Source organism: Mustela putorius, unplaced genomic scaffold (assembly GCF_011764305.1).
Source record: "Mustela putorius furo isolate JIRA1106 unplaced genomic scaffold, ASM1176430v1.1 tig00537295_pilon_pilon_pilon, whole genome shotgun sequence".
Classification (NCBI taxonomy): domain Eukaryota; kingdom Metazoa; phylum Chordata; class Mammalia; order Carnivora; family Mustelidae; genus Mustela; species Mustela putorius.
In genome coordinates, this window is record NW_025422433.1 from 736,563 (window position 1) to 877,568 (window position 141,006).

General features: G+C 49.3%; 3 protein-coding genes, 2 long non-coding RNA genes and 11 other non-coding genes across 16 annotated transcripts; 9 read left to right on the forward strand and 7 right to left on the reverse strand.

The window, feature by feature from the left end:
- Nucleotides 1–17,353: 17,353 nt before the first annotated feature.
- Nucleotides 17,354–18,339, forward strand: LOC101672151 (olfactory receptor 2W1-like). Its single transcript, XM_004779994.2, has one exon. It carries the CDS (start codon nucleotides 17,395–17,397, stop codon nucleotides 18,337–18,339), a length of 945 nt encoding a protein of 314 aa, XP_004780051.1. The 5' UTR covers nucleotides 17,354–17,394.
- A 9,680-nt stretch (nucleotides 18,340–28,019) lies between these two features.
- On the forward strand, nucleotides 28,020–39,383 carry ZNF311 (zinc finger protein 311). Its single transcript, XM_045073960.1, has 6 exons — nucleotides 28,020–28,146; nucleotides 30,287–30,365; nucleotides 33,651–33,727; nucleotides 33,961–34,111; nucleotides 34,444–34,548; nucleotides 36,787–39,383. The coding sequence occupies exons 2-6, from the start codon at nucleotides 30,290–30,292 to the stop codon at nucleotides 38,280–38,282; spliced, it is 1,905 nt and encodes a 634-aa protein (XP_044929895.1). The 5' UTR covers nucleotides 28,020–28,146; nucleotides 30,287–30,289; the 3' UTR covers nucleotides 38,283–39,383.
- Nucleotides 39,384–47,149: 7,766 nt separating this feature from the next.
- On the reverse strand, nucleotides 47,150–47,231 carry TRNAL-AAG. Its single transcript has one exon. It is a non-coding gene; the product is annotated as a tRNA-Leu (tRNA).
- A 3,392-nt stretch (nucleotides 47,232–50,623) lies between these two features.
- Nucleotides 50,624–50,695, reverse strand: TRNAE-CUC. The gene has a single exon. It is a non-coding gene; the product is annotated as a tRNA-Glu (tRNA).
- A 295-nt stretch (nucleotides 50,696–50,990) lies between these two features.
- Nucleotides 50,991–51,063, forward strand: TRNAF-GAA. Its single transcript has one exon. It is a non-coding gene; the product is annotated as a tRNA-Phe (tRNA).
- Nucleotides 51,064–60,420: 9,357 nt separating this feature from the next.
- Nucleotides 60,421–60,493, forward strand: TRNAM-CAU. The gene has a single exon. It is a non-coding gene; the product is annotated as a tRNA-Met (tRNA).
- A 4,433-nt stretch (nucleotides 60,494–64,926) lies between these two features.
- Nucleotides 64,927–64,999, reverse strand: TRNAM-CAU. The gene has a single exon. It is a non-coding gene; the product is annotated as a tRNA-Met (tRNA).
- A 583-nt stretch (nucleotides 65,000–65,582) lies between these two features.
- TRNAL-AAG lies at nucleotides 65,583–65,664 on the forward strand. Its single transcript has one exon. It is a non-coding gene; the product is annotated as a tRNA-Leu (tRNA).
- Nucleotides 65,665–69,463: 3,799 nt separating this feature from the next.
- TRNAQ-CUG lies at nucleotides 69,464–69,535 on the forward strand. The gene has a single exon. It is a non-coding gene; the product is annotated as a tRNA-Gln (tRNA).
- Nucleotides 69,536–69,839: 304 nt separating this feature from the next.
- Nucleotides 69,840–69,945, reverse strand: TRNAL-CAA. The gene is made up of 2 exons: nucleotides 69,908–69,945; nucleotides 69,840–69,885 (listed from the first exon to the last, which is right to left on the reverse strand). It is a non-coding gene; the product is annotated as a tRNA-Leu (tRNA).
- A 114-nt stretch (nucleotides 69,946–70,059) lies between these two features.
- Nucleotides 70,060–71,576, forward strand: LOC123390254. Its single transcript, XR_006604901.1, has 2 exons — nucleotides 70,060–70,766; nucleotides 71,174–71,576. It is a non-coding gene; the product is annotated as an uncharacterized LOC123390254 (long non-coding RNA).
- Nucleotides 71,577–82,669: 11,093 nt separating this feature from the next.
- On the reverse strand, nucleotides 82,670–86,026 carry LOC123390255. The gene is made up of 2 exons (XR_006604902.1): nucleotides 83,099–86,026; nucleotides 82,670–82,901 (listed from the first exon to the last, which is right to left on the reverse strand). It is a non-coding gene; the product is annotated as an uncharacterized LOC123390255 (long non-coding RNA).
- Nucleotides 84,719–84,887, reverse strand: LOC123390256. Its single transcript, XR_006604903.1, has one exon. It is a non-coding gene; the product is annotated as a U1 spliceosomal RNA (small nuclear RNA).
- Nucleotides 86,027–86,325: 299 nt separating the features above from the next.
- TRIM27 (tripartite motif containing 27) lies at nucleotides 86,326–104,904 on the forward strand. The gene is made up of 8 exons (XM_004779969.3): nucleotides 86,326–87,070; nucleotides 88,231–88,326; nucleotides 91,151–91,381; nucleotides 98,449–98,471; nucleotides 100,150–100,265; nucleotides 100,375–100,407; nucleotides 101,653–101,679; nucleotides 103,291–104,904. The coding sequence occupies exons 1-8, from the start codon at nucleotides 86,651–86,653 to the stop codon at nucleotides 103,884–103,886; spliced, it is 1,542 nt and encodes a 513-aa protein (XP_004780026.1). The 5' UTR covers nucleotides 86,326–86,650; the 3' UTR covers nucleotides 103,887–104,904.
- Nucleotides 104,905–112,274: 7,370 nt separating this feature from the next.
- On the forward strand, nucleotides 112,275–112,380 carry TRNAL-CAA. Its single transcript has 2 exons — nucleotides 112,275–112,312; nucleotides 112,335–112,380. It is a non-coding gene; the product is annotated as a tRNA-Leu (tRNA).
- A 20,701-nt stretch (nucleotides 112,381–133,081) lies between these two features.
- On the reverse strand, nucleotides 133,082–133,154 carry TRNAR-CCG. The gene has a single exon. It is a non-coding gene; the product is annotated as a tRNA-Arg (tRNA).
- Between the last annotated feature and the right edge of the window lie 7,852 nt (nucleotides 133,155–141,006).

The window sequence follows — 141,006 nt, forward strand, 5'->3', positions numbered from 1 at the left end:
GTTTCCTCTTCCTGTTGCATGACTGAGTGAGGTGGCACAGACTCCCTGAGGACAAAAGGGCTGGCCGTCACCATACCCTTTCCAGCCCCGGAGCATAGACACAGAGTCCTCAACTGAGTGTAGCTAACCTGGACCCCGGCTGTCCAATGTGCTTTGCTCCAAACCCCATACTCCTGTGCTCTGGTGTCACTGCCCATCTGGGTCAAGCATGCAGTCAATCCCAGCACAGCAAAACCACCCTCCAGAAGTCCAGGCTCCCTAGTGTTTAGAGTCTGAAAACTCAGCTGTCCTGGCTGGGCTACAGCCCAAAGTGCACCGCACTGCTCCAGGCAGGCAAACAACCCAGATACACACAGGGTGAAAACAGAAATCTGAAAAATACCGAGGACACACAAAGGGAACGTACTTTTCCAGGAGGCCTCTCCTGATGGCAGCAAGTACAAATGCCTGATGCTGGAGAGGGCTGGTGGCGCTCTTTCCCCTAACCCTTAGCATCAACTAACTTCGGTCAGCAGCACAGCGCCAACTCTGTTGGCTAACACCAAGCAGCACCCCACTGCACTCTGCTACTACTTCTATTGTAGGGCAAGTGTGCCTAAGAACCAGTACAGTGAGCCCCTTCCCCATAAGATCAGCACAATCCCCCTGCACACACCACAGAGCTCTGCAGAGCTACAGCTCTAGTGGAAACAGCATCAGGGTTCTTTTAACAAGCAGACCAGAGTACACCAAGTTAAAATTCGCCACACTCTGGCCAAGGTTCAAACACTCCCCACTGCAGATGAGAAACTCTGTACTGCACTGACCTGAGGGATAGAGCCCTACAACACAGCAGTGGGGTGCAAGCAGCACACACCAGAGACACTTCCTGAAGCACCAGGCTCTGGACAGTAGATGACCTCTTCTTACAAAGCCATTACTCTCAGGAGCAGGAAACATAACGGGCTTTCCTAACACACAGAAGAAGACAGAGACCTAGGCAAAACGCCAACACAGAGGAATTCATCCTGAAAGAAAGAAAAAGAAAAGGTCACAGAGAGGGATCTAATAGAACCAGACATAAGTAACATGCCTGATCCAGAATTTAGAGCAACAATCATAAGGATACTACCTGGGCTTGAGAAAAGCATAAAAGACAACAGAGTCCCTTACTGCAGAAGTAAAGCAGCTAAAAACTAAGCAGGCTGAAATGAGAAATGGAATAACCAAGATTCAAAACCTACAAAGATGGAAGAACCGAAGAAATGAGTAAGTCATATATGAGATAGAATTATGGAAAATAATGACGGTGAGCAAAAGAGGGAAAGAAAATCCGTGACCACAAAAGCAGACTTACAGAACTCAGTGACTCCCTAAAGAATAATATTTCTATCATAGGAGTCCCGGAGGAAAAAAAAATGTAAAACGGGGCAGAAGCTTTACTCAAGGAAATTATAACTGAAAACTTCCCTATCTCGGGAAGGAAACAGACAGCCAAATTCAGGAGGCACACAGAACTCTCCCAAATATGGCAGGCCAGAAGACAGTGGCATAAAATATTCAACATACAAAATGGGAATAATACGCAGCACCAAGCATACTCTATTGAGCAAAGCTTTAAGAGCAGAAGAACAGGATAAACAGATAATAAAAAAGACCTTCCCAGACAAAAACAAAATGAGTTCATGAACGCTAAACCAGCCCCGCAAGAAATTATAAAGGGGACAATCTCAGTTTAGGAAAGAAAGGCCAAATTTTACAAAGCCTTGAAAACAAAGAAAATCTCCAGAGACAACAATAAAACAAATAATAAAAGGGCACCAAATTCCTATCTATCAATTATCACTCTGCATGTAAATGGACTAAATGCTCCAATCAAAAGACACAGGGTATCATAATGGATTTAAAATGAAAAAAAAAAAGACCTATCTATATGCTGCCTGAAAGAAACTCATCTTAGACAAAAAGACACCTGCAAATTGAAAGTAAGCAGATGGAGAAATGTTTCTTGTGAAAATGGACATGAAAAGAAAGTCAGAGTAGGAATACTTACCTAAGACAAACTGATAAAGAAGATGTGGTCCATACATACAATGACTATTAGCCATCAGAGAGGATGAATATCCAACTTTTGTATCAACATGGACAGGACTAGAGGAGATTATGCTGAGTGAAATAAGTCAAGCAAAGAGTCAATTATTATATGGTTTCACTTATTCGTGGAGCATAAGGAATAACATGGAGGACATTGAGAGAAGGAAAGGAAAGGTGAATTGGGAGAAATCATATAGGGAGATGAACCATGAGAGACTGTGGACTCTGAGAAACAAATGGAAGATTTTGGAGGGGAGAAGGGTGGGGGGTTGGGTGAGCCTGGTGGTAGGTATTAAGGACGGCACATATTGCATGGAGCACTGGGTGTGGTGCATAAATAATGAATCTTGGAACACTGAAAAAATATAATTACAAAAATACAAATTATATTTTAAACCAAAGATTATAACATGAGATGAAGAAAGGCACTATATCATAATTAAAGGGGTCTAGCCAACAAGATCTAAAAACTATACAAATATATGCCCCCAACATGGGAGCATACAAATATATAAACCAATTAATAACAAAATTAAAGAAATATATTGATAGTAATAAAATAACAGGAGGGGACCTTAATACCCCACTTACAGCAATAGATCATCTATACAGAAGATCAACAAGGAAACAAGGGTTTTGAATGACACACTGAACCAGATGGACTTAACAGATACATTCAGAGAATTTCATCCTAAAGCAGCAGAATACATATTGTTTTTGAAGGTATGGAATATTCTCCAGAACAGATCACATACTGGGTTCACAAACTCATGTCTCAACCATTACCAAAAAATTGAGATCATTCCATGCATATTTTCAGACCACACTGCTATGCAACCTGAAGTCAACTATAAGAAGAAATTTGGAAGGATCACAAACACATGGAGGTTAAAGAACATTCTACTAAAGAATGAATGGGTCAACCAGGAAATTAAAGAAGAAATTAACAAATATATGGAAACAAATGGAATTGAAAATATGATGGTCCAAAAACCGAGATGCAGCAAAACACTCTCAAGAGGGAAACAGCAATAGAGGCCTACATCAGAAATCAAGAAAAATCTTAAATACACAATCAAACCTTATAACTAAAGGAACTAGAAAAAGAAAAAACATGAAGCCAAAGGTCAACAGAAGAGAAAAAATAAATTTTAAAACAAATAAATGGGGTCACCTGGGTGGCTCAGTGGGTTAAGCCTCTGCCTTCAGCTCAGGTCATGATCTCAGAGTCCTGGGATCCATTCCCATATTGAGCCCCATGCTTAGTGGGGGAGTCTCTCAGCAGGGAGCCTGCTTCCTCCTCTCTCTCTCTGCCTACCTCTCTGCCTACTTGTGATCTCTGTCAAATAAATAAAAAAAATCTTTAAAAAATAAAAAAATAAAACAAATAAATGTTACAGAAATTAAAGAAAAAACAGTAGAAAAGATCAATGAAAGCAGGAAACGTTTCTTTTAAAAAATTAATGTAATGGATAAACTCCTAGACAGAAATGAAAGAAAAGAAAAAGAACCCAAATAAATAAAATCACAAATTAGAGAGGTTAATTCCTAACCACCACCACAGAAATACAATTATAAGAGAATATTATGAAAAATCATATGCCAACAAGCTGGACAATCTAGAAGGAATGGGGAAATCACCAGAAACATGTAAATTACCTAAACTACAACAGAAAGAAATGGAAAACTTGAACAAACTGATAATGAGCAAAGAAAAAGACTCAGTTATCAAAAATCTACCAACAAACAGAAGTTCAGGGCCACATGGTTTCACAAGCAATTCTACCAAACATTAAAACAAGAGTTAATACCTATTCTTCTCAAACTATTCCAACAAATAGAAATGGAAGGGAAAATTCCAAATTCATTCTATGAGGCCGGAAAAACCCTAATTCCAAAACAACACAAAGCTCCCCCTCAAAAAAAGAGAGAGAAAGAGAGCTAGAGGCCAATATCCCTGATGAACATGGATCCAAAAACTGTCAACAAATACTAGCAAATTGAACCCAATGATACATTAAAAGAATCATTACAAAAAAAAAAAAAAAGAATCATTCACTGGGGCACCTGGGGCTCAGTCAGTTAAGCATCTGCCTTCAGCTCAGGTCATGATTTCAGGATCATGGGATTGAGCCCCATATCAGGCTCCCTGCTCAGCAGGGGACCTGCTTCTCTCTCTCTCTCTCTCTTTCTCTCTCTCCCTCTGCCACTCCCCCTGCTCATGCGCTCTCTCTCTCTTCTAATAAATAAATTAAATATTTTTTAAAAATCACTCACCAAATCAAGTGGAATTTATTCCTGTGTTGCAAGGTGGTTCAATATTCACAAAACATACAATGTGATACACTACATAAATAAAAGAAAGGAAAAGAACCATAGAATCCTCTCAACAGATGGAGAAAAAGCATTTGGCAAAATACAGCAATGTTTCTTCATAAAAGCCCTCAACAAAGTAGAGATAGAGAGAACACACCTCAACTTATAAAAGCCACATACAAAAGACCTACAACTAATATCATTCTCAATGTGGAAAACAGACAGTCTAACTCTACAGGCAGGAACAAGACAAGGGTGTTCACTCTCACCAGTTATTTGACATAGTACTGAAGATTGTAGCCTCACCAATCAGACAACAAAAAGAAATGAAAGCATCCAATCATGGAGGCAAAGTCAAATATTCACTATTTTGCAGATGACATGATACTCTATGTAAAAAACACGAAAGAACCCACCAAAAAATTGCTAGACCTAATACATGAATTCAGCAAAGTTGCAGAATACAAAATTAATGTGCAGAAGTCTTTTGCATTTCCATGCACCAAGAATGAAGCAGGGGAAAAGAAATCAAAGAACCACTCCCATTTGCAATGCTACCAAAAACAATAAGATACCTAGGAATAAACTTAACCAAAAAAAGTTAAAGATCTCTACTTTAAAAACAATAGAAAACTTATGAAAGAAATTGAAGGTGACACAAAGAAATGGAAAAATATTCCATGCTCATGGATTGGAAGAACAAACGTTGTTAAAAATGTCTATTTTTAACTATGTTAAAACAATCTACACATTTAAAGCAATCCCAATAAAATAACACCAGCATTCTACACAGACCTAGAAAAAAACCCTAAAATTTGTATGATACCACAAAAGACTCTGAATACCCTAAACAATCCTTGAAAAAGCAGAGCAAAGCTGGAGGCATCATGACTGTGGACTGACTACAAACCATATTATAAATACGCAGTCATCGAGAAAGTATGGTACTGACAAAAAAAGACACACAGATCAATGGAACACTCAACTCTAGGGTCAACTAATCTTCCACAAAACAGGAAAAAATATCCAATGGAAATCTCTCCAACAAATGGTGTTGGGAAAACTAGACAGCAACTTATTGAAGAATGAAACTAGACCACTTTCTTACACCACACACAAAAATAAACTCAAAATGGATGAAAAAACTAAATGTGCTACAGGAAACAAATCAAAATCTTTGATATCAGCCACAGCAACCTCTTTGACCTTGGCTGTAGCAACTTCTTACTAGACACGTCTCCAGAGGCAAGGGAAACAAAAGCAAAAATAAACTATTGACACTTCACCAAATTAAAAGGTTCTGCATAGCAAGGGAAATAATCAACAAAAATAAATGACAGGCTACAAAATGGGAGAAGATATTTGCAAATATCTTCTCAGATAAAGGGCTACTATACAAAATCTATAAAGAACTTATCAAACTCAACACCCCCAAAAAAAAAAAATCAGTCAAGAAATGGACAGAAGACATGAATAGATATTTCTCCAAAAAAGACATACAAATGGCCAACAGACACATGAAAAATGCTCAACATCATTCAGCATCAGGGGAACTATGAATCAAAACCGCAATGAGATACCAACACATAGCAGTCAGAATGGCTGCCGTTAACAACTCACAACAGATGTTGGCAAGGACGTGGAGAAAGGGAAATCTCTTACACTGCTGGTGGGAATGCAAGCTGGTAAAACCACTCTGGGAATAGTATGGAGATTCCTCAGAAAGGAAAAAAACAGAGCTAACCTACTAGGTATTTATACAAAGGATACACAAATACTGATTCAAAGGGGCACTTGCACCCCAATGTCTATAGCAGCAATGTCCACAATAGACAAAATACAGAAAGAGCCCAGATGTCCATCAGCAGATGAATGGATAAACATCTGCAAATCAATCCATGTGATAGAACAAATCAATAAGAGAGAAGAGAGGACCACATGGTCCACTCAATTGATGCAGCAAAAGCATTTGACAAAATCCAGCATCCGTTCCTGATTAAAACGCTTCAAAGTACAGGGATAGAGGGAACATTTCTGAACTTCATAAAATCTATCTATGACAAACCCACAGCAAATATGATCCTCAATGGGGAAAAGCTCACAGCCTTCCCGTTGAGATCAGGAATACAACAAGGATGCCGACTCTCACCACTCTTGTTCAACATAGTATTAGAAGTCCTAGCAACAGCAATCAGACAACAAAGAGAAATAAAAGGTATCCAAGCTGGCAATGAAGAAGTTAAACTCTCTCTCTTCGCAGATGACATGATTCTTTATATGGAAAATCCAAAAGACTCCACCCCCAAACTACTAGAACTCATACAGCAATTCAGCAACGTGGCAGGATACAAAGTCAATGTGCAGAAATCAATGGCTTTCTTATACACTAACAATGAAAATACAGAAAGGGAAATTAGAGAATCAATTCCATTTACTATAGCACCATGAACCATAAGATACCTGGGAATAAACCTAACCAAAGAGGTAAAGGATCTATGCTCGAGAAGCTACAGTACACTCATGAAAGAAATTGAAGACACAAATAGATGGAAGACCATTCCATGCTCTTGGATCGGAAGAATAAACCTTGTTAAAATGTCTATACTGCCTAGAGCAATATATACTTTTAATGCCATTCCGGTCAAAATTCCACCGGTATTCTTCAAAGAGCTGAAGCAAATAATCCTAAAATTTGTATGGAATCAGAAGAGACCCCGAATAGCTAAGGAAATGCTGAAAAACAAAAATAAAGCTGGGGGCATCACGTTACCTGATTTCAAGCTTTATTACAAAGCTGTGATCACCAAGACAGCATGATACTGGCATAAAAACAGACACATAGACCAGTGGAACAGAGTAGAGAATCCAGATATGGATGCTCAACTCTATGATCAAATAATCTTCGACAAAGCAGGAAAAAATATACAGTGGAAAAAAGACAGGCTCTTCAATAAATGGTGCTGGGAAAATTGGACAGCTATATGTAGAAGAATGAAACTCGACCATTCTCTTACACCGTACACAAAGATAAACTCAAAATGGATAAAAGACCTCAACATGAGACAGGAATCCATCAGAATCCTAGAGGAGAACGTAGGCAGTAACCTCTTCAATATCAGCCACAGCAACTTCTTTCAAGATATGTCTCCAAAGGCAAAGGAAACAAAAGCGAAAATAAACTGTTGGGACTTCATCAAAATCAAAAGCTTCTGCACAGCAAAGGAAACAGTCAAGAAAACAAAGAGGCAACCCACGGAATGGGAGAAGATATTTGCAAATGACAGTACAGACAAAGGGCTGATATCCAGGATCTATAAAGAACTCCTCAAACTCAACACACACGATAATCATGTCAAAACATGGGCAGAAGACATGAACAGACACTTCTCCAATGAAGACGCACAAATGGCTATCATACACATGAAAAAATGTTCATCATCACTAGCCATCAGGGAGATTCAAATTAAAACCACATTGAGATACCACCTTACACCAGTTAGAATGGCCAAAATTAACAAGACAGGAAACAACATGTGTGGGAGAGGATGTGGAGAAAGGGGAACCCTCTTACACTGTTGGTGGGAATGCAAGTTGGTTCAGCCACTTTGGAGAACAGTGTGGAGATTCCTCAAGAAATTAAAAATAGAGCTTCCTATGACCCTGCCATTGCACTACTGGGTATTTACCCCAAAGATACAGATGTAGTGAAAAGAAGGGCCATCTGTACCCCAATGTTCATAGCAGCAATGGCCACGGTCACCAAACTGTGGAAAGAACCAAGATGCCCTTCAACGGACGAATGGATAAGGAAGATGTGGTCCATATACACTATGGAGTATGATGCCTCCATCAGAAAGGATGAATACCCAACTTTTGTAGCAACATGGACGGGACTGGAAGAGATTATGCTGAGTGAAATAAGTCAAGCAGAGAGAGTCAATTATCATATGGTTTCACTTATTTGTGGAGCATAACAAATAGCATGGAGGACAAAGGGAGATGGAGAGGAGAAGGGAGTTGGGGGAAATTGGAAGGGGAGGTGAACCATGAGAGACTATGGACTCTGAAAAACAATCTGAGGGTTTTAAAGGGGCGGGGGGTAGGAGGTCAGGGTACCAGGTGGTGGGTATTATAGAGGGCACAGATTGCATGGAGCACTGGGTGTGGTGCAAAAATAATGAATACTGTTATGCTGAAAATAAAAAATAAATAAATAAATAATTTAAATTGAAAAATATCTGTAGTGCAATTCTATTTATATAAAACTGTCTACCTTTGAGTGTATGCATGTTTTTGCTTGTGAATAAAGAAGGTGAAGGGATATACGCCAAAAATAAAAAATGAATAAAAAATAAAAGTAAAAAAAAAAAAGATGTGGGGGTGTGTGTGTGTGTGTAATGGAATATTATGCAGCCATCAAAAGGTTGAAGTCTTGCTATTTTCAAGAATGTGGATGAAACTAGAGGGTATTATGCTAATCAAAATAAGTGAATTGGAGAAAAATAAATACCATATGATATCAGTCATATGTAGAATTTAAGGAACAAAACAGTTGAACACAGGGAAGGAGGGCAATTCATGAAATGAGCACCAGGTGTTACATGCACCTGATGAATCACTGATCTCCACCTCTGAGACTAACAATATATTATATGTTAATTAATTGATTTTAAATTTTTTTAAAAAGAAGAGAAAATGCAGGGCGCCTGGGTGGCTCAGTGGGTTAAAACCTCTGCCTTCGGCTCAGGTCATGATCTCAGGGTCCTGGGATTGAGCCCCACATCAGGCTCTCTGCTCAGCAGGGAGCCTGCTTCCCCCTCTCTCTCTCTGCCTGCTTGTGATTTCTGTCTGTCAAATAAATAAATAAATAAATAATCTTAAAAAAAAAAAAAAAGAGAAAATGCTTAGATTCAGAAGAGCGACATCATCAATACATCAAAAGAGGAGCTTTCTACCACCTCCTAGCAAAATAACACTGCTAGTGACACAAGCAACAGATGACAGTGCTTTGTGCCATCCTGCAGACCAGCAGAGAAGTCCCAGCACACTGTCAGAGCAGAGACCAATCCAAGACTGAATGCCCTGCAGAGCAGGTTCCCTCTACTACCCGTGTCACCTTAAACCCGCAACAGCGAGTTGCAAGAGCGACCTTCTCAGCCTACGACTTCTCCTTTGGGGTAGTGGGAACTAGTGAGTGAGCGCCTGGGTTTCCCAGCTGGGCAGGCTGCTCATGCACTGCTGGTGGGAATGTAAATTGGGTGGCTACCATGGAAAATAATATGGAGGTTCCTCAAAACATTAAAAATAGGATGACCCTATGTTCCAGCAATTCCACTTCTGAATATTATTCTCAAGAAAACAAAAACACTAATTTGAAAAGATATACACACCCCATGTTCATTGAAGATGTAAGTGTCCATTGATAAAGAAAATGTAGTATTACGTATTCCACAGAATATTGTTCAGCCATTAAAAAATGAAATTTTGGGGTTTCTGGGTGGCTCAGTCATTTAAGGGTCTAAATCCTGATTTCAGCTCAGGTTATGATCTCAGGGCCATGAGATCAGCCCCAGGCCTGCCTCTGACCTCAGCATGGAGTCTGCTTTAGATTCCCAAGCCGCCTCCCTCTCTCTTCCCTTCTCTACCCCAGCTCATTCTCTCTCTCTCTTTCTCTCTCTCTTAAAAGATATAAATAAATAAAATCTTTTTTAAACATGAAATTTTGTCACATGTGACCACGTGGATAGTTCTTGAGGGAATAATGCTAAGTGAAAAAAGTCAGACAAAGGGGCACCTGGGTGACTCAGTGGGTTAAGCCTCTGCCTTCGGCTCAGGTCATGATCCCAGGGTCCTGGGTTCGAGCCCCACATCGGGTGCTCTGCTCAGTGGGGAGCCTGCTTTCCCCCACCCCCCAGCCTGACTCTCTGCCTACTTGTGATCTCTGTCAAATAAATAAATAAAATGTTAAAAACAAAAGTCAGACAGAAAAAGATAAATACCATATGACCTCAACCATGTGTAAAATTAAAAAAAAAAAAAAGTTTAGACACAGAGAACAGAGGTTGCCAGAAGCAGGGGTGGGTGAAATGGTGAAGGGGATCAAAAATTGTTATAAAACAATTAACTGATTAGGATCTAAGGTACAGAATGGTGACTATAATTAATAATACTGTATTGCATATTTAAAAGTTGCTCAGAGAGTAGATCTTTTTTTAAGATTTTATTTATTTGGGAGCAAGTAAGAGAGAGAGAGAGAGAGCATGAGCAGAGGGGAGGGCAGAGGGAGAGGGAGAAGCAGGCTCCCTGTGGAGCAGGGAGCCCAATGCGGGACTCAATCCCAGGGTCCTGGGATCATGACCTAAGCCAAAGGTAGATGCTTAACAGACTAAGCCACCCAGGCATGCCTCAGAGAGTAGATCTTAAAAATTGTTATCACAGGGGTGCCTGGGTGGCTCAGTTGGTTAAGCTGCTGCCTTCAGCTCAGGTCACGATCCCAGCGTCCTGGGATCGAGTCCCACATCCTGGGATCGAGTCCCACATCAGACTTCTAAAAATAAATAAACATTTCAGAACCTTAGTATCTTTCTCATTTCAGAATACAGAAGGATTTCTTTTTTTCTTTTCCAAGATTTTATTTACCTATTTGACAGAGAGAGAGAGAACAAGCGGGGAAATGGCAGGCAGAGGGAGAAGGAGAAGCAGGCATAGACAGAGAGAAAAACAGACTCCCCACTAAGCATGGGGCTCAATATGGGAATGGATCCCAGGACTCTGGGATCATGATCTGAGCCGAAGGCAGATGCTTAACCGACTGAGCCACCTAGGTGCCCCTAGAGAAGGACTTCTTAAAGACCAATTAAAAGATTATTCCATGTTTCACACTGAAAAAATAAAATTAACTTAAAAAAAGATTCTTCCATGTTTTAATTTACAAATCCTGATGACCAAGAGACTTTTTTTTCTATTTTTTATTATGTTATGTTATGTTAGTCACCATAGGAGAATTTTTTTTTAAATGTTATTTATTTATTTGACAGACAGAGATCACAAGTAGGGAGAGAGACAGGCAGAGAGAGACGGAGAAGCAGGCTCCCTGCCAAGCAGAGAGCCCGATGCGGGGCTTGATCTCAGGACCCTGGGATCATGACCTGAGCCGAAGGCAGAGGCTTTAACCCACTGAGCCACCCAGGCGCCCTGGAGACATATTTTTTAAAGTAAAATGTCAAGCAACAAATTAAGAGAAAATGTTGCAAAGCACACAAGCAACAGATAGTTAAAAGCAATTATAAAGAACCCTATCAATTAAGGAGGAACAAATCAGAAGCAATGCCAAAGAACAACTGTCAGAATCTACAAACAGGTTTTTCATAGAGGGACAACTGTACATAGCAGTAGGGATATGGAAATGTCGTCAATATCATTAGTGATTAGGGAAATGAACATCAAGGCCACAACTCGATAGCATTTACAATTTTTCAGATGGCAATGATTTAAAAGTATGCAACACCAGGCATTAGAGAAAATGTAAGTTAATGGAATAATTCATACAAAACTAGCATACGATAAATTGATAGAACCACTCTGGAGGAAACTGCCTTCTGAAGTTCGCTCATCTCCTAACCGGCCATCCCTGTCCTAGGCATACACACAGAAGACCTTCCTGCATACAGGACCCAAGAGACATTAAAATAAAATCATTCTTCCTAATGCCTTTCATATAAGCCAAGAACTGTAACCAGAATGAGAAGAGACAAAATAACTGTCATATAGTCACAAACGGAATATCACACAGTAGTAGAAATAAATGAACCACACCTACACTAACTAGACTGGAACCCCACTGACAGAGTGTTGGTGAAGAAAGGAAAGTCCCAAAAGCACATATAAGATGTGATACCTTTTGTGGAAGTTCAAATAAACTAATCTTTAAAATTCATGCCATTTATGGGGCACCTGGGTGGCTCAGTGGGTTAAAGCCTCTGCCTTCGGCTCAGGTCATGTCCCAGAGTCCTGGGATCGAGCTCATCGAGCTCCGCATCCGGCTCTCTGCTCAGCAGGGAGCTGCTTCCCCCTCTCTCTCTGCCTGCCTCTCTGCCTACTTGTGATCTCTGTCTGTCAAATAAACAAATAAAGTCTTTTAAAAAAATAAAATAAAATAAAATACATGCCATTTAGACATCAGACAGTGACATGTGGATGCGCATGAGTTGATACACAAATCACATTCTAATGCAAGTGCGTGATGAACACAAAACTCAAGATCACCTGGGGGTCAGGTAGGAACAAGAGAGTGTAAAGGCACAGGGGTAGCTACAGGCTCGTAGTAAGACCCCAGCTCCCGAGCTGAGCGGTACACTGCGTGAGCGGTACACTGCATGTGCTCATGCTACTGTTTTTAACTCGCTGAAACGGAACAAGGATGGCATGGCTCATGACTCACATGTTTATGATTATTTTTAAAAAAACATTTTCTTTCCTGCAAACACAACTCCTAGATGATTGCCTACTAAATGATTGCCAATTTAAAAGTTCAATTAAATGTGTTTATTTTTATAGACATGATTTACATTGTATTTTCAATCTTCAATAGTAAATTTCATACATAAATAAGTTCATCTCTGAAATTAATTTCCATGGAGGAAATCTAAAAGGAAAACTCAAGAAAAAAAGAACAAGTGAAACCCGATGTCTTAAGGGAAGCTTTCCTAAAATAATTGCTTGGCTGAGCCTCTGACCACAGTCTAAGATTTGTTAATCACCTCTGTGGGGCACCAGTCCCCAGGTCTACAGCACATCAACATCTACAGTCCTACATAAACACTTCCTGGAGTACACTCAGACCAGCAGAGGGCTCTCCTGGTTTAAACGGGCAGAGACCCACCTACAAATGTGTCCAACAGGAGTGTACACAAAAGACTACAAATATCCCATCAAAAAAGAATTCAACAAACCAAATTCATCAAATTTTCCACCAGTCCCACATGTAGTTTTTCTCCAACATCCACATTAAAGAATTCACCGAATCTTAGTTCAGCTGGTGCATTTCAATGCAAATGTGATTGTGGTATTGGTATTGGTACAAGAGAATGGGAGCTAATCAGTATTTCATGGACTCAGTAAGCTGCCGAACAAGAATCCTTCTGATGACCCACGCAACGAAGGCTCACCATCACGGGAACATGGGTATCAACGGACTACATGAGAAACCAACAGCTGTGAATTCTTCCCTCCTCAAAGGTAAATGTGCTCTAGTTTTGTTTCTAGTTTTCCCTCCACACCATTCTATACTTCAAATTATGTTTAAATACATTTGCTTCTATTCTCTTATATTTCACTGGAAAAAGGAACACTAGAAACTAAAGTCCAGGGGTGCCTGAATGGCTCAGGAAACATCTGTCTTCAGTTCAGGTCGTGATCCCAGGGTCCTGGGATCCAGCCCTGCCTGGAATGTCCCTGCTCAGTGGGGAGCCTGCCCCCTCCCTCCCCACCTACCTGCGCTGATACCTGCTCATGCTTTCCTCATTCTTGCTCACTCACTCACTCTCTCTCTCTAATAAAGAAATAAAATCTCTTTAAAAAAAAAAAAAAAGGAAGAAACTGGTCCATACCATGCTATGCTATTAGAAACTGAAGTCCATACCATTAAAACTGAAAATCCGTTTCAGTGGAAATAACATGTGCCTCGTTTTAACATCCATTTCTTCAGCTTGCACTCTCCCCTTTTTAGTATTATGTTCACTTGTGTATTAAAATTATAAAAATAGCTAAAAGTTGAGACCCAAGCCTTAAACCAATATAGAAATCTTTACAACCATAAAGGAAAAGTCCTATATTTTGATTCGCAACATTAAATTACATAATGTGCAATTTCAGGTTTGACACATTTAATCAGGATTCCTGGGACCTTATGTGACCCAAAGCTTAAACTGAGCCAGTGATGCTTTGAACCTGCAAAACCTAGCTAATGTGTGTTTTAGAAACTGTACGTGCATTGTGAATGCTCCCAGCCTTCTTCAGTTGTACAGCATACCTAGAGGATGTGCTCACTTCCCAACTTGCTAACTGAAGGCATTCAGTAAATCATGGTAAGTCCAATCAATCGCAACCAAAGAAGCGTGGTAATTAAACATCATACAGTGTTAGGAAGAGCTGAGAGCCATCAAACACTTACTATGGAAACGTAAACCTAAGAGCATATTTGATACTAGGCTCTAATATTGAAGGAAACTCAAAAGACATATAAACAATTTTTAATGAGCAGTATTGTCTAGAGATCCATATTTTGATAATCAACCTATTAAAAGACAAGGGGTTGATTACTATAAACATCAGGCTAGTGACTATTTTGGGGAAAGGAAGAAGTAATGATTGGGCGGCAACTGGAAGAAGCTCCTGGGGTGCTTGTCATGGTTCAACTTCTTGATCTGCCTGTTGGCTACAAGAAATTCACCTTAACTCATCAGACTTTTGCTTTTCTCTCTATATTCTGTTGTATAACAAAACTGTTCCTTTTTTTTTTTTTTTTTTTTTTTGACAGACAGAGATCCCAAGTAGTTGGAGAGGCAGGCAGAGAGAGAGAGAGAGGAGGAAGCAGGCTTCCCACTGAGCAGAGAGCCTGATGCAGGGCTCCATCCCAGGACCCTGGGACCATGACCTGAGCCGAAGGCAGAGCTTAACGCACTCAGCCACCCAGGTGCCCCACAAAACGGTTCTTTTAATGAAGTCTTGTTGAATTGACTTATTCCATGTTATTCCCAGAATAAAGAAAAAGAGCCAGTGCCTGGATGTAGGGGTGACGCACTGATTAAAGGACAGCTATGAAACTCTGCAAACAGGAGTTGTGTGAACATTCTGTAGGAGACCTCGTTCCTAGAGCAGAAGAGCGGATCCTGCTTTCTGAGTCTACTTCAGCTCTAAATTTCTGTGGCCTCTGAATCCCCACACTATTCCACCTTAAGGGGCAAAGAACTCTAGGGCATTTTGTAGTCAAGGCATGCTGGGAGCTAAGTCCTCTGTCCTCCCCTGCCTCTGGGTTTATCAGTTCAGTATGTGTACCGTGTGTTTCACTTTGTGTACATGAGTGTCTATGCATTTAAAAAGTCATACAGATGTAAAATTTTAAGCATTCCTAGTTTAGTTCTAGCCTATCACAGTAATATCAGTATGAAAAACGAAGAGAACAGGGGTAAACAGAATAATAATTTGTGGGTAGATGAATACAATTTTTAATTTTGAGAATTAAATATAAACCAAGCTCTGTTCCTAGTGTTTTCACAAATACTAACCCACAACACCTCCCTTTGAGGAATATTATTGTCTTTACTGAACATACAGAGAAATCTGATGTGCAAACACTTTACATATATTGCCCAAGGACACATTACCTCCAAGTAGTGAGCCTGGGCTTTGACACCAAGCTCTGAGTCCAGAATTTGTGCACTTAAGCACTATGGCCAACTTAGCTGACACCCACCACATACACACATTAAATTTCCATGTTGTATTTAGAAAATATATATCCCTATCTCATACTACTTAGTAATAACAGCTCCTTTTCATGATACATTTTCAAGTTCTAACTAAACTGCTTAAAACAAATACTGTAGGTAATTTAATTTACCTTACTTTACTGTAACTGCAGCAAATAAATGTATCAGTCCTTGTCCCCAAACACACTATGAATACTAAGTACCCCAGGTCTGACATTCATGATCAGAAATTATATGCATAGGGCACCTGAGTGGCTCAGTGGGTTAAGCAGTGGCCTTAGGCTCAGGTCATGATCTCAGGGTTCTGGGATCGAGTCCGCATCGGGCTCTCTGCTCAGTGGGGAGCCTGCTTCCCTCTCTCTCTGCCTACTTGTGATCTCTGCTATCAAATAAATAAATAAAGTCTTTTTTTAAAAAAAAGAAATTACATGCATAAAACACTTATAAACCAAAAAAAAACCTTAAAAGATTATAAATGATTCAAAGATTAAACATTCCATCTATTTAATGATATATTCAGAAATAGTGAAATTTATGTTCTCCTAATCCCTTTTCTGTAATCTTTCAGAATTGAAATGAGGTTTACCTATAGAGTTCCAAAGAAACCAGAGGATTGATTCATATATTTGGTAAAGGCCGTGCAGAGAACTCACTGACTACTTACTGAGCTACATCTTGTTCGAGTGACCGATCTTCTAATGGTCAGGTGAGCAGGAGCTGACACAGGTGGTTGCTGTGTGTGAGTGGTAGCCAATGTTTCTGGAATCCGTTTTTAACTCTACAAGTCAGTAGGCTGTTTATACGGTGTGACAGCGGTCATGAAAGGTATTCCTAGAAACACATGGCCTCTGTACATGGAAATGAAGGTTAAAAGGAAAGACAGCATTTTCCTGGCACCAAAAAAGATCAGTATAATTGGGAACACCAAAATACACAGGAGAGCTGTGTCTGCAATGACGAATAGGAGGGGAGACAAGAGGAAGAGGTTGTGGGGACGGTGATAGCGATGGCTGGAATGAACACATCCAGAAGTTAATATGGAAAGTGATCCTGCTACCAAATAGTGCAGCTTATTCCAAGAAAATGGGTCATTTAACTTTTTATCTTAAACTCCTTTCCTTGACAAGGGAAAAATTTGTCATGCATTCAAGAAGGAACAACACCTCAAAATATATCCCGCTCTTCAATTATAACATTAACTTCATGAATTTCTTAATTAACAAAAATACACAGAACCATAGGAGTCATGGTATATTAAACCCTTTCAATGACTTGCAATTCAGTGTGATTGGGTTTACCATATTATTGTCTAAACCATTCTGGTTATGAGTAAACACAGAGAGGCTTTTGGCACGGAACACAAGAAAGCGTTAACAGAGGTGTTCCAAATGAGAGAAAACACAAAAATGAGTGAGTTTGGGATATTCATGGCAAACTACAGAGATTTTTATTTCTGCCTAGGGCTGATGCTATTGTGATTACCACGATCTTGTCTCCTAGACTTTCCTAAGGAGCCATGGACACAAACAATGGAAGTTCCACCACAGATTTCATCCTGCTGGGCTTTTCTGACCGGCCCCAATTAGAACCCATCATCTCTGGGGTGGTCTTCATCTTCTATATTGTGACTCTGGTAGGAAACACAACCATCATTCTGGTATCTTACCTAGACACCCAGCTCCATACGCCCATGTATTTCTTCTTATCCAATTTGTCCTTTTTGGATCTCTGCTATACGACTAGCATTATTCCCCAGATGCTGGTAAATCTATGGGGTCCGACAAGGTCTATTACGTACGGAGGGTGTGTGCTCCAGTTCTTCTTTGCCCTTGACCTGGGATCCACTGAATGTCTTCTCTTGGCTGTGATGGCCTATGACCGCTATGCTGCTGTCTGTCAACCTCTTCACTACACGGTCATAATGAACCCTCAACTTTGCCAGAAGATGGTGCTCACTGCCTGGTTAGGTGGTCTTGGAAGTGCCTTAATTGTTTGCTCCTTGACTTTGAATTTGCCAAGATGTGGGCACCGGAAGGTAGACAATTTTTTGTGTGAGATGCCAGCATTGATCAAGATGGCTTGTGTCTATTCAAAAGTAATTGAGATCACTGTCTTTGCTCTTGGAGTGGTATTTCTTCTAGCACCTATATCACTAATTCTCATCTCATATGGAGTTATCACTCAAGCTGTCATGAGGATCAAATCAGAGGCAAGATGGCGTAAGGTCCTTAATACATGTGGTTCCCACCTCACAGTAGTAACTCTGTTTTATGGAACAATCATTTACATGTATATGAGGCCACAGAATAGCACATCCCAAGATGAGGGGAAGTTCCTTACTCTCTTTTATGCAATCATCACACCCAGCCTTAACCCTCTGATCTATACTTTAAGAAACAAAGATGTAAAGAGCGCAGTAAAGAGAATATTACATGTAGAAAAATGGTCAGCCAAGTCATGAGTTAGATGGAAGAGAGCTAGGAAATAATACTGACTTTTACCAACAGAAGATGAACTGATTCATTAATGCAAAGAGCTCTTAATGGGTGTTCACCACATACCAAGATTTGTTGTAGGTACTGACTTTGTAAATAAATAGGAAATAGATAAAAATTACAAGGAAAAAGAGATACAGACATATAAAGAAGCTTTGTACAGAGAGAGGAGCAAGATGGCAGAAGAGTAGGACACCCAAATATCATCGGATCCCAGGAGTTCAGCTAGATAGTTATCAAACCTTCCAAACACCTACAAACTCAACAGGAGATAGAAGAGAAGAAAAGCAATTCTAGAAACAGAAAAGCGACCACGATATGGAAAGTAGGACATGCAGAGAAGTGAATCTGAGGTAACCTACGGGAAGACAGACCACAGTGGGAGGAACAAGGGTGGTACAGTTCCACCTCAGACAAAGACATTGGGGAATCACTACAACAGGCCTCTCCCCCAGAAGATCAGCAAGAAATCCAGCCAAGACCAAGTTCACTGATCAACGAGAACTGCGGAATTCCAGAGATACAGGAATGCAACATATAGAATTCCTGGCTTTTTTCCCATGACCCTTTAGTCTTTCAAAGTTAAATTTTTTTCATTTTATTTTCTCCTATTCTTTTTTAATTTTTCCTCTTTCATATTTTAATGACTTTAACTACTTTATCTTAGCAATACCTTTTTAAAAATCTTTTTTAAATTTTCATTGTTAAAGTCATATTTTATCCCTTCATTGTATTTAACCTTATTTTTTGTATACATATAGGGTTTTTTCTTTAAAAAATTTTGGCATACAGTTTCTTCTAATAGATCAAAATATACCCTAAATCTAGTACATAGCTCTGTTCTAGTCCAGCCTGATTACATTCTTTCCTCTTTTTTTAATTCTTTTTTCAACCAACTTATCAATTCCTTTTTTAGAATCTTTTTAAGTTTTCATCTTTACAGTCATATTCCATTGCTTCATCATGTTCACCCTTATTTTTGTGTGTGTGTATATATATACATATATAATTTTTCCTTTCTTTAAAATTTTGGGAGGTAGTTTCTTCTAACATACCAAAATACACCCAAAATCAAATGTGTGGTTCTGTTCTATTCACTAGTCTAATAAATATATATATATATTTGTTTTCTTTTTTCCCCCTTTCTTCTACACGCAGTTTTGGGTCTCTTCTGATTTAGCTAGTGTATATTTTTTCTGGGGTCATTGCTATCCTTTTAGTATTTTGTTCTCTCATTTATCTATTTATATCTGGATAAAATGACAAGGCAGAAAATCTCACCAAAAAAAAAAAAAAAAAAGAAGAGGCAATACCAATGGCTAGGGACCTATTCAATAATGGACATTAGTAATATGTCAGAACTAGAGTGCAGAATGATGATTATCAAGGAGCTAGCTGAACTCGAAAAAAGCATGGAAGATACTAAAGAATACCTTTCAAGAGAAATAAAAGAACTAAAGTCTAACCAAGTTAAAACTTAAAAAACTATTAATGAGGGGCAATAAAAAATGGAGGCTCTTACTGCTAGGATCAATGAGGCAGAAGAGAGAATTAGCGATACAGAAGACCAAATGATGGAGAATACAGAAGCTGAGAAAAGAGAGACAAACAACTACTGGAATACAGAGAGAGAATTCAAGAGCTAAGTGATACCATAAGTATTAGAATAATTGGGATTCCAGAAGAAGAAAGAGAGAGTGGGGCAGAAGGTATATTGGAGCAAATTATAGCAGAGAATTTCCCTAACTTGGTGAAGGGAACAAGCATCAAAATCCAGAAGGCACAGAGAATCCCTCTCAAAATCAATAAAAATAGGTCCACAACCCATCATCTAATAGTAAAACTTACAAGTCTTAGTGACAAAGAGAAAGTCCTGAAAGCAGCTTGGGACAAGAGGTCTGTGACATACAACAGAGAAATACAAGATTGGCAGCAGACCTACCCACAGAGACCTGGCAGGCCAGGAAGGACTGGCATGATATATTCTGATCACCAAATGAGAAAAATATGCAGCCAAGAATACGACATCCAGCTAGGCTGTCATTGAAAATAGAAGAGATAAAAAGCTTCCAGGACAAACAAAAATTAATTTGCAAACACCAAGCTATCCCTACAAGAAATATTGAAAGGGGTCCTCTAAGCAAAGAGAGAACCTAAAAGTAACAAACCAGAAAGGAACAGACAATATACAGTAACAGTCACCTTCTAGGCAATACAATGGCACTACATTCATATCTTTCAATAGAAACCCTGAATGTAAATGGGCTAAATGCCCCAATCGAAAGACACAGGGTATCAGACTGAATTTTTTAAAAAAGCCCCTTCAATAGCTATCTACAAGAAACTCATTTTGGACACATAAACACTTCAGACATAAAGTGAGGGCATGGAAAACAATTTACCATGCTAAGGGACATCAAAAGAAAGCTGGGGTGGTGATCCTTATATCAGAAAATTAGATTTTAAGCCAAAAACTGTAATAAGAGATGAAGAAGGATACTATATCATATTTAAAGGGTCTGTCTAACAAGAAGATCTAATAATTTTATTTTTTTTCAAATATTTTATTTATTTATTGGACAGAGAGAGATTACAAGTGGGTAGAGAGGCAGGCAGAGAGGGGTGGGGGAAGCAAGCTCCCTGCTAAGCAGAGAGCCCAATGCAGGACTCAATTGCAGGACCCTGAGATCATGACCAGAGCCGAAGGCAGAGATTTAACCCACTGAGCCACCCAGGTGCCCATGATCTAGTAATTTTAAATATATATGCCCCTAACATAGGAGCAGCCAATTATATAAACTAATTAATGGCAAAATCAAAGAAACACATCAACAATAATACAATAATAGTAGGAGACTTTAACACCACCTGACTGAAATGGACAGATCATCTAACAAAATATCAACAAGGAAATAAAGGCCTTAAATGACACACTGGACCAGATGGACTTCACAGATCTATTCAGAACATTTCATCCCAAAGCAACAGGACACACATTCTTCTCTAGTGCACATGGAACATTCTCCAGAATAGATCACATCCTGGGTCACAAATCAGGTCTCAACTGATTTTCTGACCACAGTGCTCTGAAGCTAGAACTCAATCACAAGAGGAAAGCTGGAAAGAACCCAAATTCATGGAGGCTAAAGAGCATCCTATTACAGAATGAATGGGTCAACCAGAAAATTAAAGAAGAATTTTAAAAATTCATGGAAATAAATGAAAATGAAAACACAACTGTTCAAAATCTTTGGGATGCAGCAAAGCTGGCTAAGAGGGAAGTATATAGCAAAACAAACCTTTCTAAAGGAACAAGATAGTTCTCAACTACACAACCTTAATAAGTAATAAAGATTAGAGCAGAAATCAATGACATAGAAACCAAAAGAACAGTAGAATATATCAAAGAAACTAAAAGCTGATTCTTTTTTTTTAAGATTTTATTTATTTGACTCAGAGACACAGAGCACAAGCAGGAGGAGCAGCAAGCAGAGGGAGGGGGAGAACCAGACAACCCACAGAGCAGGGAGCCCGATATGGGGTTTGATCCCAGGATCCTGAGATCATGACCTTGGCTGAAGGCAGAGGCTTAACCAACTGAGCCAGCCAGGCACCCCTAGGAGCTAGTTCTTTGAAAAGATTAAGACTCACCGTTTAATCCCGGCCACCTCCTCTAGATCTGAGGGAGACTGCTGCAGAATCTCACTGCACACACTCCATCAGAAACAATTTTTTCCTTCAGCAGAAACAAAGCAGCCCAGTATAATGTGCCTTTGCCTTTCTGGGACCAGAAAGCTGATTCTGTGATTTAGCTCCCTCTTGCTACGAAATGTTTATATATTTGTGGGAGTTTTTTGGAGGGTGAAGGTGAAATCATATTGGGTATAAGGTGTACAGAAAAGTGTGCAAACGGTTAAACGTCCAGCGGGATGAATTTTCATGAAGTAGAAGCACCCACGTGACTACACTCTGTGCACCTCGGTTGCCTACTCCTCTGTGCCCCCTTCAGGCAGTGTCTCCCTGCCTCCCACCTCTACCTGAGGTAGTAATTTTCCTGGCTTCTAACCCGATTGGCTACTTTTGCTTGTTTCTGATCTTATATGAAGGGAACAAAGCAGTATACATGCTTTTGTGTTTGGCTTCTGCCACTAGTCACAGCTAATTGCGTATGTGTTGTGCCACGTGGTAATATTATACTTTGTTATTTCACCGATGGACATTTGAGTTATTTCCAGTTTTGCTTATTACAAAGGGTGCTGCTGTGAACAGTGGGAACCTGTCTCTTGGTGAAACCATGTATGCATTTCTGCTGTGCTCGTCACTAGGAGCTATTGGGCTGGAGAGGGTGGGAGTTTCCCAACCCAGCAGCCATGTTAAAATATACCGCTGCTCAGCAAGCCTGCCAACACTCAGAGCACCCTGTTCCTTTTAGACACCGTAGTAGGCATGCAGTGAGGCCTCCTGAGGTTTTCACTGGCACTTCCCTGTTCACCAATGAAGCTGAGCCTCTGGAAACATTCCCAGGCTATTTAGACGACTTTGTGATGTGCCTCTTCTTTTGCCACACTTCTACTCAGTTGTCTGCCTTCTGGTGATTGATTTGGAGAAGTTATTTATAAGTTTTGGGTACTCAGAATATTTTAAATCCATCTGTCATTTAGTCTCAGCTTTTTTATTCCCCCTGATCTCTATGGACCTCTTACTGACCAGAAGGGTAGGACCAGGCTTTGAGGTGGCTTTATTTGACTCTCTAGGTAATCATGCCCTGTTCCCTTCCCTACAAGGAGCACTACAGTTTCCCAGACATGCTATGACCTCCACTCTGGAGTGAGGTCAGAGGTCTTATGTTTCTGATCCGTGAGCAGCAGACTTGAGAAAGCCCCAGAAGCTTCTGTGCAGGTGAGTCCTAAAGACTCAGAGTTTCTACTTCTGTTGTCTTCTTTCTTTATCTTAGCAACTTCAGGACATTTCAAAGAGTACTCCCAACTATGAATCTTACATTTAAAAATCTTCCAGAAGAATAAATACAGGAAAAACTGCACACTGGAGTTACAACCTATCCTTCAAAACCATGTGGATCCCTACACTTGGATCCATTTTATTTTTATCACCGTAGATACAAGTGTGTAATCCCCTTATCACACTCTTAACCCACAACCTTCGTCTTCCCACAGGCTTGGTCAGTTACTGTGGTACAATGGGAATTTCATGCCCGTCTGCCTTGATGTCCTCTTGGCTTTGTTTTCAAAAGGCATATTGATCAACTGGAGAGTATTTCCCTGAGCGATGTGGAAGGACCACTTGAAACTGAGTCAGTGGAGTGCTCATCACAAATACAGATTCCTGAGCAGCACCGGGACCTCCCAGCTAACACCGGGAGCAGGACTGAATCTGCACTCTTAGTAGCTAGCACCCCAGTTCATATGCCCACTAATGTTTAGGAAGCACCGTACTAGACTGTGAGCTTCCTGAAGTGAGGGACTAGTTATCCCTAGCACACAGTGGAGTGGACTTCATGATACATAAATATTTGTTATGTGAACTCTGAAAAAGCCACAGGTATACGATTCCCTTATTTCAGTTGGCACGGCTGTATCACGTCTACTGATAGCATCCTCACTGGGGGATATATTTTATATCATACAGATACTGAAGGTAAACTCTATTCTGGATTTTGATGAAGACATTATTCATAGAAAATGTGGATTCTATGCTAGAAAAGACTTTGCATTCATGTTAGGGAGACAGAACAAATATATTCTCACCTGATTCAATGAGAGTTAACAAAATAGCATCTGAAAAACTTAAGATATTAGTGCAGAGTAAACAGTAATTTCTTTTTTTCTTCTTGGGGGGAAATAATTTTTTAATTTAAATTCAATTAATTAGCATATAACATATTATTGGTTTCAGAAGTAGAGGTTTGTGATTCATCAGTCTTATACAACACCCAGTGCCCATTATTACATCATGTGCCCTCCTTAATGTCCATCACCCAGTTATATCACACCCACCACCTCCCCTCCTGCAACGCTTAGCTTGTGTCCTGTAAGAGTCTCTTATGGTTTGTCTCCCTCTCAAGTTTCAACCTGTTTTATTTTTTTCTCAGTTTCCCTATGATCTTCTGTTTTGTTTCTTAAATTCCACATGAGTGAGATCATATAACTGCCTTTCTCTGATTGACTTATTTCACATAGCATAATACCTTCAGTTCCATCCATGACATTACAAATGGAAAAATTTCATTTCTGATGGCTGTGTGATATTCCGTGTGTGTGTGTGCGCGCGCGCATGCGCACGTCTTCTTTATCCATTCACCTATCAGTGGACATCCGGGTTTTTTCCACAGGACATTCCTGCTATGAACATTGGGGTGCAGGTGCCCCTTCTTTTCACTACATCTGTATCTTTGGGGTAAATACCAAGTAGTGCAATTAGTGGGTCATAGGGTAGCTCTATTTTTAACATCTTGAAGAACCTCCATACTATTTTCCAGATTGGCTGCACCAGCTTGCATTCCCAGCAACAGTATAGGAGGGTTCCCCTTTCTCTGCTTCCTCGTGAAAATCTGTTGTTCCTTGACTTATTAATTTTCGCCATTCTGAGTGGTGTAAGATGGGGGGATATTACTGTGGTTTTGATTTGTACTTCCCTGATGCCAAGGGATGTGGAGCATTTTCTCATGTGTCTGTTGGCCATTTGTATATCTTCTTGGGAGAAGTGTCTGTTCTGTCTTCTGCCCATTTCTTAATGGATTATTTGCTTTTTGGGTGTTGAGTTTGAGAAGTTTTTTATAGATCTTGGATACCAGCCCTTTATCTGTAATGACATTTCCAAATATCTTCTCCCATTCATAGGCTGCCTTTTAGTTGTGTTACTTCCTTCACTCTGCAGAAACTTCTTATCTTAATGAAGTCCCAGTAATTCATTTTTGCCTTTGTTTCCCTTGCCTCCAGAGATGTACGTGTCTAGTAAGAAATTGCTATGGCCAAGGTTAAAGAGGTTGCTGCCTATGTTCTCCTCTAGGATTTCAATGGTTTCCTTCTCATATTAAGGTCTTTCATCCATTTTGAACTTATTTTTGTATATGGTATAAAGAAGTGGTCCAGTTTCATTCCTCTGCATGTGGCTGTCCAATTTTCCATCCCATTTGTTGAATATCCACTGGATATTCTTTCCTGCTTTGTTAAAGATTAATTGAGCATATTAGTTGTGGGTCCATTCTGGGTTTTCTATTTTCTTCCATTGATCTTTGTGTCTGTTATTTTGCCAGTACCATACTGTCTTGATGACTACAACTTTGCAATAAAGCTTTAAGTCCAGGATTGTGATACTAATCTCTCTCTCTGAATAAACAGAAACCCTGATTGGGCTGGATAGACTCTGTTTTTGTTTTAAAGATTTTGTTTATTTATTTGACAGACAGAGATTACAAGTAGACAGGTAGGCAGAGAGAGGAAGGGAATCAGGCTCCACACTGAGCAGAGAGCCCCATGCAGGGCTCCATCCCAGGACCTTGGGATCATGACCTGAGCTGAAGGCAGAGGCTTTAACCCACTGAGCCACCCAGGTGCCCCTAGACTCTATTTCTATGCAAAATAACCTAGGTTTGAGATCCGAGACTCTGGAATCTTTGGTTTCTCTTCTTTTCTTTATCCTCCTATGTAATTTTAGACCATTTTTTGATGTCTTGGGACTCAATCTTCTCAAATGTGAAATGAAGGAACTGTATTTATTCCTTTTTTGTGATCACCATGTACCATCCAGACTTGTAATTCTATTATCCTAATCATTAAATTTGATGCCAGGCAACATACTGAGTGATTTCAGTACATGACCTCATTTAACCCTCAGAACAACTAAAAGTCAGGTACTTCGACGGGATCCACTTGGCAGATGAGGAAACTGGGACATGAGGTACAACTTGGTCAGGGTCTCACACACCCAGGAACTAAGTGAGTTAACCTGAATGCAGTCCCATAGTTAAGTACATTTGGTTCAATTTTGATGTGCTTTAAGTGACGTTAAGTGTGACCATTTGCAAAGAGATGCAGTCACTGGACCCCCTGAAAGGAATCAAGACTCCTAGAGAAATTGATTACGCCTTGGAGAAATGAAGCAAGAAATATGCCAAATGAGCCTGAAATACCTTGTCCTGCTCCCGAATAAAAAGCTAACAAAGACTCTCAGGGCTCCATAGAAAGGGCACAGGAGACAAAACAGAGGCGCTCCCAGCCGCCAAAGAGGCATCCTCCGGACACCGAAAGTAATGACTCGAATGTGTTCTTTTAAACATCCATGCGTTTGCAGGGGCTCCTGCGTGATTCAGGCGGTTCAGTGGCTGCGTTGGACTCTGGCTGGGGTCAGGGTGTCAGGGTCGTGGCATCCAGCCCTGCATCAGGCTCTCGCTCAGCCGCGGGTCGGCTTGAGGACTCTCTCTTCCTGCCCGTCTGCGCCTCACCCCGGCTCACGCTCTCTCTCTCACATAGATAAACTTTTTAAAGATAAATAAATAAAAATTAAAAACCCATGAGCTTGTAATGAGGTTCAAAAAGAGAAACCAAGCCAAACACATTCGCTATCAATTGCTGCACAAAACCATCCCCATGGAATCCGACATGGAATATTGATGACCTCCGAGCGTCTGTCGATCGGGAACCTGCGGGCAGCCGGGCTGCAGGTGAGGGTCTCCGCGCGGGGCCGGCGGCGGGAGGACGCGGGTCTGACCTCACTGCTCCGGCCGCTGACGGGGGCTCCCGGGGGAGGGCGAGGACGAGAGACCACGCTGGAGCACGGTCTCCTCCGTGACCGCATTCGAGGGAACACGCCCCCGGCCGCCGCCGCAGCGCGCGGGGCAGCTACGCGCGGGGCGATGCTGGACGGCGGGGCTCACTGCCGCCGCCTCCACCGACGGCCCCGCCGGGCGGGCCCCTCCGAGTACCGGCAACCAGACCGAAAAGGAAGCGTCCGCGGTCTCTTCTGTTTGTACTGCTGTCAGGACAACCAAGTGGCCCCAAATGTATATGCCCATGAGGAAACCCTTTAGCAGAAATTCCCGTTCATCGACGTGACAGAAATCACTGCACGAGAAAAATCACCATTTTGCAAACCCGAATGAAACGGCTGATTTGGGCAAAGCTCCGTAGGTGAAACCAGCCCGTGAAGGGGCGGGGGCGGGGGCGGGGGCGGGGTGGGGGCGGGGGCCGGGGGTGGGGCCGGGGGGGGGGGGGGGGGCGGGGACGGGGCGGGGACGGGGGGGGACGGGACGGGGGGCGGGGCGGGGGACGGGACGGGGCGGGGACGGGACGGGGCGGGGACGGGACGGGGCGGGGCGGGGCGGGGACGGGGCGGGGCGGGGCGGGGCGGGGCGGCTCCGGACCGCGCGGCGTCGCACGCAGCGCAGCTCAGACGTGCCCCCGGTGAAGCCCGAAGGACGCCCCCAGGAGCGACGCGCGCCCGTCAGGTCCACCGGACTCGGACCAAGCCCGCGGGCCGGCCTCGAGTTCCCGGGAAGCGCGGGGCTGGGGGAAGCGACGGTGCGAACACACCGGCACGCGCGGATGCGGGACGAACCACCCGGTTTGGTTCACGGGCGCGGGGAGACGGAGCAGGAGCTGTTCCGGGTCTAAATTGAAAGAAAGTAAGAGAAACGGCCCCGAACAAGCGCGGCGACGGAGAAGCGTGTCGCGTCTCACGACGAGCCGAGGCGCTGCGGCGGCCGGTCCGCCCGGGGCGCGCAACACGCCCGCCGTAGCGGGGTCGTCACCGAGCAGGTCAGGGGACCCGGCGGGGGCGGCCGGCAAGCGCCCAGCACGCACTGCGGGACGCGACGCCGGGGCCGCGCCTCCGGGCTGGCCTCGGGGCTCGCGCCGGGCACGCGGGGCCGCGGGCGGCCGGCGGGCGGCGCAGCGTCGGGCGCAGCGTCGAGCCCGAGCGGAGGCCCTGCGCGCTCCCGGGCGGCTGTCCACGGCCGAGTCGGCGGCAACGGCTCCGAACCACTTCTGAGCTTCCGACGGAGCGCGGCGGCGTCTACCTCGCGCTCTGGGCTCACGTTTAAAGTGACTTTCTCTGGTGTTTACGTCAGAAACCCCGCGCCGCAGCCGGAACGGGTCGCGGCGCTGACGCACGCACGCTGCGACCCCGCGCCCCTCGCGCCCTCAGACACTCGCGCGACAGAGCCCGGAGGAATTTCCGGGGAGGCCCGGACCAGCGAGGGGCCGCGTTTCCTAGAAAGCCACCGGAAGTGGGTGGTGGAGGACTGGAAGCGGCGCAGGCGCAGAGGTGCCTGTTTCTGGTTGCTTGCGGGAGGACGGGCGGGAAGGCCTGCACCTGCAGCAGGTGCGCGACGGGCGCCCAGCCGCGGGCTCCCGAGCGGCCAGCCGGCACCGCAGGGTCTTCCGGGGGAGGGGCGGGCTCCGCGGCCGGCTCGCTCCGCAGACCGGGCTTGCCCGCAGCTGCTCCGGCCCGCTCCCGCTGCTCCAGCGCCCAGCGGCCCCTCCCTTCTTTTATCCCGTGGACTGTCCTCCCCGGCGTCCGCGCCTGCGCCATTCCTTGAGCCGCTGGTGCAGGCGCTGTTTGGGGCGTTGCAAGCACAGCCGTGCACACAGTGGCCCGAACTCCCTGCCCTCCAGAGCCTAGGAGCCTAGACTGAGGGAGGGAGGGACCGACCGGACGTAACAGACCCGGGACTGGAGTAATTTACCGTGTCGGGAAGTGGGCGAGGAAAGGTGAAGGCAGGTAAGGCGTCTGGGTTGGAAAGAGCAGGTGGCGACCTTCGTAGGGCACCGAGAGTCGATCTCGGGAAGAAGCCAGACCATTTGCCGTGAGGATTGCCTGAGGTGCAGGGTCAGCTGGTGCAAAGGCCCTAAGCTGGAAGCCAAGGGTCTGTGCGTGAGGCCGGTTGAACGAGAAGACTAGCAGGAGCGGTCGTCAGCCCATCCGTCAGCCCATCCGTAGGCGTGTATGCCCCTGGGAGACCGGCTTTATTCTGAGTAAGCGGCAGAGGTGGCCCAAGGAATGGGCGCGTTTATGCAGCTTTGTACACCACCGCTTTGAGTAAACTGGAGACTGGGAGGCTTTAATCGGAGATGAAATAATCCAGCTTAGTTTTAAGCCTGCCCGTCCAACCGTTGTATTGAGAAGAGGCAGAAGGGAAGGACAGACGCGGGGAGACCGGCTAGGAGGAATGGAGAGCAAGGCGGCGGATGGCGGCCTGGACCAGGGTGGTAGCTGCGGAGGTTCTGTTCCAGATACGTACCATTTTCAGTTTGTCTTCCTGGGCTCCCTCATCTCCCACAGATGAATTTTCGTGGAATATTCAGGAAGACAAGGGGTGAGACCACAGCTAGCTCCATGCTGCTCAGAAACCCCAAATCCAGGGCACTGTGTGACACATCGGGCCAAATACCAGCTGGCCTGTGGGTCAGCAGGACCCTTTTGGCTGGCATCCCCCAGGCCACTTCCAGACTTGTCTGGGCAAAGCCAGAACTGACTCTGGGATTTTGACCCAAACAGCAGGGAAGAATCTGGACTGTGGCGGAAGACTGTAAAGAAAGCGGGGTAAAAAGATGCAGCAGGTAAGGAAAGGAGGGTCTGCAACACTTCTCCAGGAGGAGGAAGGAGAAGCCAGTACAGAAAAGGAAAGCAGCGGGGGACGTGGTGGAAGTTTCCCGCTTCCAAATATTTTCGCTGGACGGCCTTGTGACCGTGAAAGCTTTCCGCTGCTAGAGAGGAATTGGAAGTCTTCTCGGTTTTTTCATAAACTGTATCAGGGACTGAGTCCCTGAATTTCTCTCCTCCGCCCCTTCCCGGAATGTCTGGGAGTTGATTTCCACAGACAAAGCTTCATAGTTGCTTAGAGCTTGCTTTCCTCCCGTCCATAACTTCCCTGAGTTTTTCTGTGCTTTGTAATAGGTGATGGTGTCACTTGAGAGTCCGGGCCGTCCACGCCAGCTGCCTGGGACCCCTGATGCTGAGCTCCTGCAGGAAAGAGGTGAGGCACACAGGGTATTGTGCCAGGAGGACGGCAGCTGAAAACAGCTGGGACGTGGCATGGGCAGTGGGTGGGGGCAGGAGGGACATGCTTCCCGTAGCCTGGAAATCCACTCATTACTCAGCATTTACTGGACGTCTTCTGTTATTTCTATGCTAGGTTTGGATCAGTATTGAGAGGAACTAGATTCAGTTTCTGCCCTCATCCTACATCCAATTTGGAAAAAATCAGAATCCTAAGAAAAGATCCAACAAAGCAACTTATTAAAGAATTGTATTCCTTATTATATATACTTAATGACATGTACAACTTGACATGTATGATCAATAACTTACGTATGTGTCCATGAAACATGGTATCATTTGGTAACTCCTACCCCACCAGTTTTGCCAACGTGTCCATGTTGAGCATATATAATTTTACTTCTGTAGACCTTTTTGGAACCTTGAGATTTTAAAAGTATAGAATGAGTCCCTGAGAAACAAGATAAAACAGCGGCAAAGAAAGAGCAAAGGTTTTGTCGTAAAGCTTTTGGAAAAATAAAGGAATATGGGAAAATGTGAGGCTGGGCTTTAGAGGTGCTGAGTGGTGACGTGTGAAAAGCAAAGTGGTCTAGACTGTGGAGAAGTGGCTGATGGAGGTAAAACCCAGGAGACGACATTCAGCAGTTCTGGAGTCCCAGTCAGACCCTAAAAGGCACAGACTTTTGGGCAGAGGACTAGGCACTTGGGGACCCCAAAAGTAGGCTTTTAGTATGTATTATCTACAAAGAAGAAAAGTATATTATTGGAACTTCCAGAGGAGAAATCCTGAAATTTCCACTGTATAGGGACTCCTAAATGAAAATTAAAAATCCAGAACATCTTCGATATAAATTTAGGTAGAAGATAATCAACATTGCTTAACTTGGGTGTTATTTCTTTTTTAAAATATAAAATTATACACACTTCTTACGGTTCACATCAGACCTGAGTCTCCGGGTCCTCCTTTTTCATAAGACCTTAAATTTTCTTCCCAGTGGGGGTTGTGAGGACCATAAAGTTCACAGTCATCTGACATAAAGTAAGTGGATGAATGTCATCCTCGATTATATCCATACACTGTTTTAACAAATAGTTACCGACTGAATGTTTGTGTCCCTCAAAATTCACATGTTGAAGACCTACTCCCCATTGTGATATTTAGAGGTGGGGCCTCTGGGAAGTAATTTGGTTGAGAGAAAGACATAGGGGTGGGGCCACATGAAGAACTTAGTGTCCTTATTAGAGGAGAAGACCAGCACTCACGTGGGGTCCCCCAGGTGAGGACAGAAGGACAGCCAGCCAGGCAGAGCCCGTGCCAGCTCCTGGATCTCAGGCTTGCAGCCTCCAGAACCATGAGCAGTAGGTTTCCAGGATGTAAGCCATGCATTCTGGGGTATTTTGTTACGGCGGCCTGAGTTGGCAAAGGTAGTTTCATGCTATTTGAGCACATAGCCTGTCTCCCAAGTTCATGTTTAACTTGAGGGCAGAAACTGCCCTTTCAAAATCTGAAGCTAAAGAACAAAGCCTAAGAATCACTGTAGTGACCAGAGATTGAGGAGGGACAAACAACAACTATGTAACGGGAATAGAGTTTCAGGGTTGTTTGTTTTTAAGATTTTATTTAGTTGACAGAGATCACAAGTAGGCAGAGAGGCAGGCAGACGGGGAGGGGGAAGATCCCAGGAGCCTGAGACCATGACCCAAGCGGAAGGCTGAGGCTTTAACCCACTGAGCCACCCAGGCACCCCTAGAGTTTCAGTTTTGCAGGATGAAGAAGTTCTCGAGATTACACAACACTGTGAGTGTTGTCAACGCTGCTCAACTGTACACTTAAAAATGGTTAACGTGGTAAATTCTGTTACATTTTTTCCCCCACAATTCAAAAATTTCTTAGTGTGATGAGCACTTTAAAAAAAGAAGAAGAAGAAGAAGAAGAACCACTGAGCGTTCACAAAACTCCCAGTCTGTGAAGAAATCCGCTGCGATATATCCGGAGGGGAGTCTGGGTTAAATGGGGGTGTGCTTTGTCAAAGCTCATCCAGTGGGACACTCAGGACTTGTTTATTTTACTGTAGGAACTTTCTCCTCAACAGAAGGTAAACAGATACTGAACCCTAATTCAGGGTACGTGCCATAAAGCATTTCAGGGTGCAGTATGCTGGTATCCAGTTACTTTGAAATGCAGCAAAAAGTAAAGTGGGCTGATAGAGGCTAGTTAGACGGACAGAAGTGTGATCGAACACTCACTCGGAGCGCCTAGGTGAGTGTGTGGCTGCTTACTAAACGATTCTTTCAGCTTTTCTCTATACTTGAAAATGTTCGTGACAAAATGTGGATAGAAAAAATAATAATAATACAGTTGGAGGGCTTCTGTTTTTGATGCCACAGGGAGCCGAGCAGAACAAGCAGCTGCCGTGAGCTGTGCGCAGGCCTGGCGGGTGTGGGACGGCGCGACCAAGAATTACAGAGCGAGTGACGGGGGGGGGGGGGGGGGTACCCACAGAGACTAAAACAGCCCAGGTCTTGGTCAAAAGCTGAGCATAGCCTAAACCGAAGAAGAATTGTGGGAAGTTTCTCTGGGAAAAAACCCAGTTTGCTCCCAAATTGAAGTTTTGGTAAAGTTGGAATGAAATCTGGGGGACCTAAGGCCACAGGGTAGCCCTCGGGTCTCACCAGCTGGTGACTGACCCCACTGGAATCTTCCGACCCGGATTTGGGACGTGCCGATGAACGCTCCGGAAGGCGTGGTTGCCGCCAACGCCGAAGCCGCGGCAAGGCCGAGCTGGCCCGGGAAGGAAGGAGGCCGCGGTGGGCCGCACGGCAGCGCTGTGGGCAGGAGGGCTCACGCTCGGGGATTAGCAGGACGGATTCCGGATCGCAGGGGGAAGGTGGTGTTCCTCTAAGAAACCAACTGGAGGTAGAGCAGCCGTTACGTCGGTGAAGGAATACGCCTGCCCCGGGTGCGCCCGCGCCGCACCTTCCCCCTTTCTGCTCCCGCGCCCCGTCCGCGCCCCAGGTCTCGGAGAAGTGCCTGGAACGTTCCGATACCAGAAGAGGTTATCGCACGAGCCGGGAGTCAGCGATGTGGGCTCGGGGAGGGGCGAGGCCATCTAGGAAACGCGCCCGACTTGGTGCCACGGCCCGCCGCCCAACACCGAGCCGCGGCTGGAGAACGGAGCTTGAGAAGCTTCCACGTCGGGGAAGGCGGAGGAAGGCGGAGGTTGCGGTAAAACCGCGCTGACCCGTCTCCTTTCTCTCTCAGCCCCGCCGGCGCCGCAGCACCGCGCGTCCGCCCCGGAGGGAGGCCGGGCAGCCCCGCCAGGAGCGAAGAGCGCGGGGGTGAGCCGCAGCCCTCCCCGCCCTCCCCCTCCTGACCGCGCAGCCCGGCCCGCGAGCAGGGCTGCCCCCGGAGCAGCGTCCGCGGGGTGACGCGCCCTTCCCTCTGGTCCCTCTGCCGTTGGGGGCCACTCCTCTCACCTCGGCCCGGGTGCCCACAGGCACCGGCTCTCGTTCCCGCGAACCTTCTCCCGCACGGCCGCCCGCGTCTAAGCGCACCGCGGGGTTTCCTGCAGGACCGCGGGCGCGCGCGGCCTCGGGACTCGGTGACGTTTGAGGACGTGGCCGTGCGCTTCAGCGGCGGAGAGTGGCGGCGTCTGACCCGCGCTCAGCGGCGCCTCTACGCGGCCGTCATGCTGGACAACTACGGGCTCGTGGTCTCGCTCGGTAAGGACGTCCCCGCGGGGCTCCGCGCCGTCTGCTCCCCTCTCCCTTCTGTTGCGTTGTTGGGCGACGGCTGCCGGGCCCCTGACCCAGCTCTGTCCCCGAGCAAGACCGTTTCCAAGGCAGGGGCTGTTCCCCGGGGTCTCCCCCTCTGCCTCCTGAGAACTCTTCCGTGAGCATCCGCACACGTGTCTCCGTGTGGCCAGACCCCAGAGAACCCTCTCTCCACCCCAGTGGCCATTTTTCCTGTTTCCCTGCACACGCAGAGGGGTCAAGGCTGGGCGCTAGGACCCTTGTCCTGCCGCTCTGCGCCCTCATTCCTTCTGCACAACCAGGCTTCGCTGGCCCCAAGCCGCCTCTCATCTCCTGTCTGGAGCGGGGCGCCGAGCCCCGCGTTCGCGATCTGCAGGACTGGGGGCTCCTGAGCTGCTCCTTCCCAGGTGAGTGACGGAGGCGCTCCAGCCTCCTGCTGGGTGCCGTGGGGACGATGGTCAGACGATGTTCTTGGTGCTGGGTCATCCGTCCCCACCTGCCCAGGCACCCGAACACAAAGGAGCCGAACAGCAGCAAACTATTCAAGCAGTTACTCTGTCGTCATCTAATTGCCTCTTGGCACCTATCTAAAGGCTGTGCAGTTTGGCCCCAGAAACAGCTCAGCGAATTCATCTCCCTGCTGGGTATCGGTCACCCCAGTGCTCAGGGAACGCTGCTTTTCTGCCCTGAGTTTTTGCTCAGGACCATCCCCACGTTGAGCCTCGGGCCTCTGACCCTTTGCCCTTCTCTGTTCCCTCACGGCCCCAGCTCTTAGCTCAGCGGCACGTGCCGGCTGCATGGACACAGCTCACTTCTCCCCTTTCCTGGCCAGCACTCTCGTTTCTAACCCCTGGTGTTTACTAGATAGCGCATTGCCCTCTGAAAGATTCGTCTCTCCCCGCAGCCCGTCTCCACGGAGCCCTCCCTGTTTCTGTACTTGGGTCTACCTCTTTCTCGCGTTGCCTCTCACGCTCCCCGACCTGCCTACCGGGTCAGCTGTGAAACAAGTACCAGCTCCTCATTCAAACTGTTTCCCTACTCGACCTTCAAAACAGCGTCCCTTATTTGTAGACCAACCCAACTGCCCTATCACAATAACTGCTCTTCCTTTCTCCTCTCTCCTGCTATCCTGCAAACATTTATTGAGCAACTACTGTATACCAGGCACTAGACGAGGAACTCGAGTTGGCGGCAATGTTATTGCCTAGTAGGGAAGGCAGGTAGTGAGTGATGGCACAGCACAGAATAGTGAGAGTCACAGATAGGTACCTGGGACATGGAACACAGAAGAGAAGCATCTATTCCTGACCTGGGACCCAATGACTGTGGAGGGAAGGACCATGAACTAAGCGTGCTGCATGAGTGAGATGGTTTACTGGAAGAAGGAGAGAGGCATTCTGGGAATGTGGGCAAGTGTTGAGGAGGGAAAACATGAAGTGTGAGCTGCATGACCAGAGCAGAGGGCCCCGGGAGACCGGGGTGGGGAGCATGATTCAGAGGGGTTTTTGTAAACTGCAGACTTTGAACTTCATCCTGACAGTAGCAGCCGACACTGCGGAAGCATGCACGTCCGTGTGGCAGTGCTCCACACACAGGAGCTTCGGTACCAACCCCGTCTCACAGATGAACCCCTGAGGGGCATGCAGTCGCCCTCCCAGGTTGCACAGCCAGTAGGGGCCAGAGCTAGGATTTCAGCCCGAATAGCCCATTCCGGAGCTGGGACTCTGGCCTGCACGCTGGTTATCGTGCAGTGCCACTGAGATACTTAAGCTGAGGCACGGCAAGAGAGGATTTGATTTTTAGAAAGAAAAATCTGGAAGCAGAGTAGAGCATAGATTCAAAGAGAGCCAGGTTAAAGGACACTTAAAGGGGGATGGAGTGGCAGTTAGGGAGCAGGAATGCCCTGGCAGGAGAAACAGAGAGGAAGGGGTTGAGCTGAGACTAAGAGATTCAAACTCTGGTTGCTGGCAGTAGAAATTAACTCAAGCTAACGTGAGCAAAACAATGAGAATTTATTATTTGGGATGTCCTGAAAGCTAGAGCAGGGAGACATCAGGCCCCTCGCCCCACTGACCCCTCTGCCTCTCGGTAGGTCTGCGTCCCTCCTTCCTGGGAGACTGTCCCGCTGGCTGCTGGGCTGCTAAGGGCTGGGGCAGAATGTTCCCTCCCCTAAGCCGTGCGCCATCCCCCCAGCACCGGCTGTTGTCAGACCCTGGGTCCAGAGTCTAAGCAGAGAGAACCTGGCCTGGTTGGGAGAGGGACAGCCAAGACCGGATGTGCCCTGCACCCCGGTGGGCAGAGCTACACTGCAGAGCAGGGCAGACGGCTCCCTGGGGTGCTAGACCGCAGGCCATGTCTCAGGGGGAATTTGTGAAAGGTCAGCTGAGCAAATCTGAGGGAGGGAGAGGGTTGGGTGTGGCTCAGTCTCCTGACCCGGGTGACCAGGCGAATGAATTGCACGTTCGCTACACCGGGGGAGTCTCGGGAACATGCAGGTTGCCAGGGGCTTTGGTAAAGTCTGCAGAGTCCGAGCTATCCTGGTACTTCTCACTATGCCAAGCTGCCCCGGGCTTTGGCCACGACGTAGGGCTCTTCCAAGGGCTTCACCCTTTCCCCTCCCCGATCTGCCGTGTTTATTTCCTTAGTGTCAGCGGACCGGACCCGGCCCGGGACTGAGAGGGCAAGTTCAGAGCAGGAGGTGTCTGAGGGTGGGGAAGTCGGCGGTGTCCTGTCCGGGCACCCTGAGGCTGGAGGAGCTTGTGTCCAGGATGTCAAGTCGGAGAACGCACGGGACCCGGCCGGGGTGGAGACGCTGGGAGAGGAGAAGGGGACCCTCGAGGAAAGAAGGGCCCGGGCGGTGCTCGCCAACAACTTGAGCGCAGACTCCAAGTGCACCCCACGCACCCGAGCCCTGACCGCACGGAGCCCCCGCCCAGGTGCCGCGCGTGGCCATACCTTCCCGCTTCTCCACGGGCGCGTCCGTGCTGGCGAGAAGCCCCACGCGTGTCACGAGTGCGGGAAAGCGTTCAAGACCAGAAAGCAGCTGCGTGTGCACCGCGTCACGCACACGGGGGAGAAGCCCTTCCGCTGCGCGCAGTGCGGGAAGGCCTTCAGCAGCCCGTCGGCGCTCTGCCGGCACCGCAAGGCGCACGGCGGGGAGAGGCCGCACGGCTGCGGCGCGTGCGGAAAGGCCTTCGGCAGTGCGAGCCGGCTGCGGCGGCACCAGCGGGTCCACAGCGGCGAGCGGCCGCACGAGTGCGCGGTGTGCGGCAAGGCCTTCCGCTTCCGGCACTGCCTCACCCTGCACGGCCGCACGCACACCGGGGAGCGGCCGTACGCGTGCGGGCAGTGCGGCAGGGCCTTCCGCGGCAGCTCGGACCTCGCCAAGCACGGCCGGATCCACAGCGGCGAGCGGCCGTACCCGTGCCGCGCGTGCGGGAGGGCCTTCCGCCGCAGCTCCGACCTGCGCAAGCACGCGCGGACGCACGCGCGGGAGCCGGCCGCGGGCTGCCCCCAGTGCTGCGGCCGCGCTGGGCCGCGCCGCCCCCCGACGGCCTACGCCCCCGAGAAGCCCTACCCGTGTGGGCGGTGCGGCCGCGCGTGCGGCCCCCGGGGCCGGCGCGGGGCTCCCGAGCGCGCGCGCCGGGGCGAGAAGGCGCACCCGTGCGCGCACTGCGGCAAGGCCTTCCACGATCGGCACGGCCTGGCCGTGCACCAGCGGCTGCACACCGGCGAGAAGCCGTTCGCCTGCCCCGAGTGCGGGAGGGCCTTCCGCGGGAAGTCCAACCTGACCAACCACCGGCGGATCCACACCGGCGAGAAGCCGTACGCGTGCGAGGCGTGCGGGAAGGCCTTCCACCACCGCTCGGGCCTGACGCAGCACCGCCGGATCCACAGCGGGGAGAAGCCCTACCCCTGCCGCGAGTGCGGCGCCGCCTTCCGCCAGCGCGCCGCCCTGGTCGGGCACCAGCGGGTGCACACCGGGGAGAAGCCCTACGCGTGCGAGCAGTGCGGGAAAGCCTTCAGGGTGAGCGCGAACCTCACGGGACACAAGAAGAGGCGACATCGAGGGTGGCGAGGCCACGCGCCTGGGGAGGGTGAGAAGGGCCCTTCCCCGGGACCTGTCCCACCTCCTCCGTAGGCGGGGTTTGACCCGCAGCCCTGTGGGTGCCGGCTTTGTTGGTGCTTTCTGTTCTCCTTCCGCCCCGAGCCTGGTTCTTCCCGGCTTGCTGCCCCCGACTGAGCTCCCCGGAGCCTGACCGCCCTGGGCAGTGTTGGGGCGAGCACCTGCACTGCCAATCGGGAATGCCAGTCAGTAATGATAGCAGGTGTCGCCTAGCCTCGGAGCACGCCAGCCACTCTTCTAAGGGCTGTGCAGTGCCAACTCGTTGACTGCATAAAACATCTCTACAGGACGGGGAAATTAGGGCATAAAAAGATGAAACCTGCTCGGGAGGTTCTGCATAACCACCCACCCCCGCCCTGCCAGGCTCCGGTCTGCACCCCGACAAGACGCTTGCAACACATCTCTTAGATGTGTGGTTAACAGCTCAGCACGGAGCACGTTTTAGTTCATAAAATATTGATCAATTTTAGCAAGGTTTTGGTTTTGTTTTAACTTAAAGACTGAATGGTACTTTTCCATGCGGGCTCAGAATTGCTGAGACCGGGATGGGAAAAGAAGACAGGACGGGGCAGATTTAGAAATCATAGTTAAGTGGGATCTAGCTATGCGCTGCCCCAGTAACAATTTACATATGGAAAGACCATGAAGCCCATCTCACTTTGTTATAAATACATCAAAATATCACTGTGTTAATTTCTTAAAACTTGCTGTATTTATTTGCATGACATATGAAATGCTCTTTAAAATGTATGAGAAACTTGCATCTATCCAAGTCTTTCAGTATCTCGTAACAGACACCCTTTCTCTTTCAAATATTACAAGTATTTTTTACAGACAGAATTAAAATAAATAACCACAGCCAACAAGGCTGTTAATTAGACACTGAAAATCCCCGGGGGCACCTGGGTGGCTCAGTTGGTTAAGTGTCAGACTCTTGATTACAGCTCAGATCACGATCCCAGGGTTGTGAGATTGAGTTGCCTGCTTGGTGGAGAGTCTACTGGAGATCCTCCCGCTCTCTCCTCCTCCTCTCTCTCTCTCCCTCCCTCCCTCCGTCTCTTAAAAAAAAAAAAAAAAATTAGAGATTTTTAACCTCATTACCTTAATGCAAAATCTGAGAAATATGTCACTCTGAACATTGATTCAATGAGACTGTTTCCACTTTACCTTCACAACGGAAGTAGGGAATGCACACTTCACTCAGTTTTCAGAAGTGGAATAAGATCCAGGTTTCAGATTTTGAACCACCCACGAGCAGAGATGTGTTCTATAGCTTCTACACCTGGTGCAGTTGGGTGTCCTTCCATCCCCACAGAGCGAGTTTCACTCACTTTCCACAAAACAGTCTTTCGAATTTTTCAAGACCAAATCAAGCACTTCTTTTTCCACAAGGCAAAATACCTGAAATTTCTTTAATGCTTTCTCGCTGTTTATTTTTAAATGTTCAGAAAACGGGGGCGCCTGGGTGGCTCAGTGGGTTAAGCCGCTGCCTTCGGCTCAGGTCATGATCTCAGAGTCCTGGGATCGAGTCCCACATCTGCTGAGCAGAGAGCCTGCTTCCTCCTCTCTCTCTCTGCCTGCCTCTCTGCCTACTTGTGATCTCTCTCTGTCAAATAAATAAAATCTTTAAAAAAAAAAAAAATGTTCAGAAAACGGCTGAAGATTCCCGGAGCTGAAGCTAGGCATCTGGGGTTCTCGCTGCAGACCCGAGAACCCGCTGGCAGTCTCCCCGGTGGGTGTCTGGATCACAGTGGGTGTTCTAGAAGACAGTGGCCAAGTGGAAGACGGCCTTGTGAGGGTCATGTCTCGAAGTCTTGGCCTTTCCTTCTGTTCCCTTGGTCTAATGTCCTCACACGGCGCCGACCTGGTTAATTACCACAGCTTTAAAATCTCTAAGTCCTATTTATTTTTCTTCAAGACCAAGTTGACTGTTCTTGGTCAAGGCTGTATGTGTCCATGCAGGGGAAGACTCGGTGTTATAAAGATGTAAGTTCTTCCCAGAATTGATCAATACCATCATTGCAACCTGAGTAAAAATCCCCAGAGCACATTTTTGTGGACAATGACAAACTGACACTAAAATTTATTTTGCAGTGCAATTCCTAGCCAAGACCTACGAAAGGGAAACTGTTATCCTTCTATGAGTAAACTTTGGACAATATTTCTACCTTCAGGGTAAGAAAGGATTTCTCAAGACATCAAAAAAGGTTAATTTTAAAGAAAATTTTCTGATAAATACTAGATTAAAATGAATTTCTTTAATGAAATTCGCCACAAAAAAAAGGAAAATACAATGTTCTCATGACTTGAAAAAAGATATTTTGAACACACACACACACTTGGCAAATAATTTTCATCTAAAATATTTTAGGTTGGGGGCGCCTGGCTGGCTCAGTTGATTAAACGGCCCTGGATTTCGCCTCAGGTCATGATCTTGGGGTTGGGAGAGCCACTCCTGCATCAGCCATTGAGCTGAGCATGGAGTCTGCTTAAGATTCTCTCTCTCCCTCTGCCTCTGTTCCTCTTTCCCCCCTTCACAGTCTCTCAAAAATAAGTAAATAAATATTTTAGGTTGAGTCTCATGAATCGCTGTATCTAAAGGTTGAATCGTGGCAGTTTAATATGATTTGACCTTATATAAAAATTCCTTTAGGGGCACCTGGGTGGCTCAGTGGGTTAAGCCTCTGCCTTCGGCTCAGGATATGGTCTCAGGGTCCTGGGATCAAGTCCCACATTGGGCTCTCTGCTCTGCAGGGTGCCTGCTTCACCCCACCCCACCCCACCCCATCCCCTCCCTGCCTGTCTCTCTGCCTACTTGTGATCTCTGTCAAATAAATAAAATCTTCAAAAAAAAATTCCTTTAAATCAATAAGCAAAAGACAACCCCCCAAAAGTCAGAAAGCGTGAAGAAGTACTTCACAGAAAATTTAAAATCAGCAATGACTAAACACAGGAGTCCAGCATCCATAATAAGGAACTCGGCGCAGTGACAGCGTGGGACTCCTGCTAGACCGAGACGAAAACAATGGGCCTCGCCAAGTGTTGGCCTGGACGTGAAGTTGCCGCACGTCCGGTGGAGGCTGGGAACTCCACTTTGGAAAGCGAACGGATGCTGTCGCGTAAAGCCGACCGGTCCCCTACCGCCTTACAGATCCGTCCCTCGGGACACGGCCCCAGATGTGCTCGCACTCACAGCCCGTACAAGGGCGTCCACGGAGCTGTGGCCCGTCACCGCAAAACCCAGCAGCAACCCAGATGTTCAGCAGCACTAAGTAGAAAAACACATTTTGCCATATTGAAACAATGGATGCCTTACGGAAACTATCGTGAACGACCTACTTGCGTTATCCACAGAGGAACGTGAGTCGAGAGTGGACAGTGCGAATAGGAAGAGCAAGGCCCGGGAGACAACCCACAGCTTGGTGCCGTCTGTATGAAGTTCAGAAGCGAGGAAGACAAAGTCGTACATTGACTGGAGAGCTACTCATAAGTGCATTATTTGTGTATGTAAAGGAATGGTAAACACAGAATTTAGCATAGGGGTTACCTTTGAAAAGGAGTCACAGTGATGGGATAGGAGAGAGGCACATAAGTTGATGCAAATGTCTTAGTAATATTCTAGCCCAGACCTGTCCAATAGAAACAATGCCAGGGCGCCCGGGTGGCTCAGTGGGTTAAGCCGCTGCCATCAGCTCAGGTCATGATCTCAGGGTCTTGGGATCGAGTCCCGCATCGGGCTCTCTCTCTCTCTGCCTGCCTCTCTGCCTACTTGTGATCTCTCTCTGTCAAATAAATAAAATCTTTAAAAAAAAAAAAAAAAAGAAAGAAACCTAATGCCAGCCACAAAGATAATTTAAAAGGTACTCATTAAAAGAATGAAAAGAAATTAACTTTAGTAGTGTATTTCAAAGTGGCCCACTATGTTAGAACTATCATTTCAATATACAGTCAAAAACATATTAATGAAGTATTTTTTGCTGTATTCTACATTTACAGCTACATTTTCATTAGAAATACTATACTTAGGTCTGTACTTGGATTTCATAAAATTTACAGTTGAAAAAATAAATTCACAAATCAAGTTGTCCCAAACATACTAAGAAGTTTTCTGATAGGCTGCTGGGGGCTGGAGGGAGGGCTGGAGTGGCTGGGGACGGACGCTGGGGACGGTGTGTGCTATGGGGAGCGCTGTGAATTGTGTAAGACTGATGATTCACGGACCTGTACCCTGAAACAAATCATACATTATATGTTACCAAAAAAATAAATAAGGAAGTTTTGCAGTAACAGAATGCAGAATGCTCTTTTTAAATGTAAATTTTAAATAGAATTAAAAATTTACTTCCTCGGTCACGTGAGCCACGTTTAAAGTGCTAACTCACCACCTGGAGCTCGTGGGTACCATACTGGACAGTGCAGCTCTACATGTTGAGTGATCTGTTCAAAAGTGCTCATTTTGATATTGTGCTTCAAAATGTTTACACTTGCATATCTTCTCAAAAGTATAAAATAAAAGGGGTACAAAAAAAAATCTAGAGAAGGAGTTCCATTTAGCAGAAGTTCCAAAAGAATGAAATGAACAAAAGACACAGGAAATTATCTAATCGTGTAAGAAAATCCGTTCCTACAGGGAAAGGCCTGCCAAGCACATGGTTCAATGAATGGTAAAACATCTGCATAAGATACTGTGGATAAAAGAAAGATGTCAGAGTTTTCAGGCAGGAAAAAGAAAAGTCAAAGATAAAGGACAAGAAAATAAATTACCATTGGAATAATCAAGAAGAGCACTTGAAGATGACAGACAGCAGAGTAATGCCTTCAAAATCCGAAGGGAGGGGCATCTGGGTGGCTCAGTGGGTTAAGCCTGTTCCTTCAGCTCGGGTCATGATCTCAGGGTCCTGGGATCGAGCCCTGCATGGGGCTCTCTGCTCAGCAGGGAGTCTCCTTCCCCCTCTCTCTGCCTGCCTCTCTGCCTACTTGTGATCTGTCAAATAAATAAAATCTTTAAAAAAAAAATCCGAAGGGAAACAATTTTAACTTAGATTTCTATAATCAAATGATTAATCAATTACTAGGTAAAATAAAGATATTTTAAAGACAAGAAAGGTCTCAAAATTTTTATCTCACATGTTTTATCTTATCATAAACTCCACTCAAGCAAATCAGTGAAATCAAGAATTTAAAAAAAGAGAGATGGGACTCAAGAAGCAGACTTTACAGCAAAAGGAAGGAGGCATCAAAGGCAAACCCCCAGTTCTGTGCAGTGGATCCGGACGAACATGATGGAGAAGCAGTCTGGGCGGAAGATCTCCAGGGAAGAATAACATCCAATGCACTGACCAGATAGAAAAGAGCATTTAGGAGTTTCACTGTTATTTTGAAGAATTAGGGAATCATATCAAGACTGACAGGAAACTAATCAAGTGACAAGATAAGGCAACCAGTAAATCCAATGTGCTCAAATTTTACAAAATGGAAAATATCAGGTAGTTCATCCATATCAACATAATTTCAGACATGTCTCAGCATGAAAAAAATGCATCATACCAGGAGGACAGAAGATGGAAATCAGTTGGGGGATGATGAGCACCAGAGGGCAGCTCTCAAATTTCAAAGGGGAAAGAAAGCAAGGACAAGTGACTAAAAGAGCCAAAGAGGAAATAACAGTAGGAGTATGGTGTTTGGCTTTATGCAGTCTCCTATGCTGCCTCCCTTCCCGGTGGTGTAATTCCTAAATTTCAGTTGTAACTTACTTACACGTAACTCGTAACAATTTAAACACCTCTCCTTTTCTCTGCCTGTTGACAGCATATGTCTGTCAAGAACTGAATATTCTGATATTTCACTGTGTTTATAAGGTAACTAATTAGCCTGTCAGTTTCAAGGTGGCTCGTGGAACACGAGAGACTGCTGGGTCAGAGCTGGAAGGCAAAAACGTACCTTACCTCAGGATTTTCCTCGGGGCCTGACATGGGTCACGGGCAAGAGAAAACCATACAAACTGACTTCCTGAAAGTTTTACATGACAAGTGAACCCTCAGAAGGAAACGAGTATCCAGAAAAGTGGCAAAACGGAACTGCTTTTACATGAGGTTGAACAAAAGAGAGGCAATGGCGGACCAGTAAAACGGATGAGGAGGCTAAAGGAAGCATTATTTTAACAAGATCGGTACAGAATCCTTCCAGCTTTGACCTCCTACCCTGGATGTTAAGAAAATTACTTTCATCTTGGTACATAAGGAGGACATCTTCCACATAAGGGTCTTACCTCCTGCTTTCCAGAAGAAAAAGGAGAGGGTCAGAGCACCCTTCTTGCACCTGTATTGTTAAGTGCCTTCAGCTCGAAATAATTCTTATGCCAGAGTGACATACTCCGCCACCCTTCAGAGATAAAGGACATTTTATTCTCGGGCAAGAGCAGGAGCCACATTAGCAGCCTCCCAGCAGATGCCTCGAAAGCACCCATTCCCACAGGGTGGCTCCGATGGGCCAGACAGATGCTGCACATGGCGGGGTAGTGTCCCAGGACAGGAAGCCTGAGCACAGGGAGCTCAGAACCCCAGTCCTTCGCACCAGACGTGACACCATCTCTGTCTTCCAAGGCTGTTCTTTATATGCGTTATCTTTGGAAGACAGCCCAGGACAAAGGACAGTTCCGGACTCTGTGGAATAATAAGAAAGATAAATTTGGTCTTTGTCTCCAGTTGCTGACATAGCTTCTATGTCTCTTGGAATTTCCTGTGTGCCAGCAGCATCTTTTATTCTAACAAGGCCATGCAGGGTAGATTCCTAGACACTTTCAGAATGAGTCTAGTAGCTGAAAGACCAAGCCATAGTTAGAAGCCTAGAACCTCCAGCCACCACCTCCTTCCTCAACCTTCCCAGGAGGGGAGAGGAGATTACAACCTGTCATGCCTACACGATAAAACCGTCCATTAAAAATAATAATAATAATAACCTAAGTGACAGAATTAGGAGAGCCTCAGAAATGTTGAAGGCATGGTGCTGCTGGGAAGGCAGCCCAGCTGTGGCGGGCATGGAAGCTCCGGAACCCCCAACCCCTGCCTAGCTGCCCTGGGCCTCTTATCCAACGCGAGGAGGGGGTCTTTGGAACCCCGGATTTATAGCTGCTCAGTCAGAAGTAAGGGAAATCTGGGACTTGTAAATGCCATCTAACGTGGGCTGCACTTGGGGTGTCCGGCTGGTTCAGTCCTACAGCCTGTGCCTCTTCATCCTGGGTTATAAGTTTGAGCCCCACCTTGGGTGTAGAGATTACTTAAGAAGTAAAAATCTTTAAAAAAAAAAATAAATAAAGTGGTGTACAGTTTTGTGTGATTTGTTGGTGTCTGCAGAGAATCAGAGAATTGGTTTTGGTGAGTGAAATGATAAGGATCCCCACCATGCACGCAGAAACGGACTCGGTGAACACCTGCCGCCATCCCACCACCAGTAACTGATGAGGGAGCAGGAGGCTGGCTGCGGACCAAGCAAGAGCTGGCACCTTGCACCCCTCTCCACCTGCTCCCCTCCATAATGTGTGTGACATCCTCAGGCACCCCTGGCTGCCCTAAAAGAAAAACAAATAGTTAACTTGCAGAGATCACAATCCTGCAAGGCAGGAGTCTCCCTTGTTTAACAAATGTCCTTGAGATTTACAACAAAGAAGTTACCTTATCAATAGCTCAATTTCCAGAGGCACATAACTCAGTTCCTCAAGCCCTGACGTCACCCTCCCCTCCATAAAAAAAACTAGAGGAGGCTGAGGTAGAAGGAAAAGTAAATAAAGTTAAATTTTTTCTAAACCTAAATCTCACTAACAAGGACGCTTGATAGCAGGAATGTAACATTCCACCAGGAGACTCCCAATTGTCTTTATGTTAGTGCCTCATTAGAGGGAAAGTGGCCTTGGCTTGATCGTAACCAGGCCTTCCATATCCTGACAGTCTTCTTTACCCCAATAGCCCTTCTGAACACCCCTTTGTCCTCACCTACCCAACTCCTGTGTATATAACCAGCCACTCCTCACATGCCGGGGCAGCAGCTCTTCCTGCCCACGGGTCCTGTCCCCGTGCTTTAATAAACCACCATTTTGCACCAAAGATGTCTCAAGAATTCTTCCTTGGTCATGGGCTCCGGACCTCAGCCCACCGAACCGAACCTAGGTGCTAGAACCCCATCAGTAACCACACGGGCCGCCTTCTAGCCAGCGGGCGGCCTGTGCTCTTCTCCAACGTCTCCATCCTCTTAAATCTGGACTTCGAGGTCCACACACAGAGAACGATCTTTTTTGGCAGAAATTATAGCGTATTTGCACAATAACTTACCTAATGCTCGTGAACCGCACGGGACTCCGAGCTTCACGCTAAGGACTGGAAGATGAGAAAGAGACGCCGCGCGCACAGGTCTGCTCGGGCAGGGAGCCGCGCACGACGGTCGCAGGGACGCCGCAGCAGGTGAGCGGAAGCAGAAAGCACGACAGGGCGCGAGAACCGGCGACAGACGGAGGCGCTGGAGGGCACCGGACGCTGGGGGGGGCCGAGGCCGGACGACACCGAGGCTGGGGGGACCCGGCGCTGGGGGCGGTCCGCGGTCATGGCCCAGCACCGGCGCTTTCCCATCTGCAAGTGAGGCGGCGGCTGCAGGAAGATGAGCGACGTCGCGGGCGCGGGCGGCTCGGTCCGAGCGCGGAGAGGACGGCCGCCCCCGACGGGCAGGACCTCGTGCACGAAAGCACTTCTGGGCCAGCACTTCCCGGCCCCGCACTGGCCTGTCCCTGAAGCTGAACGTTGCAGGGCGGCCCTCCGGCCTCTGCGCAAACAGCGGTCCCAGCCGGACAACTGACCGGAGCACGCGGCCGTCCTGGGCGCAAAGGAAAAAAGCCTTGGCAGCGGTGGGATTCGAACCCACGCCCCCGAAGAGACTGGAGCCTTAATCCAGCGCCTTAGACCGCTCGGCCACGCTACCACTTCCGGCGCAGCGCTTCTCTCTCGGCCCCCTAGAGACGGGAACAGCGCCCCGCCGGAACCCCGCTTCCGGACCCCGGCCGGCTTCCGTCACTGCGCGCCGGGAGCCCCGCCCACTCGAGCCGCCGGGCGGCCGCGCGCGGTCCTTTCTGTCGTCACTGCGCAGGCCGCCGGCCGCGCGCGCGCCGCGTCTCATGTGCGCAGGCGCGGGGCTCCCCCGGCCGGACGCCGGGACCGGTCGCGGATGCTCGGACGCGTGCAGGCGCGGTGCGCGTTTTACGTCAGAACTAAGGTCGCGGTCGCGGTCGCGTTAGCGGCCGCCGTCTCTGCTCGGCGCTTCACCGTCCGCAGTTCAGGGCGTGGAGCGAGCGGGCATTACGGTGACGACCGGCCTTCCCCACAGGCCCCCGAACTGCTGCTGGGGGGCTCTGCGCGGTAACGGCTACCGCAGCCCCGGGCCGCGCCCTCGGGGTTCCGGACGCCGCAAGCGGGGTGTCCTCGGGGCCGCCGCCCCGCCCCGCTCCTCACGGTCCGCTCCCGCAAAGCTCTCCCCGTTCGGCCTTCGCAGGCCTCCCCCTCGTCTAAAGCGGCGCGGACGGCTGAGATGGGGTCGGGCCGGAGCTCCTCCCGCGCAGCCCGGAGCGCCCGGGGGCTCCGCCCACTTCCGACCGCGGCGGAGGCCTGGGTTGGGTCGCGGGGCTTTCCTGGAGTGCGGTCTTCGGGAGACGTGCAGAGACCCAGATGGGACCAGACAGCCCGGCGTGGGGTGCAGAGACGCCCCTTGGAAGTGTCGGCCTGACGCGCTGCTGGCGGAGCTCCAGCAGGCCCGTGGCGCCTGCACCCCGGTCGCCGCGTTCCTCCGTCTGCGGATGGCCGAACCCTGGCTTTGCACCCTGCGGATGGCGGGACTGTCTCCCACCGGGGCCAGGAACTCCCTTACTCCCAGCCCAGGACAGGGCCTCTTGTTGTGTTAAATTGTGCTTAAAAATAAACATTACCTACAATTTAGCATTTTAACCATTTGTGCGTGTAGAGTCGGTGGCATTGGACCGGTTCACCTCCTGCTTGTGGCGTTCTCTCTTCCCATTCCATTTTTTAAACAACCCCGGGATCACAACTCAGAGCCCAACGAGAGCCCCACACTCTGTGAGGGACTGGTTCATGTTTGTCCATCTTCCACCCTCCTTTTAGTGGGGAGAAGGTGGCCTGTGCAGCAGCCAGTGACTGGAGTGAGAGGATTTCCTTGGGAAGCAGGTGGGAGGGGGATGAATACTCAATCAGGTGATCGTGTTGCTACAAAAAAACAAATAGATACATAAGTAATGTGAAAGGTTACAAAGTGATTCACGGGTGTCTCGTCATCTTTAGTTGCGACACTGTAGCAATTCCCAGATGTTCTTTCCTAGGGAGAGACAATCTTCTATGAAGAAAGCAAAAGCAACACTGTCAGCCCTTTCCCTATTTCCTTGTCAAAGCCTCACTGTTACCTGTTCCACCATGTATCCCCAGGTGGAGCCTCCTTCCTCGCCTGCGGTGTCTGCTGTCCTCGCCTGGGCTCTGTCTGGTTCTCCCTCAGTCCCTCACCCCAGCAGCAGACTCCTCTCCGCTGTCGGGACTGCGTGTTCCCAGGGGTTCTGGATCTCTGAGAGCAAGATAGCCAGAGCTTGGTACAGATCAGGCACTTGGTGACCATTTTAGGCTTAGAGACACAGAGCAAGAGTACCCTCCTGCTGGGTGTTGAGTCAGTGGTCCCTCAAGACATCAGTCCAGGAACCAGATTTCTCTTTCTTGTGTTTGCATTCCTGCCCGATGAACTCAGGGGGAAACGTACAGAACGATGAGGACATAAGTTGAGAGAAAGTGATTGTATCAGCAGCCCACGCACTCATTCAGCAAGACTGACCCAGGGCCAGCTACAGACAGTATAGTCTGTCAGCTTGCCCTATAGACTGAAGCTATTCTGTGCCTTTCTGCCTAACCTCTCACTGGAAAGCAGTGCTCCAGGCCTGATGGCAACTGCTTCCTGAGCGCCGCCATATTCTGTCTTCTCTGTATTGACAACAGTCCTTTGCTTCATTTCTTTTTACATCTCTTTTTAGGGAGCAGTCTGGATGGGACCCCTGAGTGTGCTTAATGCTTTTTTTTTTTCTTTTTGGTAACTCCTCCACAAAAAGCTCATCAGATGAGAGACAAAGGACTCTTCTTTGTAAGCTGTATGATTTTTCTCCTTCTCTAATAAGCTGGTATCTTTTGCCACAGAGAAAGAAATGTCCCTAAGCTGTATCTTAGCCCAGTGGGTCCTGGCCCTGTTCGCCCACCAGACTGCTCCTTGTGGACTTGGTTTCCTACATACACTCAGTGCCAAGCTAGTGTCCAGGTCCGCAGTAGGCAAATTTCTTAGACAACTTAATCTTACACGTGTGTCAAAGTTACTAACTGGAGGAGAGGACTGACCAGATGACAAAGGAGTGCCCCAGCTCAGAGGTTTCAGAAATCAGGAATTTTATCTGGGAGCGGTGGGGAGGCGGGGAAGGCAGGGCATGTGCAATTAACCAGGAGACTGCCGCTTCGTTTAATACGGTCAAGTACAAAAACCACGTCCCCGTCTGCTGGTGAAGCGCAATGAGAGGCACCACAGTGTTTGTGTGGCGGGTTGCAGAGGTCAGGCGTGCTTGGAACTTCTACGAGAAATGAGAAGGAAATACGCAATACAATGTGACCCCTGCTTAGACGGACCAAGTCTCAAAGACTCGGGCCAGGGCGCTCAGCCGGGACCCAGGCAGCACAGGGACCCGGAGCCTGGACAGAGTCGGCCGGTGACAATCTGCGCTCGCGGGTGCGCGGTCCGGGATGCTGGAGCCGCGCGAGCCAGCGTCCGGGGGTCCCCCGGCAGTTCCCCGCCCCGGACCCCTGATCCGACAGCTACAGCCACCGGCAGCCGGGACTGGGCTGGGACCCCGCGGGGCTGGGACGGGGGTGGGGGCGGGGGGTGCTGCGGGGCGACCCCGCGCGCACCTGCTGCCGCCGCCACGTGACTTCCTGGCCCCTCCTCTCCTAACCGCCCTGTGGGTGCTCGCCAGGTGAGGAACGACCCTGCGGGTGGCCGCTTCGGTCCGAAATTCCCCGGGGAGCCATCAACCGACCTGAGATGGCCCGACAGGCGCCCTCGGGTCCACCTGGGGGCGGGGGGGGCGTGCTCTGTAACTCCGTTGCCGGTCGTTTATACTTGGAATATCAATACTGCTGGAGAATTTCTAAGCAAAAGGCACCTCGGGTGAAAATGAGGAGTTAACTCTTCCAGAATTGAAGGCCGAGTCTTTACAGGATCCTCCGTCCGGGCCTGGCGGCGAAGGGGGAAAAAGAGGAAAAAAAAACAAAAACCAAAAACGACCTTTCCCTGACCGGGAATCGAACCCGGGCCGCGGCGGTGAGAGCGCCGAATCCTAACCACTAGACCACCAGGGAAGTCGAGAGACGGCGCTCTGAAGCAGACTATGGGCTGGACGCACCTGGCCCGCCCCAGCGCCCGCCAGCGCCCGCCGGGCTGCACCCACCCTGCCGGGGGGACCAGCGGCGGTGACAGGTCCCGGAGCGGCCTCACGGCGCGGAGGCGCGCGGTCCTCCTGTTTGTCGTGGATGGCGCGTCCCAAGGCGGAAAGGCCGCCCGACTGACCCTGGGCTGCCTGCGAGTGCTCGTCGCGCCGTGCGGGGAACGATCCCGCGACCAAGTCATCCGCGTTAGTGCGGGGCCGGGGGCGGAGCCGAAATAGCTCAGTTGGGAGAGCGTTAGACTGAAGATCTAAAGGTCCCTGGTTCGATCCCGGGTTTCGGCAGGCGGGCGCCGTCTTTTGGAGCCCGGAGCCGTGAAAACACTGGATCTGCCTACAAATATGAAAACATTCCTTGACCCGAGAGACAGCGCGGCCTTTTTCCCAAACAGGGAAGACTGTGCGGCACGAGGGTGGCCCCGGGGCAGGGCTCCTCCGCGCGGCCCCGCCGGTGTCGCTCGCACCGAGCCTTCCCAGCCGCCGGGAGCCGCACAGGCGTCCCGACCCCACCCCCGTCCCCAGGCCCCTGCGCGCGGGACCGGCGCTCCGGGGAGCCGCGGCGGGGCAGGCGCCCGCGAGGGGGACGGCAGGGCGGGGGCCCGCGCCGCGGAGCCGCCGGAGCTGAACCGCGCGGGCCGGCCGCAGGGGACCGGACACGGCCCGGCCGCCCGCGTCCGCATTCTCCGGCTCTGCGCACATCCCAGTCTCGCCTTCCTTGTCCTGGAAGGAGCAGCGCTCCCCATCCGCATCCGCATCCGCATCCCGGGAGTCGGCAGCGCTCCCTCTCTCCGCGTCCTGCCTGCCTGCGACCGCGCTCCCTCCGCCGCCTGCCTGCGGAGTCCGGAACGTCTAACCGTCCCTCTTCGGACGGCAGACACAGACCACAAGCCCTCCGGTCCCGCCCCCGTGACTCTGGCCCAGACGCGCCTTCCACCCACCACCAAGCTTGTTGCGGGAAGAGCTTTTGTCTCCGCTCCTTTCCTTCCCGGGTCGCTCGTCCGCCGAGGTGTGGCTTCCAGTCCCAGGAGCAGAGGACCCTCCACTTCCCAGCCTTCAAATGCCGTGATTCTTGGTGGTCCTCAAGTCAATTGTGTGCAGGCTGCAAAGCACAGACCATCCTTCCCTCCCGGAGCAGTTCCTGTGCTTCTCTGGCGGCTCCTGCCACTCTTCTCTGCGCTCGGGCCTCTGTCTCTGACTGTCCTCTCTCTCCCCCTCTTGTAGGGACCCTTTAGGAATGGCTCCTTTTCAGCTCCTGAACCAATTAAATCTTTAATTGTTAGATAACTGTAGATTCACATGCAGTTATAAATAATACAGAGATTTCAACTAGGCCCCCTCTACCTCGGGGTCCCCAGTGGTGACATCCTACCAAAGGTCAGAGCACCAGCACTTCCAGGATACTGATTCTGAGAAAGTCAAGGTACAAAACCCATCCTTCACCATCACAGATCCCCGATTGGATCTTTCCTAGCCACGTCCACTTTGCTCCTGCGCCTCTCCCCCATGTGGCAACCTTGATCTGCTTTCCATGTCCATAGCTTGGCAGTTTCAAGAGTGGGGTGTAAGTGGATTCGCCCAGCCTGTCCCCTGTTGAGATGTGGAGGTGGGCTTTGGCTCTCACTGTAGTGAGAGGTTTTCCAGGGCAGGCTTCCCTTCCTTCCTCTTGAGTCCTGTTCTGTGCTATGCATTTACCACTGTGAACATCCTCTCACTGAGAGACATTCGGGGTGCTTTCCAGAGTTTTACTATTGTGAATAAAGCTGTTGTAGACCACTGTGTACAGGGTTTTCTTGTTTTCTTTTATTTTTGTAAATACCAGCCTTCGTTTCTCTGGAATAAATAGGAGTGCGACTGCTGGGCGGTATGGAACTTGGATGTTTGGTTTTTAAAGAAACTGCCCAGCTGCTTTCCAGAGAGCCTGCAGGGCTTCAGACCCCATCAGCCACGTGCACAGCCGCAGCCCCACCCAGCTGTCAGGAGCTGTTTCAGCCACTCTGATAGACAATGGCGTGTCCTTGTGCTTGTGATTTGCCTTTCCCTAGTGGCTAATGATGTTGAAACCTTTCTCAGATGCCTATTTACCATCTCTGTATCTTCTTTGGTGAGATCTCTCTTCAGATCTTTTGTCCAATCCGATAAGAACATTCACATCCGGGTTTTTGTGTAAGAAGTCTCTGAAAAAACTTGAAGTTCAGACCCATTGCAAATCTGTGCTGGATTATACCGTCCTCACACAGTGCAATTCCTCCATAGCAGCATTTACAAAATGTGATACAGTCTTACTGTTTTGGGAAAGGTCCAGGGCAGAATGCAGAAATCCCCAGGATAGTAGGTGAGTAAGAAGAGTTTCTTCCAGTCCCAACCGACTACACCACCCTTCCCCGTGGGCAAAACCTAAATGCCAACAATAGGATAGTGTTTTTTTTAAAAAAAAAAAAAAGGCCCAAAATGGAGTCACTTATGCTAAGCCCCTTGTCACCAAACCAAGACTTAAGGACAGTTTTGGCTCTCCCAGAAATGGAATCTTAAACCAATCAATTGAGAATCTCCTGATGGGCACTAGTGAGGATAGCCTGCCTGAGAGACACCCGCCCATCCCCCACAGAACTCAGCCTTCCCAGAGGAGAAGGGGCCAGAGGGTCTTAACTGGTGGATGACCTCACCTTCCTTTGTGAGGCTGGAGAAGGCGCATGCGACAGATTATCTCCTTGGTACAGATCAGAAAATTCCACACCGACCTGTTAAGACTTTCATTTCTGGGGGAGGCGAACACTGTAGTCAGGTTAGGTATTAAGCCCCAGTTAGGTGACTTGGCCTAAATGACACCATAAGGAGCCTGGGGTTTTCATTTTTAACAATGATAAATATATATTCAGTCTTTGTGGTGTTCCTGGTGCAGAGCTCCCACAGTCCTTGGAATTTCCTCAGTGAGGAGAGCCACAGGGGTGCCTTTGTTATGTTAATGGAGTGACTTTGGAAAGCTCTAGGTCCTCTGTGGAAGGACACCGGTTGCCCGGGAAACCAAACCTTGAAAATCACTAGTTACTGGTTCAACTAGACCTGAGGAGAGAGTCCAAGGTGCACAGGCTGAGAGAAAGGAGACCTACGTTGTGTAATAGCCCGGGAGACTAACCCGACCGTCACACCCTATGGCCCAGTCCCAGTGGATCTGAGCTCACCTAATGGAATGTCACTGAAGTGACCCTGTGACAGTTCTGCTGGACAAGACAGTTAGTGAGGCTCTAACAGGAGGCCACGACCAGCTGCGGGGGAGGTCAGAGGCCGGTCCTGGCAGCACCCCAAAACAAAGCAGCAAGAGACTGGATTAACCCAGACAGGCCCAGGATGGCTGACGAAGCAAAGTAGGCCGCAGTTCCGTCTCCCTTGATTGTGCTACATTAACATACTAAAATCTCGGGGCGCCTGGTGGCTCAGTGGGTTAAAGCCTCTGCCTTCAGCTCAGGTCATGGTCCCAGGGTTCTGGGATGGACCTCTCTGCTCAGCAGGGAGCCTGCTTCCTCCTCTCTCTCTGCCTGCCTCTCTGCCTACTTGTGATCTCTGTCTGTCAAATAAATAAATAAAAAATCTTTTTTTTTTTTTAAACATACTAAAATCTCCTCCCTAGGGTGCCATGATTAGAAACCCCTAACCAATGGGGGGGGGGGGCAATAACCAGAAGAAAAGCATGTGAGCTTGTTTTCAAGAAATCCCTCATCTCAGGTAATGACTATTCTGCCCCCTCGTGAACAGCTATTCATGAAAGAAAGCAGCCCAAACCCCAGGGAGGGCAGCTCTCTGTCCTATGAGCTGCCTGCTCTCAGGTCTGCAGACAATAAACTTTCTTGCCAGGGTGCCTGGGGGGCTCAGCCCTTAAGCATCTGCCTTTGGCTCAGGTCATGATCCCAGGGGCCTGGAATCGAGTCCTGCTTCAGGCTCTCTGCTCTGCGGAGAGCCTGCTTCTCCCTGGTGTCCCCCCTGCTTGTGCTCTCTCTGTCCCTCAGGCAACAGTTCATAAGGACTCTCGCAGCTTCTAACCCGATGTCTTGGAAAGCTCCCTCCTGGACAGCTCCCTCGGAGAACTCAGTGACCGGACTGCAAGAAAACCAAGCCTCAAGGAGAGGCCCGGGCACCCTGGGCAGCAGCCTCGGCTGAGCTCCGAGCGCATCATGAGCAGATGAGGAGTGTCAGCCGGTCCCGAGAGCAGGCCCTTCAGGACACAATCAAGCCCTGCGGGCTGGAGTTCTTGGGGACACCCTGGGGCCCAGCTCCGAAGTCAGCTGTGGTCTCCCCGTGCTGAAATCCAGGCGATGGCGGGCTGCATTCCTCTCCGGGAAGCTTGCGGAACCCGGGTCTTTGTTTCCTGCGGGCTGGAAGCGGGTGGCCGGTCTGGCTCGCACAGGCTGCTGGCGGCCATGCTCATGGGAGCCATCAGTTGTGGCCGTCCGACATGTCACCTCTCTTTCTGGCTCTCTGCTTCCCCCGCCACTTTCAAGGACTCCTGTGACTTGGATCATCCCCATGTCTCAGAGTCCTTAACCTTCCCGTCTGCAACGTTCCTTTGGGTCCGTGCCATTCACAGGTCCCAGCAATTCGTGGGTGTCTGCGGGGAGCATCACCCTGCCCACCGCAAGCCACTCTGCTCTGGAAATCTTCATTACATTGTGGTAGATCGTCAGAACACCTGTGAGCTCTACCCTGACAAGGCTCAAGACTTCGGGCTTGACCTCAGAGCCTCTCGGAGCCAGAGAAGTGTCCCTCTGAACACGGGGGTCAGCGGAGCCAGTATTGTCACACCAGCACGTGCAAGGGCGACCACAGCCAGCATGCAGGGAGCTTTACACAAATCATGCAATAATGACCCACTTGGACAGATGAATTCCAGAAAGGCAGCTCTCGGGCCTGATGAAGTTCCAGAAGGGGGAAGGCTGCCTCTCTTCAAAGACTCATGGCTCGGCTCACAGGGCTCAGGCCGACCTCAGTCCCCACGCCCCGGCCCCACCGGTGTCTTGCAGGGCACCTCCTGGGAGAAACAGCGCAGGACGCGCAAGAATAGAAGCCAAGAAACCAGACTGGAGGAAAGCCCCGGGGAGGAGGCGCAGGAGGACACAAATCTGGCAGCGAGAGAAGGAAGACAGATCCAGGGAGTACGGAAGAGGGAGAATTCCCTGGACTCGTGGATTCCCAGGACTGGCAGCGTGTGGCAGGTACAGCCGAGCCGGCACGCTGGCACGGGGACTCCCCAAGGTCAGCACGATGGGGTCCGGAGCCGGAGGAGAGGAAGCCAGCAGAGCTGATGAGGCCATGTCGCCGGGAATCAGCTCCTAAACCCACTGGAGCATTGGCTCGGAATGGGGGTCCCAGCAGGGGAGGAGGACAGGGGCGGAGACTGAGAAGAAAAAGGAGGAGAAAGAAAAAAGGATATGAAGATGGTAACAGGAAAATGTTTCAGGAGAAAATCTAGGCTAGTCTTTTTGTCCAAAGGAGAGAAATCTTTTTTTTTTAAGAATTTTTTTTTTCTTTGACAGACAGATCACAAGTAGACAGAGAGGCAGGCAGAGAGAGAGGGGAAGCAGGCTCCCCGCTGAGCAGAGAGCCCGATGCGGGACTCGATCCCAGGACCCTGGGATCATGACCTGAGCCGAAGGCAGCGGCTTTACCCACTGAGCCACCCAGGCGCCCAAAAGGAAGGAAATCTTAACACATCCCTTCATCTGAGAACTGCGGTTTCCTCCTGCTTACAAACCAGTTTCGGTACATTTGCCCGAATCGCTCTGTCAGGACCGGAGCTGCCCGTACTTCCCACCCTCTCCAGGTATATGTGAAACTCGTGAGAAAAAATCCTGCCACACTGTCTTCCTTTCCCGCTGCTGCACAGGGCACACCGCGGACTTGCCAAACCTTGTTGAGCAAACGGGGTCTAGGTGTGCACACGGGGTGTGGGTTCCCTCAGCCTTTCTGCCCATCCCACCCCATGCCCCCCTAGGCTTTTCATTTCTAAAGATTATTTCCTTTCCCTTCCTGCCCTGATGTATCTCAAACTTTTCTACTGGGATCCATAATTAGAAGTACCATTCACATCACAACCCTCACTTACTTGTAATGACGCCGACATTTTGGACTCAATTCTCCTTCACCTAAATGAAGTTCTAGTTCCGATCCATTGACATGATTTCCTGACACACAAAGGCATCATAACCTGCGATTTGAAAAACACACAATCATTGACCTTACACTTATTTTAAATTTCCAGTAGCAGCCCAAGATGCACATTTCAATTGTACCTTATACTGACCACTTCTGGTCTTTTTAGCTCTTTTTCTCTTGCCCACTGGCAAATGATTCAATGCATCTCTTTCCTCCTCAGCTCTTTACCTCTTTCCTTAAGCAACCGCGATCTCATGGGCCATCCCAGCATTACTGACTCGGATAGCCTTCCTGTCCTTCGCCCCACCCCCAACCTCTGGTCCAATCAAACACACCACCACTTTCTCCAAAATCTCCGTGTCCTCGTGGGTAGAGAAACCCTCTAACCGTGCTCCTCTCTTTGACCCGTATCTCCTCTCTTTGAACCAAACTTCAGCGTCCACTCCACAAACCCAGCCGAGTCCAAGCAGACTCCATCTTGAGAAACGCGGTGGGCGATTCTTGGTCTTCGGTTTGCTCTGCTTCAGGAGCATCCGGCCCAGTCCGTATTTCCTCTTTATGCAAACGCATTCTTCACTTGGCTTCTGGAGCACCCCACCCTCTGTTTTCTTTCTACTTCATTGTTGAAGTTCCTCCTTTATTTCCTTCTCTTCCCAACCTCTACATTTTGGAGTTCTCCAGGCCTCTGACCTGAGTTCTCGTCTATTCTGTACGTGCACCCTCTGCCTGCCCGAGCTCGCTGATCACGTGACTGTAGGTACTGTCTGTCTACACCCTGATGATTCCCACGACTTATGCCTCCAACCCCATTTCCCACTGAGCACAGCCGCGGATGGGACTGCCATCTCCACTGAAGGGCCAAAAGGCGCCAACGCGCTCACAGAGGCCTTGATCTCCTCCTCAGCCTGCAGACCTGCTCCTTCTCCAGTTCTCCTCATCTTGATAAAAGCACAGCAGGAATTTGAACTTGTGAAATAAAACCTGGATTTAAATAAGTTACACTTTTAGTAAAGAAATGAAGAAAGTCCTGTTTCATTTGGCTGCTTGGATGTCCTTTCCTGGGACCATTGTTTTTTCTTTCTGAAGCAATCTTATTTCCACCAAAAAATGAGTCTTTCGTGTGTGTGTGTGTGTGTGTGTGTAAGCCTTTGTCACAATCTACATCACATACCATTAAACAATGTTGGAGAAAGAGCATACACATTTCCATTTTACTGTGGTCTTTTTCACAATCCTCATTCTCCAAATGTTTCCAAATTCAAGAAAGACATTCTTTTTATCCCGTACTTTGGAAGTAAAGATTTTACAGAAGGCCAGTGTTTTAACCTTTTTCCTACAGCCCACAACAATGATAGCTATCATTGAGACACACACCTAAGAAGGCTATTTCCTTCCATTTCTATAAAGTCAGAAATCTCATTAGTGCGTATGCACATTTTGAAGAAAGTAAGCAGCAACCATAAAGCTCCATAAACCATGACAGCCTCAATCATGAGTCAACAAACCACATTTGCTTTTAGCAGCGCTGCCTATAAGATGCATGGGACATTCACCAGATACTATCTTCTCATTTTCTTTGGTAAAAAGTTTATCGGCTAAATGGAATTTGGAGCAAGTTCCCGTTTGTATTTGAACAAGATACCAACAATCATTTGTTTTATGTGTCTCATAGTTTCATTAAGTGTACACACTGATCAGGAAGAAGGTTTTCTGTGCTCTGCACCAAGTAAAAGTAGGTCGGAGCTGGGGGGGGTTGTGCTGCTGCTGCTGTATTTTGACACATGACTCAAGTTGACATCATATTGCAGAGAGCAGTCATCTGACGTCATACTGTAGAGAGGAGGTCGTCTGACATCATATTGCAGAGAGCAGGTTGTCTGACGTCATGTTGTAGAGAGCAGTCATCTGACGTCATACTGTAGAGCGGAGGTCGTCTGACATCATATTGCAGAGAGTAGGTCGTCTGATGTCATATTGCAGAGAGCAGTCATCTGACGTCATACTGTAGAGAGGAGGTCGTCTGACATCATATTGCAGAGAGCAGTCATCTGACGTCATACTGTAGAGAGGAGGTCGTCTGATGTCATATTGTAGAGAGCAGGTCATCTGCTGGAATCAGCTCCTCCCTGCAAGAGGCCAATAGGTGGTATGGAAATGCTGTGTTGTTTGTCCACTCAACCTCCGAATCAGGAAATAGAACCATCAGTAAGATAATGCATGGGTGTTTTCTAGTATTAGACCAGCGCTATTTTCAACCGAGTGTTGGTGTCATTTGGGGAGAGAAAAAAATCCTTGATTCAGAATGTCGTGGACGTGTAGGTTCAGTTTCCCTGTGCAAGTCCACACTTCCTTCTCCCCCAGGTCACATCCCAAACCCTCTTCTGCATACTGTGCCTGCCCCTCATCCACATCCCTCCGTACCTGGTCGTCCGTCTGGCCTTGAAATAACACAGTGGCTTCGACTTTTTCGGTGACGTCTGGGTCGTGCTGGCGATCCTGCGGCAATCGCTCTCATTTTCCCTGTCTAAACCCTTAGACACTGCGGTCACGCTGCTCACAGGGAAAACAACGAAACTAGCTTGGGAACGAACAAGTCGGGCAGCGGAAGTGCAGACTTGCCCCACCCCCGAGGCCGCTGTCCCACCGCGGGTCTACCGCGTTGCAATCAGAACTCGTTAAGCTGCACGACTTGAACTCAGAGCACAGCGGATCATCTCCAGGCAGAACCACGCTGGGTTCTTGGCGCAGCGAAGTCACCGAGGGCCGCAGCTCCGAGCGCGCGCCCCCGCGAACCACAGACCAGGGCTCGCGGGACAGGCAGGAGGGGCCGGCGATGGCAGGTGCAGAAGTGGGGCGACACAGGGCAGGCGCACTTGACAGCCCCGGGTTGGCTGGAGGGGCGAGGCCGTGCAGGAGGTGACACCCCTGCGCGCTGAGCTCCGAACCGAGGAGGGGGTCTCCGGGCAGGTGGGCACCCGGGGGGACCCTCCTCCCGTCCCGCACCCCAGCCCGAGCTCTGGCGCACCTCGACGTGCGCGTTGGACGCCTCCCCCTGGGGACCATTCACAGTCCCGCGGGTCCCCGGGCCGGACGCCTGCGGCCCCTGGACTGGGGGCTGTCTCCTGAAACGGAGGGCCGCAGGCTGCAGGAGGAACTTGGCCGTGTTGTGCAAGGTGGTCGCACGCGAGCGCGTGGACTGCTGGTGCGCAGGCGGTCTCCGTGCAGAGCGCGCGGACGCGGGGCGGGAAGTGTGCGGGTCTCCCACACTGACATTGGGAAACGTCCTTCTGGGGACGACCCCGGGGTCGTAGCTCAGAGGAAGGGACCCAAGGCAGGAGCGCCAACGGCTACTTTCTCCTTCTGACTCAGGTTTTAGAAGCTGTTGCAGCACAACCTTTCATTCTTGAAGTGCGAGGGGAAAGAAACCTGGCGCAGAACCACGCTGAAGCAACGTAAAATCTACTGTTAAATTCATGTGCTTAGAAGCTTTTCTCACCTGCCTCCTTAGCGCAGTAGGCAGCGCGTCAGTCTCATAATCTGAAGGTCCTGAGTTCGAGCCTCAGAGGGGGCAGTTCTGTTTTTGCCCTACGTCGGGAAATGTCATCCTGGCCACTGAGCCTGACCTTCTGCTGTCAAAGGGCAAGTACCAACCTTCTTCTTCCTGATTGGTAGATCCGTACACACGGAGAGCCTTTTTTCCTTCTATACCTGCAATGACTTTCCAATGAACAAGCTCTTTTGTCCAAGTTCCTCTGATTTCTATCCCTTACTAGGAGGTTATTCCCCTATTGATGCAAATTAATTTATTGGGGGGAGGGGGAATGGACAGATAAATGAAAACCTGACACTGAATTTTCTCAGCAAGTGTTGTGGCTTCCTCTTCTTAGATGCATGCTATCTTCCTGCCCTGGCCTCCCGTCTAATCTGGTCCTAACTAGTCTCCCGTCTGTACTGCAGTGGTCAGTGAGCTACAAAAACACATGTCCAAGGATTGCCAGCAGCCACCAGAGCTGAGAAGAGGCAAGGATTCTTCCCTGGAACCGTCAAAGGCAGCACAGCCTTGTGGATAGCCTGATTGGGGGCTTCTAGTCTCCAAAACTGTGAGCAAATTAATTTCTATTGCTTTAAGCCACTTAATTTGTGGCAACTGGTTAAGGCAGCCCTAGGAAATTAATACTCCGTTCTGCCTCTCAGCCACCAACCTCCCACTACGTTGATGCCCCTCTTTTTCTTCTTAGCACTTACTACTATATGAGGTTACCTTCTCCTTTTATTTAACACCAGTATTGTCTATTACCCATCTACCTGCTTAGACTGTATATTCCCTGAAAGTCATCCCTGGCCTGTCTCATCCACTCCTGTATTCCCGGTGCCGAGCTCAGTATCGGACAAGGAACACTTTTCAACTAAGTCAATGAATTCATTAGAATATTAAATCTTTTTCTACCACATTCCTTACCACTCTCTTACTCAAGGCAACGAACATCTCAAATCTGGATTTTTTTCCATAGTCCCCGCAGGAGACACACCTGCTGAAATTCACCCTGCAGGCCACACCTGTCTGATTCAGTCAGTGCTGGAAGGAGAGGGTAGTCCTTGGACAGCTCCTGCAAACTGTCTGGACCTGAGAACTTGAATTTCAGGGGAGCTCTCTCAACAGTTCATTCTGATGCAGACTAGAAAAGGCATATAACATGGCTCATCTTAGTGTCTTCTGGACCCTCAGCCTCTGGTTCCAGAAGCCTCCATCTGCTGCAGTTTAAGAAATGCACTCAAAGATTTGGGAGAGGCCAAAGAACTGGATGGGCTATTCAGGCAGGTGCTTAGAGAATGCTTGATCCTTGTTGGAGCTTTTCCAAGCCAGAATGTGATATATTACAGCCATATTTGTGGTATATTAGCATATTCTCACCTGTGTAAAATAAACTCTCCAGTGGAAACCAAATCTGTGCGGCTGTTGAATGGACAAAGAAGGTGTGGTACACAAGCGCGCGCACACACACAGTGGAATATTATGCAACCAACAAAAAACCAAAATCTTGCCATTTGCAACAATGTGGATGGAACTAGAGGGTATTATGCTAAATGAAATAAGTAGATCAGAGAAAGACAAATACCATATGATCTCTCTGATTTGAGGAATTTGAGAAACAAGACAGAGGATCATAGGGGAAGGGAGGGGAAAATGAAACAAGATGAAACCAGAGAGGGAGTCAAACCATAAGAGACTCTTAATCTCGGAAAACAAACTGAGGGTTGCTGGAGGGGAGGGGGGAGGTGGGAAGGTGGGGTGGCTGGGGATGGCCGCTGGGGAGGGTCTGTGCTGTGGTAAGTGCTGTGAACTGTGTAAGACTGATGAACCACAGACCTGTACCCCTGAAGCAAATAATACATTTTATGTTAATAAAAAATGTAAAAAAAAAAAAAGTGCATCTGTGATAGGAGAAGTGGAAGTAATAAAATATCAGTGACTATGATATCAAGCAATAATGGCTGGTACGTTCACCCCCCAAAACAGGGCCAAGTTGATTTAAAGTTGTGTTCGCCCATGTGGTTGGCCCCGGCAGACCTGGAAATACGGAGTTCTGGTCATAGCATGGTATTTTCCTAAATAAGATTACAACGCCTTTATAAGGTATTGTACAATGCAAGGTTAGATGGGAGTCTTTAGTTCTACTTAAGTTTTATACTTGTCACCCTTATGAAACTTGAATATCCAAAAAAGCCTCCGCAGCCAATCACCCCAGGAGATTCTAGAAATGGCCAAACACATCCTGTGCAAAGAGGGTGTAGTAACTTCACTCTGGCCTAATTTGTTTTAGTTAAATGAGGTCAAAGGCAAAGATTACTTGTCTCTGAGACCATGCATAGTTCGTTCTCTTCACAAAGTTTTGGGCCATCTTCCTGTAAAGCTCCCACTTTTTCACCACTATCTTTTTTCACTTACTTATCCATTTTGTGGGCTAGAAATACTTGACTCCACAGGTTTTCTGTTGGTTTTGCAATTTAGGTAATCTGTCCCTGTCCTGCATAAAAGAAATAACCTGACAAAGGTGTAGGTAGACCTAGACACTGAACACCAGGAAATATTCCTGAGTGGGGGCTTGAACCCTGGACCCTCAAATTAAAAGTCTGATGCACTACCAACTGAATCACCCAAGCCTCAAAGCAAAGCTTGTTCCTTTTATGTCCTAGTGTGGAAAAAAAAAGTGTGTGTCTTAAGTGCTAAAGCTTTCTTTTTATTCTTTCATTATTAATAGTTTTAAGGTCTCTCTTTTTAAGTTTTGTTTGTGTTCCTTTTCCTTATTCCCAACTCCATCTGTTGCGCCTTTGAATAGGGCTCCAGACAACTTCTGCCCCCAGATCACTGGGGAAAAGTAACTTACAGCCTTGTTTTAACACCATGATGGTCATGTGGTTCATTTCAATTATGCATTTATTCATGCCACCAGTAAAGGCAGATTTGAGGTGGTCTTCACAACTTCACTATAATAAGATTAAATTGGAAAAAGTTAATAGACTTAAATCAGGATAAAGGGAGAACAGAGGTAGAAAATTATTTTTTAATTGCATATTATAAATAGTGCTTCCAATACCCTCACACACAACCTCCAAAAGCTAGGAGTGTAAAGGGAGGTGACCCCTTCAAGGGGGTGACAGGAGACTTCTCCCAAAAAAGTTTGTTTAAACTGAGAATTGAAGGCTTGGTATAATAAGTTGGAGAAAAGCCAGCACTCCCAGAAGAGCAGACCTTCAGAGAGCTGAAGGCAGGCCCCAGGTGCCAGCAGGCAGAAGGCTGGGGACAGAGCTGATTGCCGGGAGGGGGGACAGGAAGGCAGGGGCCTAGCAGAGACCGACAGGTTCTGAGGTTATTGTGGCAGGTGTGTGGAGTGGGGACCTCACCTTTGCAGCAGTGCAAAGTCATTGGGGACTTTAAGCAGGGAGAAATGACATGATCGGAAATGATCTTGGAGAAACTATGCTGGTCTCACACACAGAATGGGCCAAGACGTGATGGGAACACAGAGTAGGCCAGTGCGCCATAGAAGGCCTCACGGATTTGACCTAGTGGCCGTATGACAGGAGGACAGTGGTGCAGAGCACGTCCTGGGCCCAGGATTCCAACATGTGGTTCAGCTGATTGCATTCAAGTCCCCTGGCAAAGCTTTGGGAAAAATAACTGGCAGAGCCCCAGCCCTGACGTCACAGCATAGAGTGTACAAAGACGGATTTAAAGCTGTAAGAGGGTGGATTCAGAGGGAAGGACAGAGCTTTGACTAGTGCCTGGCATATACTCGGTTCTCTTACACTTATTCGTACTGAGTAAATGCTTGCTCCATAAGCTGCGATGTTAAGAGCAAGGTATTTAATATCCATCCTGTTCGCTTTTGTCTGAGCCCGGTGTTTACTTTGACTCTGAACATCACTCTGTGTTTCTCTTTGGTGACTTAGAGTCCAGTAAACGGTGCCAGGCACAGGAAAAGATGGACAATGTGAGGAGACTGAGCAGGGTAATTTTTTTCACATAGGATGTCACTGGTGATCTGGCGGTAAGCAATTTCAGAAGAATGGTAAGAGATGACTAATGCGTAATAATAACAATGTGTTGCACCCCAACCTACAACGCCCCATCCCCAAACAGCCTTCTGTCCACCCCTCCTCTCGGCGCCCCAGAGCCAGTAAGTTTCTGACCCTGGTGTTTTTGTTACAAAAATAATTTGTTACAAAAATAATTGCCAAGCCTACCTGAAAGGCGTTTTGAAAATCTTCTCATCATATCAGCAATTAGTATAAGAAAGAACCGGAAGAAGTTTGGAATATTGAATGCTTAGTGGAAAATCGCTATTTTGTAACTGAACATTACATGGTTCAGTTGAACAACAGCAAATTGCCCTTCAGTCTTATCAAGAGATTTCCTCCAATAATATATATATATATAGTACAGTTTGGGGCGGAGGAAAAGATTAAAGGACAAAGATTCGTCAACGTTGAAAGCAAAACACGTGCCCCCTCTGAGGTTCGAACTCAGGACCTTCAGATTATGAGACTGACGCGCTGCCTACTGCGCTAAGGAGGCACCTGCCCCGCCGCTTTGCACAAACCGTCTACCAAGACCACTGTGCGACCTAGTGGTCTCCAACTCCGCAAACCAGGGTTTCGGGACAGCTCGCTCCGGGTACCCAGTTTGGGGCTGGGGGCGGCCGACCCCTCGCCGCCCTTCCCGCGGAGACGCGGCGGCGCGCGCCCCTGAGCCGGGCTGGACCGCAGTCCCGCCGCCGCCCCACCCGGAGCACCGGGACCTCCCCGGAGGCGGGACGCAGGGGCCGGTCCGCGGGACTCCTCGCCGGCTTCCGCCCCTCCTTCGCGGCTCCGAACGGCAGGTCTTGCTCGCTCCTGGGGTCGGGGGGCTCCCTTGCCGCCGACCCAGCTCATCTGCAGCCACACCCTCGCTGCAGCGCTGGTACCCCAGCGGGTGGGGGGGCTCCGCCCGCGGCATCGGGTTCAGGACCAGCCTGGAGTCGCCAGGAGGCCGAGTGGGGCGTAGGGCGGGCCGGGGTCCCGGCGCGAGCTGGGGCTGGGAGCTGCGAGGGGACGCGAGGAGGGCCGGGGACGCGCGACCTTCAGGTCGGAGAAGCGCGGGCGGCGCGCGAGAGGCGGGCGGTAGCGTGGCCGAGCGGTCTAAGGCGCTGGATTAAGGCTCCAGTCTCTTCGGGGGCGTGGGTTCGAATCCCACCGCTGCCAAGACGTTTTTTGACGGCTCTCCGCGAAAGCATCCTTTCTCGCTCGCAGTGTGGACAGTTACCCACAGGCTCCGAGTCCAGGCAGCGGCCTCTCCGCTGCACCCTCCGTTTTCCCCGGGGCCGCAGAGCGCGGCCGTGCACACCGCCCCGAGTGCGCGGTGGGCGTTCAGTCGGCAAGACCGTAGCGAGCATCTACTGCTTGTGCTGCCGACGCCCCCGTCCGCGTGTTTCCGCCCCCCAGAAGGATCCGACGTGTGTCAGACCTCCATTCAATACACTCATGGAATGTAGACGCTATTTGTTCGGCACCTACTGTGTGCCGGGGGCTTTCTGCCCTGCAGACACAGCGGCACTTACTGATTACTCCATAAACGCCCGACGAAGGAACAGCGGTCGGTGCGCCCGAGTCCGCCGTCCTGGGCCTGCCCGCAGCCTTTGGGTTCACGCTCTGAACCTTCCTGGTGCGGACCGGAGCCCGGCGACTGCGCGCACCGCCTCGCCTCGCCGCCCTCATCCCGCGGACCAGAGCGCCAGCCCCTCCGCGTCCCTGCGCGCGCGTGGGCTCCCCCTGTTCCTGCTCCGAGCACTTCCCTGCGCCCTAGGTCTCAGCTTGGAAGCGCCTTCCCCCGGAAGCCTCCCTAGATCTCCCCCTCCAGAATTACAATTCGTCTCTGAAGACATCGAGAGGAACAGCAGCAAGGTTTGGTGACAAGCATTAGACGCAGGACGCCCCAACGCGACGCGACTTCTACCGTCCAGAGAGCGCTTCGACTCTGAATACGAGCCCAATGATGGTGTTAGCAGAGCCAGCGGCGTAGGCGGCGAGAGCACAGGGTGTAGAAGGAAATGAAAATCCCAGTCTCCGAGCAAAGGAGAAAAGCGGCGAGCTGGGGAGAGTGCAGCAGGCCTCGGCGCGCCGGCCTGTCCCCGGCAGGCTGTCCTCGCTCGCTCCGTGCCCTTCCCTGGGTACCGCTGTCGGTCTGTGCACGCGTGCTCCATTGTCGCTCTAGCCCTCACGTGGCCTTTACTGTAACTTTTGGTAACTTTTGTGTAATTGCCTGCTTTCCCTCGTGCATCATAACCTTTTTTTCAGATACAGAACCACGTTTCTCTTGCTTCCCCCTATCGGGAAGACTGAAGAGATGTTTGTGCTAAATGCCAAGGAATAAACATAACAAAGAACAGCTTTCTCATTTGTAGACTCCAGATTCTGCCACAATGACTCGCTCTTTCTGGATTCAGCTCTGCTACCAGGTGCCTGCAAACCATTCATTCTTGCTTAGATTACCAGACAACAGATCGTTCCTGGGGTGTGGAGCCCAGGCATCTCTCTGTCCTCCCCACCGCTCCCGGGTGGGCTTCCTCTTTTTTCTTTTTTTCTTTTTTGCATTCACCATGCAGTATCTGTGAACACACACGCCGCCCCCCCCCCCCGGAATCCAAGGGAAAGGTGCAGCCCTTTGAATTCCGCCGCCCCCAAAATGAACCAACCCATGGCCGTCTGCCCCAGTTTTCAGGTCTTTACCCACTGTCCTTTCCTAGGGAATAAATGTGCTAAGGTTGAAAAAGCACTCATTCATACTGATGAGGGAGCAGGAGGCTGGCTGAGGACAAAGCAAAAGCTGGAGCCTTGCACCCCCTCTTCACCCGCTCCCCTCCATATGTGTAGCATTCCTCAGGCACCCCTGACTGCCATAAGACGATAAATAGTTAACGTGCAGGGATCGCAATCCTGCAGAACAGGAATCTCCCTTGCCCTACAAGATGTCCTAGAGACCTAAACAGGGAGGTTACCTTATCAATAGCACAAATTTCCAGAGGCAAATAACTCTCGGTTCCTGAAGCCCTAATGTCTCCCTCCCACCATAAACTGGAGGAGACTGAGGTAGAAGGGAATGTAAATGACAGCAGGATCATAACACCCCACCAAGAATCTCCCAACTATCTTGATATTAGTTAGTGCCTGACCTAAAGACAACATTGATCAGGCCATAAGGGCAAGGCCTCCCCCCAGCACCTTGTAGGCCCTCCCTAACATGTGAGAACTCTGTTGAAATCTCCCATTCCTTCACCACCTCCCCCCAACCGTGGGGTATATAACATGCCGACCCTCACATCCCCGGGGCAGCAGCTCTTCCTGCCCACGGGTCCTGTCCCCGTGCTTTAATAAACCACCATTTTGCACCAACGACGTCTTAAGAATTCTTTCTTTATTCTTTCTTTAGAGGTTCGTCGGCTCCGAACCTCTGCACCCCACCGAACCTGACTTAGGTTCTGGGACTTCATCACATACCCCTTCCCCCTTGCCCATCCTCAGAGAGGATCTGAAAGCCTATAGTCAAATACAGGGCTTTTGATGTGCTGGTATCCTTTTAAAGCCAGTGGACATTTTTCTTACTCTTTAAGAAATAAGGTTCTGGCTCATGGGAATACAAAGGATGCCACCTGTACTGGGGGAAGAAGAGTTGGTTCATTACTCAGATAGACCAAAGATTAAATTAGAGCCTCTTCTAAGGCCAGGAGACTCGTGGCCATGGAATGCAGTTGTGTGTGTAAACACGTGGACTTTGGCCACCTGCCCCAAGTCTTCCGGTTCCACGGCTCTCCTCCCTCCACCGTGTTTGCTGAGCCTCTGTTTTGTGACAGGCACCTTGCTGGGTTGGAGATCCAGCAAAAGGATGAGTCACAAAAAATGATCCGGGATTCCTTAGCAATTCAGCCTTCGGGCGACCACCAGAGCACAGTGAGAACAGAGGGTCAATGAATAATACTCACACTGAGTGAACGGTGATTGACACCCGAATGTTTCTTCCGGTTGTGCTGTACATACAATCTCTCTGTTGTGTGCTGCTCTTACAGTTCCTCGGTAAATAATCATGTCGTCCCAATGAAGTTAAGATTTTGGAAAAACCTAATGAGAATGCCTAGCACGAGGATGCCTTCTCTTGGCCGAGGACACCCGAGGTCACCTATTTGTTTCCCAATGAACCCTGGAATGTCCACCTGGGAGCTGGGACCTGGGAAGAACAAACCAAACCAAAACAAACACAACATGCAAGAGTCACCCAGCTCAGCCTTGTCCGATTCAGCCTATGGAGAGAAAGAGAAGTCCCAAAAGTCCATCGCTGGGCTCTTCCCCTGAATATTCCTGCACTGATCCTTCTATCTCTGTCCCCAAGCAGCGCGCTCAAAGAAGCTTCTAGCAGTACCGGAGCTGCGGTGTCAGGAGGAACGAGGCGGGTCGGCCGCTGGAGACATTTTGGAGCGGGACCACAGATTTTCCGATTCCAAGCCCATGGCCCTAGAGGCGTCTGCGGGACTTGGATGAGCAAGTGAAGCTGTAAAAGGGAGATGCTGTAATTTTCTTTTCTCCCTTTTGAACGGTGAGATGAAAATGCAGTTTGCCTTTGCGCGAGTCAGAAATGAAGGCAGGATCAAAACCCCCAGAACACGCTCCGGACCTGCGCCGCCCCGACATCGAGGGAAAGAAACCGGGAGTCAGGCGGGGTGAAAGCGGTCGGGAGGGCCCCTCCCACCACCTGCCACCCACCTGCCACTCCGGTATTTGGCTGGTCCATCGCCTTGAGGCTGGGAAGTGCAGGGACGCTCCATCCCCCGCCCTCCTAAAATGCCCGCGTAGATGTAAAATAAATCACTTAGGAAGAAGAGACAGTCGTTTAAAGTGGTGTTTCTTTTTCGGCTGTATTCTATACAGCGCTCATTTAAATTAAAAAAAAAAAAAAAAAACCCACGAAGGAAGAGATCTCAGATGGACAGTGTAGACACGCGTCGCCAGGCGGGGTTCCATGGTGTAATGGTTAGCACTCTGGACTCTGAATCCAGCGATCCGAGTTCAAATCTCGGTGGAACCTTCCTGTTCGCCCCTTTTTTGCCTGACCTCCCCGCTTCTCTTTGGCCCGGCGGATTTTTGACGGGCGGGGGCAGGACCCACGCGCGGGCCGCCACCTCTCCGGCCCTGGGTCCACGCGCGTCGGGGGACGGCGTGTGATGCACAAGCAGGGTACAGGGGTCCACGAGGGGCCTGGTCGACTGCAACCAAAAGGGGGGGAAGAAGGCGACCGACCTCCCCGAGGCCCACCGTTTGGGTCGCAAAAGGAAAAGCAGAGAGAAGCCGGGAGACACGCGGTTGAGACGAGAGGCGGGGGGAAAAGGGTGTGTCAGAAGTGGGATTCGAACCCACGCCTCCATGCGGAGACCAGAACCCTCTGTCGGAGGAAGCGGAGCTTGAGTCTGGCGCCTTAGACCACTCGGCCATCCTGACACCCGCGGGCGCGGCCCCCAAATGAGTAAACTCTGTCGTTGTTACGGACGAACACCCGCTCGGAGCCGCTGGGACTTCCTGCCGCCTGGGGCGCCCCTGAGAAGCGGAGCGAACGGAACCACTTTCTCCGCAGATCGGAAATCCGAGCGAACTCGCGAGGCTTTGCTCTGGCGCAGGAGGCGATTCGGGATCCCTCTGCCGCCCTCCGCCTTCCCCGCCCCGCCGGACCCGGGGGCGCAGGAACGACCCCGGCTGACCCTGGAGAGCCCCTGCGTCTTCCCGCGGCGCGGCTCGGGAAGGACGCGCGCAGCCCAGCCGGGAAATGGGCGAGCGGGTGTAGACTGGGAGAACACTGGCGCGCGGGTGTAGACCGCAGAGGGGCGGGGCGAGCGGGCCGCGAGCTGCAGGTGGCTGCGCACGGGGCTGCGCGCGCGGGAACCCCGCGCGGCTGGAAGGGAACGTCGGGCGGAGTCCCGACGCCCCTCGCCGCGGATCCCCGAGGCCGAGGCCAGGTCCGCCAGCTGGGTGTGCTTCCCGCGGGACCAAGGACACGCACCTTGAAGACCACACGGTCTTCACGGTCAACCACACGGTCTCCACGTGTCCGCAGGCGCTCCAGACAAGACCTTGCCCGCGCCCACAGTCCCAGAGTCGGCCTGCGGGTGCTTCAACCACGAACCACGAGCAAAACTCATCAGATGCTTGTGAAAGTGTTTCTAGGATCAAGACCAAAACTCACAGATAGGACCAGGGAAAAGAACTAAAGCGAAACAAATACATGCGGGAAACTGAATTGTATAAAGTTAAAATTAAGTCCTCAGGTAAGAGAAGATACAACATTCCCGGAACAAAGACAGAAGGGGCAAATCTGAAAATTAATATTATGATGGCAGAAATGTCTTTAATAATTTCAAAATAAGATTGCAGGAAGTTCCTTTGAAGTGTGGGGTGGAGATGGAAAGCAGGACAGAGTCCAACAGAACATGAAATGGTGTTTGGTAGAGGTGTGCCATCGAGCCACCGGGTTAGGGCTAGGATCAGGATGGCATCTTCTCCACAGCTGGAAGACAGAGCAGGACGTGAAGATCACGTCCACGAACCCACGTCCCTGTGGGTTCCGAACCCAGCTTCGCGACCAAAAAAGCGTTAGCGGGCCTTTCTGGTCTTGAAAGGTTTCAAAAGATAAGAAGAAGAAATAAGAAATTGCCTCCCATGTCCTCTTTTCCAGGAAACTTCTGAGGAACTGTTCCTCCAAACATGGAGTTCCAGTAAGAAAGAAGATGTGAAATCTGGAATAGGGACGCGGGGTGCGGACCCTCTCCAGGGTTGGGGCTTGCACGCGAGCAGCAGGTGCGGGCCGCAGCAGGGAGCAGGGATCACAGCCTGAGCTTCGAAGGGACAGGACGTTGCCCCCTGCTTGGCGGTAACATGGTCAGAAAGCTGCTGTCGAATTAGGAATAAACACTTAGAAAAGTAACCAAAGACAGAGGGGGGCAATTAGGTCTGGGAGGAACCAAGGTTGTCAGAGGGAGGAAAAGTAATTATGGTAGATCATGTAGCCCCGCTCTGCAAACTATTATGAAGTCATAAGGACGAGGACTCAATGCTGATTAAACTAAAAATGAAATACATATTTGAGAATTTATTTAATAAGTATCTGTTGAATTAATAAGGAAGTGAGTAAATAAATATATCCACAAAAAGCAATTCATGAAGAACATATGCTTAAATATGAAGGATTCTTATGGATATATTCTTATCATAAATATGCTTTCAAGAATATATGCTCTTTTACATCCCTCAATCTGTTCTTTCTCTGCTTGGTCACGGACAAATTAAGTCTTCCCTAAAATGCCATTATTAAGACAAATAATGATCTTAATGGTCAATTATAACCTCACAGAAATCTTTTTTTTTTAAGATTTTATTTATTTGACAGAGAGAGAGAGAGATCACAAGTAGGCAGATAGGCAGGCAGAGAGAGAGGGGGAAGCAGGCTTCCTGAGGAGCAGAGAGCCGGTTGAGGGGCTGGATCCCAGGACCCTGAAATCATGAACCCAGCCGAAGGCAGAGGCTTTGACCCACTGAGCCACTCAGGTGCCCCCTTTTCTTTTTCTTTTCCTTTTTTTCCTCACAGAAATCTTTAAAAGCTGCTAAAACCACCCCAATGTATATGAATTGATGTAAATTTTATAATTAGCTAAAAGAAACAAGTAAATTTGGTGAGCTGGTTTTCCATTAACACATCTACTTTCTGGTTTTAAGGACACAGTGCTAAAATGAAGTGAACAGACATATAAGCATTTGCAAATTTATGATCCAGCTTTTCATTAATTGGTGCTGGACCAGCTGGGAAAAAATGGACCTAGACCCCTATCTCACACCTGTTAAATAACAAAAATTCAACTGACTAAATTTTAAAGATCTTGTTGGCTTTGTTAATCAGCTCGTGAACTGGGCAGCACCCCATCTGGCAAGTAGAGGGTAGCTCCCAAGGACTACAGAAAGGGGAAGGTTTTTAAAGGCAGGACAAGAAGGTCATCAACGGAAAAGAAGGATTATTTCAGGTTCGATCACCTTCATTTGGGGACGAAAAGGTTTAGTAGGCGGATGACTTTTGGGGGATGAAGAGGGCCCATGTGACAGGTTAATGGGCACTGACCAGGAGATTCCCTATTGACTGGTAAAAGCTTGCATTCCTGGGGGCTGAAACTGCAGTCCGGACAGCGACTAACTCTTGTTTCATGACTTGGGGCCTTAACCTAAGTGGTGCCGTTTTAGGATCGTGTTTTTCTTTTTAACATATCAAACACAAAAATGAACTCAAAATGGATGATAGACCTAAGTAGGAAAGGGATAGTAAAACTTCTAGAAGAAAGAGAATATCTGCGTGAACTTGGGGTAGGCAAAAATTTCAAAAACAGCAGTAGTAACCAAAAAGAAAAAAAGCTGATAACGCGGAATTCTTCAAAACTAAGGACTGTTCATCAGAAAAAGATCGTTAGCAAAATTAAAAAGGAAGGGCGCCTGGGTGGCTCAGTGGGTTAAGCCGCTGCCATCGGCTGAGGTCATGATCTCAGGGTCCTGGGATTGAGCCCCACATCAGGCTCTCTGCTCTGTGGGGAGCCTGCTTCCTCCTCTCTGCCTACTTGTGATCTCTGTCTGTCAAATAAGTAAATAAAATCTTTTAAAAAAAAATTAAAAGGGAAGCCATAAATGGGGAAAAATATTTGATATATATCTATAAATATATAAATAAATATATATTTATAGATATATATCAAATATTTATATTTATAGATATATATTTATAGATATTTATATCAAATATTTTTGAGATATATCTATAAATATATATATTTATTTATATATTTATAGATATATATATATCTGGCAAGGGACTCGTGCCAAATACACAAAGCACTCCTGTGAATCAACAAGAAAAAGACAAATACCTTAACTTTTTAGGGCAAGACTTGATCATGCACTTCCCTGAAGAGGCCATTCAAATGCTTGGTAAACCTATGAAAAGAGGCTCAAGACCATTAATTATCAGGGAATTATAAATTAGAACCACAGTGAGTTACTGTTACAAATCGACCTGAATGGCCAAACTTAAAAAAATAAAGCAAATATACCAAATGTTGGTGAGTACATAGATCAATTAAAATTCCCATATATGATGGCTGGAAATGTCAGTTAGTACCATCCCTTTGGACTATTTCCGGCGCTGTCTAAAAAACTGAACATAAGCCATCTTTGATCCATTGATTCTGCTCCTAGAAATGAGTGCATCTGTTCATGTAGAGACAAGTGTGAAATGTTCAGGGAAGTTTTATTCACAGCAGAACAGAATTCTTAAGACAGCACAATACCCATCAGTGGCAAAATGATCAAATAAATCGTGATATATTCACATAGTGAATGCCTACAGCAGCAGAAATAAAAATTGAATTACTGCTATGGATAAGACTATATCTTACAAATGTAATGAGTAAAAAAAAGGGGAAAAAAAGGCCAGGGACCAAAAAGTGTTTATTATATGATTCTATTTATTTATTTTTAGTTTTCTTAAATTTTTGATATATAATTCACACAATTATACTTATTAGTTTCAGGCGTACACATAATGACTCAGTATTTGTACACATTACGAAACGGTCACCACTCTAAGAGGTGACCTTCTTCAGGCCCAGCAGACTCTGGTCCTTCCATGATTTCCTCCTTGCTCTCCAGGATGACACTCCTGCCCCCCAGGGTCACAGTTCCTAACCACATGCTGATTTGCCTGATCATCCAAGGCCACTCATTTTAACTTTCAAACCAGGTAACAAAGTACACCCCAACAAGGGCTCCCTGCGGTGACCCCTTCTCTCTGGGGGGCATCGACTGGTCAGTCAGAAGGCAGGTGCTCTCTGTTCACCTACAGCCTCCGTCAGGGAATGGCCGGAAGGATGGGCCCAGCGGACCCCCCCCCCCCCCCCCGCTGTAGAGCAGTCACACACTGTCATGGACTGAATTGTGTCTCCTCGAAATTCACATGCTGAAACTCTAATCCCCAGTGTGACCCTATTTGGAGACAAGGCGTTTATGGAGGTGGTTAAGATGCAGCGAGGCCATGAGGGTGCAGCGAGTGTCCTGAGAAGAAGACGGGGAGCTCCAGGAGCCAGTGCACAGGGGAAAGGCCCTGAAGGACACACGGGGAGAGTGGCCGCCTGCACGCCAAGGAGAGAGGCCTCAGGAGAAACCGACTCTGCGGACACCTTGATCTGGACTTCTAGTTTCCAGAAAACAAACAGCAAAGAAATTTCTGCATGTGCAAACCACCCAGTCTGGTATTGTCATGGCAGCCAGAGTGGACTAAGACACCTTCTCTGGTGGCTGGTGGCCCCAAGACACCACGGCAGAGGACGTCAGTCCTCCTCAGGCCGGCCCGGCATGGGGGTACCTCTCTCCCCTACTCTGTTCACAGGCCAGCCCAGACTCAAGAGGGTGGAATAGAACCAAACATCTTTTTTTTTTTTTTAAGATTTTATTTATATATTTGAGAGAGACCATGAGCACAGGAAAGGGTAGAGCGAGGGGGAGAGGTAGACTCCCCACTGAGCGGAGAGCCTGGTGTGGGACTCAGGACCTGGGACCAGGACCTGCGCTGAAGGCAGACACTTAACCGACTGAGCCCCCCAGGCATCGCTAGACCTCACATCTTCGTGGCACCGTGTGCACATGGGGAGGAGAGAAGCTGCGGGTGAGCACCCTGGGGGCCGCTGCTGTCCCTTCCCCCACCCGGCCCCCCGAGGTTTGTGAGCTCCAGAGGGGCAGGCCTCTACGCTGGGCTGTTCACCAGGCACTGTGCTCATGTCAGCGTCTATGCAAAATGCTCCGGGGGCTCTCCAGCTGAATGAGGGCTCCTTGGAGGTTCGCCATACACGTCCCTCAACCTTTCCGTATGCTGGGAAAGTTTTATAACATACATTTGGGTTACGATTGGTGCCTTAGTTATATGTCTTCTCTACTTGAATATAGAAACCATAAGGGCAAGGAACATGGCTTTGTTGTGTATCGTTGTACCCCAGGGGCTGTATTATGATGTGTGCTCAAGAAATATGTAATTAACCATGAAAAGAAAGAAATAAAACTAACAAGAAAACAAAACTGAAAAATCCCAAAAAAACTCTAACTTCTCAGGAGCTTGCACAGACTTCTCCCTATTTCAAGAGTCCCTTTTCTTTCTTATGATTATCCTTTTGAATAAAGTCTCTGCTAAGTCCAGATTTGTTTTCATTAAACAAATGTTTCTGGATAAACATTACTTACAAAAGTTAAAATACTTAAGGTTAACTTCTTTTATGCCACAAAAAAATGTCTATACTAAAGAATTTCTGTACAGTGCCAATAAAATGGAAACAGGTAAAACTATGAGTTCCCATCATCTGTCAGCAAATCACAGCAAAATGTAATGCCTTCTATTACACGACTTTGGCTTCTTTTGTTTCTGTATTTTGTCTTTTTTTCCTTTTTATAAACAATAAAGTTTTTTCTAATTAAAAAAAAAAATCCCAAGTGCCTGTACTCAACAAAAATCCCCTAAACCCTTGCAGTCTAGGACAGGTCAAGGGCACCTGGGTGGCTCTGGATAAGCTGCAAAGAATTTGAGCACAAAGAGGGAGAGTTTTAAGTTTTGGCGGAAAAAAGTCTGAGGAGAGAGAATGCCTCAACTTCTTGGCTTGTAACCCTCTGGTCTCTTGCCTAGCTCTCTAAAATCCCTCCCTCTTTATAACCCTTAAATTATCTGTACTGAATAGTGTTCGTAGTAAAATAAAACATATTTTGTAGAAAAATGCAGCCTAGACAGTAGACGTCACTCGTCTCCTCCTCCCAGTTCTTCTGATACATCACACCCATTTTTTAAAACTTTATTTATTTATTTTAGAGAGCGAGCGAGACCAGAGGGTACTAAGGGAGAAGGAGAGAGAATCGCAAGCAGACTCCACACTAATTGATCTCACGGCCCTGAGATCATGACCTGAGCCGAAACCAAGGGTTGGACGCTCAACCCACTGAGCCACCCTGGCGCCCACAATGCATCACACCCTTACAGATTTGGGTTATATTCCTGTATGTATTTTTTTAGTGTGTACATTTGTACATTATTATCTTACAAAAAAATTCATTCTAGGGGCGCCTGGGTGGTTCAGTGGGTTGGTCCTCTGCCTTCAGCTCTGGTCAAGGTCTCGGGGTCCTGGGATGGAGCCTCGCATCGGGCTCTCTTCTCAGCGGGGAGCCTGCTTCCCCCTCTCTCTGCCGGCCTCTCTGCCTGCTTGTGATCTCTGTCTGTCAAATAAACAAACAAACAAACAAATAAATAAACAAATCTTTTTTTTTTAAGATTTATTTATTTATTTGACAGAGAGACAGAGATCACAAGTAGGCAGAGAGGCAGGCAGAGAGAGAGAGGAGGAAGCAGGCTCCCTTCTGAGCAGAGAGCCCGATGCGGAGCTTGATCCCAGGACCCAGAGATCATGACCCGAGCCAAAGGCAGAGGCCCAATCCACTGAGCCACCCAGGTGCCCCAATAAACAAATCTTTTAAGAAAGAGTCATTCTACACAAGGTGCTACAACTTGCTTCTAACAAAACGGAATGTGGTGTACTTTCACATCAGTACTGCATTTTTTAAAAAATTTAATTTCTTTTCAGCATAACAGAATTCATTGTTTTTGCACCACACCCAGTGCTCCATAATACCCGCCACCAGGCTCACTCAACCCTCACCCCCACTCCTCCAAAACCCCTCAGTTTGTTTCTCAGAGTCCATAGTCTCTCATGGTTCACCTCCCCTTCCAATGTCCCTCAACTCCCTTCTCCTCTCCATCTCCCCATGTCTTCCATGGTATTTGTTATGCTCCACAAATAAGTGAAACCATATGATAATTGACTCTCTCTGCTTGACTGATTTCACTCAGCATAATCTCTTCCAGTCCCGTCCATGTTGCTACAAAAGTTGGGGATTCATCCTTTCTGATGGAGGCATCATACTCCATAGTGTATATGGACCACATCTTCCTTATCCATTCGTCTGTTGAAGGGCATCTTGGTTCTTTCCACAGTTTGGCGACAATGGCCATTGCTGCTATGAACATTGGGGTACAGATGACCCTTCTTTTCACTACATCTGTATATTTGGGGTAAATACCCAGTAGTGCAATGGCAGGGTCATAGGGAAGCTCTATGTTTAATTTCTTAAGGAATCTCTAAACTGTTCTCTAAATTGGCTGCACCAACTTGCATTCCCACCAACAGTGTAAGAGGGTTCCCCTTTCTCCACATCCTCTCCAGCACACGTTGTTTCCTGTCTTGCTAATTTTGGCCATTCTAACTGGTGTAAAGTGACATCTTAATATGGTCTAATTTGAATCTCCGTGATGCCTAGTGGTGATGAACATTTTTTCATGTGTCTGATAGTTCTTTCTAGATCCTGGATATCAGCCTTTTGTCTCTACTGTCATTTGCAAATATCTTCTCCCATTCCGTGGGCTGCCTCTTTGTTTTGTTGACTATTTCCTTTGCTGTGCAGAAGCTTTTGATCTTAATGAAGTCCCAAAAGTTCATTTTCGCTTTTGTTTCCTTTGCCTTTAGAGACATATCTTGAAAGAAGTTGCTGTGGCTGATATCGAAGAGGTGTCTACGTATGTTCTCCTCTATGATTCTGATGGATTCCTTTCTGACGTTGAGGTCTTTTATCCATTTCATGTTTATCTTTGTGTACGGTTACATACATTCTTTTTAATGACAGAATCACATTGTAGTGTGTACCATCATTTTTAAACTAACACATTTTTTTTAAAGATTTTATTTATTTGACAGAGAGAAATCACAAGTAGTCAGAGAGGCAGGCAGAGAGAGGGAAGCAGGCTCCCTGCTGAGCAGAGAGCCCGATGCGGGGCTCGATCCCAGGACCCTGAGATCATGACCTGAGCCGAAGGTAGCGGCTTAACCCACTGAGCCACCCAGGCGCCCCTAAACTAACACATTTTTGATGATTTCTTTCTTTGCTCTTTGTTCTTTTTAACTACTTTGGTTCTCCTTGTTTTTCTCACTAGACCCACCCCACCCCCCCAAAAAAATAGTAATAATAAGTAAGTAATAGTAAGTAAACCTGAAAATAGTAGATGGATGATGTCTTATGACAGAAACTTCCAGATGCTGAGGAGTTGAGAGACTGTTATCTCAAAATGAAATACCTCGTTTCTTTTACTGTTAGAAGAAATTTCAGCTTGTTTGTAAATGGACCAATATTTCTCAAAATCAAAAAGGCAATTTCTGAAACAAAACTCATTCCTTTACTCAGGCAAAACCATTTTGACAGGTCAAAATTTAAAGCGGAGTACCCATTTTTCTGTGCAGAAAGGAGTGCCTTACATCCTTGAGAATTCGTCTGTGTCTTTATTTTCTTTTAATTTGCCTTAGATAATGAAGGCATGCATATGGCACAAAATTCAAAAGATACAAAGGGTCCCCCAACATTTCACCCCAATGCAGAAATGTGGAAATGCTTCCAGATTCCTGGGAGTCAATGCCTCCAGATTCCTGGGAGTCTGATCCCTTCTCGGCAGGATTTTAAAACTGTGGACCTGGCAAGCCTCTCACGCCACCCTGTTCTTTGCACCCCTCCCCCTGGCTACCCATCCATCCCTTCCAGATCAGCAAGATGGCAAAGGAAACGAGAGGCTGACAAGGGGCTGTAGGGTTCTTCCCTCAGCCCAGAGCCAAACATCGCAGGAAGACAGCCTTAGGGGGGCGTGTGCAATGCAGGCTGAGTCACGGGGGCCACACGAGCTGTCACGTGTGCCGGGAGGGCCCATGGAATAACGGAAGCCACTGTGCTGGGGGGAATCCCACGTTCTGGAGAAGATGAAGGCCAGACCTGTCATTAGCCAAGGCCCAGTTCCTGACGGCACAAAAACCATGAATGCAAGATGAGAAAACCTTCATAACAAAGGAGAACCATCTCCAGTGCAGTGAAGGTAAGAAGCCTGCTCCTCCATCGCTCATCTTACCCCAGACGGATGAGCATTTCGGGGCAGTGCGCAGAAGGGGACAAAGTAGGGAACCCTACAGGGTTCCCTACTTTTGTGCCGTCAGGAACTGGGCCTTGGCTAATGACAGGTCTGGCCTTCATCTTCTCCAGAACGTGGGATTCCCCCCAGCACAGTGGCTTCCGTTATTCCATGGGCCCTCCCGGCACACGTGACAGCTCGTGTGGCCCCCGTGACTCAGCCTGCGTTGCACACGCCCCCCCCAGGCTCTCTTCCTGCGATGTTTGGCTCTGGGCTGAGGGAAGATGCTGGAAGATGAAGCGGACAAGGACGAGATGCGGAACAGGGCAGGACTGGCTCTGGTCATCTTTCACCTGCTATTTTGAGTGACTTCAGAGAGATGGTGGGGGAGGGAAGAGGCAAAAGAAGGTGTTTCCTAGACACTGAAGTCAGGTCACAGATATTGCTGACTCAGGGCTTGTGACGGAGACTGCTGATACCCACGTTCACCTTCCTCCTTCTTCGCATAGGAGCCCGGGTGTTCCGACCGGTCAGCAGATGTGCTCAGAAAGACTGCCCTTCCCAACGTCCATTCGCAGGGACCAAAGAGGATTTTCAAGACAGTGTGATGATTTGTCCCGCTTTATCGGGGACGATGTGGACGAGGGAGCAGGAGGCAAGTTGAGGACAAAGCCGAAGCTGACACCCTGCGAGCTCCCCCTACCCCCTACTCCTGGGGTGGGACATTCCTCCAGGATCTCCCAGCCCTCTCAAACGCAATGCCTTGCTAGAGGGGAAAACAACCTCCAGTCCACAATGGCGAGGCCTCTGGTATCTTTCTCGGTCCTCTTCAGCACATGAAAGCTCTTTCCAACCCTCCCTTTTCCTTACCTCCCCAACCCCGTAGTCTATAACCAGCCACCCCCACAACCCCAGGCAGCCACTCTTTCTGCCCACAGGCCCAGTCCCCATGCCTTAATAAAGCACAATTTTGCACCAAAGATGCCTCCACAGCTCCTTCTTGGTCATGGGCTCCAGACTCTACCCCGCTGAACCTCACCTGTATTCCAAAACCACATCAATGTGGTATGATGTTAGGGTGTGGCAACAACAGACAAGAAGGATTTCTTAAGATATTTTCAGTACAAGAAATATGGTTTTATTTTAGAGCGTGGGTGACGGGGTCGATCCTGTTCAGTTTAGTGTCCTGGGATGAAGGGTCCAAGGAGGAAGGGGTCAAGAGTGTCAAAGTCCCCAAACCATGAAGACAAAGACTGCAAGGTGCCCTGTGGATTTAGCTAAGACTAGTAGAAATTACCGGTACCCTTAAGGTAGCTGGATTGAGTAGAGGGAGTAGGTAGGAATTCATTTTGAAATTAAATATTGAAGGGGCACCTGGGTGAGCATTTGACTCTTGGTTTTGGCTCAGGTCATGGTCTCAGGGTCATGGGATCAAGTCCCAACTCAGGCTTCATGCTCCGCATAGAATCTGCTTGAGATTCTCTCTTCCTGGCCCTCTGCCCCTCCCCCTGCTTGTGCACATTCTCTCTATATAAAATAAATAAATATTGTATAATAAAATAAAAATTATATATGAAATAAATAAATAAAATGAAACAAAATATTTTATTACTATAATACTTGTATTTTCAATCAAAAGCACAATGAGATACCACCTCACACCAGTCAGAATGGCTAAAACTAACAACTCAGGAGAAACAACAGATGTTGGTGAGGATGTGAACAGGAACCCTCCTACACTGTTGGTGGGAATGCAAGCTGTGCAACCATTCTGGAAAACACTACGGAGGTTCCTCAAGATGTTAAAACTAGAGCTACCCTACGACCCAGCAATTGCACTACTGGGTATTTACCCAAAGATACAAACGTAGTGATCCAAAGGGGCATGTGCACCCGAATGTTCATAGCAGCAATGTCCACAATAGCCAAACTATGGAAAGAACCTAGATGTCCATCAACAGATGAATGGGTAAAGAAGATGTGGTACAGGGTGCCTGGGTTGCTCAGTGGGTTAAAGCCTCTGCCTTCAGCTCAGGTCATGAACCCAGAGTCCTGGGATCGAACCCCACATCGGGCTCTCTGCTCAACGGGGAGCCTGCTTCCCCCTCTCTCTCTGCCTGCCTCTCTGCCTACTTGTGATCTCTGTCTGTCAAATTACTAAATAAAATCTTTAAAAAAAAAAAGATGTGGCACACACAAACACACACGTGCGCGCACGCACATACATAGTAGAGTATCGCTCAACCATCAAAAAATGAAATCCTGCCATTTGCAATGATGTGGATGGAACTAGAGGTTTTATGCTGAGAGAAATGTCAGTCAGAGAAAGACAATTACCATATGATCTCACTCACGTAGAATTTCAGAAGCAAAACAGAGGAGCATAAGGGAAGAGAGGGGAAAATAATACAAGATGAAATCAGAGAAGGGGACAAACCGTAAGAGACTCTTAATCGTAGGAAACCAACAGGATGCTGGAGGAGAGGTGAGTGGCGGTGATGGGGGATGCACGTGATGCAATGAGCACTGGGCTTTATACTGTAAGGGCCTATTTAGCCAGAGCAGCTCCATCCTGAACCTGCACCCCCTCCCCTCAGGGAACTTACTTAGAAACAAGTCCTGGAAACCAGTCCCAGGTAACAAAGCCCAAATACAAGGGTGGGTCAGGCCAGGTGGAGGTATCCAATCAGTGGGGCGCATATTGTCTCCCTAGCTACCAAGGAGTACGGGCCCCACCCTTTGGGCCCGAACTCTGACCAAGGTGATAGGCTAGTTCAAATATCTACTACAGGGTAAACTGTAATTCAATTGGTCACTTATGTGTGATCTAGCAGGACTGTGCAAGTTTCTCTGTGTTACAATCTCATTGGTCACCTGTGCGTGGCCAACCATGTGACCCAACCACATGGCCTTTGCCATTAAAAGCTAGTCTGTAAAGAAGAGAGGAGTTGCCTCTTTGCAAGAGACGTCCCTGGCGGGTCAGTTTGATTCTTGATGCTTGGTGTGAAATAAAGCTTTGCTTGACCGTCGCTGTGTATCAGTCTCACTCCTTTGACCATGGACCCAACAAGATAAGACTGATGAATCAATGACTGCTACCTCTGAAAGTAATAAAAGACTGTATTTTAGTTAATTGAATAGAATTTTAAAAATACGGAAAAAAAATTTTAAAAATAACTATTTTATTAGTTAGGTTTAGTTTTTTGTTGCATATGCAGATAAACCAAATAAGTGGCTTAAACAAGACACTGGTTAGTCCTGCTCACATAGACGAAGTCTGACGCAAGCTGGCTTATTTACCTTTCACTACACCATGCTAATTGGCTCCCAGCGCTCAAGACTGCTTCATGGTCCAGGGCAGCTGCCCAAGTTCCAACCATCCTGTGCACATTCCAGGCTGAGTAAGAAGGAAGGACAGAGGTTATTCCCAGTGTTAGAGCGGACAGTTAGTTTAGCCTCTAACAGGATGCCTGGAGGCCAAAAGGAGGAGGCCACGGCTGGCTATGGGGAAGGTCAGAGGCAGGTCCTGGCAGCATGAGAAGGATCCCACCAGACAGGCCCAAGATGGAGGCGCCACGACAGGAGCATGCTTACCCTTGAGCAAGTGAGGAGGAAAAAACGTCGAATCCCTGCTTCCAAGAAATCCTTGCCCTAGTTACCAACTGTTGGTAGAAGACAGAAGGTGAACCCCACAGGCAGGCGGCTCGCTGGCTGGCACACTCCCTTGCCCTGTTCCTCTCCACCCCTGTAGCCCACTCCATCTCTCTGTTTCTTGCTCTCACATCTTGAGATGGTACTTTCACTGCTTCTTAAAAAGAGTTTATTTATTCATTTGCCAGAGAGACGGAGCACAAGCAGGCAGAGCAGGAGACAGAGGGAGAAGTAGACTTGCTGCTGATCGAGATGCCCGATGCAGGACTCCATGCCAGCACCTGGGATCACGACCTGAGCGAAAGGCAGGTGCTCAGGTACTTTCACTTTAGTAGACTTCCCTGGTTGTGTCATTCATCCACTATGTTGTGTGTCTGTCCTTGAATTCTGTCTCCTGATGAGATCAAGAACCTTTGGTGACGTTTTTGGGACAGGCTGGGTGGAGGCCTCAGGACCTGCGTGACGGACCATAAGCAGCTGGACACGGTTCCGCCGGTAGCGTTGCCTTCATGAGCCCGGCTGAGTGCTGGCCGCAAAGGGCAGTACCTTTGAGCTGAGTATATCGCCATCTGGAATAAAATTAAGGAAGGAGTGGAGATTGGCAATAAAATAGTGAACAGTCCTTTCTATGCTGTATTAAGATTGAAAAGAACTTACTAAAACAAATATGTGTACCAGAAGTCCCAGGCTGGAGGCCAGGAGCTTGACCTCGTCTGCACAGATGATTTTACAATTTTTAGTTTTCAACACTTAAAAGTCAATAGGTTTCATATAAAACTCCAGATTCTGGGAGGCCTGGGCGGCTCACTTGGTTAAGCTTCCAACTTGGTTTCGACTCAGGTTGTGGTCCCAGGGTCCCAGCATCACGCCGGCATCGGTGGCTGCACGCAGCACTGAGTCGGCTTATCCTTCTCCCTCTGCCCCCGCCCCCAGCTCAGGCTCTCCCGGCCCTCTAAAATAAATAAATAAACCTTTAAAAAAAGAAAAACCCTCCAGGTTTCTGCCTTCTCTTGACTGAGAATCTGGCAGTATGCTGGGCCCAGATTCTCAATGGCAATCTGTAGCAAGAGAAGTAGCTGCCTCTGGGGAGGCACATCCATCCTACAGTGAGTCAGTCCTCATCTTTCTCTCTTGGCCCCGGTCTAGACTGCTCATTGCAGTTCCCCTCTGGCTTTTAACCAGCATTTATGTTTGCATCCCGGTCACTTTACAAATAGATAAATAGTAATGATGACTTTCAGTGTGATTAGAGGGACTAGAAATTGAGATCAGAGAGAGTCTGGAGGGGAGTCTCTGTTTCCACTTAAGCATCTGATACCAGTTTCCTTATTTATTTATTTGTTTGTTTGTTTTTTACGATTTTATTTATTTGACAGAGAGAGACACGGTGAGAGAGGGAACACAAGCAGAGGGAATTGGGAGAGGGAGAAGCAGGCTTCTCGCTGAGGAAGGGCCCCGATGAAGGGCTCAGGGCTCGATCCCAAGACCCTGGGATCATGACCTGAGCAAAAGGCAGTCGCTTAATGACTGAGCCACCTAGGCGCCCTATTTATTCTTTTTTAACAGGGGAAAGGGCGAGCACAGTCCCCCACTCCCACAAATTATGTGGTTGAGTTTCCCACATTTGGGGAAATCTCAGGCATCAGCAAGATATTGGACTACATGAAAACCAAAGACACTGCCTAACTTAAACGTAGGCCCGGATGGAGAACGTTGAGAGAGACGTAAGTGTTCTATGCAAGGTAATCAAAGTCCTCCCCCAGAAAATAAGTACTCATAATTTGAGGTTCTATGTGAATGTGGGAGGCTGATTGGAAAGGAGAGAGGTCAGTGTGGTCATTTGTTTAGGCTATCTGCTCAGGAAGGAGCAGGACTGTTGAGCAGGCCTTGCAGAGGACTGTGGTGGCACAGACCAAGCCCCACCAGGCTGGGTTGGGATGATGGCTTCCTCGGAGGGGAGTGAAGGCGTTAGTTCACGCTGGAGGCCAGAAGTGCTAACCCCATGCTCAAGGGTTTGAACAATGGCCTGGAGGCCCAAAAGGAGGCTGTGAAGATTTCTGAGTGAGAAGGGAGAGAATGAAAGGAGCATTTAAGGAGTTTTCTAAGGATGATTCTCACCCTGGAGGTGAGAGGGTTAGACGGAAAGACTTGCAGTAGGGAAATGAGTGGACACGCTCACAGCCAGCCTGCTACCAACTCATCTAAAACACACCTGCAAACTGACGCGTGTTGAAATCATTCCGGTCAAGGTGTAATAATGGAAATGACAGTACCTAGAGGCAAGTTGAGAAATAAAGCAAGGCAAGTCTGTCTGGATTCAATGAAATCAAGAGGATGAGGTCAATACTGAGGAAACAGCAAAGGAGACCCGGAAATGCCAAGGCAGGAACTGTGGGTAAATCTACTGGATCACTGGATCGTACTGGAGTGGGATTGTGGCTCTCCTGCGCTTGGGGAAGGAGCACGAGCGAGCTGGGTCCTATTCAATACCGCACGCACTGTGTATTTTCTACGCTAATGGATGAACACCGGCTGGTTAAAAACCTCAAAGATGTGATGAGGTCTCCCTCCTTGTTGGGCTACAATGCTCATCCCGGTTTCTCAGGAGAAGAGACACCAGTTGGCTCCGGCACAGTGGGAAGAACCCGAACAGGGCTTGTCTGACTCATTCTGTCTTGCAGAGATGTTGCCATCAGGTAATTAACTTTATTTTTCGAAACAAAATTGCGAGGGCCTGCAAGTAGGGATGTTGAATGATGCAACTCAGTTGGCTACTCCCCTCCTCCGGCCTCCCGGGGAGGTCAGGCGTCTCCCCAGCCGCCCCCACATCAAGCCCGCGCTCCGCGGCGCCGAGGCCTGGGCGCCCGGCAGGACACCCAACAAAAGCCTCGGGGTCCAGGCCCAGGCCGCGGGAGCTCGGCGCGGGGCCCGCAGCGCGCAGGCGGGGTTACCGCGTCCCCGCGGGACACCGTCGGCCGCGGTCACCGGACCCCGAGGAGCTCGCCCCCGCGCGCCGCGCCCCGGGCGCTGGCGGGGCCTCCCCATTCGCTCTGGGAGGAACCGTGCGCCCCCGAGGCCGCGAAAGCGCGTCGCGCCAGGGGCCCGCGCCAAGCCCCGCCCCGGGGCCGCCCCTTCCGCTCGCGCCGGGATCCGCTCGGACGCGGCCACGTTGTCCTGCGCGCCCCGAGCGCCGGCTGCGCGAGTCCGGCCGGCGGCGCCCCTCGGCGGCCCCTCGCGCAGCCGCGGGGCTCGGCGGGGCCGCGCGACCCCCCAGGCCCGGGCGGCGGGGGCACCGCGGCGCAGGGAGGCCCGAGCCACGCCGGGGACCCGCACGCGCGCGCGCGCCCGGGATCCGGGCCGGGAGGCGCCGCCCTCCGCCCGCCCGCCTCCCCGCGCCGCCCGGAAGCCGCGAGCGGGAGGGCGCGCGGCAGAGTTGGGCTCCGCGCAGAGCTGGGCGCCGGGGCCCATGCCCGTGCGCCCCCGCGGGCCCGCGCCATGGCCTCCGGGAGCGTGGCCGAGTGCCTGCAGCAGGAGACCACCTGCCCCGTGTGCCTGCAGTACTTCGCCGAGCCCATGATGCTCGACTGCGGCCACAACATCTGTTGCGCGTGCCTCACCCGCTGCTGGGGCGCGGCGGAGACCAACGTGTCGTGTCCGCAGTGCCGGGAGACCTTCCCGCAGCGGCACATGCGGCCCAACCGGCACCTGGCCAACGTGACCCAGCTGGTGAAGCAGCTGCGCACCGAGCGGCCGTCGGGGCCCGGGGGCGAGATGGGCGTGTGCGAGAAGCACCGCGAGCCGCTGAAGCTGTACTGCGAGGAGGACCAGATGCCCATCTGCGTGGTGTGCGACCGCTCCCGCGAGCACCGCGGCCACAGCGTGCTGCCGCTCGAGGAGGCGGTGGAGGGCTTCAAGGTGAGGGCGGCGCGGCGAGGGAGGGGCGGGAGCGCGAGCGGACAAAGGGAGGAGAGAGCCAAGGGGCTTCCTCTTTTCCGCCTAGAAAATGGCTGAGCCGGACGTGTGGTTCACAGCCGTCATTTCCTCTCTGTCCGCTCCAGAGCCTCCGCACTCAGATTTGGGAGAACCTGTAGCTGGTGAGGAAGCCAGAAGTGTCCCCACCCCCCGCCATTCCCCCCTCCCCTCCGGGGCCCCTGGGTCTCCCCGCGCTCCGGCACGTTACGCACCGAGAACACGCCCGCTCCCCGACGGTGTAAAGGATGTGCGTAAAAGCAGGCACCCACCGCCACGCTCGTGCTCCTATCGGATCACGGGTGATCTCACACAAAACACACTCGGACGTCAACTGGCTGTGTGCCCCGCCCGCAGGTGCCCATCACTTAGTCTGTGAGCATCTCCCCAGCCATTCCCTGCGCTCCGGCCTGTTCTAGAAGCCCATGGAAAAGAGCAGCTCTTTCCCGCTGAAGTCCTTTAACCAGATTACACAATTACCATGAAGATTACACGAAATCAAATGAGTCGGTAGCTCTTTGTGAACCCTTGGACCGGTGGAGGCGCACGGCCAAACAATGACATGGAAACAAAGTGTTGACTAGAACAGTTGTAAGGCAACATTCTGTTGTCTGTGTATTCGCCCGCTGGAGGACAGAAGGGTATACAGTTATGTTTAAATGTGTGTACGTTTGTGCATAACTAATCACTTAGTATTCATGGTACTCTCGGATATATTGTTTTACACTGGCAGTACCTCTGGAGTAGGTTGGGAAGGTGGTATTCGCCAATGCCACATGTGAGGAAAATGAGAAGTTAACTCATTTTCTCTCTATGTGTCTGTGGAGAGCCACAACCCAGCTCTAAGCCTCACAGCCCACTCACCTTTCCGTTGAGCAGTGCGGTATCCGTCCAGGGATGGGCAGGTGACCCACCAGTTTAAGACACACACAGACTGCCACAGAGAGGTGTGGAGACCTTTGTGCCCTGCCGATGGCAGGAAGTCCAAGGACAGGCGCTAAGCAGGGATGTGGCCTGAGGACTGGTTGCACGTGATAAGCACATGAGCCGTGCTGATGCTAAGGTCTGTCTAATCTTGAACTGTGCACCTGTTTTGCTTTTCTCAGGAGCAAATCCAGAACCAGCTGGACCACCTGAAAAGAGTGAAGGACTTAAAGAAGAGGCGTCGGGCACAGGGGGAGCAGGCACGGGCTGAACTCTTGGTAAGGGGGTGTGGAATTCACAGATGACACCGCTTCTGCGGGCCACTGTGTTTTGTAAGGCTGATGTTACTTCCCTTACCCTTACCCCGTCAGGACGCCCAGAACTTCAGCTGTGGGTGAGACGGCCCCAGGTGGGAGTGGGGGGCTCACCCGGAGAACCAGAGGAGTCCCACTTTCGGGGGGAAGAGATAGAGGAGCTGAGTTGGAACCTGTGGGGATCTGACCTATCGGAAGTTTATCCCGCTAGTCTTGTGTAGATCAGGGCTGATCCTTGACGACACTGATATAGGGGAAGTTCTTGGGCACAGTTAGCCTCCTTTGGTGCCATTCTGCAGATGGCTGCTGACGATGGCTGAGGAGGGGACGACGGATGTGCCCTTTTGTGATAGGTATATAAGGGGCTTTTGTTCTGACAACCAAAAATTTTAAAAAAAAAATATGGAGACTTTTATAATAAATCCTTATATGCACCACAGAGGTGCTCAAGTAGTTTTCTTTTTTTTTAAGATTTTATTTATTTGACAGAGATCACAAGTAGGTAGAGAGGTGGGGGGGGGGGCAGGCTCCCCGCTGAGCAGAGAGCCTGATGCGGGGCTCGATCCCAGGACCCCAGGACCACGACCTGAGCGCAGAGGCTTTAACCCACTGAGCCACCCAGATGCCCCCAGTTCTGTTTTTTTTAACAGTAAATAAAATATGAGAAATTCTCAAGAGGAGCAAACTGTTAACAAACTTGTGAGGTTTTGTCAGTCCTGGCCAGGGTGTCATAAAGGACTTTTGGGCAGGGAATGTCGGATTCCACCATTTGTTCTGCCCCCACACTCCCCCACCCCCTCAAGACCTCATCTCCCCGAGCTTGAAAACAGGGCTGCCGGTTAGACAGTCTCCTGGCGGGCCTGCGTAGAATCCCCCAACACACAGCCATTGTATCCCCTGTGGGAGGGCTGTCAGGGCAGAAAAAGCCCTTCCCGGAGAGGACACTTAGACATGCTTCCTGGTTCTGACCCTCCCTGCGGGAAAGACGGGGAGCGTGGTACACCGTCTCTGCCTGCTTCCTCCTCTGTGGAGTGAGGACGTTGGACTCGACCTGCGGTTTTTCATCAAGGCTGGTGCTGCCTTCTCCTGCCCTCCTGTGGCGTGTGGCTGTCCCTTTGGTTGTCACTCGAGGAACTGAGTCACTGGGGAGGGAGGGCAGAGATGCCAAATGTCCTGCCTTCCAAGGGAGTTCCACGCTGGGCAGAATTGTTTTCCCCTCGTTCCCCCTCCGCCGCCCCAACGAACCAGTCCCCCAGGAGCTGCCCCTTCTAGAAGCTGAGAATCAGTTGTTCCTTACGGTCAATTTCAGCTTTAGTTTTCTATTTCTTTTTCTTTTATTTTTTAAGATTTTTATTTATTTACTTATTTGATAGAGAGAGAGAGATCACAAGTAGGCAGAGAGGCAGGCAGGAGAGACACAGGGGGAAGCAGGCTTCCTGCTGAGAAGAGAGCCCAATGTGGGGCTCGATCCCAGGACCCTGAGATCATGACCTGAGCCAAAGGCAGAGACATAACCCACTGAGCTACCCAGGCCCCCCCCCCATTTCTTTCTTTTTTTTTTTTTTTAAGATACTATTTATTTATTTGACAGAGATCACAAGTAGTCGGAGAGGCAGGCAGAGAGAGGGAGGAAGAAGCAGGCTTCCTGCAGAGCAGAGAGCCCGATGCGGGGCTGGATCCCACCGCCCTGGGATCATGACCTGAGCCAAAGGCAGAGGCTTTAACCCACTGAGCCACCCAGGTGCCCCTTAGTTTTCCATTTCTAGGGTTACGTTGTATCACTTGTGTCTTTGAAAGGCTCTAGCTGAAGGGAGCTGTAACCTTACCAAAGCGACTTGGAAGGAAGGTGTGTGCTGCCCAGTGAGTGCTCAGGAAGGGCTGTGAGAGGGACAGAGGGGACCGTTAACGGGAAGATTCTCGGGGAGGGGAGCTGAGAGCAAGTGTCAACAAGCTTCCGGAAAGGGCTGGACAGTGTTTTTGGCTCTGTGGGCCACGTATGGCCGTGCCCCCCAAAATCTTCCTTCCTCAGGAGTAAAGAAAGAGAGTTGCTGACAATTTCTTGAGCACAGAGCCCTAGAGTCCTGTCAGGGGGCGCTGGGGGAGAAGGAAGGGCACCTTGGCTTCAGAAACAAATCTGCAGGAGAAGGAGCCGCACCCATGGCTGAGAGGGGTGGTTGAGGAACACTGCTGGGAGCCAGAAACGGGGTCTGGGCTACACAGGAAGGGCCTCAGGGCCGTGGTCCCAGTCCCCGTCCGAGGATGGAGTGTCCCGGTCCACCGCCGCGCGGCACCTGGCTGACCCCATCCCTTCCCCGGCGTCTTCCGTGGCTCCCAGTTGCCACAAGTCTTGCCCCAGCTGGCCTGGCAGGTGTTTTACCCTCTTACCTTCTGTGGCTCCCCCTCTGCGCTCACGGCTCTGCCGGACAGAATCATTGGCTCCTCTGCCCGTCCTTCCAGTGTCGTTTCCCTGTCAGGAAGCCCCGTCTGCTCTCCAGCCGCAGGGGACAAGAGTGCCCCGTGCTCCTGTGGAGGCTGTACCAGTTCTCGCAGCGTGGGCCGCCCTGGCCTCCCATCTGGGACGACTGTCGTGGGACTGATAGCTTTATTATCCCCGGGCGACTCGCCTCTCAGCCGCTGTGTGTCCAGTCCGCACAGCCTGACACCGGGAGCGAGGGAACGGGGTGCTGGGATGAGAGGATGAGCTCTTGGGCTGGGGAGTGGGGAGCAAACACAGCGGCTCTGGGGGAGCCTTCCCTCCGGTCAGTGCCCTTCCCTGTCGCCCGCACAGAGCCTGACCCAGATGGAGAGGGAGAAGATCGTCTGGGAGTTCGAGCAGCTCTACCACTCCTTGAAGGAGCACGAGTACCGCCTCCTGGCCCGGCTCGAGGAGCTGGATTTGGCCGTCTACAACAGCATCAACGGCGCCATCACCCAGTTCTCCTGCAACATCTCCCACCTGAGCGGCCTGATCGCGCAGCTGGAGGAGAAGCAGCAGCAGCCCACCAGGGAGCTCCTGCAGGTGAGGCTTGGGGCGGCCGCCGGGGCGGCCCGAATATCTCCCTTCCTGCTTTGCTGGGCGGCTCGGGGCCCTTCCTGCCCGTCTGTTCCGGCACTTACCGGGCCCTGGCTCAGCTCTCGGCTTGTCAGAGGGAAGACATGCCTCGCGGAAGGTCCGGTCCCCACGGCTTGGATCGGGCTGTGGCGTTGTCTCACAGAAAGGGCAAAAGGAGTACCATAGGCTCAGGCCCGTCCCGCGCCACCTGGTCTGATCACATGCAAGGCTCTTGACCTCTCTGGGCCCAGTGACCCCATGGAATGAGGGGTTCGGCCCCCATGCCATTTAGAGACCGTCTCAGTGCAGTATTTTGTGATGTGAACATCTGTGTGTGTACCGGCCCGGCCATGAAATAGCGAGCCCTTGAGCAGGGGCGGCTGGCCGAGTGGTCCAGTGCGGCTAGGTGTCGTGCAGGCGATCCCGGGCGATCCCAGGCGATCCGGCTGCGCTGACCTCAGCAGGACCGCAGGACACGAGCTGCTGTGCTTTCGGTGCGTGTGAATTGTCTGTTCTGGTCCGGCACTGTTCCAGGCAGCAGGATTGAGTGGTGAGGTAGCTCTCCTGGAGTTTATGGTCTGCTGTGGAGGTCAGACAGGAGAGAAGTGAGCCGTGGGGATGGCTGGTGTTGGTTGATAAAGGTCATAAGAAGGGCCTGGAGGCCTAGGGCAAGGGTCAGCAAACTGCCCCACCCTCCGCTTTTGTATGTCCTGCAGGCTAAGCATGGTGTTCACAGTTTGGGGATTTTTTCTGTGTGTTTTTGTTTCTTTGTTTTCTCGGTGTTTCTGTTGTTGTTTTTAGTGGGGAAGGGGCAGCGGGAGAGGGGAAGACAGCATCTGAAGCCGGCACCACACTCAGTGCAGAGCCCGACCGGGGGCTCGATCCCACTACCCTGAGATCATAACCTGAGCTGAAGTCAAGAGTTGGATGCTTAACCGATTGAGCCCCCTCACCCCGGCACCCCTGGTTTTTACAGATTAATTTGTTTAGATTTTATTTCTTAGAGAGAGAGGGAGAGCATAAGCAGGGGGAGCAGCAGCAGAGGAAGAAGCAGGCTCCCTGCTGAGCAAGAAGCCTGATGTGGGACTCGATCCCGGAAGCCCGATGTGGGACTCGATCCCGGAAGCCCGATGTGGGACTCGATCCCGGAACCCTGAGATGACCTGAGTCAAAGGCAGGTGCTTAACCGACTACGCCAGCCAGGCATCCCTGATTTTTACAGTTTTTAATGATTGGGAAGAATCAGAAGCATTTTATCTCACAATAAGTGAAATCATATAAAACTCAGGCTCCGTTGTCCCTACGTCAGCATTAGCCACACGCATCCCCGGACGGTACTGTGCGCGCTTACCTTCCACTGCCGCAGCCCAGCAGAGTTGTACCTGTCGGATGGCGCGTGGCTTACGAAACCCAAAATATGTACCGTCCAGCCTTTAGGAAAAAGTTGCCTGGCTCCTGCTTCAGACTCCTAAGAAGCCTGGCCCTGAGCCTTCGTGAACCCTAGTATTTAATGGTTAGGGAGAAAAGGAGGAGTTTGCCGTGGGAACACTTGGCCAGAGACGCAGAGTATGACCAGGAAAGAGGGAGTGGACGGCAGAGTCTCGGGCCCTTAGGGCTGACATCCGAGTGGTTTAAAGCCGTGGGTGTCACTGATGCTGGCAGAGGGGCTGCTGCGGTAAGCAGTTTGGGCAGGGGCTGCCTTGGGGGCAGTGGGGACCGGCAGGGTGAGGGCCGGTGCGGGAGGAGGTGACTGTCAGGGAGAAGGGCCATGAGGACGGTGGGCCGGTGGGGCTCCCAGAGAGGGATGCTTGAAGAAACGAGCTGAACTTGGTGGAAAAGAGTCTGCAGAAGAGTCTGGGTCAGGATCCTGGTTCGGAGAGTCAGGGAAGCGGTGATTGATGAACTTGCCCCTCCCGGCTGCGCGGAGAAAACAGGCCTGGAGGGGACTGAGGCGCGCATCTAGGAGGTGGTTTTGGGAGATCGTCTCCGGGCAGGCGGGTGCGGGCAGTCCCGGTTCGGCGGCTTCCGTTCTCCCGTCGTGGGAAAGCAGGTTCCCTGCGGCCGGTGAGCAGGCCTGAGGACAACAGACGCTCCGAAGACTGGAGCGGTTCGCAGGTAGCTTGTGAGACACGGGGGTTCCTCGGGCGGCCAAGTGCGGGTGTCCCAGGCCGGTCAGCCTGGCTGGGTGACGCTTGCTCACGGGACTGCCACGGTGCAGACGCGGGACATGCAGGTGCGCCCACCTCAGGGCTTCGTAGGATGGAGCCGAGGGCCTGGGTTTGCTCTGTTCCGGTTATAAAATCCGTGCAGCAGTAGTTCGTCCTTTCAGCCGTTTCAGGGTGTGCGACTCGGTCGCGTCCGGCAGGTCAGGAAGTGAGGGTTCGGTCACCACAGTTGTGTCGCTCTGGAACGCAGGCGTCGCTGCAGAAGGCACTGTGTGTCGCTGAACAGTCGCTCGTCCGGCCTGTCTCCCGGCCTTGCCTGCGGTAGGTGGCCTCTCGCCTTCCATTTCTTTCACGGCGAGTCCTTTTGTCACGGTTCATCCGCCTGGAGCGTGTCAGTCCCTCTCTCGGGCCGCTGCGGCTCTGCTGCAGGACGAGCCCTGCGCGCTTCCCGGCTGCGTCCAGGAGCTCCGGGCTGCTGGTTTGTTCCCGCCGCCGGGTGCCCGGGAGCCGCCAACGGACCCGGGCTTGGCCTGTGCTTTGGCGGCTGCGGCCTCGCCTGTGCTGGGGCCGCGTCGGGCGTGCGTTTGTGCACTGCAGGGTCGGGCCCTGGAGGTCTTCAGTGTTTCTTTTTAAGGCGGAGGATATTCGTGAGGACATTTTTGAAGAGATCGTTCTGTAGAAGAAAGAGGGGGTCGGGGACGTGGAATGAGAGGGAGACAGGGCTGAGGCGAATGTCCCTGGAAGAGCAAGCGAAGTCTTCCTCGAGGAGACACTCAGATGTGTTCCCACCGAGGTCAGGAAGAGGCAAGATGCCCGCCGCTGTCTGCCTCTGTTACACTCGTACGGAGGTTTCAGCCCGTGTAGATGAAGCAGTTGCAAGCATAAGCGTGGGGAAAGCCTGGGCACTTGGCTGGCTCCGTGGGTGGAGCAGGTGACTCTCGAGCTCATGGTAGGGTTTGATCCCCGAGTTGAGTGTAGGGTTTACTTAAAAATAAAATCTTTTTTTTTTTTTTAAGATTTTATTTTTATTTATTTATTTGTCAGAGAGAGAGGTAGAGTGAGCGCAAGCAGACAGAGTGGCAGGCAGAGTCAGAGGGAGAAGCAGGCTCCCTGCAGAGCAAGGAGCCCGATGTGGGACTCGATCCCAGGACGCCGGGATCATGACCTGAGCCGAAGGCAGCTGCTCAACCAACTGAGCCACCCAGGCATCCCAAAAATAAAATCTTTTTAAAAAAAGGATGAAAAAGGGGTGGCTCAGTGGGTTAAAGCCTCTGCCTTCGGCTCAGATCATGCCTGGGATCAAGCCCCGCATCAGGCTCTCTGCTCAGCAGGGAGTCTGCTTCCCTCTCTCTCTCTCTGCCTGCCCCTGCCTACTTGTGATCTCTGTCTGTCAAATAATAAATAAAAATCTTAAAAAGAAAAAAATGAAAAAGAACAGCGTTATAAAAGACATTAAACTATATCATTTGGAGAATATATATTATATAATTATAAAGTAAAGAATCAGTGCTAAAATTATTTAAAGAATTCAGCAAGGCAGCAGGAAGTAAGGTTAACAGACAGAAATCGGCAGGCTTTGTATGTGCAGATAGCCACTAGAAGACATTTTAGGAAAGAATACCCCATTTCCAATTGAAAAACGGAAGAGAACTCCTAGGTGGCTCAGTTGGTTAAGCACCTGCCTTTGGCTCAGGTCATGATCCTGGGGTCCTGGGATTGAGCCTCGCATCAGCCTCTTTGCTTAGTGGGGAGCCTCCTTCTACCTCTCCCTCTGCCTGCCACTCTGCCTACCTGTGATCTCTGTCTTTCTGTCAAATAAGTAAATAAATCTTTAAAAGAAAAAAAAAAGGCAAAATACCTGGGAATAAACTTACAGTGTGTGAAAATCTGTGTGGAAAATATTATAAAACACTCCTGATGGACACAAGATAGACTTGAAGTAATAAAAAGACATTTCTTGTTCTTGTCTAAGACATGTCAGTATCATCCCATCAGTTCATCTTAAGTTAATTTATAAACTTAATGCAATCCCAACAAAAACACAACACAACACTTTATCTGGAGCTAGACAAACGGATGGTACATTTCAGATAGAAAAGTAAGCCCATAAAAATAGCTGGGAAACACTGAGAACAAAGAACTGGGGGTGGGAGCTGGCGCTGTTAGACATGAAAACGTACTGTGATGCCGGTCAAACTAAGACAGCGCATGATAGCACCACAGAAAAACGCATAGACACTGTAACCGTTCAGAAGACCAGTGTCACAGGCTGCCCGGGTGGCTAAGTTGGTTGAGTGTCCAGCTCTTGATTTTGGCTAAGGTCATGATTGCAGTGCCCTAGGACTGAGCCGCGTGTCAGCCTCCGTGCTCAGCAGGAGTCTGTTTGAGATTCTTTCTCCCTCTCTCTCTGCTCCTGTGCACATACAGACTCTCTCTAAAATAACAAGTCTTCAAAAGACCAGTGCCAATTTGAAAGAAAATTGCAGCAAATATCACAAATAATATATAAAGAACATTCAAAAATAGTATATAAAGAACATTAAAAAAATGGGGGGGTCAAGTTCTGTAGAAAAATGAGCAAAAGGGACGCCTGGGTGGCTCAGTTGGTTGGACGACTGCCTTCGGCTCAGGTCATGATCCTGGAGTCCCGGGATCGAGTCCCGCATCGGGCTCCCAGCTCCATGGGGAGTCTGCTTCTCCCTCTGACCTTCTCCTCGCTCATGCTCTCTCTCACTGTCTTCTCTCAAATAAATAAATAAATAATCTTAAAAAAAAAAAAAGAAAAAGAAAAATGAGCAAAAGATATGAATAGGCACTTTGCAAAAAAATATGAAATTGGACCATGCATTTGTGAAAAAGTTTTCTATTGTACTTTTAATAAGATGCTAATTAAAAACCAAACTATAATACCCTTTCTTCCCCATTAGAATTAGCAAAATTTTCTTTTCTTTTTTTTTTTAAGATTTTATTTATTTATTTGACAGACAGGGATCACAAGTAGGCAGGGAAGCAGGCAGAGAGAGAGAGGGAAGCAGGGTCCCCGCTGAGCAGAGAGCCTGACGCGGGGCTTGATCCCAGGACACTGGGGTCATGACCCGAGCCGAAGGCAGAGGCTTTAACCCACTGAGCCACCCAGGCGCCCCTAGAATAGCAAAATTTTCTTAATTCGGTACGCCGTTAGCAAGGATGTGGGAGAGAAGTCTCACATAGTGGTGGGAAGACCAACTGTTTTGGCAGCATTTAACAAAAGTATACATGCAGTTAGAATTTGACCAAGAGTCCTTTCAGGAATTTACCTTGAAGAAATACTTAGGTATGAAAGTAGGTACAGAAATATACACATACAAGGTACTCAGTGTAACATTGTAACTGCAAAATATGGGGGGAACCACCTTCCAAACCAAGAAAAGGTGGTTGAACCAACTGTGTGTGTATGCAGTGGAATACTATGCAACTGTGCAGAAGAGTAGGGAGCATAACCTCTGAACTGATAGTGGTTTCCAGAAATGTGCTGTTAAGTGAAAGTCATAGTACAGAAAATATGGAGTGTGCTACTTTTTGTGTAAGAAAAAAGATAATTGGAACATCACGTATCTGCTTATTTTTGCAGAGGGAACGGGAAGGATAAACCAGATGGGAATGGGGGAAACGGGGTGGGAAGAGATAGGAAGAAAGTGACGGAGACTCTGACCCAGTTTCAGACTTCTTGAGCACCAAAATAAAAACAAACAGTGATGGATTATAACCTGTTAAATTAAATAAGAATATATGGGTCCATATAATAATAAATGGGGAAATCACTCCTAGTAAAATGTCGATTAATAAAGAAGGAATTTTGAAGCTAGCCAATGACCCTTTAATAACCATTATAGTAAAAGGTAATTCAGGCAGTGATTATCAATGGATGCTAAATCTGGTAAGGAAGTCTGATAAGGGTTGGAGTATTAACATAATTTGAAAGTATCACTTTTCGATTGGTTCTTTGTTACAAAAGGAAAGATAGTAGCTATACGGCCATCAAAATAGAGCCAGTCAGGGGCAAGCTAATATCATGTACCTTTAGAAGGACATACCATGCACTAGCCAAAGATGATACAGCCTGGCCTTAGTCACATGGGGAAGAACTGACAGGCCGTGGAGGGATGGCCGCCTGTAGACGACGACACAGCGTGCGTGAAACCTATGGCACTGCCACGAAAGAGATTGGTGCGAAAGGACTGTTCAAGATATGTGTCGTGATGCTGTGTGTGCAGAAGGGCCATGGAGGGGGCAGCTGCGAGGCGCTTCGTTAAGACTGGTCCGACTGGGCTCTGGACTGTGGGTTAGATAAAGGTCATTTAGGCCGTTGATTCAGTGATCTTTAGATCACTGTTGCTTATAGCTACTGTAGTTGCATAAGAAAATGTACTTGCCCTTAGGAAATACAGAAGGCTAAGGGGGCAGGGACACATTATAGAATGTAAAGAGTGATCTCTCAAATGGTTCTGAATATAAACATGGGTATAATAATCTGGGAAGAAATATACAGGAGCTCTGTGCTAGCAGCTTTTCTGCAGATTTGAAATTATTTCACAATAAAAAGTCAAAGAAAGCTGGACAGGTAGGCTGTTGTGGTTCACAGGTGGAGCGCTCGTTAGGAAGTTTGAAACTGTGAGATCCTTGGCTGGTGGGGCAGGAGCAGGACACAGAAATGCCGGGGTAGTGAATGGCACCTCCCAGATTTCTTGCTCCTAGACTCTGAGTCCTGGTCCTGTTCCTTGTCCCCCTGGCTTCTCGCAGGAGGGTCAGGTTAGCTGGGTTTTCAGCAAACAGCTGAAAGAGAACTGAAGTTACGACTTCTCATGATCCTCCTTTTCCTTTCTCTTGTAGGACATCGGGGACACACTGAGCAGGTACCGTATTCCCCCTCCCCAGTGTTAAAGCAAGTGAAGAGGCTGTTTTTGCCTTGTGCTCGTGAACCCTGGAAGGAGCCCAGAGCCGGAGAAGGACAGCTCACCAGAGCAACATGTTCCCTGCCCGTCTCTGCACAAGTCACTCGAGTACACAGAGCTGGATGGACCAGTTCTCCATAAAGCTCAGGACGTCCGGACAAGCCGGGAGGGGGTGTGGGCGGCTGGGGCTGCCATGGTTCGTGAGGACGTAGCCCTGGCGAGAGTGGAGGCTCCTACACACGTGGGCACAGTGCAGGGTTTCTTGTGGTCCTCGCTGCCTCCAGGTTTCAGAGTCCTCCCCCAGTGACCCCCACCCCCCACCCCAGTCCCTCTGTGAGGAAAATACGGTCTTAGAAGAGTGTGACTGGCTCAGAGTTACCGATCGTGTGAGTTTCCTGGGTCCTGGCCCTTGTTCTCATTGTTGCGCGGCGGCGGCAGCTGTGGAGTGAGAAGAGCTCCGAGTGGGCCGGATGCTGGGGCGGCCGCGCGGGCCAGCGGGGCCGGCGTGGGGAGCGTGCTCCCTCTGCAGGAGTGCCCACAGGGCAGAGACTGGCTTTGAAGCTGGCTCAGATACTGGACAGGGAAGACCCTCCAGAGGCAGGCTGCGGGGCTGCGTGAGAGCGTTTGAGGGGCCGGGCAGGGCCGTGGAGGTGGAGTAGGTCAGCTGCAAGTGCAGGGGGTAGACTGTGTGGGTAGAGTTGAGGGTCTTGAGGGAGAGGAGTTAGTGCGTGTCCAGCCCCAGCCAGATGCCCCAGCGATTACTGCCCTGACTTGTCAGTTTTGCTGTCTGAGGCCAGTCTGGTTCTGGTCCAGCACCGGGATACAGAGGTCCAGAGCCTCGCACTCCATGACGTTAGTGTTTGGCTGTGGCTGTATGAGACAGGAATCCCAAAATGTCATTGGCTTAAGGCTTAAACATAATTTAAGACGATGTCGCCATGTAGGAAGTGTGCAGGTAGGGACCCCTGGGCTGGGCTGCTGGTCTCCTTCCCTTCACTCTCCTGCCTCGATGGGACAGCCCGAGATGACAGTGTGATGGTTGCTGGGATGCCCCCCGGCACAGGGGAGAGAAGTCCCAGCACAGTCCTTTTCTCGGCAGGCTTCTCAAGCTGCCACAGGACACTCCTTACCTCTTACTGGGCAGAACTCAGTCACAGGGTCACATCTAGACTGGGCAGCCATGAACCCTGTAGAACTTGGGTGATGGGAGACGGGATACGGGGCAGGCATCCGGCAGTCCATTTTCGCCATGGACCTGAGCAGGGCGGGTGCCTGTCTGGAGGGTTCTCACCGTTTTGGGAACCAGAGGGCTCTGGGATGTTGCCCACTCTGGATCTCTAGGATCTTGTCTAGGAATCCAGGGCTTTCTGGCAAGGTCAGCCTTGTATTCAGTTTAGTTCCGTAACCCTTTTTGAGGATGAGCCATTTGAAAATCCATGAGCTAGGGGCTGTGGAGGTAGTGACCATGAGTAAGCTGTTTCTCCTGCTCCCGTGTAGAGCGGTACAGTCTAGGAGGAGGTGGGGGGAGCTGGCGTGGCTGCGCTTGAGAGACTGCCGGTTGGCTTAACCCGGGCTTTGGGCTCTACAAGGTGTCGGGTTGGGGGAGGGATTTACTTTTTTTTTTTTTTTTTAATTTTAGAGCGGAAAGAATCAGGATCCCTGAGCCCTGGATCACACCTCCAGATCTGCAAGAGAAAATCCACATTTTTGCGCAGAAATGTCTATTCCTGACCGAGAGCCTGAAGCAGTTCACAGGTAATAGGAGAAGAGGCGTCCGTCGGGGGAATGCATTCGTGCTCTGGATGTCTGTCTTGCCTCAGCCAGGTGTGGGATGAAAACTGACTGTCTTCTTTTCTCCCCTTAGAAAAAATGCAGTCAGATATGGAGAAAATCCAAGGTAAATTTATGTATTTACTGGGCTTTTGATGTTGAAGTTTCCTGGGAAGATAGACATGTGCTTTAAAAGCCGGGGGTCAGGCAGGGGGGACACCCCCCGGCAGCCTCTCTGATCTTCTGAGTCTTCCTCTTCTGTGTTTCAGTTAATGGCCTCGTGCATACTCAGTTCTCAGTCTCTGTTAATGGGGCTGAAAAACGGGCAATCTGAAAATTAATCCAGAATTTGCTTAATTCTTTCTTTAATTGGGAAGAAGAATGAACAGAAACTATCCTGGCTGCATTTCATTTGAGGCAGCGTTTAAAGTTGTAAGTTGCCGGGCTCCTCCCGCTCACGGGCGTTGGTGCCGGCCAGGATGGAGGGGGTCAAGCCGCGCTTACTACATACAGTGGCTTAGGTATTCAAGGGAAGGCCTTCTAAATGTAAAATTTTCTCTTCGTGAGCCACATTCAATAAAGAGTTGGCTGAATCCTAAATGCTCAAATTCCTGGACGGTGTATTGGGATCTGAAATAAGGAAACCCTTTTTTTCTTTGTAACGAATCACAAATCCCCCTAATCTCAGGGGATTTCCTGTGCCGTGTATCCTAAGACTTTGCGTTTTATCATTCCAAATACATATGTAGGAGACACTCTGGTGTCTTCCACAATCACACAAATAGGGACAGGCCGCCCTAGACACAGTGGGTGACACCAGAAGGCAGGACTTTCCTTGACTGGTTCACACTGATTTCTCCTTCTCTCCTGCCACTTAAAAGGCTCATGAGAGCTTGCTTGTGAACATGCTCTGTCCGCTGTTAAGTGCCGGTCAAGGGAGTGGTGTTCACCCCCCCATGGTGGTGGACAACCACACATGGAGCCCCCCAGCCATGGAACAGGTGGCTTCGGAGAGCCGAGAGTTGCGCATGACTGGGGACATGGAACCGTGTTTCCCGCTGCAGGGCCAGCTGCCCGCTGGAGGGAGGAGTCCTTGATCTTGGCTGAGTTTGACCCCGTTTGCTCCCCGTCTCAGGCACATGGTTACCTTCCACCCAAAGTTCCCAGTCCCTGTTCCTTTAGGGCTCTTGGTTGAACGATGGAGTCAGATGTTGGTAGAGACGGCAGCCCAAGGCCGATGACAGCCCATGGCCACGACAGCAGTCCCAGGCTGTCTCCTGAGACCATGGCTTCACGCAGGCTCTGGTGGTTCGGTTCGGTAGTTCTTGGAAATACTCACAGGTCTGTAACTTCTTCTCTCTTGTTCTTTCAGAATTGAGGGAAGCTCAGTTATACTCAGGTAGGTGATGGAGACAAGGAGGTGATGGAAACAGGAGTGAAACTCCTAAACACCTAACCGTGGTTGTGAATGATCTTGGAAATTGCCTGAATTGGGGTTCTCTAGATGACGTGTATCAAAGAGATAAACAGCAACCATGAAAAAAACCATTGATTGTTCCTATGTGTTTACAGTATCTTTGCCTCCTAAAATGTCTCAGAGCTAAAGCTGGTGGCCTTTGGAGTAGGAGGAAATCAAGGTCAGGTGCTTGAGTAGAAAGTGCAGTCCTCAAACAGGGGCTCTGCCTGCTCGCCTGCCCTCAGGGCAGCATGTGCTCTGCAGAAAGCAGTCATCCTTCCAGAAAGAGTTAGGGGGTTCGGCTCTTCTCCTGAGTGCGGGATAGTGTGGGGATCTCGGGTCATGCCTTCCCTGTGCCGGGGCAGGAGTGGAAGCTCTCCTTGACTGTCACCGTCACCGGAGGGTCGGGGACTGGGTAGTTCTGTGGTCCTGGGGGTGTTCGCATCTTGGGTGTGTACTTCCTGTCGTGACGCAGCACCCTCGTGGAGAGAGGCCTGCAACGGGTGTCCTTTCCATGATGCCCTCCCGTGTGGTCCATATTTCGTTCTTTCAGCAAGTGTTAGCTGGAGACCGTGCGCATGTCCCACAGTATCGAACATCATGTAGGCTTTTGTGGGGGTGTGAAAGAGCCTGGAGTTCACTGTCTGATTAGGGAGCACACCCATGGCCTGGGGGACAGAGCGGTGACTGCTGTGCACGGGTGGGTGGGTGAACACGAATCTGGGACCTGGCGCTCCTGGTCCCTCCATGGTTGCTCATCACGAACATTCCGTGGGAGTCCTTCAGCCCGCCTGAGCCGTGGTCCGGGGACACCGTGTTGGGAGTGTTTAGCCTGAGCAAGACTGGAAAACCAGGACGGGAAGGATGGGTTTAGGTTCGGGAGAGGGCGAGGGTGAAGGCTGGTGAGCAGCGGCCCTTGGAGGGAGATGCGGGGTTGCGTGGACCTTAGAAAAGGATGATGGAGTTGGCAGGTGTGAGTCAGAGCTCGTGGAATGGGGGGTGTAACATAGTGATTGTGGGTTTTTGTTTGTTTTTAAAGATTATTTATCTTAGTGTGTGTGTGTAACAAGTGGTAGGGAGGGACAGAGAGAGAGGGAGGGATAGAAGCCCAGGCAGACCCCCCACTGAACACAGAGCCTGTCCCAGGCCGGTCCCAGGACCCTAAGATCAGGACCTGAGCCGCAACTAAGAGTCGGACGCCCGGCCGGCTGCGCCCGAGTGATACAGGTTTGCAGTCCCCTGTTCACATACCCAGAATGCTAAAATTTAAGTAGGGAATTCAGTTTATAATGGATAATGGGGCTTAAGGTGTTTTTAAAAAAGGGAGCAGAGGTGAAAATCAGTACTTTCCACGTTTGTTGGCTTAGAAAGGCAGTCGGCCAACGCAGACAGTTTCTGGAGCGTAAACTCCAGGATGACCTTCATGAGAGAACGCAGCCTCTCGTGGGGTGGGCGTGCTCTCTTCTCGGGGGGGAGGTGGGACACGAGCTGGGTGTCCTCCGCTGTGCGCCCAGCCCTTGGCTGACCGCCCCGTCCCCCGCTGTGTCTCCGCAGTGGACGTGACCCTGGACCCAGACACGGCCTACCCCAGCCTGATCCTCTCCGATAACCTGCGGCAAGTGCGGTACAGTTACCTCCAGCAGGACCTGCCTGACAACCCTGAGCGGTTCAATCTGTTCCCCTGTGTCCTGGGCTCTCCGTGCTTCATCGCTGGGAGACATTACTGGGAGGTGGAGGTGGGAGATAAAGCCAAGTGGACCATAGGTGTCTGCGAAGACTCCGTGTGCAGGAAAGGCGGAGTCACCTCGGCCCCCCAGAACGGATTCTGGGCAGTGTCCTTGTGGTATGGGAAGGAGTACTGGGCTCTCACCTCCCCGATGACTGCCCTCCCCCTGCGGACCCCCCTCCAGCGGGTGGGCATTTTCCTGGACTATGATGCTGGCGAGGTCTCCTTCTACAACGTGACCGAGAGGTGTCACACCTTCACTTTCTCTCACGCCACCTTCTGTGGGCCTGTCCGGCCCTACTTCAGCCTGAGTTACTCGGGGGGGAAGAGCGCGGCCCCCCTCATCATCTGCCCCATGAGCGGCATCGATGGCTTTTCTGGCCACGTTGGCAATCATGCTCATTCCATGGAGACCTCCCCGTGAGGCAGGCGGCGAGCTGGGGCCGGGAGGGCTGTTGGCCGTGACCCTGCCCCAGGCCCAAGGCGTCTGGCTGCCTTGCCTCTTCCCGCGTGTCACAGCTGGATGTCCTCGCCGCTCCCGTGACCCTGCCGTGGGAGACGGGCGTCCACTGCCCTCTCCCTTCCCATGCAAACTGTCAGAAGATTGCCCAGACATAAACACCCGACGTCCACCTCCGGTGTTTCCACGCTTTGGTTCTGTGCGTCACTGGAGGGGTAAAGAGCAGGGCTGACCTTGGAGAGCCAGAGCAGATTCCTCGCCGCGGCTCACCTGGCTCCCCCCGGTTCAGCCCCACATAGTGATCGTGGATGTTTGCTGTTTTCCGGACCAGGGCTCCTTTCTGAGGACTTAGAGTGGACCTACCTGGCCCTGTGAGCATGGCTCCCCCTGTCCCAGTATTTCCTTTGGGAATAGGACCTCCGCCCTGACTCCCACTCTGCCGTAGTTTGATTAACTCCAGTAAAAAGGCTTCTCTGTGTTTTGATTCTTTACAGTTATTTGACGGTAACGGTGGGAAGTGGCCCCACCTCTGTCCCGGGGTAATGTTCTAATCAATGTGCTCTTTGCCTCTGCATCTTTTCCGAGGGCTCTGTCTGCTCCCTTCATGCTAACGGAAGGTGCATCCTGGTGTTGGGCGCCCCTCACCCAGGATAATTTTCTGCCAACACCATCCGTGGTCCCTGGATCCCCTCCTGCTCACGTTTGTGGACTGACGGTCAGTCGTACGCCGTCCCTGGAATGATTCTGAGGCAGTATTCTGGGGGCCCATTGACTCTGCCCCCATTGGGGAAGGGGGGATTGACCTTTCTGAGACGTGTACCATCAAGGGGCAGTTCCATCCCCACGGCCATCGGGTCACGAGGCATTCTGGGGCCAGAAGGCTAAGGCAGATGACTTCAGGCCCCCACAGTGGTTCTTAGTCCTGCTTCCCTTTGGATACATGCCCTCTGTCTGAAAATAAAGTGAGTATGGATGTTGTTTACATTGTTGTTTTTTGACTCTCGGTAGGACTGGGTTGGTGGAGGTCGGGGTGGGAGTGAAGGCCTTGGTTAAGGGTGTTGATTGTTGATTTCCCTCGTGGGTCCAGAATCCTGCTCTGACCAATCTTTTATGTCACGCTGGACGATAAAACTGCTTGGTGGTACCATGTCACGGTCTCAGGGCGTGGAGAAGCCTGCAGCTCTGTACTGGCTGATCTTGTAATCTCAGTAGGAAAGGGTTCTCTCCAGCCCTTTTTATAGCTGGCAGTGGGTTAACGCAGCAACGCTTGGCATAGATCAGAGGGCTGAGAGCCACCAGCCTCCGCCCTTGGGGATGCAAAGGTCACCCACCCTGTGCTGAGGAGGCAGCACCAGGCTGAGAACAGCTTCGTTCCAGGGGTTTGGATCTTTTCTGCATCTGGACACGGCCTCAGAAGACAACATTTGTGTGGTCTATACTTAGTCCTGTCAGAGCTCTGAGGTTCTGTATTTGAAGATCATGAATGAGGTCCTAATTTATTCATCTCATCCTGTTAAAGGGGCTAATACACTCAGGGCCTGTGGAAAGGGCTGTTTACATACATACGCCAGGTAAAATACTCTAACAGACACGGACCAAGGCACACAGTAGTTTCTAGGGTTGCCCTTAATTTACAGATGCACAAACGGAAGCACAGGGGAGCACCTCACTCATCCAAGGTGCACAGCCCAGAAGCAGCCAAGCCAGGAACCAAACAAGATGGAACATTTGACCACATACACCTTGCCCCACCCCTCAGGATGTGCAGATGATGCGCTCGTGCACGGGAAGGCAGAGCGTGGGCTGGAAGCCTCCCGTGCTGGTCCACTGACCAGGCCATCTGCCCTTCCCAGGAGCTGTCTACTCCATGTAAGGGTCTGCCGTTGGGTGAGAGTCCCAGTCCACACTGCATTCCAGTCTCCGCTAGCTTAGTGCACGGGGCAGGGAGAAGGAGTAAGAGCTTGCAAAGAGGATGCCTTGCAGGCGTCAGGGCAAATGTCCTTGGCGCAGACACCCAGTCCTTGGGGCCAGTGTTGGAGCTGTCTGGGCTTACAGGGCTCCCCAGGACACCCAGGGCTCTGGGAGCAGCATTTTTTCTAACAGCCGCAGCAGCTAAAGCAGCGATGAGTGTCGGGTTCAACAACACGACTCCCGGCAAGATACGGATGTGCTTTCAGGAGTGACTGTTCCCAGCCATGCTGGGGGAGGTGTCAGGGGCTGTCAAGAGACCACATACCTCATGATACCCTTTTTAAAAAAAATTTGACAAAGAGATCACAAGTAGGCAGAGAGGCAGGCAAAGAGACAGGGAAGCAGGCTCCCCACTGAGGAGAGAGGCCGATGTGGGGCTCAATCCCACAACCCCAAAATCATGACCCGAGGGAAGGCAGAGGCTTAACCCACTGAGCCACCCAGGCGCTCCACGATACCCGTTTTATAGTATGAGCAAAGGATTGTGGTTATCAGTGGAGTGTGGGATGATGGCAAAGGTGTGAGGGAGAGGTGGGTATGTTACTGGTTAGCTTCTGGTTCTTGTGGGTCCCTAGGTATTCAAACATTATTTAAATTTTTAATTAAAAAAAAAACCCTGGGGCGCCTGGGTGGTTCAGTGGGTTAAGCCGCTGCCTTCCGCTCAGGTCATGATCCCGGGATCCTGGGATGAGCCCCATATCGGGCTCTCTGCTCAGCGGGGAGCCTGCTTCCCTTCCTCTCTCTCTGCTGCCTCTCTGCCTACTTGTGATCTGTCTGTCAAATAAATAAATAAAATCTTAAAAAAAAAAAAACAAAAAACCCTGCCATTTTGGATAACGTTGCATGAACTTGTAATTGATTCTAAATTTACGCATCTGCCAAAAGGTAGGCAACATCTGAATTCATTGAATCAGGATTTGGGCCCTCAAGGCAAACGCGGGGCCCAGTACCATCCTTTTGGCTCCTGCCCTTTCCTCAGAAGGCCAGACGTTGTTGATTAGGCAGCAGGACTTCAACCACTCACTGGTTAGGCCTTGCTGCCCCAGGATATTTACTGCTGTCTGTCTGCAGCTGCCCCTGTTGTGTCGGATACTGGCCTGGCAGGCTGAGAAGAGCACCTCGCCCTGGAAGAGGCCAGGGCGGAGAACAAGAGGAAACAACATGGGTCCTGCCCCCAGGACGTGCAGTGCAGAAGATGAGAAACACTTGGGGTAAGTGCCCAACACCGGTGCTGTGTAGGAGATGGAAAGCTAATCGCTGTCCTGACAGCGAATGAGCCGTTTGTCCGTGCCTCCCATCGTCTGCAGTCCCAGTCAGAGGGTAGATGGAGGTCAGACACCTCCCAGCAAAATCAAAAAACTTCGAAGTTTCTCTCTTCGTGCACTAATGTTGGGTGACGATTCCTTGATTCAAATGACACAATTACGCAGCGTTGGGGTCCCTAGCGGAACTTGACTACCCAGGAGGAGACGAGAACATGGCTTCCGTTCCTGGAAAAGTTCATGAAGTCAGTTAAGGGGGGAAAAAATAATGAAAATGTAGTGTCAACAGAAGCTCATTTGTGGGCAAGTGCAACGTGTGGCACAGATGGCCCTGGTCTGAGGAGGCCACAGTGCCACGGCCTCACTCCGAGGGTGAGGGGCGGGTACTCCTGAGCTCACGCCTGCGGTATAAGTTGACCTTGATCATGTGACTAAAGCACGAGACCCAAGCACCTCCCCATCCCAGGAAGTCCCCTGTGCCAGGTCTCGGGAACAGGGAGCGAGACCGGCCACACCAGGGTGGATCCCGGGCACTGGCCTTGCTAGCCTGGACTTGGGTAGCTCGGATTTCAAACTCCGCACCGGAACTGATCCCGACAGTACTGGCCGCCGCAGTTCCTTTTTCCCTATTGGAGAGAAAGCACAAATGACTCAGATTTGGCTTATTTGTGGGCATAATTTCATCCTTGAAGTTTGAATGAAATCAGGGCATTTGAAGGTCACTTTTTGAGGTACACTCTTCCCTGATGCTTCATTCAGAAGGCAAAGGATGTGTCTGGATAATAGTGCGGGACACAGTTGCCAAATTTAGTTTGGGACTTGTGATGCATGACAAGAATGTAACAGATTTTTATTTTCATGTCAAGATTTCACATTTCTCAACCTACATTTTTTTTAAACCGTAAATAAATATGCCAAAGTATTAACGGATGCTTTTGATGAGATTATGAATGATTCCCCCCCACCACCAGTATTGAACCCTTCACTATGGAAACCTTTAAGCACACACAAAATGAGAGAACGATTTGGAAACCCTATAGCATTCCCTAGCTTTAACAATCAATTAATGGCTAGTCCCATTTCCAGTGTAACCTCCTATGAATTTCTGCCCTATCCCTGTTTTTTATTTTATTTTCTTTTAAGATTTTATTTATTTACTTGGCAGACAGAGATCACAAGTTGGCAGAGAGGCTGGTTGGGCTGGTGGGGCAGCGGGGGGAGAAGCAGGTTCCCCACTGAGCAGAGAGCCCAATGTGGGACTCGCTCGCTCCCAGGACCCCGGGATCATGACCTGAGCTGAAAGCAGCGGCTTAACCCACTGAGCCACCCAGGCACCCACCACCCTATCCGTTACTCTAAAGCCAATCTTGGACATGATAATCAAAGAATCAGATGTGTTTTTAAATCAAAACATTGATTAAGAGGTTGAGAATTAAATTATTTTTTTAAAAAGTAGGTATAGACCACTGTTAGCTTGTGTTCTTTTTTTTTTTTTTTAAGATTTTATTTACTCATTTGACAGAGAGAAATCACAAGTAGGCAGAGAGGCAGGCAGAGAGAGGAAAGGAAGCAGGCTCCCCGCTGAGCAGAGAGCCCGATGCGGGGCTCGATCCCAGGACCCTGAGATCATGACCCGAGCCGAAGGCAGAGGCTTAACCCACGGAGCCACCCAGGTGCCCTGCTTGTGTTCTTTTTAGTTCTACCCTTTAAAATTTTCAGGTCCTTCAAAGTCCCTCTTGTGGAAGAAGTTTTCATAAAAACGTAGGATGGGCGGGTCCTATTGCACAGTAAACAATGTCAGTAAATAATAAAGTATTTACATCTTTAATTACACCGCACCTTACTCCACAAAGGAGCGGGAGTTTGGCGTGCCGTGAAAGAAGAAGGAGAAATAAGGATGGGACAAGAGTGAGCAGGAGCACAAGTAAGTGTGCACAGCGTGGTAACGAGAGACACATATGACCCACAGCTTGGTTTTTACATATTGTTCAGGGAACTCTGTTGATTTTATAGCTCATAGTTTCTATGAGATGAAAATTGAGTAAACAAGGGACAATGAGATTAAAAGATAAAATATAGTAAAAGGAGGGGCGCCTGGGTGGCTTAGTGGGTTAAAGCCTCTGCCTCAGGTTATGATCCCAGGGTTCTGGGATTGAGCCCGGCATGGGGTGGGGGTGGGGGGTAATCTCTGCTCTGCGGGGAGCCTGCTTCCTCCTCTCTCTCTGCCTGCCTCTCTGCCTACCTGTGATCTCTGTCTGTCAAATAAATAAATAAACCTTAAAAAACATAGTAAAAGGAATTTCTGCCTGGGTTCTTGGTAAATAGAACCTATCACAAGGGTTTATCTTTCATCTAACAAGTCTTGCAAATGAATAAGGAAAGATGAACACCTTGCTAAGAATTGGATAAGCAACTAACTGCAAACATGAATGCCGAACCTCACTAATAAAGCTCTGGAACAATGACTTGCCACCTTTCACCCATTAAAATGTTCTGCTGCTTAATCATAGTATCCTTTGTTGGTCAGGTTTGCCGTATCTAGATTACTTTAGATTTTCTGGTAGGCAGTTGGACAGTATGTATCAAAAGCTTTTGACACTGGATAAACTTTAATCTAGGGAGTCTACTTCTAGAAATGTAAGGAAGTAACTAGACACATTTGCAAATATTTATGTACACAAGAATTCTTTTGAATGTTGCTGAGAAGAGAAATTAGAAATAATCTGGTGTCCAATGTGCCGGTTTGATACGGGGTATCTGCAGTAGCCTGCAATCAGAAGAACAGGAGCAATTACACATTTTTAAGAGGTTACAATTGCCTCCTTTACAATCACTTCTGAGGTAACTTCCTTCCTGTAGAACTATCGCTTATGAAAGAAAGTACAGCAAATTTCTCATCTCTGAGGGAGGGAAATTAGGAAACCATTGTTTCCTGTCTTCCTCACTACCATTTTCTTTCCTTTTTTTTTTTTTTGAAAGACAATATTTAAGGAAAAATGAGCAAATCACAGTCATAGGAGGCTTGATTCTGAAAGTCATGTATTTACTAGAATACACATAAGACAATCTTAAAATTAAAGTATGAATGAGGCTTACAACATAGACCAAAAAATTTCCTGTTTCCTACAGAAAAATATAACCTAACAATGAAAAACACGTTTTTTTTTCCTTTCCAGAAAAAAGTGGCATGGCTTGATAATAAATTTTAAATGAAGCCTAAAAATACTTACCTATGCCACCTATTATGAAAATTTTACCCCATAATGGAGTGTTCTGGTGGTATCTTCACTAACAAAATGTTCAACTCCAAAAGCAGCAGTCATGGATGGTAAATCTGGTACCAACATCAGAAGAAAAAAGTGTCTTAAAAAAAGGTGCAAAAGCGTTTTGATTTAAGTACAACGTATCACAGAAAAGTATGAATTCAAGCTGGCGATTTTGCACACACACACTCCGAAGAGGCTGCCGGTGCCGGAGCTCTTTTATGGCTGCATTAGCACGGACTTTCAGATGTTTTAGGGCTACGTAAAAACGGATTCAAGGAACACATTAAACTGAAGTCCTCGATCAAAATGTTTGGTGTAAAGAGTTTCTACGGGGCGCCGGGGGGCTCGGTGGTTCAGCCGCTGCCTTCGGCTCGGGTCGTGATCCCGGGGTCCCGGGACCGAGCCCCGCGTCGGGCTCTGCTCGCGTACGCCGTGCACCCCCGAGGGGTAGAGCCGCGCGAGCACCGTCGGGCGCGGCCGCAGACGCGTCCCAGAGCCGGCGGCCTGGACGGCCGACGAGCCGCTGCGCTTCGGCCACTCGGGGGCGCCCTGCGGCCACGAGCGGACCTCGCAGGCCGGACACGGCGGTCCGCGCCCCCGCACCGCACGGAGTCGCCCACGGGCGGACTTCGGAGACGAAGGCGCGGGAGCAGCTGAGGGGCCTTCCTCTTCCTTCCGACAGCGTCCCGAGCGCCGCACGACAGCCTAAGACTATCAGGGACTCGACGGCCCAAGTGTGAAGCGCGAGGCCCCACGAGTGCGGCAGGAGCGGACCCAGCCGTGAAGCAGGAAGGCGCGAGCACGACAGTGTCGTGAGCGTGGCCATCCGTCACGTGTGCGGAAGACGTGCGCTCCCAGCGCGGAGCACGACAGTGTCGTGAGCGTGGCCATCCGTCACGTGTGCTCCCAGCGCGGAGCGCGGACGCGCGGAGCTGCCCGGCTCGGGCGCGAGGGCGGCGGCGGCCGCAGCTGCGCGTCTTACGGCGGTTTTGTTGACCAAGACGCAGGCTCCGGAGCCACGGTGCTCCCGGGCCGCCGATGGGGTCAGGGGCGGAACGGGGCCGCCGCGCAGGGCGAGGCCGCCCGCCCCTGCACCCCCGAAACCCGGCGCGAGGCCGGGGGTCGGGGCGTCCGCCGACGGCCACAGCCCCGCACGGCTCCTCGCCGAACAGCGCCGAGAAACACGGGTCCGCGTGAACGCACCGCCACAAAGCGTCCTCCCGAGTCCCAAGCGCGTCCCCGCTCCGAGTCGGCCCCCAGCAGGGCGGCGGGGGCAACGGGGCGACCCTGCTGCGCCCGGGGCGCTCGCCGGCCGCGTCCCCGCCCGCAGGCTGCGCGGTCTCCGCCGCGTCCCCGAGCCCCCGCGCTTGCGTCCGGCCGGCAGACCGGCCCCGGCGAGCCCCGAGCCCCGAGGACGCCGCGCACAGCGGGCAAAGCGGGGGAAGCCCGCGTCGGGGGGCGTCGCGCCGGGCCGCACCGGTCCCCCGCCTGCGCCGGGCCGGAGGGCTCGGACCCCCGCGCCCGAGAGCGCCCGAGGGCTGGGACTGGGACCTGTGCCGCTGCCCGGCCCCGCCGCTGCCCTGTCCCTCTCCCTGACCCTGCCGCTGCCGCGGTACCTCTCCCTGCACCTGCACACGCGGGCCGGGACGCGGCTGCGGGCGAGAGGCGGGCGCCGAGCGGGGGACGGGGAGGCCGGCGCTCGTTCCGGCCCGAGGAAGTGCGTCCTCCCGCGAGCTCCCTCCTGCGGCGGCCGCCAGATGGCGTCGGCGGTCCCGCCAGCCGCGGGCGCACGTCACAGGCGCGTCACTCCTCCACAGCTACTTTAGCAGAAAATCTGCCGCCTTCCGCAGGGTGTCAGGATGGCCGAGTGGTCTAAGGCGCCAGACTCAAGCTCCGCTTCCCCGCGCTGGGGATTCTGGTCTCCGAATGGAGGCGTGGGTTCGAATCCCACTTCTGACACATCATTTTTCTCCTCCTCCTAATTTCCTACACAACGAGACGGATCGCAGCAGCAGGGATAGGGGTCTTACCGATCTACATTATTAAAAATTAACTTAAATTTTTCTTACAGGGGCTCTTAAAACACTGAAACTAGCGGAAGCGAAAATATCGCGATATGTTCTGAAGCCGAGAAATCTGGCGCGCCCTGAAGGCGAGCCGCGACCGTGGAGGATGGCATCGCGAGATGTCTGGAAAGCGCGAGACTTGGGGCGGGCGCCGGCTGGCGGCGCGATGGCGGGTCTCTCCTCACGGGCTCCGGCGGCCGGCTCTGCCCCGGACCGCGTCCGCGCCGCAGTGCCCAGGAAGGCCTTCACGGTCCTCCGAGCCGGTCGGCGTGTGCAGCAGCCGTGGAGCCCGACGCCCCTCCCCGCGGCAGCGTCCGTGTGCTCCGTCCACGCGGTCCTTCTCACCGACCCGGGACGGGACGGCTGCCGCCCGCTCCGCCCCCGCTGGTCGTGTTCCGGCCCGGCCGTCTTCCGCGGAGCGCCCGGCTGCCCCCGGGATCCCCTCCGGACGGACCGCGGGCCGCAGCCCGTCGCGCGGCGCCCCTGCGTCCCGGCCCTGCGTCCCGCCCCGGCGGCGCCCTTGCCTCCCCCAGAGAGGAGGGACCGCTGCGCCCGCGGCGGGAGTCCGGGAGGGGCCGGGGGCGGCCGCCCGGGGCTGCGGCGGGGCCGCCACCAAACAGGGTAAAAAACTAGAATCCAGTAAGTTCCTGCCCTTGTGTTACAAGGAAGGGACCTCGGCTCTGCCCCGGAGCGCCGGCCGCGGCTCCTCGTCCCCCGGACCGGCGTCCGTCCCCAGTCGGGTTCGGCGCTGAGGGCCGCTGGGGAGACGCGGGTTTGGGTGCCGGAGCGCTTCTCGCCGTCGGTGACGCGGGAGTGAAAGAGCAAACGAACCCCCCTGGCTAGACGTGCGTTCTTATCCTGTCAGCCAGCGGGTTGCGCTTCTGGACACGCTTGCTTTTCCGCGCCTGACCCGCGGACCCGCTGCTGGCCGACTGCTTTGTCCGCTTTCGCGCGCGGCCGCTGAGCCAATCCGCGGGCGCCCAGTGCGCATGTTCCAGCTGCCAACCAATCAGCGCAGCCGCGCCCGGAACTTGTTTGTCTCTGTCTATAAAAGCCCTGCGCCGGCCGCGCTCCGTCCTCTCCGCGTTATCCGCCGCGAGCGCGCGGAGGTCCAGGTTCGAACCTGCAATAAACGACCCTCACTGCCTGCCTTGGACTCCCGTCTCTGGTGGTCTTCAAAGGTGGGAGGAATACTCAGTCGGTGTTTCATTTGGAGTCCCACCGAGACCTCCCCTTCAAGGGTCGCGGCCGCCCATCGGTAAGAACGCCGGCTTTGTCTTTTGTCTGTTTCTCGTATGCTTCGTTCTCGGGGCCTGACTGTGTGTCTTGTCCTCTCTGTGATTAGTCCTGGGTTAGAGCCCCAGGACCTGGGTTAGAGCCCCAGGGCGGTGACTGGCAAATGCGCCCTGGCGGACGCGCTATAGGGTTTCCAGCGGGCCGACGGGGACGTCCCTCGTGCCGGGCGGGAACGGTCCCTCAGAGATCGTGGGTTCGAGTCCCACCTCGGAGACCAACAATGTATGTCTCCAGGTTCTGTCTTTACATGTGGTTCTATGTCCCTTGTACCGGTCCTGAAGGTTCCATTCTGTTTAAGGGGAGGGTTCTGACCCGTTTGAATCTGAGGAATGTCTGACTGTATGAATGTTTCTGTGGCTCCACCGCCTTCGGCTGCGGAGTCTGAGTGCTGCACCCTGAGTCTCGGGGAGCGTCATCCGGCATAACGGTCATCTACTCCATGGAGTAGCCTGGTCGGGCTTTATACCGATAGACCTCAGCTGAGACGCTCCTAAGTTCCCGCGAGGGACGCGAGCAGGACAGCACCTGAAAGGTCCCCTCCCCTCGTCTGCGACATCGTACATATCCGAGGGAATATAAGAGGTAGGTATTAAGAGCTAAAACCAGATTCAGTGAATCAATGATATGAGAGTAAACAAATTAGGAGAATCCTAACGTTCTGAACACCGCTGGTCCCTTGTACCTTAACAGTTGCTCCTCCAGGTTGGAGGAAATCCTTTCCCTAATTATCCTGCCCACTCTCCTAACCCCTGTCACTTTCAGGTTCGCCCTGGCGGACAGAGGAAAAGAATTCCTACTCTCGCCGTCGGAGGATGAAACTTGCCTAGCTCCTACCCCCAGGCCACCAAAGGCGTTCATCCACCCCTTCGGACTGCTTGAGCCGGAACAGACACCCTCAATTCGCCCTTTCGAATTCCTCACTTGCTCCTACGTCTCGCACCCCTTACACCGGTGTCTCTGTCGCTTTCTGCCTATTCTAGGCGCCTTTCTTTTCATCTCAACTATTACCTTGATCTGGGAACAACCTAGTCTAATGGGGCAAACTCAGAGTACCCTGCTCTCCCTTCTCCTGACTAACTTTACGGATGTTCGGGGGAGAGGCAATAACCTGAGCCTGGATATCCGGAGATCAAGACTTATCACTTTCTGTCGCTCCGAATGGCCAACCTTCGGAGTAGGATGGCCCACCCAAGGCACTTTTTGCCTCCCCAAAATTCTTAAGGTTAAGGCTCAGGTATATCTCCCAGGTAAAGAGGGACATCCAGACCAAGTCCCTTACATTACAGTCTGGCAGGATCTTGTGGAAACCGCCCCCCCCTTGGTTGGCCCCCTTTCTGTTTCCAGAAAGCTGCAAGGTTCTCGAAGCCAGGCCGACAGAAGCACGAGGATCTCGTGCCCCATCTGCACCCCCTCCACCCGTCCTCCCTGATAGTCAAGACTTACTTAGTCTAGATCCGCCCCCTTATCAAATCCCTCCCCTAGGCGCCACTGTGGCTGAGCTTTCTCCCCCTGTGCCCGCCCTGGCTGAAGCTGCCCCGCTGGGCCCTGAAGCAGAAGGTGGAGAAGCAATTGCTGCAGTCCCTGCCGCTCATGGAGGGACGGACGGCCCTGCCGGGCACACTAGGGGGCGCACTCAGAAAATCCATTTCGCCGGGCAGATTCATCTGTGGCTTTGCCAACCCTTAGAGAGATTGCCCCCCCCCCCATGATACTGGTAATCCCTGACTCCAATATTGGCCCTTCTCAACTAGTGATCTCTACAATTGGAAAGCCCAAAACGCACGCTTTTCAGATAATCCAAAAGATCTCATAGCCCTTCTAGATAGCATCATGTTCACCCATCAGCCCACCTGAGATGATTGTCCGCAGCTCTTGCGTATCCTATTCACTACCGAAGAAAGAGAGAGAATCCAGGTGGAAGCAAGGAAGCTGGTTCCCGGAGATGATGGCAGACCAACCGTGAATCCAGACATCAATGCGAGTTTCCCTTTAACCGGGCCCAACTGGGACTACAACACGGCCGAAGGTAGGGGACGGCTGCTCATTTATCGCCAGACTCTAATGGCGGGTCTCAGGGCTGCTGCCCGCAAGCCCACCAATTTGGCCAAGGTATATGCAGTTTTGCAAGGTAAGACAGAGAGTCCAGCAGCATTTCTAGAGAGATTAATGGAAGCCTTTAGGCATTTTACCCCTATGGATCTTGAAGCCCCTGAGAATCAGGCAGCAGTAGTCATGTCTTTTGTAAATCAGGCAGCATCAGACATTAAAAAGAAACTACAGAAACTAGAGGACCTAGAGGGCAAACAGATTCAAGATCTACTCCGCATTGCACGATGCGTTTATAATGCCGGAGATACCCCGGAGGATAAGCAACTCAAAGTAACAAAAGAAATGTCCAAAGTCCTAACTGCCTTTGTCCAGGAAGAATCAACCCCTCCAAGGGAACCTCAAAAGGCCCAAGGGTTCCAACGCAATCTGGACCCAGATCAATGTGCATATTGTAGAGAAAAGGGACATTGGGCACGTAATTGCCCCCCAAAAAATAAGCGTAGACCGCAACCATGGGGAACGAAACCCAGCCCCACTCTGGTTACCCGAGATTCAGAATAGAGGGGACGGGGTTCGGATCCCCTCCCCAAGCCCAGGGTAACCCTACAAATGGAGGGGAATCCTGTACAATTTCTGGTTGACACCGGAGCTCAACATTCAGTGTTGACCAGACCCCATGGGGAAGTTTCAGACAAATTTTCCTGGGTCCAGGGAGCCACTGGGACAACTCACCGGACTGTTAACTTAGGCACAGGAGGAGTAACTCCTTCATTCCTCATCATCACTGATAGCCCTTGCCCTCTGTTGGGAAGAGACTTACTCACCAAGGTGGGAGCGCACATTTATTTTCAACCCGACGGCCCCACGGTAACTGGCTCTCAGACCTTGCCATTATCAATACTCACAATGCGTTTGGAGGACGAACATCTACTCCACCAAACCACCCCCCCTTCCCAGGAACTCAACATTGAGTCCTGGCTTCACCGATTCCCTAAAGCCTGGGCAGAAACAGGAGGCATGGGGCTAGCTAGACATCGGCCAGCCCTCTTCATAGAGCTAAAGCCTGGGGCTGACCCCGTCCGAGTCAAACAGTACCCCCTGCCCATGGAAGCCAAATCGGGCATCACCCCACATATTAGACGTCTCCTGGACTCAGGTGTGCTACGCCCCTGTCACTCGCCCTGGAACACACCTTTGTTACCGGTGCGTAAACCCAATAGTGGGGACTACCGACCTGTACAAGACCTAAGGGAAGTTAATAAACGTGTTATGGACATACACCCTACTCGCCCTAACCCCTATACTCTCCTCAGTGCCCTGGGGCCCACCAGAATATGGTACACAGTTCTTGACTTAAAGGATGCTTTTTTTAGCTTGCCCTTGGCCCCCAAGAGCCAGGATCTTTTCGCCTTTGAATGGACAGACCCTGAGAGAGGTATAAGTGGACAGTTGTCATGGACTCGCCTCCCACAAGGGTTCAAAAACTCGCCCACCCTGTTTGATGAGGCCCTCCACGAGGATTTAAGTGAATATAGAAAGCAAAACCCTGATATAACACTCTTGCAATATGTAGATGATCTCTTAATAGCTGCAGATTCCCAACAGGCCTGCCTACAAGGAACTGAAAACCTCCTCCAGGCTCTTGGCGACCTGGGGTACCGGGCCTCAGCGAAAAAGGCCCAAATTTGCAAGTCTGAGGTAATGTACCTGGGATACTTATTGAAAGGGGGACAAAGATGACTCACTGACGCCCGCAAGAACACTGTAATCTGCATTCCCCGACCTGCTACACCACGGCAGTTAAGAGAATTCTTGGGGATGGCAGGGTACTGTCGATTGTGGATACCGGGCTTTGCTGAGATGGCCAAACCCCTGTACATAGCCTCTAAAACTCAGCAGACCTTTGAGTGGATGGAAGAGGCAGAATGGGCTTTCCAACAGGTGAAAAAGGCCCTCCTTTCAGCCCCGGCGCTAAGACTGCCAGATGTATCCAAACCATTCCACCTATACGTGGATGAACATAATGGGGTGGCTAAGGTGGTGTTGACCCAACATCTAGGCCCCTGGCCTAGACCCATAGCATACCTGTCAAAGAAACTAGACCCGGTAGCAGCAGGATGGCCCCCCTGCCTCCGAATGATAGCAGCCACCACCTTGATGGTAAAGGATGCTGATAAACTGTCACTGGGTCAAGAATTACGAGTGACCACTCCACACGCCATTGAAAGCGTCCTCAAACAGCCCCCTGACCGATGGATGAGCAACGCTCGCATGGTCCACTACCAGGGACTATTGCTCAATCCTACGAGGATAGTCTATACTTCCCCTCAGGCCCTAAACCCCGCATCACTACTGCCTGACCCAGACCTGGATGCTCCCCTCCATGACTGTATTGACATCTTAGCCCAGGTCCATGGGCTACGGGAAGACCTGCTGGACTATCCCCTGACAGACGCTGAAGTCGTTTGGTTCACTGACGGCAGCAGTTTCATCCACGGAGGACAAAGGTATGCAGGGGCCGCAGTCACCTCAGAGACGGAAATTATCTGGGCTGGTGCATTGTCTCTGGGCACCTCAGCGCAAAAAGCCGAGCTAATCGCCCTGACACAGGCCCTCAAATTAGGGCAGGGCCTCCGGATGACTGTATATAGACAGCCGATATGCCTTCGCCACGGCCCACGTCCATGGGGCAATCTATAGGGAGAGGGGATCACTCACCGCCGAGGGAAAGGACATCAAAGACAAGGACGAAGTTCTGGCCTTACTAGCAGCCATCTGGGCCCCTAAGAAATTGGCCATAGTCCACTGTTCTGGACACCAAAAACCAAGCGATCCAGTCTCTAGGGGAAACAATTTTGCTGATCAGACTGCTCGCCAAATAGCCTGTAGCAAAGTCCCAATGCTACCAATACAACTACCCAACCTGGGACCCCGAGAACTGCCACCCCATCCGGAATACTCCGAAAAAGACATCGCATGGATGAGTAAACTCCCAATGGCCCAGGTTAAGGATGGCTGGTGGCGAGATATGAAAAATAACATCATTCTCCCCGAGGCCATGGGACAAGAAGTTCTAGAGCGAATTCACCAAACAACTCATTTAGGTTCCAGATGGCTACAGGACCTTATGCGACAATCCAAACTATCTATCAGAAACGTCGTTGAAAAATCAGAAAGAATTGCCACCGGATGTGCAGCTTGCCAACTTCAAAACGCCTGCCCACACTCCTCTATAACCGAATCCTGAGAGAGGGGAACCCTGCTGGGAGCCTATTGGGAAATAGACTTTACAGAGGTAAAGCCTGGGAAATATGGCTATAAGTACTTACTGGTGTTTATAGATACCTTTTCAGGATGGACTGAGGCTTTTCCAACCAAGCATGAGACTGCACAGGTGGTGGCAAAGAAACTACTCGAAGATATTCTGCCCAGGTATGGCTTTCCGGGTCTGGCTTCCATAATTGGGGTTAATTGGAAATTACATTGTGCATATAGACCCCAGAGTTCAGGACAGGTAGCAAGAATGAACAGAACCTTAAAAGAGACCCTTGCTAAATTGACCATGGAGACTGGCGCTAACTGGGTGGCTCTGCTCCCCTACGCTCTGTATCGAGTACGCAACACCCCATATAAGCTGGGGTTCACACCTTATGAGATCATGTATGGTAGGCCTCCTCCCATCATACCTAAACTCGGAACTGACCTTATCCAGTCAGATCATGATAACTCCTTTTTATTCTCCCTCCAAGCTTTACAACGAGTCCATAAACGTATTTGGCCAAGACTAAGGGACTTATATGCAACAGGACCTCCGTCTGTACCCCATCAGTTCCACCCTGGAGATTGGGTTCTTGTCAAGCGACACCAAGCCGAGACCCTCGAACCTCGTTGGAAGGGACCTTTCCAGGTTATCCTGACTACCCCTACAGCCATCAAGGTGGACAGCATAGCAACCTGGATACACCACACCCACGCGAAGCCAGTTGACCCACTGTCAGATCTCATCAGAAAACCCAACCAGGACGTCAGTTGGACAGTGGACCGCAGTAAGGACAATCCTCTTAAACTAACCCTGCGCCGAAAACCTGATTCCCGTTTCCCCAATAATTAATATGAAACTTCCTCTCTTTGCTCTGCTGTTTACACTCCTGCCATGGTATGGGGCCTCCAGTCCCCATGCCCCAGCCATTTTGACTTGGCAAGTCACTAATAGTGCGGGCTTAGTAGTTTGGAACATGTCACACACAGCTACTCCCTACACCTGGTGGCCTAACTTATACCCTGACGTCTGTAAGTTAGCCATGGGAGCCCCAGCCAACTGGGACGCAGAAAATTACTTTGACCTACAGAAGCCCCCTTCACAACCATCCCCCCGGGGGCGACTCGGGTTAGACCCTTGGGGAGGCTGTGGGGACTGGAGTCAGCGAAGTATGTTAAGCACACTTACCTTCTATGTATGCCCCGGGGTTCACAGACCCAGGGAATGGACCCACTCATGTAGTGGGGCAGCCCACTTTTATTGTCGCAATTGGGGCTGCGAAACCACGGGTGACACTTATTGGAAACCCACCTCAGACTGGGACTACATAACCGTGACGGCGAATTATTCTCACGCCAGGAGCAGTCCCAAATGGACACAGAACCCAGCCTGTAAAGACCAGTGGTGTCACCCACTCAAAATAGCCTTTACTGAGTCGGGAAAAAGACAAACTAACTGGGTGAGGGGATATACCTGGGGCCTCAGATTCTATAAAGAACGTTATGACGACGGTCTAACGTTCACTATAAAACTTTCTATAGAAACCTCTAAAGCCACCATAGGGCCCAACCCCGTACTTGCCCCACCACCTCCAACCAGGCCCCGCCTAACAGTTGTCACTCAGAGCCCTGCCACTTACGGGGCAACACAGACGGGCCACAATCGGACCGTAATCCTCCCACTCCCCACAAGCCCCACCAAACGGCCTATGATAAGTACTGAAAAACCTAGATCAAGAAACCCCAATGACCACCTACTTAAGTTGATCCAATATGCCTTTCAAGTCCTGAATTATACTAATCCCAATGCCACTGAGTCCTGTTGGCTATGTTATGACATAGCGCCCCCTTTTTACGAGGGACTGGCCACTCCAGGATCTTACAATCTATCATCCGCACCCTCCATGTGCCGGTGGACAAGTCGAAGCCCCCGCCTAACCTTAGCAGCCGTACGGGGCCGGGGGACATGCGTAGGAAAGATCCCGCCTGAACACATGCACTTATGTAGTCAGAACCTTACTATAAATAACACAGAGCAATATGTAATACCTCCCCAAGATGCCTGGTGGGCCTGCGCCAGTGGGATAACGCCATGCATCCACCCAGGAGCATTAAACCGAAGTGCAGACTACTGTGTAATGGTCCACCTGATTCCTCGCTTAATCTATCATCCTTATGAAGATTTAATGTCATATTGGGAAGGAGGATTACGTAGAACTAAAAGAGAACCCGTAAGCCTAACCCTGGCACTTATGCTAGGCCTAGGGTTAGGTACCGCCGGGGTGGCTACCGGGGCATCAGCCCTAATCTCACAACAACCTCACTATCAATACTTACGAGAAGCCATTGATATAGATATACAGGAATTAGAATTATCCATTTCTAAACTTCAGGAGTCTGTCAGCTCATTAGCAGAAGTTGTCCTCCAAAATAGACGGGGATTGGACCTCCTATTCTTCCAACAAGGTGGCTTATGTGCTGCCCTTAAGGAAGAATGTTGCTTTTATACAGATCACTCAGGAGTAGTCAAAGACTCGATGGCTAAGGTACGGGAAGGGTTGGCAAAACGGAAAAGGGACCGTGAAGCTGGGCAAGGTTGGTTCCGGTCATGATTTAATTCATCCGCTTGGCTGACCACCTTAATATCCTCCTTCCTAGGACCCCTTTGTATTCTGATCCTGTTACTGACCTTTGGCCCATGTATTTTAAATCGTCTGGTGGCCTTTGTCAATCAACGCCTTCAGACAGTACAAATCATGCTCCTAAGACAGCAGTATCAGCCCCTAGACTTGAGCAACAACAACGACCTCACTGGTGACAACCAAGGACCCAAGATTGGCTCCTCAGGCACCTGAGAGAAGGGGGGAATGAAAGACCAAAAGAACCCCCCCGGCTAGAAGTGCATTCTTATCCTGTTAACCAGCTAGTTTCGCTTCTGTACGAAGGCTTGCTTTTTCGCGCGTGCGGGCTAACCGGCCAGTTCTGCTTCTGTAAGCCTGCTTTGCTTGTTTCGCGCACGGCCCCTGAACCAATCCGCTGGCGCCAAGTATGCCTGTTTAAACTGTCAACCAATCAGCTCAGCCCCACCCAAAACTTGTTTGTATCTGTCTATAAAAACCCTGCATCAACCCAGCTCTGGACCTCTTGGCGTTATCGGCAAGAGCGGCCAGAGGTCCAGGTTCGAACCTGCAATAAACGACCCTTGCTGATTGGCTTTGACTCACGTCTCTGGTGGTCTTTTAAGGTGGGAGTAATACTCTGTTGGCATTTCAGGAGCAGCAGGCGCCCGCAGCCCCCGCCGGGGAAAGTGTGACATCCTAGGGACTCGGCGGCCCTAAAGGAGAACAGACAGCTGACTTGTAGAGAAGACGATCCTGCAAGGCCGGAGTCTCCCTCAGCTTGCAGATGTCCTAGTGATTTACAAGGAAGGGGCTTTCTTACCAGTAGCCTGACTTCCAGGGACCCCTGACTCAGTGCCTGAAGCCCTAACATCTTCCCCTCCCTAAAACTGAGGGGGGCCGAGGCAGAAAGAAATATAAACAAAACTGAATTTGTTTTAGAACTGCAGCCCCTTGATAAGGACGTGGGACAGGAGAAATGGAACATTCCTGCTCCCAACTGTCTTACAGTGACTGCGGGACTACAGGGGAAAACCACCTTAACCTGAGAGTTAGCAGGGCCCGGGTATCCTGTGAGCCCTCCTTAGTGCCTGACAGTGCTTTCCAAACCCTTTTCCTCACCTTCCCCAGACCATCGTAAGTAAGCAGCCACCGCACAACTGACGCCACCCCCCCCCCAACTTTACCTGTGGTTCCATAAGGGTAGCATCATGACCACTCCGGACCCTACTCTCATTATGGATTTTACAGGAATCGTCAAAATGGGAGAGAGGGTGCGGGTGAAGAGTCAGCCGTTCTATTCAACAACAGAATTCTTGGGAGACATTCGTCATGGATGAGATCCAACTGCCCCATCTGAAGGGCGCAGTTCTGAATTGAGACGGCTGGAACCAAGTGGTTTCACTACTACCAAATAGGCTAACTCCCTGCGCTACTTAACTGTGCTCAGGCGAGATGTGCAATGAAACATAAGATCGTAAGGACCTTCATAGCAAGAGGCTTTCACTAAAGTTAAACTGTCCCTGCTCCCCTTCCTCCAGGGGAGGAACAAGTCCCGGAAACCAGCTCCAGGTAACAAAGCCCAGATACAAGGGTGGGTCAGGCCAGGTGGAGACATCCGTTGGCGGGGGAGGTGGAGGGGGTGGGAATGCTTACTGTCTCCCTGATTTCCAAGGAGTATGGGCCCTGCCCTTTGGAAGCCTTTTGGGTGCCATTCCCAACCAAGGTGATAGGCTGGTTCAAATGTCTACTAAGGTAAATTGTAATTCAATTGGTCAGCTAGCATCACTGGAGTTTCCTGTGTGTGTTACAATCTCATTGGTCACCTGTGCTTGGCCAGGCCCAACCGCATGGCCTTTGCCCTGAAAAGGTAGACTGCAAAACGGAGAAGGGTCACCCTCTCTTGTAAGAGGTGGGTCCCCGAACGTTCAGTTAGGTTTTTGATGCTTGGTGTGAAATAAAGCTTTGTGTGACCTTTGTTTTGTATCAGTCTTGCTCCTTTAATCACAGACCCATTATTGGGGCATAACAAAGACAAGGGGAAACCAACTCTGACAAGGTTTCTGTTACTATTAAACACCCGTACAGCACATACTACATCTTACTCATGTATGAACACTGTCCTCATAAAATCATTTTCAGAGGAGCCGATAAGTGGATTTCTGAAGACCCTGGAAGAATCTGTAACTTCTGACTCACTGGGTGAGTTACAAAAAGGCAGGAAGATCACGTGAGGGAGAGGAGATAGTAACCGTTTCACCTGGAAGGAAAAAAATAAAGATGCTTCTGGCTTTTCATATCTCTGGCATATTGGATTTTAAAAGGTTAACTTTTGTTTTATATTTTTGAACTTTTAAGAAGATTATTTATTTATTTATTTATTTGAGAGAGAGAGAGACAGAGAAGCTGAGAAGAGGGAGGGTCAGAGGGACACGCAGACTCCCTGCCAAGCAGGACTTGATCGTAGGACTCCAGGATCCTGACCTGAGCTGAAGGCAGTTGCTTAACCAACCAAGCCACCCAGGCTCCCTAATTGTAGTTTTAAAACAAATACCAAAAAATATGGTTGCAGAATTTTGACAAAACTTTTTTTTAAAGATTTTATTTATTTATTTGACAGATCACAAGTAGTCAGAGAGGCAGAGAGAGAGAGAGAGGAGGAAGCAGGCTCCCTGCCAAGCAGAGAGCCCGATACGGGCTCAATCCCAGGACCCTGAGATGATGACCTGAGCTGAAGGCAGAGGCCCAACCCACTGAGACGAACTTTCCCCTTTCTGTTTCACTCATAAATGCCTCTTGGAATTATTGGGAAGATACTTAACTGTCTTCACCCTCTTCTTTGTCCTCCCCATAGGAAGAAAAATCTGCGTGAGAGTAATAGTTTTTCCCTCTTGGCTTCACATTTTTGGGTGGCAGTAATACTCAGCTGTGGTCTAGTGGTCTCTTTAGCTCTTTGTATTGGTGGTTTAATAGAACACATGTGCCTTCACAGAGCTGCTGGATGAGTGTGTCTACTGGGTTCCAGGTATAGACATGGGAAGAATGAGTAAAGAAAGCCCATTTTAGTTTCAGATCCAAACCGTGTTCTTTGGTCTACATTTGCCAGCCACAGGTTGGTATTTTTTTTCTGTCATTGGTGTGTATACTCTTAGTTTCCAAGTTGTTAATAGACTGTTTTAAAAAATTACAAATTTATGATTCTCATATAAATAAAAATGAGTATGTGTCAAATAATGTAACAACCAGTAAGATGTTACAACTGGCTCAGAAGAAAATTCATGATGAATCACAGGCCTCTGCCTCTGAACAATAATATACTATATGCTAATTAATTGAATTTAAATTTAAGAATGTTTAAAAAATCGAAGTGTTACATATTTATAGACAATCTGGAATGCTGAAGTAAATTTACAAATAGGTTTTTTTTTTAACTGTCAATTTGCAGGGCGATGGTCATTTGCATTCCACTGGACACAATTTCCCTTGCATTTCTGTGGATGAAAATCATTTGCACTGGTACCAGTTTCCTACAACTCAGAGTTCTGCGATAGCTCAAAATCAGTGAAAATCACTGTTATGGAATGAATGGGTCCCTCCAAAATTTGTATGTTGAAACTCTGCCCCTAAGGTCATGGTATTAGGAAGATAATTAGGATTAAAATGTGAGGAAGGTAGAACCCTCCTAAATGGGATTAGGGTCATTGTCCAACCCCGACTGCGGGGACCGTTTTTTAAGTTACGCTCTTAAAAACAAACAAAAAAGTAACACATTTATTAAGCACAGTGCACTTGTTGGTACAAGCGTCCCATTCTGTCTAAAACTATGAAGCGGTGTCTGCTTCTCAAGGTTTCCCCTGTCTAGGAGATGCAGTCTGTGTGCTCTCCACTGGCTTGGGAAATGGCCTTTCTTTACTTGCTACTGTGGAAACACAGACACAAGAACCTAAGGAGGGGCGTCTGGGTGGCTCAGTTGTTAAGCATCTGCCTTCCGCTCAGGTCAGGATGGATCAAAGGCCCGCATCGGGCTCCGTGTGAGGCAGGAAGCCTGCTTCTCCCTCTCCCACTCGCCCTGCTTGTGTTCCCTCTCTGTCTCTCTGTCAAATAAATACATACAATCTTAAAAACAAACAAACAAAAATCCCAAAAAACAGCCAAAGAATATGATTCTCTCTTCCAAAAAAGAATCACCTTTGAATTAAAAGGAAACTATAGAACAAATCACAACAAAATACTTGGTGTATTCGAGCAGTAAAGAAACTATCTGTGCGATATTCCCAGGTCCTCCAGCCAGAGTGTCGCTACCTTGTGATCTACATTTGGAAACATATTTGGGGATATTTTTTGGTTGTTGCAGTGAATGGGATGTGTTACTTATATTTTGTGAGTGGGGTCCAGAAATTCTAAACATGGCCTATTAAGTAGCACATATTCTCATATGTCATACAGACAGTTGTATAGAGGAGAGTATATTGCAGTGGAGTATAAAGAAAGAATTTTTCCATCCAACCTGCTAGTAATATTCCTTTTGGAAAACATTGAAGTAAAGCGTAGGGAGTATTTTCAACCCAGGGTATTAGACAAAGGTTTGTTAATTCAGTTAGGTTCAAGCCGCAAGTAAGACTGAACTGTGCTCTCGTCTTTATCCAAAGTATTGCATTTCCTTTATGTGAATGCCATGTAGTGTGATAAGGGAATTAAAGAGTGGTGCTGTGGGGGCTAACCTACTTAGGCCAAAGGCTAAGCCTATTGGTGCTTCAAGATTATGGAATTATATTCAATGTTGTAAAGAGCCAAGGAGGCTTTAAGTCTCTGTCTGTCTCACAAGCACACACTCCCCTGGTCCTCAAGCCTCTTCCACAACCTCCTGTGTGTGGCCCCCAAACCACCCTGTGGATGTTACTGTCTAAACTTACTTGTCTCTTTGGCTTACTTCCTGTCTAGGTTCATCTCCTGGAGGAAGAAATTGTGTCTTTCATTCACCTTCAAATGAACAGATCTGACTCTGGGGTCCTGAGGTCTATTTCGCGCTCGCTATCTCACATCCTGTCTCCTTTTCTGCCCTTGCAGCCTGTGCCTTCTGGGATTGCACGGAAGTCAGAGCAGCCCTGTTCAGCTCTGATGGTCCGTGGGGATTCCTCTCAGCTCCTGCCCTCCTTGCCCTCTGCTTGTCTGCACCGAGCCAGCACCCTGGGAGGATGTTGTCCCCTTAGACACCTACTCTGGTCCCTGCAAGTTTATTCTAACCTGCTTATTTGAAATCTGATGCTTCGAGCTTCATTACAATTTCATTCGGTACAAACTGCAAATAAAATTTACCTTCCCACAGGAAATCTCAGCCTACTTGCAGACTCAGGGCTGTGTAAGTAGTGAAATGCGGTTACATGTAATATTTTATATTATTTACTGTGTGTGGCTATTGGAAAGCCAAATATTGGGCAGTCTGTGAAATCAGCTTATATGGTGAGAATCTCCAAAAAGGCAGAAGGCTGGGCCCTCCCTTTCTCTCCCAAATGGCCTTTGTTTTGAATGCCTTTTGTTCTTCATACTCTGAGACTCTTTTGCAACCAGTTATTTCAAATTTGGATTTGATACATTTAGATAAATATAAAGTCATCTGGTCTGAAACTAGAAATTCTTTTATTATTTTTATTAACTTTTATTTAACTTTTATTATTATTAATCATTAATTGCTAAAGTATCAAAACAAAAGGAAAAACATTTTATTTACTTATTTTTTAATTTTACTTATTCGACAGAGATCACAAGTAGGCAGAGCGGCAGGCAGAGAGAGAGAGGGAAGCAGATCACAAGCAGGCAGAGAGGCAGAAGCAGGCTTCCTGCCAAGCAGAGAGCCCAATGCAGGGCTCAATCCAAGGACCCTGTGATGATGACCTGAGCCGAAGACAGAGGCTTAACCCACTGAGCCACCCAGGAAAAGCATTTTAAACATCAAAACTGAAAAGCACATGTCCAAAGAATAAAAATCCTTAAACGAAGTAAATGTAATTTTGTGAGAATCCATTGCACAGTCCGCCTTTTTCTCCTTTCCCTACAGGTTTGTGAATACATTATCATGTGTTTTTGGTGTTTGCAGTTAAGAACCAGTGTCCCCTGCCAATAGCCTCTCAGTCTTCCCTCAATCTCACTTCCTCACTCCCTTTTTTAAAGTTTTTTCTTTTTTTTTTAGTAATTTCCACACCCAACGTGAGGCTTGAACCCACGACCCCGAGATCAAGACGCTCTTCCAACTGACCAGCCAGATGCCTCTCTTCTTCATCCTTTAGAAGCACAGACTTCTTAGCAGAATAAGAATTTAAGTGGACAGCACTTAAGGACAACCCATGGATTGTGACAGAAACAGTAGCAGGTCTCTCTGGGGGTCATCACTTCCCTGTCCCCAGCGTTTAACTCCCAGATCGGTTCTGCTTCCCTTGGGTCTTACACAGAGCAGCTTGCTTGCAAGTGAATCCGATGGGCGCAGGCAAGGCTACATGGTTGTGCACGAATGAAACAGTTCAGAGGGTAATACAAGGTCCGCACCTGACTCCTTTGGCTTTTAACATGTGAGTCAGATAATACAGAATAGTGCTGGCTTGGGCACACATACACCAGAGTTAAAGTGAACAGTGGTTAGCTTGGGCCCCGCAGAAGGATGTCATGCAAAGTCCCAACCAAAATATGAAGCATTCCATATTTTTAAAAAACTAAAAATTAAATCAAGCAGGTAATGCGGGTTTGACTAAGGTCTCCTTGGAATGGTAAATGTCATCCTAACAATTGAGTTCGTATCATGATGAAGCCAATATTCCCCAGTGTAAAGCATGTCTAGGATTTTAAAAGTCAAGTTAGGGCGCCTTAAAGCCTCTGCCTTCGGCTCAGGTCATGATCCCAGGGTCCTGGGATCGAGCCCCGCATTGGGCTGTCCCCCCCGGGAGAGCCTGCTTCCTCCTCTCTCTCTCTCTCTGCCTACTTCTGATCTCTGTCTGCCAAATAAATAAATAAAATCTTAAAAAATAAAAATAAAAAAAAAGCCAAGTTAAAATTCAGCTGAATTGTGGCTAGCTCCCACTTCACTAAAAATGAAGATACATTTTTTAAAAGGGGCAGAACATTCGGCATAGAAAGTAGGTGCAGAGGTCAGGCGACCCACGTACCTGATACCTCCACCGACAAGAGAGCATACGTGAGGTAAGTGTGCTCCAGCAGCAGAAGGCTCCTGGGACAGTCCCAGGACAAGTACCTGAACTTGTTTCTCTCTGAATCATTAGGCTAGGACTCTTCAGTGGAGAATTCAGCAAGACCTCTGGGATCCTTCAATTTTTAAAATAAATTTGGTGTAGGGGCGCCTGGGTGGCTCAGTGGTTTGGGCTGCTGCCTTTGGCTCAGGTCATGATCTCAGGGTCCTGGGATTGAGCCCTGCATCGGGCTCTCTGCTCCGCAGGAAGCCTGCTTCTCTCTCTCTCTTTCTCTCTCTCTGTGCCTGCCTCTCTGCCTACTTGTGATCTCTGTCTGTCAAATAAATAAATAAAATCTAAAAATAAATAAATAAATTTGGTGTAGAATTTGTTGAAATGACACAGTATTCCGACTTTAACTCCATTTCATTCCATTTTATTACGGATATTCCCCTTTCATGGAACATGAGATAAAAAGAGACTGTGATTCACCACTTAAAACAGCATGGCCTTCCTCAGCATGATAAAGGGCAATTACAAAAAATCTACAGTGAACATCGTTCTTAATGTTGAGGGAATAGAAAAGCTTTCTCCCTAAGATCGGGAATGAGACAGGATGCCTTTCTCGCCACTATGCTATTCACAATGTACTGAATGTTCCAACCAGAGAAGGAGACAAGAAAAATCAATCCAAGATACCTGAGTCGGAAAGGAAATAATAATACTGTCTCTATTCACAGAGGTATATGATCCCAAAGAACCCACAGGTTCTTTGTATAATGCTAACAATGAACCCAGCAAAGTTGCACGTGATTGCACAAGACAATCACATAAATCAGTTCCATTTCTATCTAGCAGCAATGAACAGCAATCCATAAAGAAAATCAAGAAAGCAATCCCAATTACAATAGCATAAAATAGGGCGCCTGGGTGGCTCAGTGGTTAGGCCGCTGCCTTCGGCTCAGGTCATGATCTCAGGGTCCTGGGATCGAGTCCCGCATCGGGCTCTCTGCTCGGCAGGGAGCCTGCTTCCCTCTCTCTCTCTCTCTGCCTGCCTCTCCGTCTACTTGTGACAATCTACTTGTGATTTCTCTCTGTCAAATAAATAAATAAATAAATCTTAAAAAAAAAAAAAAAAAAAACAATAGCATAAAATACCTGGGAATGAATTCAGCCAAGGAGGCAAAGGACTTGTTCACTGGAATCTATCAAACATGCCTGAAAGAAATTAGAGGACCCAGAAAGGACATCCCATGTTCCTAAATAGGAAGACAGATATTGTTAAGGTGTTAGTTCTACCCAAAGTGGTCTGCAGATCAATACAATCCCCATCAAGAGTCCAACAGCCTTTTATTTATTTTTTATTTTTTATTTTTATTTTTTGCAGAGAAGAAAAAGCCATTCGTCCAGTTCATATTAAATTCCAATATGAATCGCTGAAGCAATCTTGAAAGACAAGAACAAAGGCAGAGAGTCACACTTGCTGATTTCAGAGCTTCGTGAGAGCTACTGCAACCAAAGCTGGATGGGACTGCAGAAGGATGGACAGACCATTGGGATAGAACTGGGAGTCCATGGGGAGCCTGGGTGGCTCAGTGGGTTAAAGCCTCTGCCTTCCGCTCAGGTCATGATCCCAGGGCCTTGGGGATGGGGCCCTCTGATCAGTGGGGAGCCTGCTTCCTCCTCTCTCTCTCTGTTTCCGCCTGCCTCTCTGCCTGCTTGTGATCTCTGTCAAAAAAATAAATAAAATCTTAAGAAAAAAAAAAAAAAGAACTAGGAATCCACCAGAGAACAAGTAATCCAATTTAAAAAGGGCAGAAGACCTGAACATTCTCCAGAGAAGACATGTAGATGGCTTAGAGCACATCACTCATCATCAGGGAAATGAAAATCAAAACTGCAATGAGATGTCACCTCACACCTGTTAGTACGGCTTAAATCAACAGCTCAAGAAAGCACAAGTGTTGGCGAGGATGTGCAGGGAAAGGAACCCTCAGGCACTGTTGGTGGGAACGCAAGCTGATGCAGCCACTCTGGAAAACAGTATGGAGGTTCCTCAAGATGTTAATAATAGAGCTACCCTACCACCCAGCAATCACACTACTGGGTATTTGCCCCCCAAATACAAAAACACTAATTTAAAGGTATATATGCACCCCGTGTTTGTTGCAGCATTATCTACAACAACCAAATTATGGAAAGAGCCCAGATGTCGATCGACCAATGAATGAATGGAGAAGACGTGGTACATATATACAATGGAATATCACTCAGTCATCAGAAACAACGAAATCTTGCCATTTGCAACAACAAGACTGGCTCTAGAGAGTATAATGCTAAGTAAAATATGTCAATCAGAGGAAGGGAATTATGATTTCACTTACATGGAATTTAAGAAACAAAACAAATGAACAAAGGGGAGATAAAGAGAAACCAAGAAACAGACTCTTAACTATAGAGAACAAACTAGTGGTTTCCAGAGGGGAGGCGTGGGGAAATAGGTAATGGGGAGTAAGAGTATCCTTATCACGGAGAGCGATGAGTGATGCATGGATGGTTGGATCTTCACACTGTACGCCGGAAACCCCTACAACACTGCACGTTAACTGTGCTGGAATTACAATCTAAAAATTTCATTAAAAAACCGAGAGTTCAGGGGCACCTGGGTGGCTCAGTGGGTTGAGCCTATGCCTTCGGCTCAGGTCATGATCTCAGGGTCCTGGAATCGAGCCCCGCGTCGGGTTCTCTGCTTGCCGGTGGGTGAGCCTGCTTCCCCCTCTCTCTCTCTGCCTGCCTCTCTGCCTACTTGTGATCTCTCTCTCTCTCTCTGTCAAATAAATAAATAAATAAAATACTTAAAAAAAAACACCCCGAGAGTTCAGAAACAAATCCGCATGTTTGTGACCAAATGATTTTTTTAAATGTATTTGTATTTGTAGTTGTGATTTAAAAACCCATAAAATTTTCCATCTTAATCATTTTTAAGTGTGGTAAGTAGTGTTTCGTATATTCATATTGTGGAATAGATCACCAGAACTCTTTATCTTGCAAATTTGACACCACATACCCATTAAAAGAGTCCCCATTCTCCATTTCCCCACAGAATGGTAACCACCATTCTATTTTGTTTCAAATTGGACTAGTTTAGAAACTTTGTGTAAGAGGAATCATACAGTACTTGTGTTTCTGTGACTGGCTTATTTCACTTCACATAGCAAGCTCAGGGTTTATCCGTGTGTGGCATGTGACAGGATTTCCTCCTTTTTAAGACAAAGTAAGATTCCATTGTCTGTGTGTACCACATTTGGTTTATTCATTTATCCTTCCAACGACATCTGGGTTTCTTTCCCCTCTTGACTGTTGTGAATACTGTTGCTATGAACATGGGTGTGCAAATATATCTTTGAGACACTGCTTTCATTTCTTCTGGGTATATACCCAGAAGTGGAATTACTGGGTCATTTAAAAAATGGTACTATTTTTAATTTTTTGAGGAACCTCCCTGTTGTTCAGATCCATTTATGGCATTTGCACTCTTGGTAAGACTGAACCCATGATGACTAACTAATAGTAGTTGCTGGGGAGGACAGTTAAGGGTAGGGTAAGCGCCTCTGGTGGCTTCTCTATTTAGGCTTCTCTCTGAGATCACTGCTTGGGAGTTAGTGTTGTGTTTATGGTACCCAATGAAAGTCTGGAGAGCACCGATTTCAAACCATGTGCAGAGGCACAGCCACAGGGACCTAGTGAGGGATCTTGTTCCTAGAAATTCAATCCATCCTTACCCTTTTCACTGATTTTTTTTTTTTTAAGTGAACCCTTCCCCCTTCCTCCCGCCTCAGAAAAGTTCAGTGATACGAGCTTTGGGAAGAAAAGGTGTCTCCAGGTTGTCCACGAGTTTTTCCTTCTGCCAGGCGTGCGCTGCCCTAAGACCCCTCCCTCTTCTTGATCTCCCCCATGGCTTAGCTCCTTCCTGGGACTTGCGACGCGTTTTAGTCGTTGTGTTGGTTTCCTTGATGTCCTCTGTCGGGTCTACTAGAAAGTCAGAGTCTTGAGGACACACCTGCTACTTGTGCCCTGTGCGTTGGTGAAGCAAGTGTCGCACAGTGAACAGCCCGAGCGCGCCTGTTAAATGCGAAGGAAAAGGTTGCCCAGAGGCCTGGAGGTGTTGTGCCCGCCTTACTCGCGCGGAGGAAAACAGCGACCACGAAGGGACTCGAACCCTCAATCTTCTGATCCGGAATCAGACGCCTTATCCATTAGGCCACGCGGCCAGCCGGCGGGTCGGCTCCTCTCCGCTGGACACCAAGAGGATGTGGCGCGGTGGGAAGGCGTCCTTCCGCGGCCGGCGCGGGCATGCTGCTCCTCCAGGGCTCCTCGTCCGAGGTTAGCTCCACCGACAGCCGAGCCGCGGAGCCTGCGGAGCCCGCCAGGACGCACAGTCGAGCCCGGAGCCCGCGAGGACGCACCGCGGAGCCACAGACCCCGCGGAGCCGGCGGAGCCCGCGAGGACGCACAGTGGATCCCGGAGCCCGAGAGACGCACAGTCGAGCCCGGAGCCCTCGAGGACGCACAACTGAGCCTCGGCGCCCGCGAGGACGCACAGTCGAGCCCGGAGCCCGCGAGGACGCACCGCGGAGCCACAGACCCCGCGGAGCCGGCGGAGCCCGCGAGGACGCACAGTGGATCCCGGAGCCCGAGAGACGCACAGTCGAGCCCGGAGCCCGCGAGGACGCACAACTGAGCCTCGGGGCCCGCGGAGCCCGCAGGACGCACAGCGGAGCCTCGGAGCCCGCAGGACGCACAGCTCCGCGTCAGGAAGGGGAGGCCGGCTGCCAGAGGGGATCACCCCCGAGGCGTTGAATGATGCTTGGAGAAGTGGCGCAGGTACGCGGGACTAACGTTGCCACATGTCCCGGGGCCTGGAGGCCTGGAGGGCGCTGTGAGCTCTTGGGGACCGGGAGCGTCCCTGCCGTCGACGCGGCGGAGAGCCCTGCCTCGTCTCGGGTTAGTGCGCCGAGCAGCAGGGGTTTGGAGCGGGGGAGGGGGGCGGTGGCGGCTGGGAATCGCCCAACCCTGGGAGTCAAGCAGTAGCCCCCGCCTGGCCGTGGACTCGATGGTTTGGGTCCCTTGGAAATGAGTTTTTGAAGCAAACCCAAGTCAAAGCAAGGTTCTCCCCTCCCCCTCCCACTCTCCCACGGAGAGGGTCTCTCCCGCCGACGTCTCCCGCGTCTCCCAGTTTTCCCCAGCAGTGTGTTCCCTGGAGGTTAAGGCAAAGCCAGCGTCTTTGGATGCCGGCTGTGGAGGCCCGGGGTCCGGGCACAGCGACCAGGGAGAGACGCGCGGCGGCGCGGAGGGTGTCCCCGAGGAGCGCAGGGCCTGGCGTGGTGACGCGTGGGTTATAGAAGCCGCTGCCCAGCAGGGACGGGGACAAAAATATCCCAGTTCATTTTAGGAAGGTCGTGTCGGGGAGGAAAGAGTGATCCTCTTTGGATCTCTGGCTGCGTCCAGAAGAGAGTATCAGGAAGAAAGCATCCAGCTTTGTTCGTGTAAGTTTTGGGTGAGGTGGGAGGCTTCAGAGGGAATGAAGACCCTAGGAAACGGTTCAGTCTGAGTATTTCTATGCTGGGTTCGATGGAGAGTGAGGAGACACATCGCAGAGGTCAAAAAGCACGAGGTAGGTGTAGGGAACGGACCGTGCTTAGCAAGGCCTGTTTGTAGGGTCCTTCCTGATTTCCCTTTGTTTTCTGCAGGCAAGGACGCTCCTTTCCTCTCTGTATAGGGAAGGCGCCTCTCACCTGATGGTTTTATGACCGAATTCAGGGGTGGGAGGAGGGTCAGAGTGACCCTCCCAATTCTGCTATTTTGGGGGGCAGCGCCCTGAACCGCAGGGTACGCAGGGTATCCGTTGGGTAAAAGGTGAAAGAGTTACTATTCCTGTTCACCAAGCATGGTCCCGCGAAAACATTTATTTCTTCAAGGAGTGGGGTTCCTCGGTCAATTGCGTTTGGAATAGGGCCGGGAGAAAATGATTTCAGTGAAATCTAAGCTCTAGTGGCCGAACTTCAAATCTCGGTTCTAATGCTGGGCGGTGGAACTATTTCAGTCCTCCAGAACATTATGTGGATTCTTTGCATGAGGTGATCTTTCTAGCATTGATGAGGGAAAGGTGCCCGAGTTCTGGGGAGGGCTGGGTGGACAGAGAAGATGAATCCCCACTCAGTTTTCAGCTACCCAAGTAATGGTTGGGTCCACTTGCCACAAACCTCACTGAAAAAAAGCTTCACATGGTCTCTGGAAATCTCTTGGACCCTAACTAACTTCTGTCTCTCTCCCCTTCCCCTCCTTGGCCTGATTAACAAATTTCCCTTCCTCCACTCACAATGAGAAATTAACATATTTGCACTGTCTTTTTTTTTTTTTTTTAAGGATTTTAATTATTTATTTGACAGGGAGATCACAAGTCAGCAGAGAGGTAGGCAGAGAGAGAGGGAGAAGCAGACTTCCCGCCAAGCAGAGAGCCTGATGGGGCTCCATCCCAGGACCCTGAGACCATGACCCCAGCTGAAGGCAGAGGCTTAACCCACTGAGCCACCCAGGCGCCCCATATTTGCACTGTCTTAAAAGTAACTTTAGGGCTGAAATCTTAGAGATTTCCTTCAGAGAGGGAACAAGGAGAGGTAAAGTGGGGGAGGGGAAAACGTTCTGACATCCCAACATTTACACCTATAGCTGTCTTCCTTCTCATCTGCGGTCCCAGTTTCTGGATTTTTGTTGACCATGACATGCCCCTCTGTCCTTAGGGATGCAGGGGAATTCTGTTTTCCACTGAAACAGAAACCTGTGGTTCCAAATCTGGGGGCTTTTCTCTGAAGGGATGATGGGGCATAGAGAGGCTAGGGGGCAGGGAGAGGGACTGACATACAGCTCAGCAAACTCTAGACCTGCCAGTTCTGTGATGGCCCAAAAGGTAGAAACAAAACCATTTGACTCATAATTCTAAGACAAAGAACATGCTAGAGTTCGTGATTTTATTAATAATCTTTTGGTCAAAGAGTGAAAATACAGACGGAAAGAATCTTAATGCCCCGTAGCAAACAAATTTAGAAATGTGAAGGTGGGTTGCAGATCCAAGCTGGGAATAAGTTTTGCGTGACAATTAAGTAGCACTCTTTAGAAACAGGTGGCCACAGTCCAGAGGAGATAGCATTGAACTTTAAAAAAATTATTTTTTAATTTACACTCAATTAGCCAAGGTTTAGTACATCATCAGTTTTTGATATAGTGCTCAGTAATTCATTAGTTGGGTGTATCACCCAGTGCTTGTCCTACCACGTTGAACTTCCGGAGTCTAAACTCTGTACTGGGTTCTCTTGGGTTTCTCTCTTGACATTGTTACATGTCCCCTAGCCCAATTTTGTACTTTTTCTTTCTTCCCTTCATTGTTCTTGTACGTGGTACTAGACGGACCACACTATTCCTTAAATACGGTGCTGGCTTTGGATTCATATGGACGATCTGATTCTCTTAAGAAAACACTCGCCTTTTAGTTTTAGGATATGGTGGCAGCATAGAAACAAGCTTCTCCAGTCTGCCTGGGGAAGTTTCTGATTTTTTCATTCTTTTCCCTTTTAGACCCCATACTGTACACGACGTCCAGGGACTTATTTGCCTAATAACTGGAAGTTTGTACCTTTTTATTCCCTTCACCCATTTTGCCCCCACTCTGGCAACCACTGACCTGTTCTTTGTATGGAAGAGAGTTTGGGGTTGTTTTGTTTTGTTTTAGGTTCTACGTATAAATGAGAGCATAACGGGGTTTGTGTTTCACTGTCTGATTTATTCCACTTCGCATAAAGGCCTCAGGGTCCATCCCTGTTCTCACAAATGGCAGGATTTCCTTCTCGTTTTGGCTGGACCACATTTTCCTTATCCGTTCATCCGTCCAGAGGCACATCGGCTTCTTCTCATATCCTGGCTATCGGAAGTCATGCTGCCATAAACACAGGGGTGTAGATAGCTTTACAGATTCGTGGTTTTGCTTTCTTTGGATAAATACCCAGAAGTGGAATATCTGGATCATCTGGTAGCTCTGTTTTTAATTTTTTGAGGATTCCCCATACTGTTTTCCATAGTAGCTGCACCAATTTGGAGTTCGAATTTTTCCACATTCCTTTTGACTCCTACTGAGATCATTTTGTTTTTTTCTCCTTCAGGCTATAAATTCATCTTCATAATGGATTTTTTTTTTCCTGATGATAAATCATTCTCAGGTTCCTGGAAAAATATTGGTTCAATATGATGTTCATTTTAACATGCAAACATTTTATTCATCAATTTTGTAACAAGACACAGGAATAAGATTAGTCTTTGTTTCCTTGGCATTCGACTGTGGAAAAGTTTTGGAGTCAAGTTTATACAAGTTAGCTTAAGGGAATTGGAAAAATTATTATTATTTTTTTAATTCTTTGGTGGGGCACCTGGGTGCCTCAGTGGGTTAAGCAGCAGCCTTCCACTCAGGTCATGATCCCAGGGTCCTGGGATCGAGTTCTGCATCAGGCTCCTTGCTCAGCGGGAAGCCTGCTTCTCTCTGTCCCTCTGCCTGCCACCCTGCCTGCTTCTGCCCTCTGTCGGTCAAGTAAATAAATAAAATCTTAAAAATTCTTTATTTAAGTTCAATTTAGTTAACGTTTAGTGTATTATTGGTTTCGGGGGTGAGGTTAGTGGTTCACAAGTTGCATACAACACCCAGCGCTCATCACAGACGCCCTCCTTAATGTCCATCACCCAGTTACTCCATCCCTCCCGCCCCCCCCCCCAGCAGCCCTAACTTTGTTTCCTAGAGTTTAGAGTCTCTTATGGTTTGACTCCCTCTCTATTTTCATCTTATTTTATTCTTCCTTCCCTTCCCCTATGAGGAAAACTTAATTTTTAAAAATATACGGCAAAACAGTTTAAACGGTATTGGAAATGTACATAAGGTTATTTCAAAGCCTATCATCATTTTAGGTGACCACATTGCTTTTGTTTAACCAGCTGCTCGAGGATTTCTGAAAATTGTTACTATATCCTGAATATGTTTTCGGTTCTATGCAAAACTTGAAGCTGTTCGGATAAGGCACGGGAGAGCTATTGATGGAATGAGTTGGAGATAATTAGGAGCAGCTCAAGTTCCCTGAAAACCAATAATTTCAGAGCTCTTTTCTTCTCTTTCTTTCTTTCTTTCTTTTTTTTTTTTTTGATTGCAGAATTGTCCAATAAGAAGTTATTTCAAGCTGGAGTGCCTCAACTTTGAGAATGTTCTTCTCTAGCAAGAAAAGAAAGTCAAGACTGAGGTCAGAATGCTGTGATTCAAATTGGCCGCATGTCCGTATCTTGCTAGCAGTACTGGGCACAAGGAAGACGCATGCTACTAATGGTACTAATATTGTCTTTTCCAACACAATTAGAGGTATCCTGGCCACAAATAACTCTTAGCAGCAGCTGGACAAGAAAGCAAAGCTGTTGTGAGCAAGACTCCAGCTTGCAGGGGCCGCCCCAGTAGAGTTCAAGCCCAACACCTCAGCACTTGGCTGTCCCAGCCCTGGACCTCGCCCTTCTTTGTATGTCGATATCAATCATAATGTTTTGTGGCAACATCACAATGATTGGGGTAAACCTGGGTGATTTTAAAAATCCAGTGGCAGGGGAGATCCATGTCTTATGGAACCCAAAACTTATATAGTATTGGGGTACCATCTTTAAGAAAAAAATACAAAACTGTGAATACAAAATTAGCTATGAGAGTAAATATTTATTTAGAATACAAAAACAAATGGAAACAAATTATAAATTTTTAAAAAGTTCATGAATTCTACAATCATTAGAAAAAGTTAACTTACTAATATACCTCTATGTTTCTTCTCCATTATTTAGCTGCATTATTTTCTATTACCTTTCATATAATAACAGTTTTGTAGCATTATTTTCTATAGAGAAAATAGATAATTCAGTCTTCTAACATGGTTAAATTATTTTTTAAAGATTTTTAAAAAGATTTTACTTATTTATTTGACAGAGAGCGATCACAAGTAGACAGAGAGGCAGGCAGAGAGAGAGGGGGAAGCAGGCTCCCTGCTGAGCAGAGAGCCCGATGCGGGACTCGATTCCAGGACCCTGAGATCATGACCTGAGCTGAAGGCAGCGGCTCAACCCACTGAGCCACCCAGGCACCCCTAAATTATTTTTTAGTATAGTTTAGAAAAGGTGTTTTTTGTTTTTGTTTTTGTTTTTTGTTTTGGGGGTTTTTTGGCTTCACAACTGATTGTAATGCCAATCATATTTTTCAAACTGTTGTTACATTTGGGAAATACTTGAAGGTTGTTTTGTTTTGTTTTTAAGATTTATTTTTTTGAGAGAGATCAGGGGAGAGGGAGAGAGAATCCCAAAGAAACTGCCCTGAGTGGGGAGCCCTGGACCTGGGGCTTGTGGGGCTCAGTCTCACGGCCCTGAGATCATGACCTGAGATGAAACGGGTTAGATGCTTACCCCCGCAGAGCCACCCAGGCATCTCTGAAGCTTTTTCTAGTAGGGACTGCATTTCCACGCTTCCACAGCGTCCCGGGAAGAGGGAGTGAAAAAGAACCATGGCTGGGGAAGGAAGTGTGATGGGAAGATCCTGGGAGCCTGCAGGGGGGAGCTCCAAGTCCTCTTGCAGAATCCAGGATGGCGGCTGATCCTTGCTCTTCTGGTGTTTAAAGAATGGTAAAAGAAAACCATTTAGGTGATCCAAACAACCTTTTACGCTTCATGAAACTGACGTTCTTCTTTCAGAGAACTGTAAAATGGGGGTAAAAGGCAGGAAGCTTTATAATATAAAGAACAAAGAACAAGGAAGAGAAAAAAAATTGCCGATCCGCTGGGCCACATCAACCGTGTTTGGAGTGAGAAGGCCTGGAGCTGGCCGGGCGTTTGGGGAATGACTGGACATTCTGCAGGTCTGGCCAAGCAGGTCATCCACAGGGACGTGGAACTCACCTAAGTCTAGGTCTGCAGATGTGGCACCCTCTGGCAGAAGTGGCTCCAACCTGGGTTTGGAAAGTGATTTAAACAAGTGTTTATGTAAGAAGAAGGAAACAATAGAGAAGTTGTTTAGAAGAATTCCAGAATGATCCAAATTCCCTCAGTACCTTTCACTTGCTAAATACTTTCACAAATGCAGAAAGAGTCTAAATAAATCAAGTCAGAAATAAGAATATCTACCTGTCTGGAGGGGATTTCTAAGGATTCCTCTGTCCCGTCCCCCCCCCCCCCCCCCCCCCACCGTGGAGCCGGAGGAAGGACAGGGAGGGTGGAATCATGAGCGCCTGTGTTCCTCCTTGGGCCTTTGCAAGAAGCTTTCCATGAGCAAGTTCCATATGGGGTTGGCTCTCTGAAGCTGAGGAAATTTCTTGTACAGTACAACAGAAAGACACAGAAATGGGAAGTGAAGGAATTCAGAGATGATTCCAGGTAGTTTAACAACCAACAGGAATTCTAAACAAGAGAAGGAAGAGAATGAGAAGACAGAAGACAAGAAAAAGAAAGGACAACAACAACAGCAAAAAATTATCCAATATTTTAAAATATGGTCCTAGAATCAAGGGCTATGATTTACAGATTAAAGGTGAATTAGTTAGATCCTTCTAACAGCATGAAACCAAACAACCCCCTAAGCAGAAAGGAAATGTATTTCTTGTACACACACAGTAGAGAATGGGGGTTCTGATCAATGGGGGGGGTGTTCCTTCAGTCAGCAGGTGGAGGACCCAACTCCTTTCAGTGTGTGGCTCACCATCTTCAACACACGGTTTCCAAGTTAGCCTGCTCGTTAGGAGAGGAGAGGAGAAAGAGCTCGGAGGACTGGTTAAGAAATGTTCTTATGGGGCCCCTGGCTGCCTCAGCTGGTTAAGCCACCAACTCTTGACCTAGGCTCAGCTCATGATCCCAGGGTCCTCGGCCTCTACTCAGTGAGGAGCCTGCTTCTCCCTCCTCTCATGCTTGCTCTCGCTCCCTCTCAAATAAGCAGAATCTTGAAAAAAGTCTGTATGATTCAGCCCTGCAAGAGCAACAAGTCGCAGCTATTTTCGTGGGCGCTCTGTTCCGCAC

Coding starts and splice junctions, on each gene's coding strand:
- ZNF311 (XM_045073960.1), top strand. CDS start 30,290: ATGGTGTCACTTGAGAGTCCGGGCCGTCCACGCCAGCTGCCTGGGACC. Junction 30,366..33,650: donor TGAGCTCCTGCAGGAAAGAG/GTGAGGCACACA, acceptor TTTCTCTCTCAG/CCCCGCCGGCGCCGCAGCAC. Junction 33,728..33,960: donor CAGGAGCGAAGAGCGCGGGG/GTGAGCCGCAGC, acceptor GGTTTCCTGCAG/GACCGCGGGCGCGCGCGGCC.
- LOC101672151 (XM_004779994.2), top strand. CDS start 17,395: ATGGACACAAACAATGGAAGTTCCACCACAGATTTCATCCTGCTGGGC.
- TRIM27 (XM_004779969.3), top strand. CDS start 86,651: ATGGCCTCCGGGAGCGTGGCCGAGTGCCTGCAGCAGGAGACCACCTGC. Junction 98,472..100,149: donor ATCGGGGACACACTGAGCAG/GTACCGTATTCC, acceptor TTTTAATTTTAG/AGCGGAAAGAATCAGGATCC. Junction 100,408..101,652: donor AGATATGGAGAAAATCCAAG/GTAAATTTATGT, acceptor TTGTTCTTTCAG/AATTGAGGGAAGCTCAGTTA.